This window comes from Sminthopsis crassicaudata, chromosome 3 (assembly GCF_048593235.1).
Source record: "Sminthopsis crassicaudata isolate SCR6 chromosome 3, ASM4859323v1, whole genome shotgun sequence".
In the NCBI taxonomy this organism is placed as follows: domain Eukaryota; kingdom Metazoa; phylum Chordata; class Mammalia; order Dasyuromorphia; family Dasyuridae; genus Sminthopsis; species Sminthopsis crassicaudata.
In genome coordinates, this window is record NC_133619.1 from 565621026 (window position 1) to 565765204 (window position 144179).

At 35.3% G+C, this 144179-nt stretch overlaps 1 protein-coding gene and 1 pseudogene across 6 annotated transcripts; one reads left to right on the forward strand and one right to left on the reverse strand.

Moving 5' to 3' along the window:
- Nucleotides 1-36519: 36519 nt before the first annotated feature.
- Nucleotides 36520-37254, reverse strand: LOC141562413 (polyadenylate-binding protein 2 pseudogene; annotated as a pseudogene).
- CYSLTR2 (cysteinyl leukotriene receptor 2) lies at nucleotides 37051-88165 on the forward strand. Of its 6 annotated transcripts, XM_074304743.1 has the most exons (8): nucleotides 37051-37165; nucleotides 38398-38747; nucleotides 38859-39000; nucleotides 55307-55454; nucleotides 68448-68600; nucleotides 74450-74594; nucleotides 76627-76756; nucleotides 78664-88165. In XM_074304743.1, exons 7-8 carry the CDS (start codon nucleotides 76754-76756, stop codon nucleotides 79687-79689), a joined length of 1029 nt encoding a protein of 342 aa, XP_074160844.1. In that variant the 5' UTR covers nucleotides 37051-37165; nucleotides 38398-38747; nucleotides 38859-39000; nucleotides 55307-55454; nucleotides 68448-68600; nucleotides 74450-74594; nucleotides 76627-76753; the 3' UTR covers nucleotides 79690-88165. The 6 variants fall into 6 exon arrangements, with proteins under 6 accessions (XP_074160844.1, XP_074160839.1, XP_074160841.1 ...); XM_074304738.1 differs by lacking the exon at nucleotides 76627-76756; XM_074304740.1 differs by lacking the exon at nucleotides 76627-76756 and having other exon boundaries at nucleotides 38887-39000.
- The last annotated feature ends 56014 nt before the right edge of the window (nucleotides 88166-144179 follow it).

Genomic DNA, 144179 nt, shown 5'->3' on the forward strand with positions numbered 1-144179 from the left:
CAAATATTACCTCACTTATATTTCCTGAGTATAATGATGACTGCTGCTAAATAAAGTCACAAAAATATTCCCATGCATTTCTGAATTCCTCAAATTCATAATTTCCTATTTTAATGTAATATTTTATTACATTTATGCACCACAATTTATTTACCTATTCCCCAATGGATGGGTATCTGCCTTCAGTTTTTTGATATTACAAAAAATGCTGCTGTAAATATTTTGCATTGCATGGAATCTTTTTGTCTTTGTCTTCCTTAGAGTCTATGTGTTCGAATGAAATCTCTGGGTCAAAGAATATGAACATTTTAATCGCTTTCTTAGCATAATTCTGGATTGGTTAAAAAAAAACACTTTGAAAAGAAACTAACTCCTAAAACACAAATGTGTATCATTTTTTACTAACCCTTTCCTGTTTCCTTAGCAACTTATTCTAACCCTAATCTTTTCCAGTACCTCAAATATAATGCTAATCTTAACATCCTTCTCTGTTTTAATTTGGTGGCAAGACCTCCCAGCAACTTTGTTTACCACTTGTTGGCTTCCCAGATTTTAAATTGCTTTTCTCTATTGAGAGCCCAATTGACTGTTTCCAAGTTAATTGAAGGGACATTAGTTTGTCTTTCTAGTACTCCAGTTAAGCTAAAAAGCTCTGTTTTCCCTTTGGATCTTGGCTCTAAGAACTCTTCTTTATTTCTTTTTCTTCATAAGAAAAGCAGTCTATCGCTGTCTGCCTGGGAACTTGAAACTCTGCTGCCCCTGTGAGACTAGCTGGGAACCTTATGTATCACACCCCAGTAAGCCTAACCCTCCCACCAGCACCACCACTACCATTACCACCTCTCACTTTGAGAAAACATAACTTAAATTAGTTCTCTTTTTTTCTTTTCCCAAAATTTATACAAATGGTCAATAGTGAAGAATCAGCTTTAAGAATTCCCAATTTTTTCCAGATCACTGGGACTGACATCTTGAGACTTGCCTTTGCCCTACCCTAGATGATGCTACTGGGTTCCGGGCAACTTGAAAAGAAAAAGGATATTTTGTCCTCCATCCAAATCAACTGAACTACTTTATTTAGGAAATTATTATATAGTATTTATAGTCAGTTAACAAGAACACAAGTGACTAACTAGAATATGATTAGAATTTGAAATATAAAATGTTAAAGTTAGAAAGTCATTCTATATCTGAGTGGTTGTAAGCAGACCAAGCTCTTCTAGAGAACAAAAGCCTGGTACAATGAAAGAACTTTGCCTCTGGGGTCCCTGGCTCTTCACCTTACTACCTTTGCAGGGCTAAGAAAGGGATGGAGAAAATATTCATACTGCAAACTAAATTTGAATGTGTTGTGAGCATAGAAGGTTTGACTAGATGGCTTCTGAGATTGCTTTCAGCTCTAGATGAAAAAAAAAAATAACATTAGAGTGAAGATCAAAGCAAAGAAACTTCATCTATTATATCTCTTGGCAAAGTGTATAGAGACCTTAGCTTGAAATCAGTAAAACTCACCTTCTTGAATTCAAAACTGTCCTCAGATACTTAGTAATGGTGTGATCCTGGGCAAGTCATTTAATCCCTATTTGCCTCAGTTTCCTCATCTGTAAAATGAGCTGGAAAAGGAAATGGCGAACTACTCTATTAACTCTGCCAAAAAAAACCCAAATGGGATCATAAAGAATTGGACACAACTGAAATGACTGAACAACAATTATTTTTCATAGAACACTGGAGTAGGAAAGAACTGGAAAGATCCTATTCCTCTGATAACAGGATTTAGAGGTTATCCAAGTTAAGCTCTTTTTCATTTAAGAGATGAGGAAGTTGGTGATTAAGTGGTTTGTTCAGGATAACACAGGTAATAGGGGAAAATTTGAATCCAGGTCCTTTGACTCCAAATTTTTCCCTCTTTCCACTTTACTTCTCTGCATCAGTGTCCTCCTCATTTTAGAATTGGAGAAACTTAGTCTGAGAGAAACAAGTCCATTGTAGAGCTTTAAATAGCTGCTTGCTTGATGCTCCCAGATTTAGAGAAAGAAGGTAAATCAGTCTGTGTCCCTGCATGCCTTTCTCTTAGCATTTACCATCCTTTCAAGGGTGATAGTAAGAGGAAGGTTCCCTCAGAGCCTCAAACAAAAGGAAATTTGGTGTATTATGTGGTTTTGGTATTTAGAAGGGGGCATGAATGGTAGGATATAGTATTAAGGAGGTCATGAAGTTCAAAATAACAATAGTGAATTACCACCTCAGGGCAACCAGAGAAGAAAATAAGACTGAAGGTATTTTATTTCTCAATTACATGCCTATTCTAATTGCTTCCAATTTTTCTTCTCTTGTTGCTATAGTTAGCATTTCTAATACAATATTAAAAATAGTGTTGATAATGGGCATCCTTGTTTCAAGCCTAATCTTATTGGGAAGACATTTAGTTTATTCCTATCACAGATAATGCTTTCTGCTGGTTTTAGATAAATACTACTTACCAGTTTAAAGGAAGTTCTATTTATTCCTATACTTTTTAGTGTTTTTAATAGGAATGAGTGCTATATTTTGTCAAAAGAAAATTTTTCTGCATTTATTAAGATAATCATAGGATTTAAAAAAAATTTTTTAAATTTTTATTTTATTTTATAATTATAACATTTTTTTGACAGTACATATGCCTGGGTAATTTTTTACAACATTATCCCTTGCACTTACTTCTATTCAGATTTTTTCCCTTCCTCCCCCAACCCCCTCCCCCAGATGGCAGGCAGTCTTATATATGTTAAATATATTACAGTATATTCTAGATACAATATATGTGTGTAGAACCGAATTTTTTGTTGCACAGGAAGAATTGGATTCAGAAGGTAAAAATAACAGTTTACATTCATTTCCCAGTGTTCCTTTTCTGGATGTAGCTGGTTCTGTCCATCATTAATCAATTGGAATTGGATTAGCTCTTCTCTATGTTGAAGAAATCCACTTCCATCAGCATACATCCTCGTACAGTATCATTGTTGAAGTGTATAATGATCTTCTGGTTCTGCTCGTTTCACTCAGCATCCGTTGATGTAAGTCTCTCCAAGGCTCTCTGTATTTCTCCTGTTGGTCATTTCTTATAGAACAATAACATTCCATAACATTCATATACCATAGTTTACCCAACCATTCTCCAATTGATGGACATCCATTCATCTTCCAGCTTCTAGCCACTATGAAAAGGGCTGCCACAAACATTTTGGCACATACAGGTCCCTTTCCCTTCTTTAGTAGTTCCTTGGGGTATAAGCCCAGTAGTAGTATGGATGGGTCAAAGGGTATGCACATTTTGATAACTTTTTGGGCATAATTCCAGATTGCTCTCCAGAATGGTTGGATTTTTTCACAACTCCACCAACAATGCATCAGTGTCCCAGTTTTCCCACAGCCCCTCCAACATTCATCATTATTTGTTCCTGTCATCTTAGCCAATCTGACAGGTGTGTAATGATACCTCAGAGTTGTCTTAATTTGCATTTTTCTGATCAATAGTGATTTGGAACACTCTTTCATATGAGTGGAAATAGTTTTAATTTCATCATCTGAAAATTGTCTGTTCATATCCTTTGACCATTTATCAATTGGAGAATGGCTTGATTTCTTATAAATTAAAGTCAATTCTCTGAATATTTTGGAGATGAGGCCTTTATCAGAACCTTTAACTGTAAAATTTTTTTCCCAATTTGTTACTTCCCTTCTAATCTTGTTTGCATTAGTTTTGTTTGTGCAGAAACTTTTTAATTTGGTGTAATCAAAATGTTCTATTTTGTGATCAATAATGGTCTCTAGTTCTCCCTTGGACACAAACTCCTTCCTCCTCCACAAGTCTGAGAGGTAAACCATCCCATGTTCCTCCAATTTATTTATGATTTTGTTCTTTATGCCTAAATCTTGGACCCATTTTGATCTAATCTTAGTATGTGGTGTTAAATGTGGGTCTATGCCTAGTTTCTGCCATACTAATTTCCAGTTTTCCCAGCAGTTTTTGTCAAATAATGAATTCTTATCCCAAAATTTGGGATCTTTGGGTTTGTCAAAGATTAGATTGCTATTTTTATTCACTATCTTGCCCTGTGAACCTAACCTATGCCACTGATCAACTAGTCTATTTCTTAGCCAATACCAAATGGTTTTGGTGACTGTTGCTTTATAATATAGCTTTAAATCAGGTACACTTAGACCACCTTCCTCTGACTTTTTTTTCATTAGTTCCCTTGCAATTCTCGACCTTTTATTCTTCCATATGAATTTTGTTGTTATTTTTTCTAGGTCATTAAAATAGTTTCTTGGGAGTCTGATTGGTATAGCACTAAATAAATAGATTAGTTTAGGGAGTATTGTCATCTTTATTATATTCGCTCGGCCTATCCAAGAACACTGAATGCCTTTCCAATTATTTAAATCTGACTTTATTTTTGTGGCAAGTGTTTTGTAATTTTGCTCATATAATTCCTGACTCTCCTTTGGTAGATATATTCCCAAATATTTTATACTATCGACTGTTATTTTGAATGGAATTTCTCTTTGTATCTCTTGCTGTTGGATTGTGTTCCTAATGTATAAAAATGCTGAGGATTTATGTGGATTTATTTTGTATCCTGTGACTTTGCTAAAATTCTGAATTATTTCTAATAGCTTTTTAGCAGAGTCTTTGGGGTTCTCTAAGTATACCATCATGTCATCTGCGAAAAGTGACAATTAGATTTCTTCATTTCCTACTCTAATTCCTTGAATCTCTTTCTCGGCTCTTATTGCCAAAGCTAGAGTTTCTAGTACTATATTGAATAGTAATGGTGATAGTGGGCAACCTTGTTTCACTCCTGATCTTACAGGGAAAGGTTCTAGTTTATCACCATTACATATGATGTTTACTGAAGGTTTTAAATATATGCTCCTTATTATTTTAAGGAATAGTCCATTTATTCCTATACTCTCAAGCGTTTTTAGTAGGAATGGATGTTGGATTTTATCAAATGCCTTTTCTGCATCTATTGAGATGATCATATGGTTTTTATTAATTTGATTATTAATATGGTCAATTATACTAATAGTTTTCCTAATATTAAACCAGCCCTGCATTCCTGGTATAAATCCCACTTGGTCATAGTGTATTATCCTGGGGATGATTTTCTGAAGTCTATTTGCTAATATCTTATTTAAGATTTTAGCATCAATATTCATTAAGGAAATTGGTCTATAGTTTTCTTTCTCAGTTTTCGATCTACCTGGTTTAGGTATCAGTACCATGTCTGTGTCATAGAAGGAATTTGGTAGGACTCCTTCAATCCCTATTTTTTCAAATAGTTTACATAGCATTGGAGTTAGTTGTTCTTTAAATGTTTGGTAGAATTCACCTGTAAATCCATCTGGTCCTGGGGACTTTTTCTTAGGAAGTTGGTTAATAGCTTGGTCTATTTCTTTTTCTGAGATGGGACTATTTAGACTACTTACTTCTTCCTCTGTTAATCTGGGCAAGCTATATTTGTGAAGGTATTCTTCCATTTCATTTAAGTTATCGAATTTATCGGCATAAAGTTGAGCAAAGTAGCTCCTAAGTATTGTTCTAATTTCCTCTTCATTAGTGGTGAGTTCACCCTTTTCATTTTCAAGACTATCAATTTGCTTTTTCTCTTTCCTTTTTTTAATCAGGTTTACTAAGGGTTTGTCTATTTTGTTGGTTTTTTCATAAAACCAACTCTTAGTTTTATTAATTAATTCAATAGTTTTTTTACTTTCAATTTTATTAATCTCACCTTTTATTTTTTGTATTTCAAGTTTTGTGTTTGTCTGGGGGTTTTTAATTTGTTCCTTTTCTAGCAATTTTAGTTGTAAGCCCAATTCGTTGGCCCTCTCTTTCTCTATTTTATGCAAGTAGGCCTGTAGAGATATAAAACTTCCCCTTATTACTGCTTTGGCTGTATCCCACACATTTTGGTATGATGTCTCATTATTGTCATTTTCTTGGGTGAAGTTATTAATTATGTCTATGATTTGCTGTTTTACCCAATCGTTCTTTAGTATAAGATTATTTAGTTTCCAATTATTTTTTGGTCTATTTTCCCCTGGCTTTTTATTAAATGTTATTTTGATTGCATTATGGTCTGAAAAGGATGCATTTACTATTTCTGCCTTACTGCATTTGATTTTGAGGTTTTTATGCCCTAGTATATGATCAATTTTTGTATAGGTTCCATGAACTGCTGAGAAGAAAGTATATTCCTTTCTGTCTCCATTTAGCTTTCGCCAAAGATTTATCATATCAAACTTTTCTAGTATTCTATTTACCTCTTTGACTTCTTTCTTATTTATTTTGTGGTTTGATTTATCTAATTCTGAGAGTGCAAGGTTGAGATCTCCCTCTATTATAGTTTTGCTATCTATTTCCTCTTGCAGCTCTCTTAATTTCTCTTTTAAGAATTTAGATGCTGCACCACTTGGTGCATATATGTTTAATATTGATACTGCTTCATTATTGATGCTGCCCTTTAGCAGGATATAATGCCCTTCCTTATCTCTTTTAATTAGATCAATTTTTGTTTTTGCTTGATCTGAGATGAGGATGGCTACTCCTGCTTTTTTGGTTTTGCCTGAAGCATAATAGATTCTGCTCCACCCTTTTACTTTTAGTTTGAATGTCTCATCCTGTTTCAGGTGTGTTTCCTGTAAACAACATATAGTAGGATTCTGACTTTTAATCCAGTCTGCTAACTGCTTCCTCTTTATGAGGCAGTTTGCCCCATTCACATTTATGGTTAGAAGGACTAATTCTATATTGCTTGCCATCCTATTAACCCCTGCTTATGCTTTTCCCCTTTCCTTCCCTTTTACCCTCCTATCGAGTATTAAACTGGTGAACACCACTTGCTTTTCACAGCCCTCCCTTTTTAGGATCCCTCCCCCACCTTAAAGATCCTCCCTTTATTTTACCCCTTTTCCTCGAAATTACTGTATTCCCTTCCCCTTAGCTTACTCCTTCCCTTTCACTTTTCAATGATGTGGAAGAAGTTTCACCATAAATCGAATATGTCTATTGATACACGCTATGTTCATCTCCCTCCTTTCTTTCTCTCAGATATAATAGGTTACCTTTGCCTCTTCATGAGATGTAGTACCACCACTTTACACTTTTTTATGATATAATCTCCTTTCCACCTCTAGTTTCTAAGACAAATTGTACATATGTTCTTTACATATTTTTTTGACAGAAGTATAGTTCTCAAGATTTCTTTTTACCTTTTTAGAAATCTCTTGAGTTCTGTATTTGAAGATCAAACCTTTTATGTAGGTCTGGTTTTTTCATCAAAAATAGATGGAATTCATTTATTTCGTTAAATGTCCATCTTCTTCCCTGGAAAACGATGCTCATTCTTGCTGGGTAAGTTATTTTTGGCTGCATACCAAGTTCCTTAGCCTTTCGGAATATCATGTTCCAGGCCCTGCGTTCTTTTAATGTGGATGCTGCTAGATCCTGGGTTATCCTTATTGTGGATCCTCCATATCTGAATTGCTTTTTTCTAGCAGCTTCCAATATCTTTTCCTTTGTCTGATGGTTCTTGAACTTGGCCACTATATTTCTTGGCGTTTTGATTTTAGGGTCCCTTTCAGTAGGTGATCGATGAATTTTTTCAATGTCCATTTTACCCTCTGTTTCCAGAATGTCTGGGCAGTTCTCTTTGATAATTTCCTTGAAAATGGTGTCCAAGCTCTTTTTTTCCTCCCATTTTTCAGGGAGTCCGATTATTCTCAAATTGTCTCTCCTGGATCTGTTTTCCAGGTCTGTTGTCTTTCTGGTAAGGTACTTGACATTCTTTTCAATTGTTTCATTTCTCTGGTTTTGCTTGACTTCCTCTTGGTTTCTCCTTGAGTCATTCATTTCTATTTGTTCCAGTCTAATTTTCAATGATGTATTTTCTTCACTCACTTTTTTTATATCTCTTTGTAATTGTCCAATTGAGTTTTTATCTTCTATGGAATTTTTTTCCATTTTATCCATTTTATTTTTTAGAGAGCTGATTTCTTTTTCCAGCTCACTAATCCTGTTTTCCTTGGAGTTGTTTACCTTTTCCACCTCACTAATCCTGTTTTCCTTGGAGTTGTTTACCTTTTCCAGCTCACTAATCTTGTTTCTCAATGATTTGATTTCTTTATCCACTCTGTCTTTGAATGCATGGGATGACTTCTCCAGGCTCTCTTGCCAAGCTTCCCTTTCCTTTTCCCATTTCTCTTCCAGCTCTCTTGTGAGAGCCTTTTTGATTTCCTCTATGAGGTTCTTTTGTATTGAGGAGCAGCTTATATCCCTCCCAGGGGATACATCGGGGGACAGTCTGTTCCTAGTCTCCTCAGCATTCGAAGTCTGCTCCCTCTCCACACAGAAGCTGTCAATGGTTAGAGCCCTTTTGAATTTTTTGTTCATTTTGTCAGAGCAGGAATCAAAGAAAACAAACTGACAAGAGAAACAATTGGTCTGTTTTTGGGGGGATGGGGCTGGATGGTATTAATGGGCTTCCTCTACAGACTGGGGGTAGGGCAGCAGAGAGCCACTAACAGAACAGCAATGACTGTACTGAGTCTGCGCTCTGAGGCTCCGAGAAAGCACCGAGTCAGTCCAGGTGGGGGTTGGGGGTGGCCGGGCTCTGAGAGATGCTGGCTTTCTGGGGTTTTAATCTTCACCTGCGGTGTTTACACCCTCTCTGCTGCTCCTGGCTTGCTGCCAAGACGGAGCATCCACACTAGTGCAAAAGCCCTTTCACAGAAACGGCAGAGATCACACCCCTCCCCCTCCGGTCTGAGCTGCCTGTCTTGCTCTGGCTGCCTGCCCTCAGTCTGTGCCCAGTCTGATTGACCCTCCCCCGAGCAAACACAGACCTTTTCCAGCGACTTTCAAGGATGTCTTCTCTTGGTGATTATTTGTGGATTTCTTTCTGGGTCAAGCATTAAGTCAGAGGCTTGTCATGAAGTAAGTTCTGAGAGAAAACGAGGAGCTCAAGCAGCTGTCTGCCTCCATGCCGCCATCTTGGCCGGAAGTCCCCGGATTTTAAAAATTGATATGGTCAATTAGGTTGACAGTTTTTCTAATATTGAACTAGCCCTGCATATCTGGTATAAATCTCACCTAGTCATAATATATGATTTTTTTGTGTTATATTGATGTAATCTCCTTGCTAGTGTTTTATTTAAAATTTTTCTATCAATATTCATTAAGGAAATTGGTGGATAGTTATCTTTCTTTGTTTTTCCCAGTTTAGGTATCAGCACCATATTAGTGTTGTAAGGAATTTTATAGGACACCTTCTTTAGCTATTTTCTCCAATAATTTATATAGTATTAGAATGAATTATACTTTAAATGTTGGTGGAATTCACTTGTAAATCCATTTGACCCTGGAGATATTTTCTTAGGGACCCTATTAGTAGTTCCATTTCTTCATTTCTTTTTCTAAGATAGAGCTATTTGTGAATTCTATGGAACAGAAAAGGAGTGAACAGCTTTCAGAGATTTGGGGCATAGCACTGCATTTGCTCATCTGGATCAGAACACTAACAAACATCAAGACTCATTTAAAGAAAATGATGGGAAAATTCAGAAACTGCTAAATGAAAAATGAGAACTCTATAAGGTGTACTATCAGGATAATTCATCCATCTCTAAAATGGCAGCATTTAATTCCATAAAAAATAAAGTACAATTGAAACTTAGAGAGATGTAGGATTTTTGGCTCAGTAAGAAAGCAGATGAAATTCACACCATTCACCATCAGTAACAGCTTTAATGCTGTGAATAAGTTCACTTATCTTGGCAATATACTCCCCAGGGATGTCCACATTGATAATGAGATTGATACACATATTGCCAGAGCTAGCTTAATATTTGGGAAATTCTGATGGAGAAGAGGGGTATTAGACTGACTACAAACTGAAGGACTATAGAGCCATGGTGCTGACCTTATTGTTGTATACCTCTGATATCTGGACAGGATACCAGTGGCCTACCAGGAAACTGAATCGCTCTCATTTGAATTATCTTAGGAAGATTCTGAAGATGACTTGGCAAGATAAGATACCAGAAACTGAGGTCCTTTCTCAAACTAAATTGGCAAACATTCCAACTCTACTGTATAGAACACAACTTCATTGGGCTGGCAGCATTGTACAAATGCCAAATGGATGCTTGCCAAAAAGATTATTTTATGGAGAATTCACACAGAGCAAGTGCTCACAAGGTGACCAGAAAAAGCAATATGAGGATACCTTTAAGATTTCTTTTAGCTTTGGAATTAATTGCATCACATGGGATGGCCCCATGTATGGCTGTCCTCATCAGAGAAGATGCTGTGCTCTAGGAGCAAAGCAGAATTGAATTAACTCAGAAGAAATATGATATACACAAAGTTAGAGAATCCACCCCAAATGTTCATGGGCACTATTTGTGTCCACTCTGTGGCAGAGCAATCTGAGCTAGTGTTGGTCTGATTAGTCACAGTTAGAATCACTGAAACTTGACTCTAACATAATGATGTCATTTTGGTCCTTTTTGAGAACAAAGGACAAAAATCAACTAATGTGGGCAATTTATATTTTTGTAAACATTCATTTCATATAACTTGCTAGATTTGTTGGTATAGAATTGGGTAAAATAGATTCTAATAATTACTCTCATTTTTTACAATGGTAACTTGGTTTTCTTTTCTTTTCTTTTCTTTTTTTTTTTTTTTTTTTTTTAGCCAAATTAACCACTGGTTTATCTGTTTTTTGTCTTTTTCATAGAACCATTTCATAGTTTTATTTAATGTTCAATGATTCAGTTAGTTCTTACTTTCAATTTTATTAATCTCTCCTTTGATTTTCAGGATTTTCAATTTGGTTTTAATTGGAAATTTTTAAAAAATTAATTCTTTTTTAAAAATTATATGCCCAGTACATTGATTTGCTTTTTTCTATCTTATTGATTTAAGTATTTAGAGATATACATTTTCTCCGAAGTATCATTTTGGTTTCATCCTATAAACTTTGTTATGTTGTCTCATTGTTATTCTCTTTAATGAAATTATTATTTCTATAATTCAGGAATTTTTTTTGCCTCATTTTTTTGGCAAGGCAGTTGGGATTAAGTGACTTGCTCAGGGTCACACACCTAGGAAGTGCTAAATATCTGAGGCTGTATTTGAATTCTGGACCTCCTGATTCTAGGACCAATGCTCTATCTACTTTGCCATCTAGCTGCCCCTACTCTTGCTTTCGGATTCATTTCCAGTAAACTTTTAATTTATGCTTCCACAGCCCTTTATTGAATATAATTTTTATTGCATTATGGTCTGAAAAGGAGGCATTTAGTTTTTTTTTTCTTCATTTGATTGTGAGACTGTTATACCTTAATAGTTAATTTTTGTAAAGCTGAGAAAAAAAGTGTGTCCTTTTCCATTCCCTTTCAGTTTTCTCCAATTCTATCATACCTAACTTATCTTGTAGAGGGCTGGAATTCTGGAGAAGTATACTTGAAACAAGGTGTTAACTCAGTAGAATTGATGAGATGATTGTTCTCTATTTCACATATATACTCACTATGCTATAATGATATAATTGTACTAAGGCACATAAGGGCTGAGAAGGACTGGGAGGGGAACATTCCATTTTTGACCATCTTTCTGATGGCTCTCTTGCCTTCTGCACTCCACCACTAAGATCAAGACTGGGCCAGAATAAAGACTCTAATCTCTGTTTCTGCCTATTTTCATGGTGTCTATCCTGCTGAGACCAAGACCCATGTGAAGGACCTCCAGAAAGCTAGCCTGGACATTATATTATCTAAAATTCTATTCATCTCTTTAATTTCTGTCTTGCTTATTTTATGACTGTTTTTATCTAGTTCTGAGAAGGGAAAATCGAGGTCCCTAACTAGTATAGTTTTATTGTCTATTTGCTCCTGTAATTCATTGAACTTTTCCTTTAAAAATGTGGGTATTATGCCATTTGGCTATACATGTTTATTATTAATAATACTAATCTATGTATCTAGTATTAATAATATTAATACTATTAGTATTAGTATAGTATTAATATAATTAGTATTAAGAATACTAATTATACTAATAATTTTCTATGGTACCTTTTATCAAAATGTAGTTTCCCTGGTTATCTTCTTTTGATTAGGTCTGTTTTTGCTTTTGCTTTATTCAAAATCATGATTTCTATTCCTGCTTTTAAAAAATCTTATCTGAAGCATAATAGGTTCTTCTCCATATCCTTATTTTAACTCTGTGTGTCTCTCCATTTAAAGTGTTTTTTTGTAAACAACAAATTGTTGGATTTTGGTTTTTAATCCATTCTATCTGTGATTTAATTCCATTCACATTCATAGTTATGATTACTGTTTTTCTTTTCATCCTATTTTTCTTGTTTATCCTTCTCTTCCTTTCCTTTTACTTTGTTTCTCCTCAAAAATCTCTTTTGCTTCTAACAACTGCCTCTCTTAATCTACTTTCCTGCCTATCAGCCTCCTCTTATCTTTTTCTTCTTCTATTTTGTTGTAGGATAGGATAGATTTCTATACCAAACTGAGTGTGTATGTTATTCCCTTTGTGAGTCAATTCCAAGGAAAGTACTTTCAACTATAGCCTACCATCTCTACCATCTGCCCCTCTCCTGTAAAACCTCTTTGGGTGGTCACTAGGTAACACCGTGGATAGAGTGCTGCTCCTGCAGTCAGGAGGACTTGAGTTCAAATTTGAACTCATACACTTGATACTAATTGTTTGACTTCAGGCAAAATCACTTAACTTCAACTGCATTGCAAAAAAGCTCTTTCTTTCTTGCCTCTTTTTTGTGAGATAAAATTTCCCATTCCAATTTTCTTTTCTTCTTTTTTTTCCAGTGCATTCTTCTTTCTTACCCATTAATTTTATTAAAATAAAAAACCAAAACACCCCATCATAGTTAACTTACATTCATGCCTTCTATCTATATATTCTCTTTTCAATTACCCTAAAAATGATAAAATTCTTATGGATTAGAAGTATAATCTCACATAGGAATATAAACAATGTAACATTACTGAATTCTTTATAATTTCTCTTTCATGTTTAACTTTCTATACTTTTCTTGAGTCTTGTATTTGAAAGTCAAATGTTCTATTCAGCTCTTTTCATCAGAAATGTTTGAAAGTTTTCTATTTCATTAAATATCTTTTTTTTTTCCACTGAAGGATTATAATCAGTTTTGCTAAGTAGGTTATTCTTGATTATAATCCTTGCTTCTTTGCCTTCCAAAATATTTTATTACAAGCCCTTTGAATCTTTATAGTGGAAGCTGTTAAGTTTTGTGTGATCCTAGCTATAGTTCCACAATATTTGAATTGTTTCTTTCTGCCTGCTTGCAATATTTTCTCCTTGACTTGGAAGCTCTGGAGTTTGACTATAATATTCCAGTAAGTTTTAGTTTTAATATCTCTCTCTTTCAAGAAGTGATTAGAGGGTTCTTTCAATTTCTATTTTATCCTGTGGTTCTATAATATCAGAGAAATTTTTCTTGATAATTTTTAAAAATATGATTTCTAGGCCATTTTTTAGTATAGTTTTCAGGAAGTTTAATTCTGAAATTATCTCCACTCAATCTCTCTTCCAGGCCAGATATTTCACATTTTCTTCTATTTTTTTCATTTTTTTGATTTTGTTTTATTGTTTCTTTGATTCACATAAAGTCATTAGATTTCATATCCTCAGCTCTATTTCTTTCTTTAAAAATTATTTTCTTCAGTGAATTTTTGTGCCTCTTTTTTTCATTTGGCCAGTTTTGTTTTTTAGAACTCACTAATGGAAAAAGAGGGTCAATAGACTGGTATGGTAGAGAAATGTTCAAGATGAGAAGGCTTCAGGAATTAAATGGAACTCCAGGCCAGAAGGCAGTTGAGTGATAGTGGCAATGTCCCAAAATTCAGAAGCACAATAAGGAAGGGAATAAGCTGGTTATGGCCCTTGTCATAACTCCAGTCTGTGTAAATCTAAATCTGCAGAGCCTTCAGTGATACTGTGCTCTATGAGACATGTTTATACTCTTGGTGACTCTATGGCTGAAACTCTAGGTCAAAAGGGTATTACCTTTAGGATTTAGGTTTCCCCCCTTATTTCAAATGGTTCTTGAGTTAGAACAAGGCTTATAAAACTTTTTCTGCTTATGACTCCTTTTTACCCAAGAGATTTTTTGGTGACCCCAGGTACATAGGTATATAAAATAAGTGTACAAATCAAACATTTATTGATAATGCATCAGAATTAATGACCTCCACATTCAGTTACAGGATTGCATAAGGTACCACAAACCACAGTCTAAGAAGCTGAGAATTAGAGTACAGAGAGCTTTCTTTATTTAAAATGTGTGATTCAAAGTCATGTTCCCGTTCAGACAATTTTTTCATGACTGGCAGGCAGTGTCTTTTGCTTACAGTCCCTTTAGGTAAGTGTCTGTCATCAGACTCTCCCTGCTCATTAGGGAATTCAGCCAACTTAGCTATGGGCACTAAGTAGTTGCAGTGTTTTTACAAGCCCCCTACCGGTCTCTAAGGGGGATGAATCAGCTTCCTGTAGACCTGCAACTTTGTGTGTTCCCTGGATATCAATATTTTTCAGCAAAATTCTTTCACTTTACCGAAGGACTTGGCAGTGAACTCAGGCATCATGCCATCTTTTGTTTCTCTAATTGAACTTCAGAGCTGAAGTTGTAGCTAGGTTGTAAGCTTCTTTCTCAGCTGAGAAATAAGCTGGTTGTGAGTGTCTGTGTTCTTTTTATTGTCAGAGACTGAAGGACATCAATAGATAGAAGTAACTAAAGGATCAAATGTAAAATATAAAACAAAAATATAAAATCCTCAATCCTTGACAACATGATCCCTGCTTATCTTTTCATACTCTCTTTGTTTTTCTCACATGAGACTCTTTATTTCCACACTGGGCATCTTTACTGGCTGCATCTCATGCCTGGAAGTCTTTTCCTCTTCATTTCTATTTCTTGGCTTCTCTGACTTCCTTCAAGTTCCAACTAGAATCATTCCTTCTACAAGAAGCCTTTACCATTTCCCCTTTAATACTAGTGCCCTCATGTACTTATGTATCTCCAACTGATCTTGTACATAGTTGTTTTCATGTTTTTTTTTTTTTTTTCATTAGACTGTGAGCTCCTTGAGAGTAGGGATTACTTTTTGCCTTTCTTTTTATCCTTAGCACTAAGAATAGTGTCTGACATATAATAGACACTTAATAAACACTAATTGACTGGCTGACGCAAAGATCAGAAGATTGTGTTGTGGTATGATTCCTAATGGAACTATATACATGCATTAGGAAAGCCATATGCTGACCCCACAGTGATTTTTGCTCTGGTCTAAATTTCCCTAAAATATTCAGTAGTATTTAGTTAAAATGTTTGGGCTTTGGGTTCCCTTACAGGTGGTAAGTTGTAGCTTTAGATTTCTTGATACTAGACAAAGCTAGCATCTCTTTGAGTAGTTTGCTTTCTAACAATAATTGATAGATTTATATAGAGGGTAGTTAGGTGACACATTTAGGAAGACCTGAGTTCAAGAAGCTATTTCCCCTTTAATACTAGTGCCTTTGTATTGTGTATCTTGTGTATCTCCAATTGTACTTGTACATAGTTATTTTCATGCCTTTCACTTAGCAGCTATGTGATCCTTGGAGAATCACTTGACCTTCTTTACTTCAGTTTTCTCATCTGTAAGATTAGTTGAAGAAGAAAATGGCAAACCACTCCAATATCTTTGTCAAGAAAATTCAAATGGGGCTGTGAAAAGTAAGATACAACTGAAACAATTGAACAACAATAAATTTATATAGTGCTTTAGGGTTTTAAAAGAGCTTTACAAATATTATGTCATCTATCATAAAACAATTATTAGACCTATTTTATTAAACCTATTTTATAGATGAGTAAGCTGAGTCAGAAAGGTTAAGTAATTTCTCAGGGCCACATAACTCATGTCTGAGGTAGGATTTGAACTTGTCTTGCAAAAACCAAGTCCAACATGTCTTTTATAGTGGGTAGCACAATGGTCACTTATCCTTTACTGTCCAGTTCAGCAATATAGTTGACATTCTTGATTTCTGAGATCACGTCTATCTTTTCCAGGTATGTGGTGGTCTTCTCCAGCTGTAGTCAAGTCAATATATATGAGAAACTTTCCCTCCTTTTACATTTATTCATTGATAGCACATGAGCTGGAAATTCTACCTGACCTCTCTCTTTTTCACTTTTTCAGTTTTTTATACAATAATTACAATGACTACTTGAATGCTCAAACATTAGTCTGATGTTCCCTCTATTAAATATAATTGTAGCCTCCACCAAATTAAAATCACTGATACACTTTTTGGCTCTATGACTACATCTGCTTCCCTCCTGCCTTCAAGGATTGTTACACACCTTCCTTGCAGTGCTAGCATATGGGGGTTTCTGTGAGAACTATTTGTTTCAAGGGTGTGATACAATTGGTTTATTTTCCCTATCCAACAATACTAGGACTTAATTGGGATACCATAGTGACCAGCACAATTCTTTGAATTAGAAGGAATTTTCCTCATGATAAAGACGATCAAGATTATTAGGTTTCAGATACTAGCATTGATAGTATTTATCTACAGAGAGCAAAACAAATCTGGAAAGTTTTTGTATAACTTGGCTCTTGAGGTCTTCCAGTTAATTCACTGAAATAAAACTATTTCCTGAACTTTATGGTTTACCGAAATCATTTGCCTACGAAATGACTAAAAAGTACTCATTAGCTATTAAGCACAAGATAAATTTTTTATAATTGTTTTCTTGAGCTATTACCTTATATCCATTTTTTGTTTGTTAAGCTTAAGAAGCAATTGCTGAGTCCATCTTCAGAGCTGTTAAGATAGAAGGAAGAAATATGCTCAACATCTTCTGCAAAGAGTGCTGCTAAATTGATACTGGTATTGCAAGATTGAAGGGTACAAAATAAATTAAAAAAAAGTTTTTAGGGGCAGCTAGGTGTTGTATTGGATAAAACAGTATTCTTGGAGATAGAAGGACCTGAGTTCAAATGAGGACTCAGACACTAGCTGTATGACCCTGGACAAATCCCTTTATTCTGATTGCCTTCCAAAAAAGCTTTGTAAGAGCTAAATACTTTCCTTTAATAGTCCAAGAAGGGGAAAGATAATTTTTTTTTAAAAACTAGTACTGTCATCTCAAAAGCATATATTATTTGGTATGTATGCTTCTCATAGTAAAAATTTATTAAGCCCTCACAGAGGCAAAGAATTTAGTTATATAAACATGGGAAAATCATTCAGCTTCTTTGATCATCAATTTTCTACATTTCTACATTTGAGCCAGGTTGGATAGTAAATCCTCTTCTCTTACCAATACAAACAAGAACATTGCTAAAGTGCCTCTGCAAAGCCTAAAGTGATATGTAAATAGTTGTGATTATGGCTATTGTTATGATTATTGTTATTACCATGCTGTGCGTATGGTGAATGCACTATCAGTATTTATTAATGAGAATTACATAGTAATAATGCCTTATATGTGTACCTTTTCTATACAGCACAAATTGTCTTGACCCCTAAAATGTGAAATCAATACCTTTATGTTTTTGGAGAAAGAAGCCCCATAATCAATTACATCTTTCCTCCTAAGCTTCCTTCCAGGGAAGTGATCAAATTAGGAAATTGTGAGCCCTAGGGCTACTATCCCATGGGACTACAGTTTTTTGGTTTCCTAATTTCTGTTCAAATGACCCAGAAATACCACTACTTATTCTTATGCCCAAATAGGCCAAAAAAAGAGAAGTAACCATATATACAAAAAAATTATAGCTGTTCTTGTCAGAGTAGCAAAGAATTAGAAACAAGGCATAACTGCTTCTTACCAATTACACTGCTTTTGAAATTCATCATTCTCCCTTCATACCCTGCTTACTGAATACCATCTTTACCTGCATTCTCCCTGTCTCCTTTATAATTTTCTTTTGTGTGCTGTCTTTCTCCATTCATTTATAAGTTTCTTTATGGCAGGAACAGTATTTGTATATCAATTGCTTAGCACAGTGCTTCATTTTCCTTAATAAATATTTATTAAGAATTGGAAAGAGGAAGTGACTATATACTTTGGGGAATGGGTGACTGAATTATGATATATGAATGTGATGGAATACTATTGTGATGTATGAAATGATGAAGGGGATGGTTTCAGGGAAACTTGAAAACTGTTTTTAGGTCAGTTATTTTTGCTATGCAATATCTCACATTTTCTTCTATTTTTTCCCTTCAGTCTTTTGACCTTAAGATTTCTTGATGTTTCATGAAGATATTAGCTTCTATTTCATTAATTCTAACATCTCAGAAAGCTATTTTCTTAGATAAGGCTTTTTTAATTTTAAAAAAGTGAAATATCATCACTTGTAAGTGAATAAACACATAACTGGTTTGGAGAAAAATATCCATCAGAGCAGCAATAACTAACTTAAGGAAATAAGGTAGTTCAAGTAATATAAACACAGAAACAAAGTACAAAGTCTAAATTCAAAAGATGTGATTCATCTGTTCATCACTGGGATTCATAAGTACTGATTCCCTCAACTTTTAGATTTTGTCTCCTCAAATATTCTTAGATATCTTTGTCTCCCTCCTTTGTCTTCATTATTCCTTTTTTTGCATTAAACTCATCTATTTGTAAGAAATGAAATAACTAATGAAATAAAATGTAAAGCTCTTCACAAAGTGCAACATAAATGCTACCTATATGAAGTGAGTATCAAGATGTTAAGCCTTGATATATTAACAAGATGAGAAATCCTCCCTATTAAATCCATCAAGCATAGGCTTTAGACTACATGTGAACAAGTACTTAATCTACTGGAGGGACATTGCTCTGGAAATGTTTGGCTTGGCTGAGAAAACTTGGTTACACCTTCTGCATAGTCTCTAGGTCATTTGGACCTGAGAATTCACACGTTTGGCAGGGAAAGGGAAGAGAACATTCCAGATAAAGGCCCTGAGAAGGAACTGATTGAGCTAGGAATGAAGTTGTATAGAACAGGAAGGGGAAAAGAGAGAAGGGGACGAGGACATAATTAAGAAGATCAGAGTCTCAGTTTTGGTCTTTTCTTCCTTTTCCCTTGGCTGTAAGAGTTTCATGAACTTTGAAGGGACCAGAGGATTTTGATTTTTTTTCTTGGTATCCTAGCAACATCTCTAGAACAGCTAGTGGAAATGTTTGCTTTGGGTAGCCAGGGACAGACTAGACAAAGTGAACAAAGCAGATTCAATGTTTTACAAAAAGCTAAGTCATCCTTAAGGGTAACATCCTGAGGACTCCAGAAAGGATTTCTAGGAGCTGTATGTTACCCCTTGGCCAAATATGCTCTCCAAACTTGAGCTCACCTTTCCCTGGACTCTATGTATTGTGGGTGAATAACCTTTTTGGGAGAATATCAACTCTGCTACTGTAGTAAATATTTCTCTCTAAAAACTAAATCTGGCTGAATACTTGATATCAACTGAAAAACATAATGGGAATCACACCAGTGCGGACTTGTGAGTTACAGAAATAGAAATCTGCTGCAACTTTCCCTGCCACAAGGATCCAAACTTTCAGACTTATCTTCCTTTTTCAGAAGTATCTTCCTTATTTATGTGACTATTTTGCTCAAAATCCTGCAATGATTTGTAGAATAAAGTTTGAACTCCTGCATAGGGTGACTACAGAATAGTTTCTCTTTCCAGCCTTTTCTTATTCTACTTTCCTAAATGTTCTAGCTAAATCTAACTCTTTATGCCTCATTTTCCTGCCTTTATCGCTATGCTCCTCATTGTTAGGTTACCACAAAGCTGCAGATATGGAAGAATCATTCCATGAATGGAAGTTGGAGCAAATTCAGCTGATATGCAGATAAATAGTACTAGACTGAATATATTACAACATATGCAAGGCAAATGAACTATTTTTTTAGAATTAATACATATTTATGGACAGCAGCTGCTCCAGACTTCTTATTTCTTCAAGCCTCCCCATCACCCCTTTCACCTCCCTCTCAGAAGAGGAAATAGAAACCAATCACAGAGAGCTCCTTCTTTCATACTCTAGATCTTAAAATTCCTTTTCATCCTTTCCCCCAATATCTCTTTTATTTCTGTCTCTGATAAAGAGCCCATCTTTTCACCAAAGTCAAACCATCTACTTATATTCTTGATAACATTACCTCACATCTTCTCTGGCCAGATGTCCTCTGCAATCTTCCTCTTTGTAATTCTTAATTTTCCCCTTTCTCCTAGCTCCTTCTCTGCTGTCTTCAAACATGACCAGGTCTCCAATAGCCTCCAAAAGACACAACATATTTGAAAGATTATCCTCTGTGACCTAGTGAATTAATAACAGAAATATAGCATCAGTTCAATACTAGCTTATAGCTAGAAATTATTTAATATTTTACAATTCGCAAAGCATTTTAAATATATTCTCTCATTTGAGAGATAGTACTATTATTAACACTATTTTATAGAGAAAAAGAGGATGACTAAGAACAAGATTAAGTGACTTGCTCAGGGTCATACAGCTAGTAAATGTGAGGCAGAATTTGAACTCATGTCTTCTTGATTCCAAACTCCACCATCTGTCCTCCACACCATTTCTTCAAGTCATAAATATCACACATTAATAGCATGTTGCCCTTTTCCCAGGGATATTGTTCTGAAGACTTGATGGAATAGAAATGATAGTAGAGAGTTATTGTTCACAGTTCCTTATTTTTGAAGATTTTGGCCTTGAAAAAACTTATAGACCTAAAAATCCATGTGGCTTAAATTGAGAGAAGCCATGAAGAGAGAGAGAAAAGAGATAGAAAGTTGGAAGGGCATTGATCCTTCCTATATGCTTCTCTTACTGAGATGATAAGAGACTGAAGGATTGTGTGGACTGCCTCTGTGACAGGGAACAGAAAAAGCAAATAAAGATGGTAGGGAATGTGCACAGGGAAGGCAGAGAGTTGATTGGATGAGCCATTGAGGACAAACAGGTGTAGAGAGCTGACCTGCTGTAGAAAAGCTATCGCAGCTGGTGAGAAGACCAGAACCCAGGTCCCACCATGGTCTTCTGCCTACCATTTGGAATGCTTTCTGGATGATCTCCAGTTCCACTTTACCCACTGTTAGTATCACTTGGTGAGAGAAAAGATGGGGAGTTTGGGGAGTGGGGTGGGTAGAAAAGAGATTCAAACTCCTGGTTATATGTAGCCTTTGCCTCCTCCACAAAATAAGTTTTTTCTTTAAATTCTGTGTGTGTGTGTGTGTGTGTGTGTGTGTGTGTGTGTGTGTGTGTGTGTGTGTGTTTATGTCCCTTGAAGTTGCTATTATTTTTGAGGATTTAAAAATTATTTTTAACTTATGGAAAAGCATTTCCATAACAGTACAATAAAACAGATGATTGTACATGAAACTGCAAATCTGCTCTGCACAACTTGCTATTCCTTTCAAATACAAAAGATTTTCACATAATTTTCTTTTTTTTCCCCTTCCCTTCCTTTCCACTTCCACCCCCATCCTGCCTACAGATGGATACTATTAAACACAATAGGTATATATAGATGTAAAATTTTTCTACACATTCTTTTATATAGCAATTTCAGCTCAAAATTAAATACAAACAGTTTGCAATTGAAAGAGGGAATTCCAAACCAAAGTGGAGAGATCAGCTCAGGCTGATGGGGCATGGACAAAGGAAGGAGCAAATTAGAGAAAAAATTTCTTTATTATTAGTAATACCCTTTGAGCTAAACTTTGAAATTTAATAAGAAAAAGAGCCAGTTGTAGAAAGAAGTGTAAATTTGTTGCCTTTGTTTAGAGTAAATATTCTTATAGTATCCAGCCTATATCCTAGCTATTGCTTAAAACAGTAGAAACCACAATTATATCAATAAGTGCAAAAAATGCTTGACAAAATAAGTACTTCTTTTAAAAACACAAAAAATCTTAGAAATAAATGGACTTTTCTTTAATATGGCAAATAGTGTCTATCTAAAACCAAAAGACAGCACTTCTTTAATGGAGAAAACTTTTTAATAAGATTGAGATAATAGATAGCATTTCAAGAACTCTATCAAATAATAGTGAAGATAAAAAAATATGTATTCATTTTGTGCTGACCTTTCTGAGGACTATTTTGCTAATTTTCTTTTTTCTTCATGCATTTCACTATTAATTTATCTGCTTGAAAGCTAGGCTTATATCTAGGTTTTTCCTTCTTGTCTTTTGGTTGTTTTGTTCTATTTCTCATAATTTGCTTCAAATTTCCCTCCCCTTATTTTCTGTCCCCTCCTTAGATTATCATGTGCATAGTTTCCCTTGCACAGAAACCCAAATTTGGATAGCGTCAATATTCTCAAATTGGTGGGATAGGGGATGTAATTAAGCTTTAACCAGGGTAACCTGGTTAAAGTGGTTTTAGCTAAGTACTCTCTCTAGAAGTTCATTTCACTCTAGTCCACTCTGTATTGCCAGCTCTTTCCCCCACTGCTATAAATTTGGCCTCAGACATTTCCTAGCCCTGTGACGCTGGCCAAGTCACTTAACCTTGTTTGCTCAGTTTCTTCATCTGCAAATGGAAATAACAAAACATGTAACCCAGTGCCTGGTACATAGTAAGCAATTAATAAATGCTGGTTTTCCTCTATCTTTCCTTTCTCTACAATTGTACCCACTTTCCATTCAGGATCTTGTCTTCTACTAGCATGTCTTCTACTTGTTATGAGATTGGAGGTTCAGACTGAGCCACTATCATGAATGGGACAGAATAGAGACCACCACAGATAGAATTTGAAATACAGATCTTTTCAGGTTTATCTGAGGGTAGTTGGCATGAGTGGGAGTTTTCAGTAGTTCCAACATTGCCTGATATTTCATAAAAAAAAAATTTAACATGAATAAATACTTCCATTTTTTTTGCTGTAATTTTACTTACTAGAGATTTGGTCCAATTTTTGTTATTTTGAAGTTGTAGGATGGCATTTATTTTGAAAATACCTACGCCACCATCTTGTTTAGTTGCCTGAGATTTTCCCACAGTGAATAGAATGGTACAGTTGGGGTCAGGAAGACCTGAATTCAAATCCTACCTCAGACATGTACTAGCTGTGTGATTCTGAGGAAGTTATCTCATATCTCTTTACCTCACTTTCGTTATCTGTAAAATAGGGATAGCCTACTTCCCAGAGTTGTAGTAAGGTTCAGATGAGATGATTGTGCTCAGCACATAACCTGGCACAAAATAAGTATGATACAATATTAGCTGCTAATATTCCTCTTTCATTTAGAAACTTTGATTCATTTGTAGCTGAGGCTATTTCTAAAGAGAAGTAGATTTTAGCTGGCAGGTGGTCCAATATATATATTAAATATGTTAAATACTTGTTAAATCCAATATATGTATACATATTTATATAGTTATCTTGCTGCACAAGAAAAATCAGATAAAGAAGAAAAAAAAAAGAAAAACTGAGAAAGAAAAACAAAATATAAGCAAATAACAACAGAGAGAGTGAGAATGCTATGCTGTGGTCCACACTCTGTTTATACAGTTCTCTCTCTAGGTGTAGATGGCTCTCTACATCACTGTATAAATGGAACTGGTTTGAATCATCTCATTGTTGAAGAGAGCCACGTCCATCAGAATTGATTGTTGTATAGTCTTGTTGTTGCCATGTATAATAATATCCTGGTTATACTCATTTCACTTAGCTTCAGTTCATGTAGGTCTCTCTAGGCCTTCCTGAAATCATCCTGGTGGTCATTTCTTACAGAACAATGATATTCCATAGCGTTCATATACCCTAATTTATTCAGCTGTTCTCCAATTGATGGGCATCCACTCAGTTTCCAGTTTCTTGCCAATACAAAAAGGGCTACCACAAACATTTTTGCATATACATGTCCCTTTAAGATCTCTTTGGGATATAGGCCCAGAAGAAATACTGCTGGATCAATTGGGCTGTATGCACAGTTTGATAACTTTTTTTAAAATTATAACTTTTTATTTACAAGATATATGCATGGGTAATTTTTCATCATTGACAATTGCAACACCTTTTGTTCCAACTTTTCTCCTCTTTCCCTCCACCCCTTCCCCCTGATGGCAGGTTGACCAATACATATTAAATATGTTAAAGTATAAGTTAAATACAATATATGTATACTTGTCCATATAGTTATTTTACTGTACAAAAAGAATTGGACTTTGAAATAGTGTTCAATTAGTCTGTGAAGGAAATCAGAAATGCAGGAAGACAAAAATAGAGGGATTGGGAATTATATGTAGTGGTTCATAGTCATCTCCCAGAGTTCTTTCACTGGGTGTAGCTGGTTCAGTTCATTACTGCTCTATTGGAACTGATTTGGTTCATCTCATTGTTGAAGATGGCTACCTCCATCAGAATTGATTATCATATAGTATTGTTGTTGAAGTATATAATGATCTCCTGGTCCTGCTCATTTCACTCAGCATCAGTTCATGTAAGTCTCTCCAGGCCTTTCTGAGATCATCCTGCTGGTCATTTCTTACAGAACAATAATATTCCATAATATGCATATACCACAATTTATTCAGTCATTCTCTAATTGATGGGCACCCACTTAGTTTCCAGTTTCTGGCCACTACAAAGAGCGCTGCCACAAACATTCTTGCATATACATATCCCTTTCCCTTCTTTAAAATCTATTTGGAATATAAGCCCAGTAGTAACACTGCTGGATCAAAGGGTATGCGCAGCTTGATAACTTTTTGAGCATAGTTACAAATCATTCTCCAGAATGGCTGGATGTATTCACAATTCCACCAGCAATGCATCAATGTCCCAGTTTTCCCACATCCCCTCCAACATTCATCATTATTTTTTCCTGTTATCTTAGCCAATCTGACAGGTGTGTAGTGATATCTCAGAGTTGTCTTAATTTGCATTTCTCTGATCAATAGTGATTTGGAACACTCTTTCATATGAGTGGAAACAGTTTTAATTTCATCATCTGAAAATTGTCTGTTCATATCCTTTGATCATTTAAGTTTGATAACTTTTTGTGCATAGTTCCAAATTGCTCTCCAGAATGGTTGGATCCGTTCACAGTTCCACCAACAATGTATCAGTATCCCAGTTTTCCCACATCCCCTCAACATTTGTCTTTATTGTTTCCTGTCATCTTATCCAATCTGACAGGTGTGTAGTGGTATCTCAGAGTTGTCTTACTTTGAATTTTTCTGATCAGTAGTGATTTGGAGCACCTTTTCATGTGGCTACAAATAGTTATAATTTCTTCATCTGGAAATTGTTCATATTCTTTGACTATTTATCAATTGGAGAATGGTTTGAATCATTATAAATTTGAGTCAATTCTCCATATATTTTAGAAATGAGGCCTTTATCAGGACCTGTGGATATAAAGATGTTTTCCCAATTTATTGCTTCCTTTCTAATCTTGTCTGTATTAGTTTTGTTTGTACAAAAACTTTTAAACTTAATATAATCAAAATTATCTATTTTATGACCAATAATGATCTCTAATTCTCTTTGGTCACAAATTCCTCCCTCCTCCGCAGATCTGAGAGGTAAATTATCCTATGTTCTTCTAATTTGTTTATAATATCATTTTTTATGTCTAGATCATGAACCATTTTGACCTTATCTTGGTATATGGTGTTAGGTGTGGGTATAGCCTACTTTATACCATACTGGTTTCCAGTTTTCCCAGAAGTTTTTGTCAAATAGTGAATTTTTATCCCGAAAAATGGGGTCTTTGGGTTTGTCAAATACTAGATTGTTATAGTCATTGACTATTTTGTTCTGTGAACTTTCATCTGCTTTTCTCGTCATTAATTCCTTTGAAATTCTTAACCTTTTGTTCTTCCAGAAGAATTTTGTTATTTTTTCTAGGTCAGTAAAATGATTTTTTGGGAGTTTGATTGGTGTAGCACTAAATAAATAGATTAGTTTAGATATCTTTATTATATTTGCTTGACTTATCCAAGAGCACTTGATACTTTTTCAATTGTTTAGAACTGACTTTATTTGTGTGGAAAGTGTTTTGTAGTTTTGCTCACATAGTTCCTTGACAGATAGATTCCCAAAATTTTATACTATAGGCAGTTATTTTAAATGGAATTTCTCTTTGTATCTCTTGCTGTTGGATTTTGTTAGTGATGTATAAGAATGCTGATGATTTATGTGGATTTATTTTGTATCCTAACAATTTGCTAAAGTTGTGGATTACTTCTAATAGTTTTTTAGTTGATTCTCTAGGGTTCTCTAAGTATATCATCATATCATCTGCAAAAAGTGATAATTTGGTTTCCTTATTACCTACTCTAATTCCTTTCATCTCTTTTTCTTCTCATTGCTGAAGCTAGCATTTCTAATAAAATATCGAATAGTAACAGTGATAGTGGGCAACCTTGTTTCACCCCTGATCTTATAGGGAATGGTTCCAGTTTATCCCCATTACATATGATGCTTGATGATGGCTTTACATAGATGCTACTGACTTTTTAAGAAAAATTTATTACTATACTCTCTAGTGTTTTTAATAGGAATAGATGTTGGATTTTATCAGATTTTATCAAATGCCTTTTTTGCATCTGCATCTATTGAGATAATCATATGATTGCTGTTAATTTGGTTATTGATATAGTCAATTAAACCAATAGTTTTTCTAATATTGAACCAGCCCTGCATTCCTGTGGTGTATTATCCTGGGGATGATTTTCTGTAATCTCTTTGCTAATATTTTACTTAAGATTTTTGCATCAATATTCATTAGGGAGATAGGTCTACAAGTTTTTTTCCTATGTTTTTGTCCTACCTGGTTTAGGTATCAGTACCATGTCTGTGTCATAAAAGGAATTTGGTGGAGTCCTTCATTCCCTATTTGAGATTATCTACTTCTTGGGGATTTGAATGTATGTTTGCAGATTCCCTCCCCACCCTTTCTCTAGCCTAAATTTTAGTCTTTCTGGAGAAAGATCAGGTTCATTGTATTTTATTTCTATAGCATAAATGAAGCGAATTAACTGTTAATCCAAGTAGAATCATCAGCTTTATCATCCTGACAGAGTACAGGAGAAAAGGGAATGAAAGCAACAGCTGTTATGACTAAACTAGTAGAAGTGACTCTCAAAGAAGGCACCTTTGATGCCCAGGTCAGATTCTCAATATTCATTGAATGAATGAAATATTTAATATAATAGAATTTAGAGAATTTTCATTTTATTGGCTGTAGAAACATGGACACAGATACATAAACACAAGGTATGGACTGAATATTTTAAGGGAAGCAGGGGAACACTATCATTTAAGAAGATTCATAAAAGTCTCCTTGTAGAAGGTATGCAATAGTGATTAATTGGACCCCTATTTTATTGGACTACTATTTTATTCCAATTGGTATTAATCAATTTGATATGAATCCATAGAGGTGGTAACTTTAAATCTTTATAGTGGGTATCAGATCTGTGAATGGTAGATTGTGAATTCACTTGCTTAATCATAGCTAACTAGAGGATCTTCATCTTTAATTTCTGCCTTATTATGACTGAACCCATCAAAGTATCTGTGATTCAATTACATGGAAAGCCTCCCAGGTATTTTTGTTGTGCATGTCCCTCATTATCCCTCTACTGTCCAACATGGGGAGATAACCATGAGCACTTGATCAGTGAGTAACCCCAGTTGCTGGCCTGTGGCTCATTGTGAAGGATTATAAAGGGTTTGGAATACAAGACAAAGAAGTTTGTATTTAATCCTAAAGACTATAGAGAGCTATTGAAGTTTCTTGAGCAAGGGAATGACATCATCAGCCCTGTGCTTTTAGAATATCAATTTAGCAGCTGTGTGGAGAATGGATTGGAGGAGAGATAGGATACAAAGACTAGTTGGGAGGATATCATAACAGTCCTGAGTTTCGTATTGCTATCTGACACATAAAATTCTAACCTTGTCTAAATTCTTAGACTTTTAGTGAGAATTTTGCTGTGGAATATAAAGCTATTGCCCTATCAGTGTTGTATGGATCTGTTGCTATCAGTTCTGTTTCCTGGCACTCCTTCTTTAAAGCTAAGTTGTTTGGCTTGCATTGACTTCCTACTTAAATTTTACTTCCAACTTAGTGGTAGGTAAATGTATAAAAATCACACCACAATTTGCCTAGTGGATTTAAAAAGCACTTTACAATATACAAAACAGTGCCCACATGACCAACATGAATGAATTATGACCTGACACTTTTATTGGAATAGCATCCATTAAGTAGCAGTCTAGCCTTCTGTGCAACTCTAATGGAGACATATCTACTTAATAAAAGAACTACTCTATTTAAAAGGAGAGAATAAGAAAAATTCAAAATCAAAATAAAGCCAGGTAAAAGGGAAAACATCAATAGCAATTTTCTTAAAGATTTTTGATCCGTATGTGACAGTTGCTCATTTTTAAATAATTTTCCTATTCTTTTGGTTTATCATATTTCCTTTTATATTTTCTCCTATTTCAAATTTCGTTATTTCTATAGAAGGGACCAGCAGCCTGTCAGTCATTCTATTTTATAAACATGAAGTCATCTTTGACTCTTCCCTTTTTCTTAGCTCCCATAGCCAATTATTTCATCAATTTCTCACTGCCCAACAGTTCTCATATTCATCCCCTTCTTTCCACTCCTGCCACCCTTGCCATGCCCTTATTACCTTTTATTTGAATGATTGCAACAGCCTCCCAATTATCTTCATGCTTCCCTTTCCTTTATAATCTATACCCTCCAGACAAGTGACAAAATAATCTTTATAAGCCAAATTTTCTCTGTGTCAGGCTCAAAAACATAAGGGGGTCCCTGCCTTCCTCTAGAAAAAAAAAACTATAAATTCCCCAATCCTCTACTATCTCTTTCTAGAGTATCCTTCCATGCTGTCCAGTATTTTCCTTTATACAAATTATGTTCAGTTTATCAAGAAACATTTATTAAGCATGTACCCTGTTCCATTTATTGTTTTAGACATTGAAGACACAAAGATAGTTCCAGATCTCAAAGAGGTTATGTTCTCTTGGTGGAAAGAGCATGTACATAGGTAGAAAAATTTTAAAATAGACGACATACTCTTTAGGGAGGCAGTAGGTAAGGCTAAGAGAGCAGTCAAACTAAGTCTACTGGCTTACCTAACATTTCTAGACTCTGGATTCAGTCCAGATTTCACCTCAGAAGAAAGTCTTTTCCCCTCAGAGCTAGTGTTACCTCTGAGATTTTCTTCCTTTAACACTGTATATATCTTGTATGTACATTGTTATTTTAATATGAGCTCCTTGGGGTCAGGCACAGTGCTTTTGCCTTTCTTGGTAACCTTAGCATTTAGCATAGTGCCTGGCATGAAGCAAGAGCTTAATAAATGCTTGTTGACTGACTAAATTTGGAAGGACTGGAGCTCTAACCTTAACTTGTCTTCAGAAGCAAGATTTTCTTAGTAGAGATTATGTCATGAATGTGAGAAAGACGGTGGCCAGATTTAGCCTTAATTCTAATGCCTTGAGAGGCATTAAAAAAATTAAGCTTTCTCTCTCAGATGGAAGCTTAGTTTTTTATAGAGTTCCCTGAACATATAGGGATCTTCCCACAGGTGTTAAGGACCTTGGGTTGACTGGAAGTCATCCCTTTACCTTTCTTACCAATTTCTTACCAAACTGATTTGCCTTAACTGCAGTATTCTGGAAGTCAGCCCCTCACTTTCTACTGAAAAATAAACTTTCTTGGGTGAAAAATGTCTATAATTTCCTTAGCATTTAAAACCATCTAAGAAGGGTCTGAACATTTTTGGGGTATCCTATAGGTAGACCAAAATTTTCATGGGGATCCCTGAATCATTAGTAATCCCTTTTTGAGGTCTAGGCAAATCTCCTCTAGTTCCCTGAAATTTCAAAGGGCACTTGAAATTTCCTCCACTGGAAGTCTCCCACTCCAAGGTCATTCCACTGGAATTCCAAACTCAACCAATCAGTAGTCGGTAACCAAGTACATTCAATAGACAATTGAGTCACCACACTTGAATACTAACAAAACAGCTTTATATTCGTTCTTAGGGAAGGTAAAAATTGTACCACAGAAAATGAAGTCAGGAAGAGGCAACCAGATTAGACTAAGTGTGTGTGTGTGTGTGTGTGTGTGTGTGTGTGTGTGTGTGTGTATGTGTGTAAGAGATCCATGCTAGGAAGTGACAAAATTGTGAGGGTACTGAAGAATTGGTACTCAAAGTACCTGCAGGAGAGGGAAATACTTAACTCTAATCTTATTAATTAATCTTATTAATACTAGAAAAAAGTGAACCAATCTAAAAGCTACCAACCTATACACTGACTTTCCTATTCATCGAAGGTGTAGGTATCACAAACCAAACCAATGTTTATTAAACACTTACTTTGTGCAATGTCCTAGACACAAATCAAGGATGTCTTTGATGAGGGTTTTTAACAGGGAACAAGCAGGCTTTTGCAATATTCAATGGATCTCATAGTTGCCATTTGCAATAGATTGATGATACAAGGTTCTTAAGTACTTTTAATTTGATTTTGAAAAAAACATTTGATTCAGTTGAATAGAATGCTGCCTTAAAGGCTCTCTTCAATAATTATATCCTATTTATACATTAAAATCATTTAGGATTCCTTGAAAAATAGAATGACAAAAATTAACCTGCTCTGACCCATTGATCATCATACACTAGTCAAAAAAACAAAGATTTATTTTCTTCATTATGATAGAGAAGTTGATGGGAATACAAAGGTAAAAATGAAATAATCTCTAACTTCAAAGAACTTCAAGTTCTATGAGGGGAATACAACTTGTGGACAGAAGATAATTTGAAGAGTGAAAGATTTCCTATAAAAAAGTGGTATCAGAATTGAATGCTTAGCATAGTGTCTTAGCACAGTGCTAGGACTATAGTAGATATTTATCCAATGTTTATTAATGGATCAATTTGATAGGTGAGAGCAAAGGATTCTAAGATGCAGAGGTGAGGAGCATCTGGGTTCTAGGCATGGAATATACAACTTGTGTAAAGGTAGAAAACAGAAGGTGAAATTCAGGGAACCACCAATAGTTTCACCCTGTAAAAGAATAGGTGGTCGTTCATGTTTCATTCTCTCTATTTTACGAACTTGAGCCTAGAGAAATAAAATGGCTTGCTAAAATTATCTGATACTAGATTGTCATTAGTGGAGCACTGGGACACCCAACTAGACCTCTGACTTCCAGTTCAGAATCTCAATTACCCACAAAATAAGCATTAAACCTAAGGCTGGCTGCAGTATTGAACTTTCCTTGCTTCATTTATTTTGGTATTGATATTAGTTAAATTACTTAGATTTGAGAAAGATGAAAATCAATAGAATTAACTTATAAAATTAAATTCCCTGTATGCTGCTTTCCCTAAAAATAAGGATTTTAATATCACAAAATATATTTGCTAAGGCGATCCAAATTAATGGATCAAACTGAACATTGTTTGAATATAAGAAAGTGCCTCCTTCATCCATGAATGTTAGAATATGTTGGTAAATCTACCCCTAAAAAATCCATTCCACAAGCTTCAACTGAATTTGATGTCTCTACTTAACCATTTTTATAGATTAAGGAACTGGGTTATGAATGTTATAAAACTTTTCTTAGTTCATGGCCTTCAAGTATGTAAAGGGTTAGGAACCAAAGGATGGTAAACAGCCATTTTCCATCTACTACAACCGCAGTCAGGAAACCCAGGCTGATGTCCCACCTCTGCCACTAACTGGGCATGTAGCTCTGTGTTGGGTTTCCTATGTATAAAATAAGAGACTTGTATCAAATAATTTCTAAAATCCTTCCTAGCTCTAATGATCCATGAACATAATAGGCCCTCATCTGCCATAATCAAATCAAGCAAACATTTATTAAAACACTTGGTATGTTCAAGGTTCTCTACAAAGACAAATCAAAATTGATTGGAGGATTTAGCAAAGTACTTCTCCACATCATTTAAAGAGAGTTCTGGTCCAATCATCTCTTTCAATTTCTCTTATAATATAGAATTCCTGTCCTGAAGGGGGTTACTTCTAATTGTGTGTATGTGAGGGAGGACTGGTTTTTTTTCTTACTTTCTACCCTCCATTGAAATTTACTTAGAAGTGATTAGTCCTAACTGAGAGAAAGTGGGAAGGGGCAGTATAGATCATTTCTCTTCTTAGGTAAAAAACCAAACTAAAATAAATCAGTAACTTTACCTTTTAAACTTCCATAAACACTTCTTAAATTTTACATTATATGCATATTTTTCTACAATATTATCAAAGTGAACTTAAAAAAAACACTGAATTTCTAGCTCTTCATCTCATTAATCTGGATGACTGAAGGATAGTGGTATCTTTGATAGAAGAGAGATGAGTGTGGGGAAGAAGACAACTACTCATCTTACATAAATCACCATATCCCACACACCCACAAGGTGGGGAAATGGAATGGGGGAACGATGTTGGGAGGAGGAGGATTTTCTCAGTGGCACTTAAACAGCTGCTGTCATATGGAGCAGTAAGGTTATAATTGTCCTAAGAGACTATCAGTAGTCTCAGAATGGGGAGATGGGAAGCTTTCATTGTGGGGGGAAAAGGCAGTGGAAGTTTAGAAGGTTAAGGAAAGGTGAGGTTGTATTGAAGACATAGTCCTGTGTCTTCCCACCTTCTGATTGTTACCATAATGCTTACAGTTATGCTCCGGTGTTTACTCTGGAAATCATTGTATCAGAGTGGAATTTGTAATGAGAGAAACTCCATTTGACTCCTCATACCTTGGAGCCAAGTCATGTTAACTTTGCAGGTCAGTCTCCTTGACAAGATCCCAAATGGTGAGCAGAGAGACACTGAAGAATTTATAAAATTATTCCTAGGGGCAGGCAGGAAAAAGGCTCTGATAACTGAGATCAGTTTAGTTCTGTAGTTCCACCCTGTGGAGGAAATCCAGTTAGAAATCCATGTTATATCAAGACCCCAAAGGCTAAATTTTCCTTTTAAAATAACTTTTGGTCCATGGCTTTGATATTGCCTTCCTTTGGGTCAGTCTGCCTAGGAAACAGGTACTCTGCCTTGTGATGTCTTTTCCCATACCCCTCTCCCATGGCATGTGGTATTTCTTCTGACCCCATTATACTTCTGATCCTATTTCTCCTCACGCTAACTAACTCTTTTAGGGGACTAAGTCCCTTTCAGGATTTAGCCTGTCAGCTAAATGTTGCCTCAACCTCAAGGAATGCTCCCTTTCTGCTGGATAATTGTGAGTTCCACTGAGAAACTTGTCTTTCATAAGACCCCAATATTTAGTGCCTGTCATCATCCGGATCTCTACATCAGCACATCATACTCATATAGAAAGTAAGAGGTTCCTTTTAGTTCTAAATATTACCTCTTCATTAGGAAACTCAGCAGTGATTACATCAATTCATGAGCATTTTAAGATGGACAAATGGCATGAGAGACGTCATTTATTTAAGGTTTAAGCAAATAGACAAACAGATGGATAGATGAATAGATAGATAGATAGACAGAGATAGATAGATAAAGCATTTATTAAGTGTTTACAATGTGTCCAGCACTGTGCTAAGTATTGAAAATGCAAATACAAATACAAAAAAAAGATAGTTCACACTCTCAAGTAACTTACATTCTAATTCTAATGGAGGGTTGGGGAGACAATATAAAAGTGAGCTGGAAAGTGTTGAGGAGGGATAAGGTATATGATTGGCAACAGGGGTAAAAAAATATATGAAGAGCAGAGTAGAGCCAATTATGTTAGCTAATGTTAATTATCTTTTCCCATGTATAATATTGGAGGTTACAACTCATTCCTCTCCAGGATTCTCTGATACTTATTTCCCCCTGAAGCAATTGGGTTAAGTGACTTACTCAGGATCACACAGCTAGGGAGTGTTAACTCCAGTCTTTCTGACTTCAAGGCTGGTGCTCTATCCACTGTGCTACCTAGCTGTCCCTGGTTCTCTGGTTCTTTTAAGGGAGTTGGGGGTATCTGGGCCAGAAAAGACTATGGCTCCATTGAAAGTGTGTATGTAGGGATCTGATGCTCTCCTGTTCCAATTAGCCATCAACAATCAGCTTTGCTTTCACAAGAAAATATTTATTCAAAGGTATAATCACAAATATGTAAAATAATCCCCCCCAACATGTAGGAGGCATAATATTTCCTCCCTCCTTTCCTTCCCTTCCCCCAAGTCACTTCAATTTTTATGAAAGGGAGGAGGATTAGGCTCATAGTTAAGCTCATTCCCTAGAGAGCCCAATTCAGTTTTGATCCCCAACTACTCCTTTGGTCCCAGGTACTTTGGTTTCTCTAGGTTTCTTTGCTGAGTTGATTAGTTGAAATCTCCCACCTTGAATCCCAATTCAAAAGTCACCATGGCCCAAACCCTGGATACTGAGATGGAAATATGAAGCAGAACACAGATCTTAGGATCATTTTTCTGAGTCTTGGGGGGAGGGAGGGCGAAGACATAGGGGAAAGGTATCTTCCATATATTATGATGTTGATACTGTTAATGAATTGTAATATTTACCTCTAGAAGCAGAAGGAAAGAACTTGAAGGGAAATGTATAATGCAAAATGAATGACCATCTTAGTTTCATTAGTTTTAAAAACACCACCTGTCTCAGTTACACAGTCAATCAAAAGAGGTTGGTCCCACCCATGTGAGAAGGGGAAAAGAGTACTTCACTTTAACAGATATGGGAATGCTCAGGTAAGCTCCTTTAGGGGTCTCCATGTTGGGTGAATTGGTCATGTTCCAAAGATCCCATTACATTTGTGCAAGTATTTTATCTTCTTAATGCAATCTCTTTAAGAGCTGATTTTCTCTTATACTATTATCACTGGAAGGATTGGTGCAAGGAGTCTTTGTAAATTTGATTCAATCTAGTCTGAGCTCCAGAGACCAGGTCTATGAGGTAAGAAATCTGTATTCACCCTAGGTTTTTGATCATGAGATGGACCCTCATCACTTCAGAGTAGGTCTTTGTGTTAAAGAATTACATCATAGTAATTTCCTAATATGTCCCTTGTGAAATCTGGGCTAGCTCCTCTGAAGGGCTCAGAATCAGTCGTAGTTAGGATAAGCAAAAGTCTTTGCCCCACGTTGTGGGTGCCAAAATGTCCTTGTCGTCTCTCAGTTGTAATCCTTCTCTGGGAGGAGGTTTCTTTTCTGTATAATCTTTTCCTCTGTGAGCAGGTTTCTTGGGAGGCTTCTGGAGCCTTCCCCTCCAAAAGTGTGGGATTGCTGGACTTGTGAATCCATAGGAAGTCTTCTCTTTGACTCAATCCAGACTGTTCTCCAGAATCAATGTTGCCTCTTTTTATCCTCCCAGATAATGAGCTTGTGGGTATTCCAAAGGTGTCAACTCCTTTAAAGGTGTCAACTCCTTTCAGAAGACTAAATGTGTAAACTCCTTTTGAAGGTGTGAACTCTGAGCTAGAGAATTGTTTAGACAACCTGAGTTAGCACCTTGTAATGCTAACATCTCCCCCTTACTTTTGATTTAGAACATGGGGTGGTCATGTCCTTGAAACATAAATCCATCAATATGGGAGGTACTACACATAATAACATAAATTACATAAACACATAGTAACATAACACATGCTAGAAGTAATGTAACAAATAACATGATCAAATAATCATAAGTTGAGAATTTATACATGTCTATAAGTCCATTATCTATTAGTTCATGTGCCAGAAATCCAATAATTCCCGCAAGTTTTAAAGTCCTACAATAGTCTCATTTTGTATTAGGGAATCTTTAACAGTCTTCTCAGCCATGCTCTTTCAGTGTCATGTTTCTTAGATCTTCTCCTTTGTTTTGAGGTTTTTCTCTTTTTCTGTCTCTTCTCCAGGTGCTTGTTGCCATCCATCTGTTTCCTTCTCTGTCTATAAAAATACAAGCAAACCCTCTCTCCCAGGCAGTTAACCTATCTAATTTCCTTCTATTTACCACTTTCTAAATCTCTTCTCATCATCTGGCAATTATTACATTGGAGCTGTTTGCACTGGACACTGCCCTGTTGGTTTAAAAGACCTGTATTCTCCCCAAGTGTAATCCCTTTCTTTTATGTGATTGCTTTTTGGCTGATAGATCCGATCACATCAGAGTCCTGACCTTCTAAAGGTTCCTTGGGTGTAACCTCAGCTGCCATTATGCCCCACCTATCTTTTGATTGAGTTCTTGGAGTTTCTTCTTTCCTTTTTTTTCCTCTCTCCTCCTAATACACACTTTTGGTATTTTTTTTGTGTGTGTTTTTTTGTATTTTGTATTTTTTTTTTTGTATTCTTTTTGTATTTTTTTGTATTTTTTTTGAATTTTTTTATATTTTGTATTTTGTATTTTTAAATTTTTTTTTTTTTTTTTTTTTTTTAGTAAGGGGGAATACCATGACGTCACTCTAGCCCGGCCCCTATAGACTGGGCCCAGAGGTCTGCTGTTGAAGCCATTATAGAATCGAGAGTGTAAACTACTGTAGTTAGTAGCCCCGGCACGATATCGAGCACATGGAAAACCCTGATTTGTGGTGCTGATCCTGGGCCGATTGGTCCATTTTGGTATCACTTTGATCTGTCTTCCTCTGAAAAGAGACTCATCCAAGGCCAGCGATGTCCTCATGGAATCTTTATCTGAAAATTCTATGTATGCAAACCCCTTAGGATAGCCACTGAATTTGTCACAAAGGATGGTAACTCGAATAACTGAACCACGACCATGGAAGTGTGCCTCCAGCTCTTCTGCTGTTGCACCATAGTCCACTTGCCCACATAGATGGATTGAGCATCAGTGTCCATCTTTCTATTCAGTGGACATGATCACTGGGCCAGCATTGCCTGGGGGGAGGCTCATGTGCATCTGTTTCACCACCTCATTCTGAAGCTCCTTCAATTTCTCAGTCTCTTCTTCCATCTCCCTTACTCGGGCTTTGATAGCCTCCAGCTCCAGGTCCTTAAGAGTGCCGTCCCCTGGGTCACCCTTGACCAGGCTGGCTCTTCCTCCTCCTGACTGCCAGGGGCTCCTGAGCTGGGTGAGGCTGGGGGGGGCATGGTGCTGGGGCAGCTTCTCCTTGGGCTTGGGTTCTGGCTTGGGCTCTAGCAGCAATTTCTCTGGCCTCATGTTGGGCCCCAAAATGTGAAGTCTGAGCTAGCTCCCTGAAGGGTTCAGAATCAGCCAGTCAGGATAAGCAAAAGTCCTTGCCCCTCATTAGTTTTAGTTCCAGTACCAGTAATCCCCAAAATGCAGCCAGGAATTAAAGTCCTTTACTGTCTCTTTCCTTGGTTCCTCAGTGAACTCTTGTCAGAATGTTTCCAGCCAGCTTCAGTCTATACCTCCCTCTGAATTCAAAGCCTCCAGCCAGCACAAAGGTAGAAGTGGGAAGGAAATCTTGACTATCCAGACTCTCTTCTTCCAGACTGATTTCTTCCAGACTTAATGTTGCCTCTTTTTATCCTCCCAGATAATGAGCTTGTGGGTATTCCAAAGGTGTCAACTCCTTTAAAGGTGTCAACTCCTTTCAGAAGACTAAATGTGTAAACTCCTTTTGAAGGTGTGAACTAAAGGTGTGAACTCTGAGCTAGAGAATTGCTTAGACAACCTGAGTTAGCAGCTTGTAATCCTAACACTCCTCCTCCCCTTTGAACTCTCTCTTGAAACAAAGATAACCAATTAAGAAAAAACAACCAATGCAGTGGCCAATTTAGTACCCTCAGTGCTAAACTGCATGCCCAGTCTTTCATGTCTCTACTGAGAGAAGGTCAGTATATTTATTTCATCATCTAGTCTCTGGTATCAAGACTGGTGATTTTAATTTACCTAAATTCAGTTGCCTTTTAGTGTTGCTGAAAAATCTTTTCTTCACTCATCCTCGTTAGGATTTACTTTTTTTATATATACTTAGCAGTGTCTGTTGTTTCCTTCAGAATTCAAGAACATCAATCAGGAATTTGGAAGAACAGGCACTGGTGACTTTGAAATTTAATTCATTGGATCAAGTGTTGGCTGTAGTGCCCCCTGAGTGAGGAGGGCTCTGCCCTAGAGGCAGAAAAAGATCTTATGGATTCTGCCATTTGGTCCCTATAACTTCAGGAAGATATTTTAAAATCTATTCTTGTATAGTATCTTGTCTCCCAGCATTTATGTTTTTGAGGTGTGGCAAGGAGAGAGGACTCACAGTGACAGAAACCTTTGGGGAAAGTTCAAAGCTACTCAAACCTCTGTTGGAACTCATTGAGTCTCTTTGGTGATTTCTTTCTCAACCAGAAAAATAGCAGCCATACTGTCTGCCTGCAGTCTTGTTCATTTTTACCTCTTCCCCTGAGTTCCCAGTAGGGAAGTCCTGACTTTGAAAAAAAGGACAAAGACTGCACTGGAGGACTAAAAGCATTCTCAAATCCATAATGGTATGTTTAAAAACCAGGATGTTCCACTGTCCATTAAGAGGCTCCTCCTTGCTTATGATTGGTTGACACCATGGATTAAACATGAATAGTTTGTGGGCTTTTTTTCACTTCTGTTTTTTATGGACAAGCTGCAAGACATGAAGAGTAAGCAGATAAAAATACAGAGGAGACTGACAAGGAAGTCACTTGGAGAAAGAAAGTCATGAGTAGGTAAAAAAAAAAAATCCGTTTTGGTCATTGCCTTGCTAGCTATTTCAATTCTAAAATCCTTTATATTTTTAAGCTTTTTTTTAATACAGTTCTTTTATTTTCACATCACAGTAATTTCTTGATATGTTCCCCCTCTGAGCTCTCTTTTGCAACAAAGACAACCAGTTAAGAAGAAACAATCAACGAAGTGGCTAATTTAGTGCCCTCAGTACTTCACTGCATGCCCAGTTCTTCATGTCTCTACTGAGACAGGGTAAGTATATTTCATCATCTGGTCTCTGGTATCAAGACTGATGATTTTAGTTTATCTAAATTCATCTGCCTTTTTGTGTTGTTGAAAATCCTTTCTTCACTCATCCTTATTAGGATTTACATATATATATATATATATATGTGTGTGTGTGTGTGTGTGTGTGTGTGTGTGTGTGTGTGTATGTGTGTGTGTGTATTTAGACAACACAGTCTATTCTTTTCCTTCAGAATTTAATTTAAGAATTGATTTAATCAATCATTCAGAAATTTGGAAGAATAAGCACTGGTGACTGGTGACTTTGAAATTTAATTTATTGGATCAAAAGATCATAGATTTAGAGCTGGAAGGGACCTCAAGGTCATCTATTTCAATCTCCTCATTTTGCACATGAAGAAATTGAGGCTCAGAGAAATTAAGTAATTGTCCAAAGTCACACAACTAATAAGTAGCAGAGCTTGGATTTCAGTCCAGTCCTCCAGAGAAACATTTTTCTCACTGTTCTATGCCATCAGTGGGATTGTCAAAGCAAAGGCAGAGAAGGGGAAAAAAAGGAAGAATAACTTTCTTTTCCTTTGCTCTTCACTCATTTTCTCCTTCAATATGGAGGTAAATGTTTGCGGGCTGCTGGTCACATATATGTGATTTGAAGCAAATGTTCAAAATGGGACTTTGATAAAGGGAGTCCCCCAAGTTCATAGGATTTGGCACTGGAAAGGATCTTAGAAAATACATAGTTCAGTCCTCATCCTTTATAGAGGAAGCAACTGAGGTTTTGAAAATTTAAGTATTTTGTTTAAGTTATAAAGGCAACCTTGGCAGACTCAGAATTTGAATTCAAGTCTTCAGACTTTAGATCTTAGTGTTCTTGACACTGCGCTCTGAACTTCCAACACAAAGAAGGGGTATCTGGAGTTGGAGAGTTTTCAGATAGTTTCAGATTGGAGTCTACCTGAAAACAATTTATTAATAACTTAAATGAAAGATTTCTATTTCTTTTTTGAAATTAGAAAGGTTCTATCTTCAGAATGGTTTGAATGATGATATGAGTAAACAACATATTTTTAAATATTCACTGAAAAAAGGAATGTCAGCAGTCTCACCCACAGTGAAGCTCTAGTCTCACTCATACATGAAAAGTAGACCTCACTATGGCATACCAAACAAACAGTCATCGGCCTCCTCTGGAAGTCTTTCAATGACAAAGAGATAGATAAGATATCCTGTTCCCCAATTAGATTACTCTCATTGCAAAACTGGCTATGTGCCAGTCACTGTATGAGGTAATGGGGATATAGAATAAAAGTTGTAAGAACACTAATTCATGTTCTTACATTATTTGGGGGGTAAATTTTTAGATCTGTTTTTATTATATACATGTATATATATGTGTGTATATATAGTTTTCAACATTCACTTCTATAGGATTTTTATTTCCATTTTTTCTCCTTCCCTTTCACTTTTTGCCAAGATGGCAAATGATCTGATATAGGTTATATATGTACAATCGTATTTACTGTATTTCCAATTTAATCATGTTGTAAAAGAAGAATCAGAACAAAAGGGAAAAACCATGAGAAAGGAAAAACAAACAAAAAAAATGAAAATAGTATGTTTCAATTTACATTCAGACTCCATAGTTCTTTTTCTGGATGTGGATAGTATTTTCTAGTCGTTTGAATTTGTCTTGGATCATAATATTGCTTAGAAGTAGTAAATCTGTCCAAGTTGATCATTTGCTGTTACTATGTACAATAGTCTCTTGATTCTGCTCACTTCACTTTGCATCAGTTTATGTAAGACTTTCCAGGTTTTTCTGAAATTTGCCTGCTCATAATTTCTTATAGAACAATAAGATTCCATCACATTCACATACCACAATTTTTCAACGACCCCCAAAGTGATGCTGCTCTTATATTCCATTGGAAGACAAAATAGTAAAAGGGAGATGAAATGGAGAAGATCCCTTGCATGGGGAAGCCTGATAGCCAAATCTAGAGTGAAACTTGTCTGGCCCATAGGCCCTTCTGCAAAATGGAGGGAAAGAAAGGCCAAAGGGTTGAAGCAGCTGGAGTATAGTGGCAAATCTGGAGAAAGTCCTAATTGTTAAGCAGTTCTTCCTAACATCTAGCCTAAGTCTACCTCTTTCCTACTTCCACCCATTGCTCCTAGTTCTGCCTTCTGTGGGCAAATACAACTTTAATACACCTTTCACATGACAGCCCTTCAAACAACTATTATCTTTCCTTTACGTTTTCTTCTCCAGGTTAAATGTTCTCAGTTCCTGGCAGCTAATTCAATAAATCCAATAAACATTTATTAAATCCCTCTTATATGCCAAACACTGTGCTAAATGCTGAGGATACAATTAATAAAAAGAAAGCAGTCCCTACTCTCAAAGAGCTTATAATTTAAAAGACATATGATACAGGCTTATTGCTTTTCACTATTCTGGCTGCTCAACTCTGGACACTCTTCAGTTTATCAGTATCCCTCCTGAACGGTGATATCCAGAACTGAATATAATTTTCAGATTTGGTCTTTGAAGGGAGCCTGATTTCTCTCCATGAAATCCAGAAATGTAATTGCTTTTATATCTACCACATTCATTTATTCATTTAACATTTAACATATTTCATTTAACATTTCCTCCATGCAATTTATTCTATGACAAGATGAGAGAATTACTGAAAATAAAAATAAAGACCCTGTCCCTGTTCTCAAAGCTCTTCCACCCTAGCAATGCCAAGTAAAGACCATATAATAAAAATACAAATGAGAAAACTTAAGTGCATAATTAATTGAAGGTGATATGAAATCAGATGCAAGAGAAAACATTTGCAGCTAGAGGAATCAGGGAATGCTAGTTGGGGAAGGATAGCAATAGACAAAGAGGCAGGAGGATTCCAGAAATATGAAGAAGATGAGCAAGGACAGCAGGCAGGAAATTGTGGGATATATTTAGGGAACAATGAGTAATCAGAGTTTGGTGAAGTAGAGAGTCCATGAGGGGAAGTGCTTGGAAGTATAACTGGACAAAGTAAGCTGGAGCCAGATGAAGAAAGCCACAAGTGCTGGGTTAAGGCCTTTGACTGTTCTCTAATAATAGGAAGCCATTACAATAGGATTCTCAGTTGTATCTCAAACTTGACTTTTGTAGAGAAGCTATTTCTTTTTTCTACTTTTTTCTGCAACTCGTGTATGTGTGCTATTTTTGCTGACTTTTTGAATTTAGTTGTTGGGGAAGGTCTAATCAGAATTGGGTCCAGGAGCAGGCAAGGTAGGTTCAGATACAACTCATGGAGGAATAATGAAGTAAATGCAACAAGAGGCATTTTAAAATGTATTTTTTAATCTTAAAAAAAAACCCATTTTAATGCCAGAAAATTATTTGAGATCACCAGAGGATGAAGAGAGGATGTTGACACTTGTCATTCAGATGTTGTTGATTTATCTAAGAGTTGCCCAAAAGTGTGTGCCCATAACCTCCTTTCCACCCATGTCCTCTCAATGATGGAAATGCCCACAAGGCAGGGGAATAAAGATATACTCTATTGGTCTGTATATAGACTACTTGCTCTTCATACTCCACTTCTAAATCTGGCTTTTACCAATCTTTTGGGAAATGGAATGAAATAGCATTTATTGTTTACTATGCCAAATAGTTATTTTGGGATAAAAACAAAAACAAAAACAAAAACAAAACAAAAAACAAACCCAAATCATTATTTTCAAAAGGTCCTCATTCTAGTTGGTGAGGGTCAGGACGGGGAAGGAAAGCATATATACAAGAGTTCAGCTATAGGACTTGAGGCATCATCTTGTCCATTTCCTTTATTTTACAGAGAAACCGAGGACCAGAGAGATTGAGTGACTTGTAGAAGTCCACATAGCAAGTTAGTGGAAGAGTAAAAAAAGTAGAACCTAGTGTCCTGCCTCCCACTACAGTGTATTTTTTTTCACAAGAGCAAATTAAAAGATAGTAAAAATAAACAAAAGAATCGCATCCTTTATGTAACTATAATACCTGCTACTGGTGTGGCTGAGGCTATGGCAGATTTTCTGAATTCAGGAGTTTTGAACTGAAATAAGATGATAAAATACAATGGATGTCTATACTAAAGTTGGCACTAATCTGATGAGCCCCTGGGCTTCTGGGACTGTCTAAGGCTGTCTAAGGAGAGACAAAGACTGGAAACAAAGAAAGTTTAAAAAGTAGAGGGGGGGGGAGGTACCCAACTCAGGAGCATAGTGGAGAAGTCAGAGAAGAAAAAAAAAGAAAAGAAAACTGATATCATTGACTAAAATTTTCCAAAACTCTGAGAAGATCTATTTTTAAAAATAGGGCACTTTTAATCAAGAAAAAATTTGTCCGGAGATCTTCTATTTCCACTTTATTTAAAGAACATTTTACTTTTTTTAGTGCAAAATGGAAGTACTGTCCACTTTCTTAGGATTTGGACTTACACTTTTTTTTTTCTGCTTCAGTAAATACCTCCTTCCCAAAAAGATATGACAGGGTTTCACTGTACAGAAGTATGATAGGCTCTTAATAAAATATTCATATTGAACTTGAAAAATCCCTTAAGAACTTTTTAAAAGTACTACTTATAACAGGATACAATGCATGTTGTCAATTTACTATCTTATGACCACAAATTTAGAGTGGAAGGGATCTTAGAGATGCAACCATCGAATATTACAAATGAGGAAACTGAGAAGTTAAGTGATTTTTTTCAAGGTCACATGGATAATGTCAGAGGCAACATTTGTAACTGTCATATACTCAGAAAGTAAGAAAACTTTTCACTACATCTCAGAAGTATAAGGAAGGAGGATTCCTCATCCCTCACTTCAATTGATATAGTCACACTTGATGAGGCTTTTATGTATAAACAAGATGTGTTTAAGATGTCTCTGACTAATCCTATTATTAGGTGTAAATACCTCTCAAACTGAGTCAAGCAGGGAACAATTTTATTGACTGAAAAAATAAATTAACCATGCTTCTGGGGGAGATAAACAACTAAGCCCCAAGGAGCTTGGGACAGTCACACTTTGGAGCCAGAGACAGACGACCTCTATTCCTGTACTAAAGACACAGGGAGGAAGCAGATAATTTTATCTTCCTCCTCCTTTTTTATACCTAACATGGAACTTTGAAGGAGAGCTATTGAACCAGTAGGAGATATTACATCTATTGGAGAAGAGAGAGATACACTACATTTAGAGATACTGAGAGACAGTCATTAGAAAGAAGCAGATTCAAGGAATGGGACTTTTGGCAGTCATGAATAAGTAAAATGTTTATAGATAAACATTTATGACACAACAGAGATGTTTCACTAACCAGATAAGACTAAGGATTCTACAAAGAAAGAGCCTGTTTTGATTTGTCTTTGCCATACATGTTTCCTTAAGATCATTTAAATAAGGTCACTCAAAATATGTTGGGACAGAGAACAAGAATCTAGTTCCTACAAAACCTTTGTCACCCACTTCTCTGACTCTTTCTTGAATGCTTTTTTCTTCCCTAAAAGCCTTTGCTTTTTAGATCTAATAGGGACAATTTTCTTAACTTGCACTATTTTCCCCTTCTCATAGATATTTTTCTCCCTTCATGCTCCTCTCCCACATTTTCATTTCCATTGTAATTTAATTTTGTTTCCATTCTCATCACCTCAATGGTACGCATTTTTGAGAGTGTGTCCCAGGTTCATAGGAGGAATGTTTTATTACTATAGTTATAATTCCATTTTAATAAGTACTTTGTTAAGAGCTAATTGTATCTACTGGCAGTTGCTAATTAGAAGCACACAGATGGGGACTTGTGAGGAGGAATAATCACACTCAGAGTTCCATAGAGTCTGATGTGTCAGCTACTCTCTGGGACTCTTTCCACAAGTACACTGAGGGACTAACCCAGAGAGGATCTTACAGTAGCACAAAACTGGACCTCAGAGCTCATCTTTTCCAATTCCTAGTCACTCCTGAGGAATACGAAGATGCACATCACCTAGGGAAGACTTTGATGGAGTCACCATCTTGGTGGGGGATGTTGTTGAGTGATGGGGTGGGCAAATGGTGAGTAGACATAATTACCTTGGTCAGGGCAAAATGGTGATGGCAAATTGTGTTAACTTTTTTTTTTAAATTTTTGACCTCAGAGCTCTTCAAATGTGTGTTCCCCTTAAACACATGCATCCTAAGTGATACCTTATGCCCTGTACTTTTCCTATAACACATGATTTCTGCCGGTCAAAGCTCAACTGATCTCTGTCTCTTCAGAAGCTTTCACTTGGATTTTCTAACTTATAAATGAGTCTATGCTGAAGTATCAGTGTTAACAAACTAATGAGTTTCTCTTCTAGATAACATATTTGCATCTTAATAAGTGAGTACACTAATTATTGCCTTTCCAAAGGATTCTCTAATGATGGGAATTTCAGAGATGGAGGCAGTCTGGGGAAGGATGGAATGGGCAGGCATATTTGTGGGTGTATTGCAGGCAGCTGGAGATGCTATGAGAGCTAATTATTAAATTTTCAGTGTGAGCTTCATTTATTGTTCTGTTGATTGTCTAGACTTATGAAATTGATGGGGAAAGTATTAGTAATGTAGATTAAACTTAAAAGTGTGTAATGATAGGGTTTTTTTTTTTTTGTTTTTGTTTTTTTTAGCTCATGGTTAAATACTTTCCAGCATACTCCTAGATACATTGTGTATTTTTTTAGTAAGTTGGCTTTTTGGTGGCCCTAAAATCGTAACCTATGCGGCCAGATCTGACCCTTATATAATCTTGAAAGAGTAGGACCAGTGGGGTGATAAACGACATGGCAGTCCTTGGGAGTCATCAGCTATTCAGCCTCTATCATGTGGCCATCCCTGGTCTAGTAACTAGAACAGTGAATTGGATGGATAGAGATAAGAGAATGTCTATGGAACCTTAAATTAGTCATTGTCAATGTTAGATTGATTTCTTTAACTAATATAATGAAGTAAACTAAGATATGTAAATGTCATTCAGTAGTTTTTTAATTGTATCCAACTGTGAGTCTACTTAGCATTTTCTTGGCTAAGATACTGGAATGATGTGTCCTTCCCTTTTCTGGCCCATTTTATAGATGAGGAAACGGAGGCAAACAGGGTTAAGTGATTTCTCAGGGTTACATAGCTAAGAAATGTCTGAGGTTAGATTTGTATTTAGGATGATGAATCTTAACTCCAGGCTCAGCACTCTATCCACCTAGCTGCCAAGACATGCAAATACATTGTAAATATTTCTCTTCTAACAGAGAGATAGGGAACTATGGGTGTAGAATGTTGTAAACACTCAGAGAGTCTATGTTTATAGTTTTTGCTTAACTTTTCATTTGTTAGATTAGAAGATTCCAAAGGGGAGAAAACAGAGTGCATCTCAAGAAATTACTGAAATGTGAAAAATAAAAAGAATTAATATGTTTCTTTAAAATGGATATAAGTAGTCCAGATATATATATATATATATATATATATTATATATATATGTATATATATGGAACACCATAAGCAAAGATACACAGACATAAAGGAGGTGTATGGATAGGTGGGTAGGGTGTATGAGGAATGGAGAAGAGTACAGCTTGGCCATAGTATGGGGTGTGAGATAAAGCAGAAAAGGCAATGTTAGCAGGGTACCTGTGCCAGGGTAAAGGAAGCTGCATGCCAGAAATCACTTTAAGGGTGTTTCCTCATACATTCCAAGAAAAAAAGGATTCTAGCAGGGTCCAGATTATGTGTAAGCCAGAATAAGATTGTAAGATTCACACTAGTAAGAATATTTAAAGTTTGCAAAGCATTTATATATGTTCTCATTTTAATATCACAACAACCCTGTAAGTTTGATTCTATTAACATTCCCATTTTACAGATGAGTAAACAGCTTGAAAGAGTTTGACTTGCCCAGGGCCATACAGCTAGTAAGTGTCTGAAGCTGGATTTGAACTCAGATATACTCAGCTGTTAGTCTGGTGCTCTATGTACTCTTTGTAAAAGGGAGAGAATGACCAGATACGGCAGCTTAGTAGCAGTTCCTCCATGATGGGTGGTTTGATGCTCCCTCCCACTTCCCTCTAGGTTATTTTTGTATGTCCCTGGCTGCTGGCCTTCGGGGAAAGCCAGTCAGGAGTTTGTGTGGCTTATCTGTGTCCTGTCATGTGTCTGGGTGTGGGTCCATGGTTGGATCCTCAATTGCTCGATGGCCAGGACAGGGAATCCAGGACTGGAATGACAAGGATAAGCAGATGAGAGCAGGATAGCTGACTTGCTAAAACTGAACTAGAGACCTTGTCACTTGGAGAGAACAGGGGGAGGGGGCAAATAGGGTAACAAATTGTTGAGAGCATCATTGTTTGTCCTTCATTCTTGAATGACATCAAATGACATCAAAAAGGTGATGTTTTGACCTGCAAGTGAATTGAATCTAAGTGATGGAGGACTATGTAAAGTCACTTTACTATGTACAGTTATTTTATCCTTTGGAGCCATCTGGGTCCAGTGGACAGATATACATCAGGATGTCTGGCTCTGGAGGCAGTAGGGAGACCTTGCCCTTTTAAACTAAGGTCTTTTAATAAGTCTCAGGCAACTGAGGCAACATCCAAACACTGATTAAAATATATGTCAAAAATATAGGCAAAAAAAATCCAAACCAGTCAGCAGGCATTAAGGAAGCAATGAATAGTTTTGCAAAGAATTAAGGAAAGGGTTGACAGTGAGGAAGTGAAGGCATTGAGTATAGATAACTCCTTAAAAAATCATCTTTGACCACCTGTCATGTGGAAAAGGGATTAGACTTGTTAGAAGTAAGGAAAACCTTTTTAACAATTAGAGCTGTCCTTCAGGTCTCAAGCAGAGGCTGAATGACCCCTTGTTCTGCATGATGTAGAGAGGGGATTCTTGGCCAATTTACAAGTTAGACAAGATGACAGCTGAACTGCCTTTCCTGCTTTGAGGTTCTGTGAATAGATATCCTCATATAGCCTTCCCTTGGGGCTATGGGGAAGGAGCTGATGTTTACTAGCAAGCAGGAAGAGTAGACTGAAGAGCTGAACAAGTAGGAAGAAGGGAATCATTATAGATTTAGAGCTGGGAAGAATCTTGAAGGTCTTTAAAGCAATTAAGTGGTACTGTAGATATAGTGTTGGGTCTGGAATCAGGAAAATATGAGTGGAAATCTGACCTCAGATATTTACTAGCTAGCTAGCTAAGCAAGTTACTCAACTTCCATCTGACTCAGTTTCCTCAACTACAAAATAGGAATAATAAAAACATCTAATTTTCAGAATTATTGTGAGGCTTAAATGACTCCTGTCAGATGGCAGCACTTTTTGGTTTCAGGCCTCCTAATAAGCACCCTTAAAAATTGTGGACCCCCAAAGAACTTTTGTTTATTGTGAATTATATCTACTGATATTTATAATATTTGAAATTTAAAATAAGATTATACAATACCTATGAATTTACTTAAAATAATAATAGTAAACCATTACATATAGTATAAATAACACTTCTAATGAAAAATAATTATTTTCCAAAACAAAAAAAGAATAATAGAATTATTTTGCATATCTTTGCAAATCTTTTTAATGTCTGGTTTAATAGAAATCAACTGGATTCTCCTTCTTGCTTTTGCATTCAATCTATTGCTATATGTTGTTTTAGTTGAAGTATGTTAAGAAAATTTGGACTCATACAGATATGCTTGGAAAGGGGAGAATTATTTTAATAGACAAATAATATCTTAGCTTTATTATAAAAATTGTTTTGATCCAGGAAAGGCTCTTGGGGACTCCTAGGGGACCACACTTTGAGAAACACTGGTCCAGATTTTTTTTTTTGCTCAGGGTTTCTCTTCCTGCTTGGGAGTCAAGCAAGTTTAATTCCTCCCAACTCTCTAGAAAGAAAGGCTACTTTCATCTTTTACAGACAAGAGCTAGGCTTCATTCTAGAGAATGATTTGTACGTTGATGTTTCTAATGCCCACCCCTCCACACAGTTCACAAACCTATAGTACCTTCATACCTATACTTTGGCCTCTCTGAAAATAAAAAGCATATATATCCATACTCCTAAAATAATATAGGAAGGGATGTTTTTAAAAGACTCCAATACCAAGAGCAATATATCACAAAATACATTTGTAATTGCACTGGCACACTTTGTACTAGAAGTGTGTTCTAATTGCAAAGTAGAAAATAGAATAAAGTGAAGTAGTTGATTTTTCAGCAAAGAAGACAAGAAAGATAAATATTGTTAATATCTGTAAAATATCTGTGTTGAAAGAATGCAGTCTTTGGGAAATTAAAAAACTTTCCAAATTACCTGTGTCAACTTCTCATAAGAATGCTCCCATTGATACCATGTTATTTGGGAACTTTCTCTGTTTTGTGCATATCAGATGTCATCGTGATGGGTCATACATCAATCATTATGCTCTATGTAATTATCAAAGTTCCTTCTTCAAAAGAATAAACAAAAATTATAGTGTGTAAACAAAAAAGCAATTTAGCCTAGGAGATTGAGCAGTTCAATCAATGATTACTACCCCTCCATTTTTTCTAACAAATTCTATTCTTGATCATTAAACAAGAAAAGAAACTAGTCAGTATGAGATCACCATACATAAGTGTTCTTTAGAGAAAAACAAAGTCCAGCTACACATTTCTCTTTCCCTAGAGTTCTTTTAAATTCCCATAGGAATAAGGGATTATGGAGTGGGTGGAGAACCTTCAAAAATCTCAGAGTAATTTTTGGGAAAAATTGTCTCATATAGTTTCTTACAGCAGAGAAATAGCAGAGAACTATTAGATTATGAACTCTTTGAGGACAGGAACTGTCTTTTGCCTTTCTTTATATGCTCAGCTCTTAATATAAGACCTGACAAATGTTGTTGTTGTTATATTATTTTTAGTCGGACACAGCTCTTCCTGACTCTATTTGTCAGGGGTTTTCTTGGCAGAGTGGTTTGTCACATTCTTCTCCAGGCTATTTTACAGATGAGGAACTGAGGCAAAAAAAAAAAAAAAAAAAAAAAAAAAAGGTTTTAAGTGTTCTGCCCAGGGTAGCACAGCTTGCATTTGAACTCAGGAGGATGAGTTTTCTTGATTTCAAGCTCAGTGCTCTATCCCCTGTGTCATCTCACTGCCCTTCTCCCCCAAACTTGTAGGTGCTTAATGAATGTTAATTAATTGATTGACTATGAAGTGTCAAAATGTCCTAGTTAATCAGGGTGGGTTCACTGCTTATATATATCCACCAAACTAAATACTAAAAAAAATAGGTCTGAGGTAGGAAGAAGAATAGCAAGAGACACCCAGACATTCAAAAAGAGAAAAAATCTAGGAAAGGTGCCAACAACAAAACAGATGATCTCAATATCTAATCATAAATGCACAAGATTTTAACTACATTTAATGTCATAAATATCATGAACACTTAGATGATACTCAAGACTAGGAAAAAAATAAGGATCTCAATGCTTACACCTTTTCCAAAAGGAACAAGATAAGTTTTTTTAAAAGATAGGGATATAAGTAACATGTTGCTTAGGAATATATTTTCTTTTTTATTAAAGCTTTTTATTTACAAAAATATGCATGAGTAATTTTTCAACATTGACCCTTGCAAAATCTTGAGTTCTAGTTTTTCTTCTCCTTCCCCCACCCCCTCCCCTAGATTGAAGGTAATCCAATATATGTTAAATATGTTAAAATATGTTAAATCTAATATATGTTTACATAATTTACAATTATCTTGCTGCACAAGAAAAATCAGATCAAGAAGGGAAAAAGAAACTGAGAAAGAAAACAAAATGAAAGCAAACAACAACAGAAAGAGTGAAAATGCTATGTTGTGGTCCACATTCAATTCCCACACTCCTTTCTCTGGGTGTAGATGGCTCTCTTTATCACAAGATTACTACTATACTATACTACTACCTTCTAAGTTGTCTTTTGCCAAGAGCAGAACAGCTAATAATTTCTTGGTCTGGTTTAATTTCATCCTGCAAAAGAAGGAAGGATTTTATTTTGGATCTGATTCTTACAAGCAAGAAGGAACTAGTTGCTAGAGTGGAAAGGCTGGATCTCTTTGGAAGAAGTGACAATTCCATTCTAGAATTTATGTCTGTGAAAAGAACACAAGAGGAAAGCTAGACACGATGTGAGATTGAAGGAAACAGATTTTAAAGAAAAAAATCCCATTGAATAAATTTCTACAGAATGAGTCAACCTAGAAGGAATGGGAAGCTCTGGAGACTGACAATTTGCATAACACAAGATGAAAGAATACTGAGGGAAAATGATGCTTTATGGCTTCAAATCATGGAATGACAGTCCCCAAGAGCTAAAGCTGAAGGTCATCCCTTGGTCAGTGGAGAGGTACAGAGTATTACTACTGCTGAGGGTACCACCATCCTCCTGGTCACCTAGGCTTGCAATCTTGTGTTATCCTAAACTCTCCCTCACTCTCTCATTTTCATCTCTGCCATATTCAATCAGTTGTTAAGTCCAATAATAACATCTTTCTGTAATATGCCTTCTGTTATCCTCTGACCATGACAGTAGTCTGGTGTAGACGCTCACCACCTGAACTCTGATAATAACCAGCTCAGGGGTCTACCTGCCTCAAGTCTCTCCCCTCTTCAGCTCATGCTCCATTTATCTTCCAAAGCCATTTTCCTAAAGCACAAATCTGACCATGTCACTCTACTATTCAATAAAATCCACTGGTTTCCTGTTAGCTCAAAGAATAATTAAGTCCCTGGATTGACTTTTGAAGCTTTTTAGAATCTGGTCCCAACCTATCTTTCCAATGTAAAATTTCACTCCTCTTAACATATTCTGTAATCTGTCAGCATTAGCTCACTTAGTATTCTTTGAATATAATATCCCTCCCAACTCGGTATCTTTGCAGTTTTCTCTGCCTCCCCCCATTTGTTTCCTGGTTTCTCTCAAGTCTCAATTTAAATCTTGCCTTGTGCAGGAAGCCTTTCCTGGTCTCTTCCTTACTTCCTACCTTGGCTCTCCCTTTGAAATTACTTTTGATATACTCTGTATATATTTTTACATATGTGATTGTTTTGATTTTACTTATTATTTTGCACATTAGAATAATAGGGCAGGGGCTATTTTCACCCTTCTTTGTATCCCTTGTTCTTAGCACAATGCCTGGCACACAGTAAATGCTTAATAAATGCTTGGAGGCTGACCACTGTTTTTTAAAATAGATTTTAAAATGTATTCTCATTTTGTTCCTAAAATATAGGCTCACAGTATTACTCTAAGGACTAGGGGGAAGGACTATGATACAGATATGAGTAAAGAGCTCATGGAAAAATGAATTATGATTAATCTAGACAATAAGAAGACTAAAGGGAATGCTTGCAGATTGACTCATTTGACCCTAGTTATCAAAGCTTTTACACTGCAGATACTTGGAGGCACAATTCTGCATATTTGTTTTATTCATGATTTGTATTGTTCTGGGATACCAAAGCAATTCTAAAGATAATAAATTAACAAAAGTTTTGAATCTTATCTCCAAACACCCACTATTCCATTTTTTCAAGCACTTAATTCTATAGGTAGAAAGTGTCACAAAACAGGAATTAAACCCAGAACTCATAACTTCAATTCAGTGCCCTTTCTATTATACTGAACTACTTCTCAGTATTTATGTTGTTTGGCAGCATTGGTACAGGTATATCAAGATGACACAGTGGATAGTGTACTGGGCTTGCCTGGAGTTATGAAAAAATGAATTCAAATCCAGCCGCAGACACTTAAGCGAGTTTACTCTCTGTCATTTACTTTCTGTCTACCTCAATTTCTTTTAATATGGATAAAATGGAGTTAATAATAGCACCTTCCCCCCAAGCTTCTTGTGAATATCAAATGAGATAATATCTGCAAAGTGCTTAGCACAGTGCCTGGAACTTAGCAGATACTGAATAAATGCTTGTTTCTCTTCCTTTCTTCCATTTAATAGCAATACCAAATTTTTAAAGGAACATTAAAAAAGTTTCCACAATTGCAGTTTTCATAAAAGAATAGTTTGCCATTGGGTAGGTAGTGCATTAAGAGTTTTGTGCTTTTAAATAACCTAAATTATACTTCTGGTGCATTGTTAATTAGACAAATAACCCATTTAACCAGAAACCAGCCAACTAACAAGCAACTGTTTAAATATGTAAAATACAGCCCTGATTTGGATCATCTCAGAGTTTAAAGCAGAGCTGGCAAATTGTAGGCACTTAAAAAGTGCTTGATTGTCTGATTAGAGTAGTCCCTTGATTCTATTTTGAAAGAAAAGAAGAATTTCAACAACTATAGATGAGAAGTTTTCTTCAGACATGGGAGGAATCTGCATAAAAGTAGTAGAAGACAGAGACAGATCAGAGTAGATAGTCTTTTTTTTCCATTCTAGAACATATAGTTTGTAAAGAAAAGAAATATGGAATTAGACTGAAAAATATAAGTTGTAGCGAGATTGTGGAAGATTTCAAATAACACACAAAGAAGTTTGAAGTTTTTCCCATAACTATTGAGGAGCTAAGAAAAATGACGTGATCAGACTACATGTCAGGAAAATGACTTTGTTTTGTTTTGTTTTGTTTCCAATAGTGTTTCCCCCCAATTACATGTAAAGATAGTTTTCAACATTGATTATGAAATTTTTAATTCTAAATTTTTTCTCCCTTCCTCTCCTCTTTCCTCCTCAGAACAATAAGCAATCTGATGTGAGTTATAAATGTGTAATTATATTAGATATATTTTCACATTAGTTATGTTGTGAAAAAAGATTCAGAATAAAAGGAAACAATCACCCACAAAAAAATGAAAATAGTATGCTTCAATCTGTGTTCAGACTCCATAAATTTTTCTCCGGATGTGGATAAATTTTCCATCATGAATCTTTTGGAAGTGACTTCATTGTATTGCTGAAAAGAGCTGTCTATCATAGTTGATCATCTACTGCTGTTACTGTGTATAGTGTTCAAATTTTCTCACTTCACTCAGAATCAGTCATACAAGTCTTTGCAGGTTTTTCTGAAATGATCCTGCTTTTCATTTTTTTTCTAGCACAACAGTATTCTATTAGATCCACATATCACAGCTTACTCAACTACTCCCCAAGTGATGACATTCCTTCAATTTCCATTTCTTTACCACTATAAAAAGAGCTGCTATAAATATATTTGTATATGTAGGTCTTTTCCTCTTTTTTATTTTCTCTTTGGGATATAGACCAAGTAGTGGTATTGCTGGATCAAAAAGTATGTACAATTTGGTTGCTCTTTGGCCATAGTTCCAAATTGCTCTCCAGAATTGTTGGATCAATTCACAATTTCACCAATAATACATTAGTGTCCCAGTTTTCCCACATCTTCTCCAACATTTATCGTAGAAAATGATTTTAGAAGTGGTATGAGACATAGATTGAAAAGTAGAGAACTGTCAGTCCAAATTAGAGGAAATAAGAGTATGAAGTAGGATGGTGACAAAAGAAATATAAAGAAGAATGTAAAGGAGAAAGCTATTTCAGAATTAGAATGAACTGCATTTGGCAGTTGATTGTTTTTGCAGAGTGAAGCAGTTGGAAAGAGTCAAAAATGATGCCCAGACTTTGATTCTGGGAGATTGGGAAGAAGTTGTTTTCAAGAACTGAAATGGGAAAGCTGGAAGAAGGAATATGTTTTGGGGGTTGAGAGTCCATTTTGTACAAGTGGAACATAAGGTGACTACAATCAGGACATCCAGATAGGTAGCTAGAAAGGTAGGCTTAAGAGTTCAGGAGATTAATTGAGGCTAGAAATAAAAGATTTGATTGTCATCTACATAAAGACAGCACTTGAAGGTATGGGAGTAGATTGAATTGATAAGAGAATTTTTTTTAAAAAGTCAATAATGGTGTTTAGGAAGGTGATCCAATTTTTAGGGGTTGAAAGGAAGGAGAGAAATCAGAGTACAAGATCAAAAAGAAATAGAAAGGATAGAAGAGAGTCAGGATAGAGTAGGAGCATGGAAACCAGTTAGTCATCCTCCCCCAGAAACTTTAAAATATCCAAGTCTAATGAGGGTGGTTTAAGCAGTTAGGTCTAAGTAGAAATGAGAGTGAGATAGGAAAAAGAAGAACACTTTGCAAAACTTAGAATATCATGTTGTTGTCATGAAGTCATGTCTGACCCTTTGTGACCCTATTTGGGGTTTTCTTGGCAAATATCCTGTAATGATTTGCTATTTTCTTCTCTTTTTTTTTTTTTCCACAGATGAGTAAACTGAAGCAAAATGAATTAGGTGACTTGACCAGGATCATACAGTAAGTGTCTGAGGCTGTATTTGAACTCAAGTCCTTCTGACTCCAGGCTCTCCACTTCATCCACTGCACCACCTAGTTGCTTCAAAGCACTATGGAAGGTCAGTACTCATATTATTGTTGAATTCATAGGAGGAGATAAAATCTAAGAAGAGGCTCAGAGAAAAATGAGTAGTGGACTAAAGAATGAGTTGGGGGTAATATCCTAAGTTAGTGGGCAAACGAAGATAAGAAGCTAATGAAAAAGAAAGAGAGAATGATCAGAGGTAAAAGGAGAGTACAAAGTAATAGAAGCCAAAAATCTGAGGAGAAAGTTTCCAGGAGAGATGAAGAAAAATTTTAAATCCAAGAGATAAAAATAATAGAATGAGAACTGAAAAGTTAACCAGTTTTAATGTTTATTATCTTCTATTATCTTCCTTATTGTCTAGCTCTAACTCTAGTTCTATCTATTCATTTATTCTTCCTCTATTCATAGTTGTAAAAGTATTTTCTTCCTTATTCTTCTAACTTGTTTATGATAGGACCTTTAATATCTAATTCTACTTCATGTATCCATTTGCACCTTGTTAACAGTGTATTGTATGAAGTGTCGGTTCAAACCTAATAACTACTTTCCAGTTTCCCCAGTTTTTGTCAGTGTATCTTTCATCAAATAAATGGCATCTTTGAACCTAGCTTACTAAATTCATTTACTTCTGTATATTGTGCAATTATGTTCCACTGTTCTAACTTTCTAATTTTTAGTCAGTATCAATTAATTTTTGTAATTAATATTTTGCAGCATAGTTTGAGATCTGATTCTTTTCTATTTTTTTTTCAATATTCCCATTGAGAATTTCCACTCTCAGTTCCTGTAAACTAATTTTATGGTTATTGTTTTTATTATCATTATAGCTTTTAATTTTTATTTATTTTAATATTTTTGTAGCTTTACTGAAATAGCATTGAATAAGTAAATTATATTGTATAGTATTGTTATTTTTGTTATATTGGCACAGAAAATTATCAGTAATTAATATTTACCCACGTATTTAATTCTTTATTTTGGGAAAATGGTTTTTGCAGTTATATTCATATAGTCCCTGTATATAGCTTGATAGATAGAATCATAAATTTTTACATATTCTGTAATTATTTTTCCTTCTATCTCTTCCTGTTAGCTTTTGTTGGTAATATATGGGAAGGCTGTTGATTGCTTTGGGTTTGTTTTATATCCTACTATTTTGCTGAAGTTAGTGATTATTTTAATTAATTTTTAGTTGACTTGCTAGCAATGTTTATATAGACCATCTTGTCACTTGAAAAATACAATGATTTTGTTTCTTCTTTGCTGTTGTTTATTGCTTCAATTACTTTTTCTTTTCTTATTGTTATTGCTGGCATTCCTAGCATCATGCCAAAAAACAATGGTGATAATGGATATCCTATTTTACCCCTGATCTTAAAAGAAAGGCTTTTACTTTGTCTTCATTACACAGAATGCTGACTCTTGATTCTAGATATATCCTATTTAATATATTAAGGAAAAATTCATTTATTTCTATACTTTTAAAAAACATTAATGAGTTTTGTATCTTGTCAAAAGCTTATTTTTACATTTGTTATTAATGTGATGTATTATATTTATAGTTTCCTCAATTCTTTTATATTTGTATCATTTCATTATATATCTTAAATATTTGATTATTATTACAGGGACTTGCTATAAAGATTTTTTCTTTAATTAATTGGTTCTTATCTGATTCTGTCTGCGTTTATTTTTTTTGTACAAAAACTTTTCAATTTTATACCATTGAAATAATTTTTTCTGTTATTAACATTTCCATTCCATATTTTAGTCAAAATTCTCTGCCTAGCCATAGATAAACAATTTTTTCTTTTCTTCTTTTCTTTAAATGCTATGAATTTTTATATTTGGGTTATGAATTTAGAATTTATTGTGATCTATATCACAAGATGTTAGACTAAACTAGTTTCTTTTAGATTGCTTTTCAATTATCCCAGCAGTTTTTGAGAAAGTCATTATAATAATTGATATCATTGATCTTTTCAATCACTATGCAACTATATTTGACTTATTTACCTAATCTATTCCATTAATCAATTTTTCTATTTTTAACCAGTATGAATTAGATATGGTGATTTGTGCTTTATATTTTGAAATCTTATAATGCCAAATAATCTTCATTACCAATTTTTTCATGATTTCTCTTGAAATTATTGACCTTTTATTCCTTTAGATGAATTTTGTTACAATTTTGCCTCATTATACAAAGCAACTCTTTGATAATTTAATTTCCAAGCAGGGAATCTATAAATTAATTAATGTATATTGCCAGGTATTAAAGTTGGTAATTAAAGTTAATTTTTAAATGTTTAATAAAATTCTTTCATAAATCTTTCTAGTTTTTGTGGTATTTTTTCTTTGGGAATTCATTTGTGTGTTATACAACCTATTTTTCTAAGATTGGGCTACTTAAAACCTCTATTTTTGTTATGATAATCTGGGTATTTTGTATTTTATAAATACTTATGATTTCATTTGTTCTCATTTTTTTTTGATGGCATTGGTCAAAAATAGTTTCTAAGAATCTTCTTTTCATTTGCTAAGAATGTTTTCTACTTTTTGATGTTGGCAATTTGTTTTTTCTCTAGTAGATAAGCTAATCATTTGTTTTATTTTTTTAACTACGTAATAGCTATATGTTTTACATTCTGTTTATCACTTCTTTGTTTTTAGAATTTTAATTTTTGTTTTGGTTAAGTTTAATTGATGGTACTTTTAATTTTTTTTTTTAAGTTTTGTATCCAATATACTGATCAATTCTTCCTCTTTTGTTAAAAAAAGTGTTTGGAGATATAAATTTTCCTCAAACGCAGGAGTTTTTAAACTTTTTGTGTGTCATGGATCCCTTCAACAATCTAGTAAAAGCTATGAACTTTTCAGATGTCAGTCAGTCGACTCCCATTTGTTAAAGCCTACTAATGGGCACTGTGATAAGTACTGAGCCTTCTTTATCTTCATTAATGATTAAAGAAATTGCTAAGTAAAAATAAAGATTTGCATTTTCCCCCTCCATCTAAGTTCACAAACACTTTGAACTTATGAACCCAATTTAAGAACTCCTGCCTTAAGGACTATTTTGGCTAAATCCCTAAAGTTTTGCTATGCTATCTTATTGTTAACATGTTCAGATGAAATTATCTATTGTTTTTATGTTTTTTGATATGCCAATTCTTTAGGAATAAATTATTTACTCTATACTTAAGTTTAAATGCTTCACTGATAATAACTCACATTACATTGGTTAGTAAAAGGTGTGTTTATTATTTCTGTTTTTTTTTTAATTTATTGGTAAAATTTCTTTGTATTGGCACAGGACAATTATTTTTTCCTGAGGCAATTGGGGTAGTGACTTGCCAGGATCACACAGCTAAGAAGTGTTAAGTGTATAATTGAATTTGAACTCAGAGGTCCTCCAGACTCCAGGGCTGGTGCTCTACCCACTGTGCCATCCAGCTATTTCACAAAGACATTTAAAAAAACATGCTTCATAGTTGAGAAATATAAATGCTTCTTTCTATTTTCATTTAGTAATTGCCAGATACCTATTATGACAAAGTGACTTTCTTTCACCACATCTGATAATATTACTTTTCTACTCAAATGTGTATAGTTTCCCATTTCCTCTAAAATAAAACATAAATTCATCTGCTTTGCTTTTAAAGCTCTTGACAACATTATCCCAAATCCTTTTTTCCAGTTTCACTGGACAACGCCCATCCCTTCATTCTGCAAAGCAGAAAAATTATTCTTTTTGTTCCTGTTATTGAGATAATTCTCCATCTACCATCTATCATGCTTTTTTAAAAATTAGTCATCTCCCATTTTGGAATGCACTTTCTCCTCACCTTCATTTCAGGATGCCAATATTTCTTCAGGATACAAACTAAACACTAACTTCTATATAAAACTTTTCTTGATTCCTCCATCTGATGATCTCATTCCTACATTATCTTGTATTTAGCCACTTTATATTTATTCTTTTTTTAAACTGTATATACTAATGAATGTATTTGTTATCTCTCTTGTTAGGATATAAGCTCCTTTAGAATATTGATTATTTCATTATACATATATTTGTGTTCTTAATGCCTAGACGTGTACTTGTTAACATAGTCATCACTTAATAAATATTTGCTGATTAAGTGGACATTGAGATCCTGCAAGTATTACAATTTTGTGGGCTATTTCTCTCTACAATTTGATCAGCTAGAATTTAGGTGCTACACCATTCAGTAATAACATTAAATTATTTCTATAAATATAATGTAATATCATTTCTTGTTTCTTTTAGTCATATCTATTGGTTAACTTTGTCAGAGATCATGATTAATACACCTGCTTTTAAAAATTCACTTGAAGAATAATAAATTATACTCTAGGTCTTCACTATTAACTCTGTATGACTATCTTTCTAGGTGTTTCTTATAAACAACATATTATTAGAGTCTACTTTATATTCCATTTCCAGCATTTCTCCATTATAGAAGTGATTTCATCCCAATTACATTTACTATCATTTTATTTTTCATTTTGTATTTCTCTTTATTGTAACCTATTATATGTTGTCTCCCTTTTCTACCACTCTATCTTAACAAAGAAGAAAAGCAAGAAGAAAACCTGATCAATATTAGCAAGCTCTAAATGAAGTATTTAGTTCCTATTCCTCCGCCCACCCTTTCTTCACCATGACATATATCTTATACTTTATTTCTCCTTTTTTTAAATCCTCCCCTTATGGTCAGTCACCTAAAATAGAAACTTATTTTGCTTATGACTTTTACCTTCCTGACTCTGTTTTCCCTTTCTTATAGCTTCCTCTCTCCTTCCTTTTTCCCTGCCTATTTTCCTATTGAATTTAATATATTTCTGTCACCAAAGCATGTATGTGAATGTGTGATGAACCTTCCTTAATTACAGTAATAATAATTATGATAATAATAGCTAGCATTTATATATGACTTTAAGTGTTTGCAAAACACTTCACATATATTAACTTGGTTAAACTTTTATCTGATGTCAAAATAAGGGAGGCCATGAGATGCTTATAGTGTTTTTTTCCCTTGACTTGGAAGTGCTAGATTTTTATTATGATATACCTGGATATTTTCCACTTGGGTTTTCCTTCTTTGATTGTTATTGGTAGATTGTTTCTATTTTAACTTTCTTCTTTGATTCTAATAGATATAAGCAGTTTTTCTTTTATGATTTCTTGAACTATGGTATCCAGGTGTATTTTTTTTTTGGTCATGGTTTTTGGTTAATTTTAAAATTATATTTCTTTAATCTGTTTTCCAGACCAATTAAGAAATAACCACCTAACATTTTCCTCTCATTAATATTTCTCCCTTTTAACTTAGTTATTTCTCATCATCTCATGAGACATTCAGTTCTCATTCTCATTGTTCTATTCTGGTTTTCATGGAGTCCACTATATGTAGGGTTTTTGATCATTTATACAATACTATTAATTGACCTTTAATTTTTTTTCTAAATTCTCATTTCATTTTTGTTTGTTTTGGTTTTTGGTATCTAATTTCATTTTTACCTCTTCCTTCATATTTATTTTTCCCTCTGATAGTTCTTATAGACAGCCAGACTTTTTCTTAGAGTATAGTTTAATTGAGATTTTGTCTTAGGATTTTCTTACCCTATAATATTTCTTCATTGGATTTACTGTTATCTTTTGTTTACTCATATTTTTCAGCTTTAGATTTTGAATTGAGATTTTGTGTTTGAAACACATCTCTTTGGCACTCTTTAATGAAATGGGTAGACTGTTTGGCTTTAAGAAGTCAGCAGATGGGCCTTGTCTTTTCATTCAATGACCTATAATATCCCGTTCTATCCCTTCTTCTTATCTTGGCAGGCCAAAACTATAACCTGGCTTCAGGTACTCACTTATTGAAGCTGATACTGGCTTTTGATTTAGACAGTGGTTGCCTTCAGGTCCATTTATAGGAATTCCAGCTGGTTTTCCTCCCATCTCCAACTTTGCCAGTTTCTGATAACTAGAGTTTCTATTGATTTCCCTGGCTTGATCTTCTGATTTTTTTCCTCCTCTCTTTTGATCTGAGCTATCATTAGCTTTCCTGGTTGGACCTCTTTACCAGCTTCCATCTTTTGTGTAGTTTTTGATAGGAAGGAGAAACATATTTCTGCTTTTCTGCTTTTTTGGTTATTGGTCTACCTAAGACTCTTTTTAGTTATCTGTTAGGGTTTCAGTGGGAAATTGATCTTTCATTTGCCCTCTTTATTGAAAGTTTTGGAGTTCTAGTTTTTAATCTTTGTCTCCCTTTCCCCCCTCTCTAATCTCAGTCTTTTTTTCTGAATTATTTGCTACAACTACAAGTCACCTCTTTATTCACCAACTATAGGATAGTAAAGTTTATGTTTTACTTGCTTATCTAGGAGAAGGTCATATAGAATGGAATTTAAATTCTCATTATAACAAAGAATATTGAGCACTTTCTCCCTTGTATCTCTGAAACTCAATAGGTCTAGCATTATTTACTCTTTATAATCTATGTTGATCACTTTCTGCTTTTCATGCTATGGCATATTTTTAAACAGTTTTTGATTCATGCAAGGCTAAGTGTTATAGAGGAAGTAGTCAATCTAAGATGCAGACTAAGATTATAATTTCTGTCTGTAAATATCTTATAGCCCATGTGGGGAGATAAGACATAAATACATAGGTTGATCATAAAACTTAGATCTTAAAATGACCTTGGAGATAATATAGTTCAGCCCCTTCACAGATGAAATATTAATAAAAATACAAAAAAGGAGATAGCCCTCAGTGATAGTATCCTTGATGAACTAAAAATATAAGCAATGGAAGAACTCATTATAAGTTAGAATGGAATAAAATTTTAATGGAGAAAGGGAAACCTGAATTGAGTAGAGTAGACTTTGTACAAGCAGGGTGAAAGTAGAATGATTCCAAGATAGGGGAATGAGTTTAGTAAAGACATGACAGTGAGAAAGTATATAATTTTTTCAGGTTATTAAGAGTAGGACAGTTTTATGGAATAAAATATAATATTTTTATTTTATTTATTTGGTTGAATTTATATGACCATTTCACAAGTCCACAACAATGCATTAGTGTCCTGGTTTTCCCACATTTAAGGGAATATGTTTTGATGGTAAGTCATTGAATTAATTATTATACATGATGAATTTGAAATGGCATCAGGAATATTGAAAATCAATGTTTAGCAAGTAGTTGGAGATGTAGACTAAGCTTGGAAAAAATTCAAGATCAAAAAGATAGATTTGGGAGTCATTTGCATGGAAGTCATGACTGAAATTGGGTAAGTAGATGTGACTTAGTTTCTTATATATTTGAGAAAAGAGGCCTTCATCAAAGAAATTTCCTCTCCCACTTTTTTCTTTTTCTTTTACTTCTGGCTACATTAGCTTTATTTGTGCAAAAACTAATTTCACATAATCAAAATTATGTATTTTCCTTTCCATGATCTTATATCTTTTTTGAATATCAAGTCTTTCCTTATCTATAGATTTTACAAATATGTTTTTCAATGCTCCCCTAATTTACTTATGATGACACCTTTTATTTCTAACTCATTTTTCTGTTTTGACCTTACCTTGATATATAGGGTGAGATGTTAGTTTATGCCTAATTTCTGCTAAATTGCTTTTTAGTTTTCTGAGCAATTTTTGTTAAATATTGATTTCTGACCCCAAAAATTTATTCAACACTAAATTACTGTGTTAACTATTAACTGTGCATCTAATCTATTCTATTGACCTACCACTTTATTTCTTAGTCACTACCAGATTGTTTTCATGGTTGTTGCTTTGTAATATAGTTTAAAATCTGTAACTATTGGCTGCCTTCCTTCACATTTTTGTCATTGATTTCCTTGATATTCTTGACCTTTTGTTCTTCCAGATTAATTTTGTTATTTTTTCCTAACTCTATAAAATAATTCTTTGATAGTTTGGTATGGTAATCAATAAGTAAATTAATTTAGGTGGAATTGTCATTTTTATTATTTTGACTTGACCTATCCATAAGTAATATAATTTTATAATTATTTAAATCTATCTTTATTTGAATGAAAAATGTTTATAATTGTGTTCACATAATCCCTAAGTTTTTCTTGACAGATAGATTCCCAGGTGTTATGTATAGTCTGCAATTATTTTGAATGAAATTTCTCTTTCAATCTTTTGCTGCTAGGTTTTGGCTTGCAGTTTGATTTGGGTTTTAGTAATATACAAATGATTTATTTAGATTAATTTTATATTGAACAAGTTGCTTTTATTAATGGTTTCAACTACTTTTTTAGCTTATTTCCTTCATCATATCATCTGCAAAGAGTGATAGTTTTATTTCCTCATTGCCTATTTTTATTCTTTCATTTTCTTTTGTTTATTTTATTGCTCTAGTTAGCATTTCTAGTGTAATGCTGAATAACTGATAATAATGGACATTCTTGATCCTATATCTATCTCTATTATAGGTAATGGCTAGTTAACTATCATTTTAAGCAAGGCTCCATTGATTGCTATGCTTTCCAGTATTTTTTAATAGGAAAAAGACATTGCATTTCGTCAGAATCTTTTTTTTTTTTTGCATCTATTAATATAATTGTTTGATTTTTGTTGTTTTGTTGTTGATATAGTCAGTCATGCTGGTAGTTTTCCTAGTATTGAACCAATCCTGCACTCCTGGTATAAATTATACCTGATCATGGCATATGATCTTTTTGATATACTGCTATAATCTTCTTTGTTGTATTTTATTTAAAATTTTTGCATTTTTGCAACAATATTCATTAAGGAAATTAGTCTATAGTTTTCTTTCTCAGTTTCTATTCTCCCTGGTTTGGGTATCAAGACCATATTTGTGTCATAAAAGTTATTTGATAGAACTCCTTTTTTTCTTCAAATAATTTATATAATATTGGGAATATTGTTCCTTATATATTTGGTAAAATTCAGTTGTAAAGCCAACTGGTCCTGAAGACTTATTCTTAGAAAGTTTCTTGTTGATAGATTCAATTTCTTTTTCTAAGACAGATTTATTTAATATTCTGTTCCCTCTTCTGTTAGTTTGAGCAGTTTATATTTTTATAAATAGTCATCCATTTCACACAAATTGTCAGTTTTGCTTGCATATAATTTGGTAATATAAACCCTAATACTTGTTTTCATTTCATCTTCATTGGTGGTATATTCAACTTTTTTCATTTTTCATACTAGTAGTTTGATTTTCTTTTTTTTTAAATCAAATTAACTAATGGTCTATTTCATTGTTTTTTAAAAATAAGATTAGTTACTGTTTATTACTTCAATGGTTTTCTTACTTTCAATTTTATTAATATCTTGATTTTTCAGGATTTCCATTTTGGTGTTTAATTGGATATTTTGACTTTTTTCTTTTTGAATTTTTTTAGTTGCATGCCCAATTCATAAATCTGCTCTTTTTCTCTTTTACTGGTGTATACTTTTAGATATATTTGATGTCTCATATTATTTCTATAATTTGACTTTTGACCCACTAACTTTTAGGACTTAATTATTTAGTTTCCAATTAATTTTAATATATTTTCATAACTCTTTATTAAATGTAATTTTCATTTTATTATTGGTTGAAGAGAAGGCATTTAATATTTCTGCTTTACTGTTTTTGGTAGTGAGATTTTTATGCCCTAAAATATGGTCAATTTTACTGAAGGTACAATTTACAGTTGAGAAAAAGATATATCCAGAGTTCTGTCATATCTAACTTTCTAAGGTTCTATTCCATCTCTTCGAGTTCTTTTTAATTTATTTTATGATTATATTTATTTAGCTTTGAGAGGGGGAAGTTGAGGTTCCCACTAGTATAATTTTCATGTTTGTTTCCTCTTGTAATTCACTTAACTTTTAAGAATTGGAATGCTATGCCATTTGGTGTACATAGATTTAGTATTGATATTATTCCATCATCTAGGATTTCTTATAGCAAGATGTAATTTCCCTGATTACCTCTTTAAATTAGGTCTATTTTTGCTTTTGCTTTATCTATAATCATGATTGCCATGCTTGGCTTTTTTATGTCAGCTGAAGCTAAATAGATTCTGCCCCAAACCTTTGTTTTAATTCTGAGTGTGTCTCTATTTCAAGTGTGTTTCTTGAAAACAACATATTGTTGAATTTTAAATTCCAACACATTCTGATATCAACTCACCAATAAAATGGAAATGGGTATATATATATATGGGTATATATATATATATATATATATATATATATATATATATATATATATATATATATACCCATATATATATATGTGTGTGTGTGTGTGTGTGTGTGTGTGTGTGTGTGTGTGTGTGTGTGTGTGTGTATTACATTATTGATCTAATTTAGACATGACTGAGTTTTAGGCATTATTTGCTTTCTCCTTCCCATTTTTCCTTTCAGTATATAAACTATTTCTTATATGCCTCTTTCAAAATTTCATCTTCTTGTTCTTGTTCTTATTCTCCCTTCCCCCTTCTCCTAGAGCTTCCCTCTTTCTCACTAATCTGTTTTTTAAACATCATCTCACCTAATTGACTAACTCCCACATTCTAAAAATGGCAAAGTTCTTAGAAATTACAGAGAAAGATAAACTGTTTAACCTTATTGATTCCCTGATGCTTCCTTTTTTATAGTTACCTTTTTATGCTTCTCTTGAGTATTGAATTTGAAATTCAGATTTTCTATTTGCCTCTGGTATTTCCATCAGAAATGTTTGAAAGTCCTTCATTTCTTTAAATATATATTTTTTTCCTTTGAAGGATTTTACTTAGTTTTTCTGGATAGTATATTCTTAGTTGCTAGCCTAGTTCTTTCCTATTCTGTTCCCTTATATTTTATATTTTAGCCCCTTCATTCCTTTAATGTTATAGCTGCTAAATTTTGTGTATACTGACTATGACTCCACACTATTTGAATGATTTCTTTCTGGATGATTGAAAGATTTTCTTTTTGACCCAGGATCTTTAGAATTTGACTGCAATATTCTTGGGAGTTTTCTCTTAGGGATAGTGATTGATAGTTTCTTTTAAATTATATTTTATCCCCTGATTCAACAATATTAGGGCAGTTTTCCTGGATAATTTCTTGATATATAATGTCTAGCACTTTTGATTTTGTTTTATTTTTCTTAATGTCTCTTAGAGTCATTAATTTTCATTGTCCAATTCTAATATTCAAGGAATTATTTTCTTCAAAAACCTTTTGCATCTCTTTTTTATATTTGGCCAAATTCTCTTTTTAAAAAGGTGTTATTTTTCAGTACTTTTTATGTATCTCTTTTGCTTGTTTGCCATTTTATAATTTTATTCCTCTGCTTACATTTTTAACCTACTTTCCCTTCTACTGCTCTTAAGTGAGTTTGAAAATAATTTTTTTTAGCTCTTCCAGGAATTCTTGTTCAGTTTGTGTCCAATTCACAACTTATTTGTTTGTTTTTTCCTTTGAGATTTTATTTATAGCTGTTTTGAGTTAATTGTCTTCTTTTGAGTTTGTGTCTTGATTTTCCCAGTCACCTCAAATAGCTTTTTGTAGCCAGGTTCTTTTGACATTTAAATTTTTCACAATTGACTCAAACTAAGCTTTCAAGTCTTACCATATATTACTATATATCATTCTTTTTTCATATCTGCATTCCAGTCAAACTGGCCTTTTTGCAGTTCTTCACCTCCTATCTCTGTGCCTTTATATTAGTAGTCTCCTTTCTTGGAATGTTCTCCCTCTTTATATTGTTTCCTTTGAAGGGAAACTCAAACACTACATAATAATGCTTTTACTACTACAGTTGCTACTTTTGTTGCTGCTACTCTTCCTATTACTACAGCTACAGCTGCAGCAGCAGCTGCTGCTGCTGCTGCTACTACTACTACTACTACTACTACTACTACTACTACTACTACTACTACTACTACTACTCTATAAGTTTGCATGTACATTGGGCTTTAAAATTTGTAAAGTAATTTACACAAATTATCTCATTTATTTCATCTCCATGAAGCATTTTTTTTTATTCTATCCACACTCATACATCTCTCTCCTGCAAAACTACATTTATTTTTATAATAGGATGGAGAGAAATTGGTTAATAGATAGATAGATGGACAGATAAATAGTTTCTCCCAGTAGGATATCAACTTTTTTAAGAGCAGAAATTGTTCGACTTTTATCTTTGCATCTCTAACACTTAGCAGGATACCAGAACTAAAGTCAGCAATTAATAAATGCTTATTGGTTGATTGAAAACTGTCGATTCCCTTTCTATTTTGGACATCAAAAACTTTTATTGGTGATATTTTATAACTGGTTTTTAAAATGTATTTATTTAAAACTTAAAATGAAAAAACAAACTAGAAAAAGAAAACAAAAACCAAAATAAAAAACGATTGTCATATGTCCAGCAGAACATTAGGGAGGATTCAAAATATATGATGATAAGTTTCCATTTCAAGAAAACCTATGTAATAATGGAAGAAATTGTATTCAAACCTGTGCATCTTTTCTTTAATTCCTTGTTATATACTTTTTACTTGGGGAACTGGAAGAATGGTGGTACCTTAGATAGAAATAAGACAGTTAGGAAGAGGGATAGGCTTGAGGAGAGGAGAAAGGAAATTAGTTCTCAATTGGATATTTTATTGGGATAATTTACTCATAGTCCTTACATTTCTTTTTAAAATATTTTTTATTAATTTTATAATTATAATTTTTGACAGTATTTATGCATGGATAATTTTTTACAACATTATCCCTTGCACTCCCTTCTGTTCTGAATTTCCCCCTCCTTCCCTCCACCCCCTCCCCTAGATGACAGGTAGTCCCATACATATTAAACGTATTATAGTATATCCTAGATACAATATATATGTGCAGAACTGAATTTCTTGTTGCACAGGAAGAGTTGGATTCAGAAGGTAAAAATAATCTGGGAAGAAAGACAAAAATGCAAACAGTTTACACTCATTTCCCAGTGTTCCTTCTCTGGTTGTAGCTTATTCTGTCAATCATTGATCAATTGGAATTGGATTAACTCTTCTCCATGTTGAAGATATCTACTTCCAGCAGAATACATCCTCATACTGTATCGTTGTTGAAGTGTATAATGATCTCCTGGTTCTTCTCATTTCACTCAGCATCAGTTCATGTAAGTCTCTCCAAGCCTCTCTGTATTCATCCTGCTGGTCATTTCTTACAGAACAATAATATTCCATAACATTCATATACCATAATTTATCCAACCATTCTCCAATTGATGGACATCCATTCATTTTCCAGTTTCTAGACACTACAAAAAGGGCTGCCACAAACATTTTGGCACAGACAGGTCCCTTTCCCTTCTTTAGTATTTCCTTGGGATATAAGCCCAGTAGTAGCACTGCTGGATCAAAGGGTATACACAGTTTGATAACTTTTTGGGCATAGTTCCAAATTGCTCTCCAGAATGGTTGGATTCTTTCACAACTCCACCAACAATGCATCAGTGTCCCAGTTTTCCCACATCCCCTCCAACATTCATCATTATTTGTTCCTGTCATCTTAGCCAATCTGACAGGTGTGTAGTGGTATCTCAGAGTTGTCTTAATTTGCATTTCTCTGATCAATAGTGATTTGGAACACTCATATGAATGGAAATAGTTTCAATTTCATCATCTGAAAATTGTCTGTTCATATCCTTTGACCATTTTTCAATTGGAGAATGGCTTGATTTCTTATAAATTAAAGTCAATTCTCTGTATATTTTGGAAATGAGGCCTTTATCAGAACCTTTAACTGTAAAAATATTTTCCCAATTCATAGTCCTTACATTTCTATTGACTTAAGTAGAGAACAATCAGCTCTAAACTTGCTCAAGTTACCTGCTTGTTCTGTGAGGAACTTAAGTCACATATAAAACAGGTACAGGCAATTCTAATAGCAGCAAGCAAAGACTGAGCAGCCGAGGCTGTGCATTCAGAAATGGGAATCAAGAACTGTACTTTGAACCAGGAAATATTTACATTATCTAACTTGTTTTTAATACTGTTGTACTCTGAACAGGCTAGTTCAACTCTAGAAAGAATTGTTGTGTAGCATGGGAGATAGTAAGCAAAACCAAAGGGAAGGCTGGGGCTTAATTGGGATGATCTGGAATATATACCTTTTTTTATCTTTTAGGAATCAGGTGTCATGTATGACCCTGGCTGTTGTTTCTCCATGGAGACAGAATGCCAGGATTTTATGTGGCATTTGTATGTGTTATGTATTATGTGTGTGGGGTGTGGGGGGGCAGAGTGACACAATCCATCTCTGAGTATTGTAACAATCAGAGCATAAGATATATGTATTTATGTGCAAGCAGCAGAAATAAGATTTTTAACCCAGGTCTTCGGAGTTGAGATTCAGTTCTCTTTAGGCTGTGCTATGATGCTTGTCAGATCTGGCTAGTAAAGACACCCACATTCTCATAAAGTCTTATTAAAGAGCCCAAATCCATTTTCCCAGGAGATGTCCCAATGGGGAGCCATTTTTATGGCAAAGGCTGATAAATTCTTTGTTGATTAATAAATGCTATATTGTTTTCTTTTTAAAACTATATCAGTTACAATTCAGAAAGGGAGAATATGTCACTCTTCAAAGAACTTAATTTTTTTTCAAATCTGGTTGTTGAAAATGTTCCTAATATATAATCACTTCACTTTTTTGTTTTAGTAGGAACACTTTAGGGAACACATTTAGTAGGAACACGTTAGGGAATTTTACTTGGATGATTCTGGGTCATCTTTGTTTGTGTTTTATCTCTAGGCCCTCCACCATAGGACCCAGTCACAAAATAGTTGCTGTAAAAAATGCTTTTTCCCCTTTCTCTCCCCTTTACAGTTGCTTTTACTTCCTTAACACCCACTTATTGTCAGCTTAAAATCTGGCATCCATCCCTCCTTCCACCTATTCCAGCTCAACAATATCTTTGAAACCTTCTCTATCCACCCTACTAACATCCTCATTTTGGTATTTGTGATCTCTCACCTGGACTATATTAATAGACTCTTAATGGTCATTCCTGCTACCAATATCCCTAATCTCTACTCTATCCTTCCTATAACTGGCAGAATAATTCTCCTAAAGAAAATGACTGATCATCTAAATCCCATGTTTTAAAAAACAAACAAAATCAACTTTCTATGATTACTCATTGTATAGGAGAAAAAGCAAATTAATTTGTCTGGCATTCAATGGCTCCAACCCATTTTTCAGACTTGTTTCATTCAACTTGCTCTCCTTTTGACTTTGTAATATTTCACAGATTTGTCCTGTTTTCTTCTTTTCTCATAAAGTCTTCCTACTAAAACAAACAAGAGTTGTGGTGAAGAAACCTCATCCCAAGAATGCACTCCTACTTTTCCACCTATTGATTATCCTTCAACCCCTATTTTCTCCATGAAGCTGCCATGATTATGCTTCCCACTCCCACTTGTCCAATCTTCTACACTTTATTTCCCTCCATGCGTTCTACAATCCAGTTGTCCCAGCCCACTTTGTTCTTCCTCATATCATATATTCCATCTGTCAATCCTGTGCATTTGTACTAGCTGGTCCCATGCTTGGAATGCTCTCTCTTCTCAATTATTACTGCTAGCTTTCTTGATTTCCCATAAGACTCAATTCTCCCTCCTTCTGCAGATCTTTACTTATTATCTAGACTAGATAGTAGTTGGGACCACAAATCTGGTCTATCAGTAGACACATCTTTAAACAAATATTATCAATGGAGATCTGACTTGGACTAAAGAATGAATAGAAGCGGGGGTTGGATTGTCTTTGGAAAGTAGTTTTTTATTTTTAAAGTTTATTAGTTTTCAACATTTACTTTTATAATATTTTGATTTTGATTTTTTTTCTTTGTATCTCTCTCAGCACCTCACTCCCTGAAATGGAAATTAATCTGATAAAAGTTACACAAGTAAAAGTATATTTAACAGGGCAGCTAGGTGGTGTAGAGGATAGAGCATCAGTCCTGAAGTCAGGAGGACATGAGTTCAAATCTAGTCTCAGACAAATACTTCCTATCAAGTCGCTTAATCCCAATTGCCTCAGTAATAAATATATATATATATATATATATATATATATATATATATATGTATTGTGTTTTCTAAAACATTTAAACATTAGTTATGCTGTGGAAAAAGAAGCAGAACAAAATAGAAAAGCCAGAAGAAAGAAAAAAAATAGCAAAAAAGGAAAACTAGTATGCTTTGGTCTGCACTCAGATCCCATAGTTCTTTCTCTGAATGTAGATAGAATTTTCCATCATGAGTCTTTTGGAATTATCTTATAAGAGCAAAGTCTATCAATTACAATAATATACCACAATTTTTTCAACCATTCCATAATTGATGGATATTCCCTCAATTTTCAGTTCTTTGCTATCACAAAGAGTGCTGCTACAAAGATTTTCATACATGTGAATTTTTCATTTTTTTATGATCTCCTTGGAATAGAGATCTAGCAGTGGTATAGCTGAGTCAAAGGGCATGAACAATTTCATAGTCCTTTGGGCATAGTTCCAAATTATTGTTCAGAATGGTTGGAGCATTACAACTATACCTACAGTGCATTAATGTTCCAATTTACCCACATCCTCTCCAATTGTCTGTTCATGTCCTTTTAACCATTTGTCAATTGGGGAATGATTTGTATAGTTCTCTATATATTTTAGAAATGAGGCCTTTATCGGAAACACTCGCTATAAAAATTGTTTCCCAGCTTTCTACTTCCCTTCTAATCTTGTTTTCATTAGCTTTATTTGTGTAAAACCTTTTTAATTTAACATAATCAAAATTCTCCGGCTTATATTTCAAAATATTCTCTATCTCTGGTTATCAGTTCTTCCCATTTTCATAGATCTGATAGGTAAAACTATTCCTTTCTCTCCTAATTTGTTTATGGCATTACCCTTTATTTCTAATTCATGTCCTCATTTTGGTATATGCTATGAGATATTGTTATATGGTGTGAGATATTGGTCAATGCTTAGTTTCTGCTATATTATTTTCCAGCAGTTTTTGTTAGTGAGTTCTTATCCCAGAAGTCGGTTTAATCAAATACTAGATGACTATAATCATTGACTATTATGTCTTGGTATCTAATCTATTCCACTGATCTACCACTTCTTAGCCAGTGTCAATTAGTTCTAATGATTGATGTTTTATAATATAGTTTTAGATCTGCTATATTAGGCTTCCTTTCTTTGCATTTTTTTTACTTCCTTTGATATTCTTGACTCTTTGTTCTTCCAGATGAATTTTGTTATTATTTTTTCTAGATCTATAAAATAATTTTTGGCAGTTTGATTGGTATGGCACTAATAAGTAAATCAATAGAAATGTTGATGACTTAAGTGGATTTTTTAATATCCTGCAACTTTGATAAATTTGGTAATTATTTCAAGTAGGTTTTTAGTTGATTTTCTAGGATATTCTAAGATACTTAAATTTGTAGAGTTTTCAGAATCCCAAGCCATCTTCTTTTTTAACCAATATTCTTCCAATGATGCTCTAAGAGTGTGAATCATAGAACACTATACATATCCAAGGAACTAAATCTATAGGTCACTCAAAGAGCAATGGAGAAGAAATTCATAGGAAGCATGAGTAATCAGCAAAGCATTGTAAGTAGAGAACTATGCAAGAATGACTCAGTGGATGTCAGCAGGACTGTATAATCTAAAATAAAGATAGATATAATGTGAGTAAAAAGTATAACAACATCTAGAAAAAGGTACATGGAACATTGGGTCAAACCTCTCTATCCAACCTCTCTCCACCTGCTAGAGGCTTATATGAGATTATGGAGAAGATTCTCATAGGAAGTTAAGTCATGGATGGATTGTAATCTGTATCTCTGAAGGAAGTATTTACAGATTCACATACTCTTGGAAGTATAAAAATATCAAATTAGTTTCATGCTATTTTTTCTTTTTCCTTGCCTAGTTTTACCAAAATTTAAGTGAGCATATATTTTTGCACATAATGACATATGCATACTTTTCCTAAAGCCAAATATTATTATACACATACTTCAGCAACACCAGAGGCAAAGGAAAATCTCAAAAGCTTTTCCAGTCTTATTAACTAATTAGAAGGCAGAGAGATGGTTGAAAAGGAAAAATTGTTGCAAAGCATTTGTTCTTTCTCTTTGAACTCAATTAATTGATGGAGAAATTTTTACTTAATTTTGGAGCCAAATTACTTTATATAATATTACTAAAGATTCAGTTGAAAAATGTTTTTCCTTTTCCTTAGCATGAGGTCATTCTGATGTATTTTTAAAAAGCCAGTCATCATCTAAAAGATAGCAGGTACTTAGGCTGGGGTGCATTTGAAATGACCACTAAAAGCAGAGGTGCTTTTAAAAAGCATGTTATGGGTTTGAGTTTCATCTTCTCACTTTGGGAATCTATGGAATTTGCAGCATTATAGGAGTTTTGAATTATCCTTTTTTTCAGGGCCCTTGTTACTTCCTCCTCTATGCAGTATTCTTTGACTGTCACCACCAGCCAACAATGCACTCTCTCTCTCTCTCTCTCTCTCTCTCTCTCTCTCTCTCTCTCTCTCTCTCTCTTCTCCCCCCCTTCTTATTTCCTTCCTTCCTTTCTTCTTTCCTTTCCTCCCTCCTTCTCTTTTCTCTCTTCCCTCCTTTCCTTCCTCTCTCCATTTTTCCTTTCCTCCTACTCCCTTTCCCTCTTTGTACCACCACACCTGAGAAATAGTGGTCTTGAGCTATTTTGTTTGTATGTCTTTTTTTGCACATTCATAATCAATTTTAGATTTAATTTTATACAAGTTTTATACTTTCTATCAGACCAAAAGGTTCTTGAGGACAAGTCCCAGACTTTTTAAAACAGATTTCTTGCTTAGCATATTGATTGGTACTCCTGTAGAATGAAGCCTTTTACAAAAAATTTGTTGAATGGAATTGAACTGAGACCACAAAACTTGTTTTTGTCTCTCACAGGCACCTCACACATTCTGATGAGCTTTTCTCAGCAACAGAAGTTATAGACATTCACTTGGAAAATTGGACAATAATCAGAGGATTAATTTTGCCTTATGCTCTTGTTATGACTTCTCATGAAAATTTCCAGACAAGATCCAGGATGGTGAGTGTATTTTTAGAAACTGGGGTGTTTCTATCTAGTTTCACTTGAAAAACCATATGGTGTTAGAAGCACAAGGTGAGAGCCAGCTCAGATGTCCAGCCAAAGAGAAGAGAGAGTATCTATATGATTACCATAATGGTACTAAGGATGTTTGGGTTAGGGATTAAAAGTATGATTTTATTGATAGAAAGAAAGGACTTCCTGGTCAGGAAAATCTCTTTTCCAATGCAGGTTGGCACCTTCTCTGTAATTTATCATCTTAAGAGTATTGCTTACAGCCCTGAGTGAATAAATAAATTTGAGATCACCCAGCCAGTATATGTCAGAGACTGGTATTGAACCGAAAGCTTCCTGGATCTGGGGCCAGCTTCTATTCTTTTGCCATGGTGCTTCTTAATAATGACAACAGCAGTAACAGTTTTAATGTAGCTCTTTAAGTTTTCTAAACAATATTTGATCCTCACAGCTACCTATGAGATAGATGCAATTTTTATCCTCATTTTACAGATGATGAAACTGAGGCTGAAAGAGATGAAAGATTTGCTCAGCATCATACATCTAATAGGTGTCTAAGGCAGGAGCAGAAGCCATTTCTTCTCTAGTTCAAGTCCATTACCCTATTCTTGGCCTCTATTATTGGCCTCCTACCTGTCTCATGGTTCATATTTACAGAAGTTTAAAGGTTTAGCAAAAGTTCTTTTCCTTACAATAAACCTGGGACAGCAAGATGGTGCAATGGATAAGTACCACTCTTGGAATCAGGAGTTCAAATTAAGCCTCAAACACTTGATACTTACCAGTTATGTGATGATGAAGAAGTCACTTAACCTGGATTGCCCCACACAAACAAACAACTAACATAAAATACACTCTAACAGTGGGCAATCATGGTTTACTTTCAGTGGGCCAGTGGATAGAATTCTGGGCTTGGAATCTTGAAGATCTGAGTTCAAGTCCTATCTCAGTCACATGCTTGGCTGTGTGATCCTGGGCAAATTGCCTAATCTCTACCTCAATTTCCTCACCTAAAAAATGGGGATAATAATAACATCAACTTCCTTGGGTTGCTGTTAGGATCAAATGAGATAATAGGCAATAAAGTTCATTGCAAACCTTACAGCTATATGAATGCTAGTTATAAATATAATAATTATCATCATTATTAATATGTATTGGTTGGCCAGAGGTGATCAGTCAGATGTAAGACAGCAATTACCAACAATGTACTTTTTGTGGGCTCCATCTGGCCAAGGTGACAGAAGTAGTAGGAGTCTGAGGTTATCCTAAGTCCAGCACTATCCACAATGCCATGCTGCTTTTTGTGCTTCTGTGAGAGATACCCTTCATTTTACAGAATAATTATGTACACAGTAGGTTTACACTTTATTTCTATAATTACTAAGTGGAGTAGCAGATAGAGCACTGGGCCTGGAGTTAGGAAGGTCTGAATTTAAATCTGCCCAAGTTGTGTCAGCAAGTCACTTAATCTTTGCTTACCTCATCTGTAAAGTGAGGATGATAATAATTAGAACCTTCCTCCTGGGATTGTGAGGATCAAATTGTAAAGCATTTAGCAAAGTGCCTGGCACACAGTAAATGCTGTTTAAATTCTTAGCTCTTGTTATTATTATTATTACCTTCCATTATTAAATTACAAACAGATTCACAGAGAGGAAAAAAAATCTCTCCTTCAAAATAAATTGAAAACTTTTGCCAACTATGCATTTTAAGATAGTGGCCAATTCCTTGGTATGTTGGAATTATAGTTCTGGAAAATTTTTTGTGTTTTTGGTTTTCCTACTTCAGCTTGAATCCCCTCTTCCTTACAGAGTGAAAGGTCAGAGTCATTATTATTTTTTCAGTATTCTATCTTCCTTTCAAAAAGCTCAAAGCTTTATTTTGAGAACTTTCAACTTTTAACACAAGCTTTAAATTTATAAGGAGAAAAGATGAAATGGTTAGAATTAGAAAAGAAGTAGAAGAAAGAATATGGAATAGATCATGATTAATTCATGTTCCTGTCAAATTGCAGATAATCTGGATTTCTGGGCCTACCTGCTTATTGTTAGAGATGGCTTCTTGAATTCTCATGTACCTACTGTGATCTGATCATCTTGAAAGTATTTCATTCAGTGGGAACTTTTTTTTTAACCATTGTAATGGTCAGAATTAATATTACTCAAACTACTTAAAAATTTTGCATTCTTGTTACTATTACAAGTTACTGAGTTTAGAGTTAGAAAGATCTAAATTCACATCTGGCCTCTTACCAGCTTTGTAATTCTGTATAAGTCATTTAACCTGATTTGGTTTCCTCAACTATAAAATGGAGATCACAATAGCACCTACCTCATAGGGTTTCTTTGGGGATAATATTTATAATTTGTTTAGTGTCTGGCACATAGTAGGCACTAAATAAATGCTAACTATTAGTATTAATATTGTAAATATCATTATTATAATCAAATGAGGGAATATTTTTAAAGTGCTTAACAATGCCTAGCGTGAAATAGGTGCTATATAAATTCCAGCTATTATTATTATTAGAATCAAATAAGAGAATGTTTGCAAAGTGCTTAGAATAGTGCCTGATATATAGGTACTATATAAATGCTAAATATCAGCCATATCAAACAAGAGAATATTTATAAAGTACTTTGTACAGTTCCTGATATATAACAGATGATATATAAATGCTAGCTATTATGATTATTATTATCACTAAGAGCAAATGAAAGAATATTGGTAAATTGCTTGGCACAGTTCCTGACAATTAGTAGGTGCCATATGAAGGCTAGGTTTCATCATTATTATTAATATTAAACCCAAATGAAAGACTATTTGTAAAGTGCTTAGCACAATTCCTGACATAATAGTTACTAGATGAATGCTAGCTATTTTCAATGACATGAGGCAGCAGTGTAGCACAGTGGGTAGAGCATGGGCCATAAAGACTCCTTTTCCTGAGTTCAAATCTAGTCTCAGATACTTACTAGCTGTGCAATCTTGGGTAAGTTACTCAACACTGCTTGTCTCAGTTTCCTTATATGTAAAATGGAGAAGGAAATGGGAGAGGACTCTAGTATCTTTAACAAGAAAACTCCAAATGGAGTCAGAGTCAGATACATCTGAACAACAATAATTAATATTATTATTATTATTATTGTTTTTAGGATCAAAAGACAGAATATTTGTGAAGTGCTTAGAATAGGGCCTAGCACATAGTAGGTGCTATATAAATACTAGTTACTATTATTATAATTTCCTTTTTGGTTTAAGTTTTATGAAGTGCTTAGAAAAGTGCCTAACACATAATAAGAACTATGTAAACTCTACTTATTATTATTAGGATCAAATAACAGAATATTTATAAAATGCCTCACACATAGTAGGTGCTTAATAAATGTTTGTTCCATTCCCACCTCTCTTCCTTTTTGGTTTAGGCTTTGAGAAATGCTTAGAAAAGTACCTAACATATAATAAGAACTACGTAAACTCTACTTATTATTATTAGGATCAAATAACAGAATATTTATAAAATGCCTCACACATAGTAGGTGCTTAATAAATGCTTGTTCCATTCCCACCTCTCTTCCTTTTTGGTTTAGGCTTTGAGAAGTGCTTAGAAAAGTACCTAACATATAATAAGAACTACGTAAACTCTACTTATTATTATTAGGATCAAATAACAGAATATTTATAAAATGCCTCACACATAGTAGGTGCTTAATAAATGCTTGTTCCATTCCCCTCCTCTCCTCCCTTTTGATTTAAGTATGGGTTAACAGCGTTGGGCAAAGTGCCTAGCGTTCAGTTTAGATTCAAAAAATACTTATTGACTTGACCTACCCTCCTGTCCAAAGTACCAAAATAATTTCTAAAGGGAAATGATTTGGGGGACTTCTGTAGTAGGATTACAGACGCTTGCCAACCCAACGATTGAGAGTCAGCAGTTCCCAATGGCCGCTGTGGTTTTTGCTTATCTACTTGAGTCTTGGGAAGATGATTGGGGTTATCTCCAGAGTAGATAATCTATAGAGACAAGTTGACCTCCATTTCTGTTTTTCAGCCCGGCAAACATCTCCTCTCCATACTGCCGGTCGCCACAGCAGAGATGGAACCAAATGGCAGCTTCAGGGGCGCCCGGGAGAACTGCACGGTGGATGACTTCAAGAGGAACTTTTATCCGGGAGTCTACTTGGTCATATTTGTCTTGGGGGCCTTGGGAAACGGCTTTTCCATATTCATTTTCCTGCAACCTTGTAAGAAGCCCAAGTCGGTGAACGTGTTCATGCTGAACCTGGCGGTTTCGGACTTGCTCTTCGTGTGCACGCTGCCCTTCAGGGCGGACTATTACCTGCGAGGCTCTCACTGGGTGTTTGGGGAAACAGCATGCAAGATCATGTCCTATTCCTTCTATGCCAACATGTACGTCAGCGTTTACTTCCTGACCGTCCTGAGCGTGGTCCGGTTCCTGGTTACCGTGTGTCCCTTCAGGCTCCTGCATGTGACCAGCCTCAGGACGGCCTGGGGCCTGTGTGCGGCCATCTGGGTCCTGGTCCTGGCCCCCTCCGCCCTGCTGCTGAGCAGCGGAGCCTCCAAGAGTGGAAAGCGGGACGTGTGCCTGGAGATGAACCCTGGCAAGATCACCAAGCTGCGGATCCTGAACCACGTGGTGATGGTGGTGGGCTTCGCCCTGCCCTTCTGCACTCTGACCATCTGCTACCTGCTGATGATCAACACCTTGCTCAAGCTCAAAGTTCCCAAGTCTAATGCCCGCATCTGTCACAAGAAGGCGCTGACCACGGTCACCATCGCCCTGATTCTCTTTATGCTGTGTTTCCTGCCCTATCACATCCTCAGGACTCTCTACCTAATACAGTGGAGGGAGGGCAGGTGCAACGAACAGCTGCACAAGGCTGTCATCATCACCATGGCCATGGCCGCCGCTAATAGTTGCCTTAACCCTCTGCTCTACTATTTTGCCGGAGAGAATTTTAAACAGAGGCTAAGAGCAGTATTCAAAAAGGGATGTATGCAGAAAAAAATGCACCAGTCCTGTTTGTACATGGCTAAACAAACGATGCATGAGTAAGAGATGTTTTTAGAGAGCATTTTCCCTATCTTTATCATTCTGTACACATTTCCCGTACTACCTTGCATTTATGCCATTACAATGACAACAAAAAAACATGCCTGTTAACTGTGATTTGTTTTTCATAGCATTTCAAAACATTTCCTACAGACACGCTTGAAGTGGTCAAGTCTGAAAGAGTAAATTGGCAGAAATAGTTCAGGGGAAAGATATGCTTACTTGAGGTAAAAATAGTCGGTGAAAGGTAATTTTTTTTTCTTTCCCCTTTGGTAAAAAGGAAACCTCACTGGAGAGGGAATAAGGAATAGTATACCTACAAATGACTCTGACATCAAAAAAATTGTTCTTAAAAAAATAGGGGACAGCTAGGTGGCGCAGTGGATAGAGCACCAGCCTTGAATTCAGGAGGATCTGAGTTCAAATCCAATCTCAGACACTTAACACTTCCTAGCTGTGTGACCCTAGGCAAGTCACTTAACTCCAGCCTCAGGGGGGAAAAAATAGTCGTAGGAGGAATGGGATACAATATTGATGTGGATACACTCTTGCTAGTAGAAATGGTTCAGTTCTCTTGAATGTAAGTCTTGGGAGAATGGCACCACAATAATGGAACTCTGAAGACCATGGCCACAGGATGACCTGCAGAGGATAGTTAGGTGAAATATTGGGAAAAAAGTGGATCTACCTCCTAAAAAATGGGGAAGATGATTGCTAACTTTTAGATGTAGTGCTCTGGGACTGTCTTATAGAAAGCTGTAGTTGAAATCAGGAAGAATTGAAATCTAATCTTGTTTCAGATCCTCAGTAGCTCTGTGACCCTGGACAAGAATCTCAACCCCTGTCAGTCTGAATTTCTCCATCTGTAAAATAGGGGATTAATAATAGCACTTACCTCATGGTCTATTTTAAGGATCAAACTAAGAAGTAATGAGTTCTGAGGACAGCTAGGTGACACAGTAGGTAGGGCTCTGGGCTTGCAGTCAGGAAAGCCTGAATTTAAATCCAGCCTCAAATTCTAGCTGTGTGATCTTGGGCAAGCCATTTAATCCTGTTTGCCTCAGTTTCTTCCTAACTGGTACTTGGTGACTTGATAGCTTCAGTGCTTGCAGGGAAGCTAAGGTCCCTTTTTTTTAGGGGGGGGGGAGAGAAAACCAAACCAGATACTGACATTCCTTGCTTTCCCAATGGGAGAAGCACAAGACAGAAAGATGTGAGAAGGGTTTGAAAAATGTGCCATGGTTTGGATTAAATTTGAGACTTCTCCAGCATCCTTGGTGAGATGATCTGGAGATGGAAATGGCAAACCATTCTATTACCTTTCCCAAGAAAACTCCAACTAGGCTCATCAAGAGTCAAACATGACTTAACAAATGCTTACTATGTTCCAAGTACTGGGCTAAAATCAGGATCAAATGAGATAATATATGTGAAATGTTTTGTAAAACTTAAAGTGCTATATGAATGGCAATTATTATTAATGATTATTTTTAATAATTGGTTATAGCGCTATTATATTTATCACACAGACACACACATAGTGTAAGACTATTTGTATTCCATATTTGGCTACCGTGACAGATAGATCAATCACATTTCAAAGTGACTCTTAAAGCCAATTCAAATCAACAGGATTATTGATTATAATTTATGGTGTCATGGAAAGAACACTAGACTTAGAATAGAAAGACTCAGATGTAGATTTTAACTCTGACCCTTGATTAGTGATGGAATGGACTTTAAATTGAATTCAGATTTTATCTCTAGTACTTGCTAGTGGTGTGACCTTGGATAAGTGACTTGACCCTTCTGAATTTTAAATTCTTCATCTATGAGATGGAAATACCCAAGCCTCTCCTAGCCACCTCACAGGGTTTTTGTGAGTTTCAAATAAGGGTTGTATATAAAAAGCTTTGTAGACCTTAAAATGCCATTTAATATCAGCTATTGTTCTTCTTGAGCTGTCAGTTAACCCCTTTAAACCTCACTTTCTTGAGCTGTTAGAAAAGAGGAATACTTTGGTGCTTTCCAGCTCAGAAATTCTTCACATTTCAATCCCATTTTTTACAGTGGGCCATATAAAAAGGTTTTCAGATAAATGGAGTAAACAAATCCTGCACAGGAAGAAATGAACTTAGGCTGTCTTTTTCTGCCTTCCTAATGATACAAAGCCAAGTTCTTACATTTCAGAAGACCTCTTTCAAAAGTGGCATTTCAATTGGTTTTGAGTGTCCCTTAATAGTTTGTACTTTGAGGAAGGACTAGTTTGTCTGTTAATAGATAAGAGTTCCTATCAAAGGGGATTTCTCATGTGAGTTATGGCAGATACAAATATCATTTTCAGAAAAATGTCCATGTGCAAATGGACAGAAGACAGATTAATGTGAATGGTTACTTGTATTAAAATCACAATTTTAATTTTATTTAAACTGTATTAGGAAAGGGAACTAGAGAGAGGACTTTTAAGCCCCAGCATTATGCTTAACTAGGTTACTTAACCTCTCTCTAGGCCTTAATTTTCTCATGTGTAAAAATAAGAGAGTGGGACTAGATGATCTCTAAGGTCCTTTCTAGCTCTAAAGTTTTATACTCAGATTATGATATTCAATAAAAATTTTCTCAATTAAATTTAACAGTAACAGCTATACAGAGCTTTGGGCCAGAAGATATTCCTGATCTCAATTCAAATCTAGACTTAGGTACTTACTAGCTGTGTGACTCTAGGTAGGTAACAACTACTTTCCACCTCAGTTTCCTTTTCTGTAAAATAAGAATAATCATGTCATTTAACTCTTATAGATGAGGATAAAATGAGGTCATGTTTGGTAAGAGTTTATGAATTATAAAATGTTAATAATTATTATGCTAATTATATAATTTCTGGTTATTATTAAGGAGTATTGGATTTGGAGCCAAAGAACTAGATTAAAATCCTGATCACTGCCTAAGGGACCCTCACAACTCATTCTGTCTTTTTGGGCTGTACTTTCCTCAGGCTACTTTCCTGTGAGGCAATATAGTCCAATGGAAAGTGTGCTAGTTTGGAACTAGAGGGTATTGATTCAAATCCAGATTTTGGATCACTGTCTTACTATCAGTGTTATCTTGGACCAGTAACTTATTTTCTCCAGACCTTAGTTTCCTCATTGGTAAAGTAAAGAGATTGGACTCAATGCCTGAGGGTCCTTTCCCTCTCTTCATTATATTTAATATCCTATGTCCAAAAATACTATAATCATAAATACATTTTCCTAATGTTTTCTCTTTTCTTTTTACTTTATCTTATCATTTTTGGCACTTAAAATCAACTTTGCCTCTTTGAACCAAAAAGAGAGAGAACACAAGGTTTTGCAAAAGTGAATGTTGAAAACTATCTTTACATATAGAAAATACAATACTATTTAAATTTTTTTAAAAAAGGAAAAAAAAAGCAGCTGTCAAAGTTTTCTTTCTCGCAACTTCCAATAAGCAAATTGACAAAAATACCCAATATCCACATGCTGAATTTTAGTTTCAAGTTTGAAAATCTTTGGAAGGGTTTCCAAAATTAGACATACAATTGAAACTTTAACACCACCAAGGACAAAATTGAACACTAGTTATGCTAAGTTCTGCAAGTTCTTTGGCACTATCTTGCTAAGTCCTAGAACAACCAATGGTTTATTTCTATTGCAGTCATCACTTGTTAAAGAGACATCTTTAGGTTTGGTGATGTTGATGATGAAAAAAAGAGCAAAAAAGAGCAGCACTTGGACATCCCATACTCAGAACCTAGTCACTATGGTTCAATAAACCACTGGGTGTTTCCATTGGGTATTGAAGGAAGGACTGAACTAATGATAAGGTGCTGCTATTATCTCAACTGGCTAGTGAACTTTCATGTGACTGTAAAAAGAATAAGCTCAGTCAGCCAGTTATAGCAGAGTCATAGAGCTGGGGCCCCTTTCCCTTTAAGACACTTTTCTGAGCCTAACTCTAACATTTCTAAGCTAGAGTAGATATTTTCATAATATATTTAGACTTTTATCCAAGGGGTTGTGTCTGTGTTTTCATGCATGTGAGTCAGTTGGTCAGTCAACATTTATTGAATGCTTTATATCAGGCTGGGCACTGTACTAAGAGCTGGGATGGAAAAAGAGGTAAAAGACACCCTGTCCTAAAGGAGTTAACAATTTAATGATGCATGTGAAAAAATCCTCTCACCTAGAGCTTCTGAATACTGCAGGAAATTTTTGATTTCCCTACACAGAATACAATATACACACTATATTTATTTTGAATAAATAGATTAAAGAAAGAGACTTTTAATTTAAGTCCTTGTTATCTTTATTATTGAATTTTGTTTTAATGTTCCCATCAGAAGCTATTGTGAAGGCTACAGAACTGACTTAAAACCTGCATTGTCTCTTTTAACTCTGAGTCTCTCTTGGTATTCACTCCTGCCTCTCCTTTCTCAGCTTCAGTAGTTAGCTTATTCCTCTAGTTAGCCCATGCTAACCTCAACGCAATAGCCTCCCACGCAAAGGAGAGATAGTCCTTCCCTTTGCATCATGGCATTAGATCTGGACGTTCCATCAAGACCCAGCAGAGAGACAAGGAAGAGTTCTCAGTGGCTCTGGGCTGACTTTAAACAGACTCAATCAGGAGCCATAGTTTCAAGTCCTGGGAGGCAGACTGAGTAAAAAAATTCAGCTCTTCTAAAACCAGTCTCAATCCCAACCTAGGCTCATTATCAAAAATGTGAAAAACAATTGTTGCTCCAAGGCAAAGGTTGATTATTGTGACCTGTCTGTACTTAAAATTAAAATTCCTGAATATTACCATCCATCAGAATCTTTAAACCTTGTGGGACTTGATTCATCACAAAGTGAAAAAGTCTGTGTCAAGGAAAAAATTGAAAAGAATCTCAGGTTTGAATACAGTAGTTACATGTTACCTTTAATCTTGGGCTAATTAGCTAATCTCTCTGGAATCAGTCTTTTTATCTGTTTAGATGAGTGAGTTAAAGTAGCTGAACTCTGAAGTTTCTTATAGCTCTAAATTCTGATTCTGATTTTTATTGCACTAAAATATGTACATTTATTTTTAAATAGCCTTAATTGTATAAAAAGCCTTAAAATATGTCCAGTGTTGGATGCAATGTTCATTTTATATCCCATGTGACTATCTACTTTGCCTATCCTTAGTTTCAATTCTATTCTGAGACAAGTTAGCCAGAAGATTGAAGGAATCTCTGGATTTCTTCAAATAGATCTGGATATTTATTAACCTAAAAACAGGGTTTCTTAACCTGGCATCTATGAACTTGTGTGTGTGTGAGTTTTAAATTTTGATTACTACATCAATATAATTGGTTTTCTTTGTAATCCTTTGAATTTATTTTATGTATTTAATAACATTATTCTAAGATGGTGTCCATAGCCTTCACTAGATGGTCAGAGGGATGGGAGGCACACGGAAAATTTCAAAATCTCTGCCCTTGAAATTCAAATATGACTGGGAGAAGTTGGATAATCTCCAGAAAAGCCACTTTGGATTTCAGGGAAGACCCGCTCCTGCTAGATCAACATAAAATATTTCTAGAGGGCTTCAATAACATGCTTCTCAAGGAAGCTGCCAACTGGTAAGTTGTGTAGCTAAGACAGGGAAGGCAATGGGGAATCTATCTTAATCTTAAGCAGAACCTGGCTTGAAATAAAGTGGTATTGTCCAATTCCAGAAGAGGCTGGTTAAGTCAGTTCAGGTCAATTGGGTCTAACGGGATGTTAGTAATCTCATGTGAACTGATCCAACACTCTAGTGGGTCTGTGTTCATGTTCACTTACAGGGATGGTTCAGTCTTTTTCCTCCATTTTTGCCCTGTTGTGTCTACCAGCACCATTCCTCTCACCTGGTGGGATGTGTACAAAAGGGGGCCTAATTCCAGCTCACACAGAATTAACACATTGATAGGGAAGCAGAAGTGGTACAACAGGAAGAGCACTGGGTCTTCTGTGTCCCCCAGATTCAGAGAACCAGATTCAAATCTTGTAACTGCTCCTAATTACTGAGCAAGTCACAACCACCTCAGGCTTCAGTTTCTTCATCTATAAAATGAGGAAATTGGACTAGATGGTTTCTGAGATCTCTTCCATTTCTAGAGTTATGATTTTGTACTGTGAACTAGTGATAAAGGTAGAAATTTTCTTTTTTTTAGCCTGGAAAAATAACAATTAATTAGAGAATGAGGAGAAAGGGATCAGGACATGCTGGGCTCAAAGTTGGCCCGATTGTAGATGTTCTCAACCTGATAGTCTAGGAGATGCACTCAGGACAGAGGTGTCATGGTGATGGGATCCTCTACTAGAATCTTCCTTCTCCGCTCAATGATTTCAGGGGTAAGGGTCAGACTGCTCCCTTCCTTAGACTGGAGGAGTGAGGGGAAGAAGTTGGTTTCTGACCATGTAGACTATCTATGATTCAACACTGAAGAGTACTCTAATTCAGAAGTGTTAAATGTCACCCACAGGCCACATGTGACCTACAGGGGTCCTCAGTGGAGCTCAAACCAGATTAAAATGTAATTATTGAAAGATTTAACTAAATAAATATGACACAATAAGACATAGATAATATTACATTTTAAAACTAAGCCAATACAGGGCAAGCAAGTATCCTTACGCTTAGATTAGTAGCTCCTGTTTCTACTGCTTTTAATTATTTGCAGATGGTAGAACTGGTGACTCAGTTAACATACCTGTTATATGTAAAAAGCCCTTATTAGCTGGCAGCCTGTTTGGCTGAAGTTTTCTGACAAATGAATATCCAAAGATGGAAACATCGAGGTGGTAGATTTGTGCTCTGTAGCTATGGCTACACTGACATGACAGAAGCTGACAGCAGAAGCATCATCATTAATGGATATAGAAAGACAAGTTACCCAAAGGACTGTGGTAGCCTTAAGAAGCCTGATCTCTTGTGATGGAGAAAAGTGCTAGTCACAGATTCAAAAAAGGCATGGATCCTGGAAGCCTGGCTGAGCAACCACATAAGAGAAATATACCTAAAGAGAACTTTATGAGAAGTAAACGAAAGGGAAAAAAGTCTTCCACAGTCAGGAGTTAAGAGATATCCCTTTGTCATATATATCCTCTGCATATAAATTTCATTATCATTTTATTCTAAATTGGTGCCCACTCACCTTCTCACATTATTTATGCATATTTGGAGGAAAACCTTGCTATAGCATTTGAGTAAATGTCTTTTCTAAGATCTATTTAAATCTGCTACCTGCTTTTTAAAGAGGAACATAGCAGTGGGGACTCAGGAGTTTCAGTGTTGAGAGTTTTTACACCTTGAGGGTTTCCCTTAGAATTCTGAGAGAGTAAGTAGTCAGTCACACTCTGGGGACTCCAAAATTCTAGTGAGAGATTGAGTTGGGGAGGTGGTCTCAGAGGGAATGCTATATGTGTAAAACTGACACTATAACAACACTTAGGAGCACTGACATATCATAATAATCTGCTCCAACCCCAGTGTTTACTGCCACCGCACCAACTGCCACACACTTAATAAAAAATTAGTCTAGGAAGCCCATGACCAAGGATTGCTGCTGCTCAACCCCAGTCTCTCCTTTGCATCCCTGAATTCGCTAGATGCTTTTCCTCAAAAGCACATTTTTTCATACCCAGCTAGAGGACGGTCTCCACATATCAGGTACAGCAGCCCCACTGCTATTTTGAAGTACCCTTTAAATATCTCAGCAGAAATGTCAGTCTAATCAAATGTTCCCTGAATCAGTTTTCTGACTATAGCCTAAGAAATCCCTCTTCTGCACTGCACAAGGCTAATTGAGTATTCTCTGATATTTTCTAGAATATCCCTACCTCCTTTAAGGTCTGAACTTTCTCTCCTTTTTCTAGAAAAGGGGGCAACCTTGCTTCTCCACTTATTTTGGGATGGGGAGAAAAATGAACTTACTGACACTCGCAAAAACTCCTCATTCTGTGCTTTAAGGAGTTAGAAAAGTCCATGGTTTTCTATTGAGCTCAAAAGTCCGAGTGAAAAAAGCCCATTAGGGCCTATCTTAGAGAGTCTCAGTCCAGCATTATTTGAATCTTCTTCTGAATTGTCCTCTTCTCACTCCAACTCTCACCCCCCTGCCTGCTCAGCTTCTTACTTTCCTCAAAGACCTCAGTATTCCCGAAAGCCACTCAGATTATTCCCTCTATTCTCCCTTCTTTCCTCCACCTGAAATGGCCTTATGCAACTCCCTCCCCAGGGAAGGATAAATATTGGTCAAATCTTTTCTGTACAGAAGGGTCTTCATCTTAGTAAGGAGCAACACCTTCCCCCAGTGCATTTGGAATCAGGCTGCTTCTATTCTAGACTTACAGGAAGGCATCTGAGACCTGTTTTTTTTTTGCCAATTTGAGGTAGATAAAAGAAAAATCAATATGGTATTGGTTGATCTCTAGTCATGTAACAATTCTCCCCTTCTCCATGACTTTCTAGTGGTTCAATCATCATACTTGCCAGTATTCTGGAATGTAGAGCCTTGGTGATTAGAACTCATTTAGGATAGATACATGTTTTGTTGACATCTCTTCATTTTGTGGGGGATTCCATTCACTTATTAACCATCTATTTCTCCTTGGAAAAGAATTCAGAAACAAGATAAGAGTTTAGTAGGTCTATCTCCCTTCCATCATCAGTTATCATTATCCCTTCCTCTTGTCCAAGCCTAGCTTAAAAAAAAAACACCAAAAAACCCCTCCTTCTTTGTTATTCTTGACATCACTATTATTTTTTAAAAATTTATTTATTGTTATTTTTTTTGCTGAGGAAAATGGAGTTAAATGACTTGCCCAGGGTCACACAGCTAGGAAGTATTAAGTGTGACATCTCTATTCTTAACTTCTTTTCAATTTTGGTGATCCTAACACTAATCTTAGAGGAATGTGTCAATCCTGTGCATGCATCTTCTGTTACAGGTCTTTGCTTCTATATCCAGTATTTACCTTTTAAAAATGGAACTTGATTGATGAATTTCCCATGTAACTATCACCTCAGTCTCTGTATGTCACTTCCCCTTTTCTTATTCATCAGAATTCTTGGATTTATGCCAGCAATTTATTTTTGTGAATGTACCATGACTGTGGATTGCCCTTCCCTCACAGTAATTTGATCAGTCAAGGTATCTTGCCTATGGACTGGGCAAACATTTGACTCATCCATCCCTGCCAGCTATTATCCTACATCTCTCTTCCCTCTTATGGCTGAACTCATTAAAAAGGCTATCTATAACCAATGGCTCCACTTCCTTTCTTTTCCCTTTCTCTCCCTTAACTTTCTCCAGTCTGGCTTTTGACTTCATTATTCAATGGAAACTGTTCACTTAACAGTGATCTCTTAATGGCCACATCTAATGACTTCTCAATCCTCATCCTTCTTGTCATCTCTACAGCCTTTGACATTATCAGTCTTCTTGATACTCTCTAAGTTTTTGCAACACCACTTTCTCTTGGTTCGCCTTCTACCTATCTGACTATTTCTTCTTTGTCTTCTTTGCTAGATCTTCATTACATTAATTCTCAATAACTATGGATATTCTCCAAAGCTCTGCTACAGACTACCTTATTTTCTCTCTTTATGCTGTTGCACTTGAAGGTCTTGACAATTCCCATGAATTTAATTATCAACTCAATGCAAATGATTCTGCCAGAAGCTTTCCTCAGTCCTTTGAATTCTAATGTCATCTCCCTGTTGATTATTTTCAATTAACTTTGTATATATTGTGTTTGTCCATAGCTGTTTGAGTCTTGATTTCCCCACTGGACTGTCAACTCCTTGAGAAAAGGAAATGTTTTGTTTTAGTCTTTTTTTCATATTTCTTAGTATGGTGGTAAGCATATAGTAGGTGCTCAATGAACATTTGTTGACTTGACAGGAGAGGGAGTGCCCTCTGGAGACCTTCTGGAGCAAGTGGCTGACAAACTAGGCATAAGGAGCCAAAGTGGAGAAGCAGAGCTTATAGATTACTGAGCAGATCAATATTAGGGAAGGAAGGGGGCAGCTAGGTGGTGCAGTGGATAGAGCCCTGACCTGGAATCAGGAGGACCTGAATTCAAATTGACACTTATTATTAGCTATATGATCCTGGGCAAGTCACTTATCTCTGATTGCCTCACAACAACAACAACAAAAAAAAAAGATTAGGGAAGGAAAGCAAGGAGCAAGAACCAACCGTGTTATGAGTTTTCCCTTTCCATTCCCATGTTCCAAGTGGGACAAACTATGTGATAGAATTTTACAATGCTCTTTCTCTAAACTCCTGAAAATCTGTACTCTCCAAATTTACCAAATCCTTTCTTCATCCATAACAAATTCTAAAATGGAGTGATTGCTTTCTCCCAAGATACTGATTATTTCTATTTTAGCAACCATTGTCCCCTTATTGATCAGAATCATGTTCAGACTAGCATTTCCCTTGCTCTTAGAAAAATAAAATTATTATTAATACAAATCAAGAATTTATTGCTGCTCTGCTTTTAATAAAGAGTTGTTACCCTACCTGCTCTACCTCCTTGCTGCTTGGAAAATCAGGCACTTATACCTCACCCCATAGTTAGGGTTCTCTAATACTCTATATTATATACCTATATATACAGGATCAGGTATACAAGCCAAACATTCACTAATAACAAAACCATACTTTCATGACCCCCACATTCAGTTATGAGACCCTATATGGGGTTGTGACTCACAGTTTAAGAAACTGGGCTATAGTACAGTTCCAGTTCTAAGTCCCAAATCCACCTGGAGTTTGAAGCCTGGATATCCTGGTTTCTCAGGGCTTCCATATGGTTGTGCCATCCAGCCTACAATCCTGGCTCCCAAGTTACCATGGCTGGAAGGATTCATAGAGATTTCTGCTTGAACTTGAAACAGAGAAAGATAAAATAAACAGAACAGAAACATACACCCCCAGGCGAAGAGGAGCCTTGGAATCCCTGGTAAGAAGTGGTGGGAAGGAAGTTTTTTCCTCTCTCAGTTCAACATCTAAGCTGTAGCTGAACTGTGATCTTCACCTTCTGGATGTAACAGGAAAGGAGAAAAGACAGTGACAGACCTGGTCTGGCCAAGCCAGTTTTAAAGATGAAACCTGATTCAGCAATACATCCAATCAAAGGACAGGGGAGCCTCAAAGTTAGGTCATCTGAGCATGACTAGGCAAGCTCCATTACACATTTTCCCTTGTCTAAAATTTGCCATCTCCAGCAAATAGACAAGGATGATTTTTTTTTAGGATAATCATTTCGAATTCAGTTCCTTATCCCATTACAAATTCTCCACATATCTGTCTAGCTTAGCCTTCTAGGGCTTTTCTCAAACCCTCAAGAAAAAGAAAGACCAACAACCTAACAAAGAAAAATTTTTCTAAGCTGAGCTTTCCAAACTACTGGAGCTCTCCCCTGAGTCATTTGGAACCTGGGATCAATTGATTGTCTCCCCCCTCCATTCTTACATGAGAAAAATGTGCCAAGTGGAAACTCTTCCAATGATTCTTTTAGTACATAAGGCCATCCAAATGAGATCTAAAAAGAAAAATTGTCTCCTTTTACTAACAAGGAATAGAAAAATTCTCTAAGGATTCCAGGCAATTTCTACTTGGTTCCATATCCCAAAGGGTACCCAGAATTATCTCATTACTACTGCTGATAAGCCAATTCGCAGCTTCTTAAACTATGATTTGTAACCCCATTTCGGGTTTTATAACCGAATGTGGAAGTCATGAAATTATAATTTATCAGCAAATGTTTGATTTGTATACTTATTTGAATACCTATATACCTTGGGTCACAAAAATTTCTTAGCTAAAAATGGGTCCCAAGTGTATAAAAATTAAGGAGCCCTGAGCTAATTTATCAGGATTGTAAGACAAATAAACTAAGCTAGGAAATATCAAAGAATAGCAACTCCTTGTGAAATTTAGGTATAGTCAGCTCACCCTATAGAAGCAGGGCATTTTGCTTTCATACAAGGCAACCAGCTTGGTCTGTTTAATACAAAAGAACAATATGAGCATTCTACCCAAACAGTAGCAATCTTGTTGTAACACAGGAACTTTTACAAAGAACGTTTGCTTCCAAAGGTATGAACAAATATACAAACTAACTCTCCCCAACATGTGGGCGGCAAAATAATCCCCCTCCCTCCACCTCTGTCTCTAGGGAGGGGAAATAGATTAGATTTCTAATTCAGCACAGCTTCTATAGAGCACAGTCCCAGTTTCAAACCCAAATCTTGCCTCTGGCTCAAGCCCCAGGTACTCTGGCTTTTCAGGACTTCCTTGCCAGGTCACCATGACTCCAACTTCAGGTCCATGAAGATCCCCTCTTGTACTTGAAACCCAGGAGGACAAACAAAGCAGGAACCAACACCCCCAGGCCCATTTCTTCAAGCTTAGGTAAAAGCCAGGTAAGCAAAGGACAAGAAGTTCTTTTTAGCTCATCAGTTCAGTTTATGGCATCTGTGCTGGGTCAAGGAAAGATGGCGGAAAAGAGCAAATAGCCCAGTCTCACCATTTTTAAAGACCCACCCATGTGGTAGGGGACATATCTAATCTTCATTTTAGACTAAACTGGGCTTGTCCAAAGGCTGCTCTATATTTAAACTGGACGTGATCACAGAAGTCTGGGCTACATAGCAATTCCAGATTTCTCACATTAAACTTAATATCAGTACTTATACAGAACTCAGTAATGCAGAACAGTATCAGTATATCAATATTTATACAGAATTCAATAATGCAAACATTTTTAACAAGCAATCAACAAATGAAAAGTTTATAAAATTATAACATTAAAATAGATTTGTGAGGGAACATTCACCAGAAGGAAAAAAAAAAATCCTGTATATTTATAGTCTAAAAACAATTTGTCACATTTCTCTGAATTCTTAATCTAGGATATCAAAAATGAAAAAAAAAATCTTAGGGATCCATACAAATGAGAAGAACTCAATTTTTATCTTACATATGGTCCCACATGTAACAGTGACTATCCTGATCTTCACTGCCTAACAGCCAGATAAATTATCTTTTACCATCAGCCCTACCCCCAGAATTATCTGGTTCCTTTTTGGAGACTGAAGTGTTAGGATCTCTGCAGAAAGCAGAGAACTTGGGTTTGGATGACTGAAGTAATTTCATAACATGTTAAATTTATAACTTGGTGCCAATTTTGTGATGTTTCCCAAATTTATTCTTTTTCTCTTTATGGCCTATATTGGAGCTGCTATAAACCCCTATTCTATATATCCTATTGCTGTTCCTGCTACCCACCCAATCTCTCTGAGGCATAATCCAGTTCCTCCGCCTGCCTCCACATCTTATTGCTGCTCACAAACCCTATCTTATTTCATACTTTGGGGTAGCTCTTTTCACCAATTATATTATGAGTCAATGTTCATAACTCCCCTGCTTATCACCCCCAATGTTATGGACAAATTGAAGCAGCTACCACAATTTGAGTAATACTTCTGTAGTTACTTTTTATTGTAACAAATGAGTCATTTTGTTCTTTGTAAAATTTTGTTGTATTAATGCAATCTATACCTTCACTTAGAGTGTCACCTTTCACACAAATTTTGGTTTTTTATCCCCCAGTTATATTCCTTCAAGAAGAGCTCCTACTTTGAACTATCCTGGAGGGGTAGTCAGTTTTTTAAGGTTATATATGTGAAAGAAAAATCAGAACAAAAGGGAAAAATATAAGAAAGGGAAAAAAGGTGAAAATATTATGGCTCGTTCCACATTCAGTCTCCCTAGTTCTTTCTCTGAATGTGAATGGCATTTTCCATCCTATGTCTATTGGAATTGTCTTGGAAGCACTGTATTGCTGGGAAGAGCTAAGTCTATTAAAGCTGGTCATTGCACTATGTTTCTCTTACTGTGTGCAGTGTTCTCCTGGTTCTGCTCACTTCACTCAACATTAATTCATGTAAGTCTTTCCAGGCTTTTCAGAAATCAACCTGCTCATCATTTCTTATAGAACAATAGAATGGAAGCCTCTCATACATCTCCAAGCCATACTACAAATTAGCAGATGACCAGCATCAAACCTTTGGCAAATTCCTATAGGAAGGTGCTCAGGTTTTGGGAAATTGCCCAGAAGCTGACCTGGGAACCTTCAGGGAGTTTTCAATTCCTTTATTGGTGAGAGTCTTCCATTGCCAGTATTCCACCAAATCAAAATTTCAGACCCCAATGTGTGTCCAGAATTATGGTGATAATCTCAATAGATTTCCTTTGAAATACAATACATAACAGTTCCTAGAATACGTTTACATATATTGGATTTAACATATATTTTAATATGTGTAACAAAAATTGGATTACCTGACATCTAGGGGAGGAGATGGGGGGGGGAGGCTATGCAAGGATCAATCTTGAAAAATTATCCATGCATATGTTTTGAAAATAAAAAGCCTTAATTTTAAAAAAGGAAGCTGTAGAAAAGTCCACATTGTCACCTAGCTACCTGTTTTCTTCCTCATGACCACATGAACTTTGTGTGCTACTGAATGACTCCTAGTTTCCTGAGTAATCACTTGTATCCATGACCCTTTCATTATTGCTATGGCTACTCTCTGGTTACCATACTGATTTGATTTCAGCCCAGTTTATGGTTTGGCATCCATTCCTTTTCTTCTTATAACATGGCTTTCTCCTTAATTATTGGAACCCATAGATCTTGGTGCTATTCATTCTTTGGCTGTCAACCTTCAGCCTTTTCTCTTCTTCTCCACAGCTGCTCAACAGCACTGTGGCCCCACAATGGACTACGGTTTTTCTAAATTGATTAGTATAAAATTTAAGTGCAGCTTGACATCACAAACTCAGCAAGAGAATGAGAACAAATTGTTCTGTTGCTCTTTAGTCATGTCTGACTCTTATAATTCTATTTGGAGTTTTCTTGGCAAAGATACTGGAATGGTTTGTCATTTCCTTCTCCAGCTCATTTTACAGGTAAGGAATTGAGTGGCTTACTCAGGATTACATAGCTAGTAAGTCTGGAGCCAGATTCCTGAATTCAAGCCCAACCCTCTCTTCATTGTGGCACCTAGATAGATAGATAGATAAATTAGGACAGAAGTGATATGCAAAGAGCAATGAGGATAAAAAGGAAGAAAATTCTTTATTTGAATTCTTTAAAAGATTTTTTATGTTTGCTATAAAGATTTTATATGATGATTTTGAAAAATTATTTTCAGTGTCTTCCTATATAATATTTTTCCCTTTCAAATATATATCATACCCTCATAAATTTAGAGCTTGAAGGCTGTCTTCAACTCCTTGATTTAGAATGGGGAATCTGAAGCCCCAGGGAGGTTGAGGATCCTGTCTAAAATTGTACAGGTACTTAATGTCAGAAGTGATTTTTGAATCTAGTCTCTTTACTGCACAGGCAGTAGGGGAACACTGTGCTGCCTCTGAGCAATCTATTATACTAATAACAATTAATAGCCTATTACTACTAGCTGGATCCCATTCTTGAGTCCTTATTCTCTCTTATTTCTCCTATCCAGTTTGATGCCAGGTCCTGTTGATTTTACCTTTGTAAAATCCTTTGTATGCACCCACCACTCCTCTGACACTGACAATACTCTGATCCAAACCCATGTTGCTATTAATTGGATGAGTTGGCTGCTGAGGTCCCTTCTTACTCTTGAATTCTGTTATTATGAGAATCAGATTTTGAATCATCTAGGGGACATCACTATTTAAATGAATCTTTCAATTAATACTTTAAAAATGTATCTCTCTCAAATATCCTTATAAGCCAAGATATTTCACTTTGTTTTTGCTTCTCCAATCCCTATCACAGTGCCTGGTAGATGGTAGTCAATTAATAAAGACTTGTTGATTGATTGATTAAAATATATAATTCCTTTGTCGTATAAAGGGTCACTTCTTTCAGTATATATTTTTTAATAAATCAAGATGGTCACACAAGGGGTTTTTGAAAGATTGAACATGTCTCTGTTCCTATTTAAAAGATGAAAATTTAAAAATCATTTAAATATGCATACTGTGAATAATGAAGTGCTGTGCATGGAGGGAATCCAAAAGACTCTATTAGTACTGGTAATAAAAAGGAGATATGCACAGCTCCAAGTAGACCAGACAAAACCCTTGAGGTTTCAAGGATGAATAATTGTATTACATCAAACGTAAGTGACGTCACGAAAGCTGACCTCATTATGACTCAACACAACCTTGGCTCTCCCTTATTTCCCCTCAAACACCAAATGCTGCTAGCATCTTCTCACCCAAACACATCTGCTAGTTTCTGAAAAGAGAGCCAAGAAGACACATCTGACAAAATATCACACTGGAGATGTGTGACCCCAGAACTGTGGATGTGTCATTTATGATTAGATAAATCTGTCAACTTGAATAAACAATAAAAAAAGTTTATTGGGTTTCTCTAAGTGTTGGGAAAATGGAATAGCAGGAAGGGGGAGAGCTGGCCTGGGTTTCAGTGGGAGAATCAGGCAAGTTTCAAGGGGCACTAGGTTAATTGGAAAGTAGGTTATTCACAGAAACCGGTGTCTTGCAGGAAAGGTAAAGAATTAAGGAGTAAAATGTTTCAGGAAAGGCAGAGGGCTAAGGAGAGTATAGTTTCTGTGGAACATAGGAATAGGTTTGCCTATTTTCAGGAACTGTATGAGAGAAAAGTGGGAGTGAGGTAGGGAAACCAGTTATATTTGAGGAGCATAAAGCACCCTGGCAGGTTGTATAGAGTATAACTATGGCTTTAGAAAGATTTGAGTTCCAGTGTGGCTTCAGACACTTACTAACTATGTGGTATTAGTCAAGTCATTTAACCTCCATTTATTTTAGTTTTTCATCTGTAAAGTGGGACTAATAATAGGACCTACTTTGCAGAGTTGTTATAAAGAGGAAATGAGATAATCTAAGTAAAAGAGAGTGCAAAATTTAAACCAATATAAAAGTATTAGTTATGTGAGAAACAAATAGTGTTCTTCCTCCAAGAAGATAACCAAGAGCTCATTATATTAAAGAAATGGAAATGGTTATTTCCTAGATATTTTAAGTTAATCTCAAAATCATTCTCTTCACCACTGCATAGGTATCCACCTTATTATCATAATATTTAAAGTTTTCCTACTATAGCTTCTCTGGTCACAAATCTAGACCTCAACAACACTTCCCCCCCACACCAACCTTAGTAAATAACCTTTATGGAGGACTATGCCCCAAACCTTCTCATTTCCTTGGTGGCCAACCCTTGAAATCGGCTCTAGATAAGCAGACACAGAACCCAGGCTGAAAGCTTTTTCAGATCAAAAAAACTTTTCTAGGTTTGTGCTCTGCTAGTATAACATTCACAATCCTAGGGTCACCTCCCCAGCACAATGAAACACTGGAGTAGAATTCAGTGGAATTATCATATATGTAACATCAGAATTGATACTGAACCCAAGAGAGGTGGTGATAGATAGCTGCTCCCACTGCAGGGGCCACACTGAATGGGTTCAGTCTTGGGGGGAACTGTCATTTAAAGATAGCAATGCAGGCCTTTTATATCCAGAGTCCTGAGGCTCAGGTATAGCTTAAAGGTAAATATAATTTTAGGTACCCTTTAAATTTTAGGAATTGCTCATGTCAGGGTTCTTCTTAAAAGGACACAGAGATATATTTAATGTACAAAATAGATCAGATATTTATTTCCTCTATTCCAAAAGAAATGTCTAAAAACAAGAATGATTTATAAACATCAAGTTGATAAAGATTTAAAACATAAAGCAGTAATTTATGACTACTCTAATACTCTCATAGGAGTTTGATACTCAAAACTTTAACATATGGAACAACCATTTCATTTATAATTTGACCATTTATACTACTTATTATAGTTATATTGTTATAGTTATTATATTTACTATGCTAATTTATATTACTGAAGCCATTACCTCAAGGTCGTGACAAACCATATCCGGGGTGCCAACCTCATCCTCATTCAGTCTCCTTTTCTCCCAGAAGATTATGTTTGTAGAAATCCTTCTTATTGACAAGTCAACTCCAAGTGGGAAACCCACTAGCTTGCCATTTTCCAAACTCCCTAAATTGCCTCTAAAACTAGAAATAACTATTTCATGATTACTGTTTTATCACGCATGTTCAGGGAAAGTCCTATAAAGAAAAGGAAGTAGTCAGAGACCTACAATTTAAGCAGCTACCTTAACTGAAGGTGGAGAAAGGATAACCTTTCCTTCCATCTCAAAGGACATCCCATAGGGAGATTTCAGCCCTACACTTAGAAGAAAAGGTGAAGAGAGAATGAGAGCAGAAATTATTTCGCTCTTTCAAGACCACTGCAATAAGAGGCTCTTCCTGGCTCAATGGTCAGCCAACCTGTTTTCATCCAATGGAACTGGCCAATGGAATAATGCCCCACTGCACACTGGTGATTCTTTCAACACTGAACAAGAACACAATTGGCTGGCTGGAAGTGACCTTAGGGAGACCAGCTGATCCATGTATATTCCACTGGGGTATTTATAACCAGCACAGATGGGATCTGGGGGATGGACTGATTACTCTTATTACATGTAATATTTCACATTTATCTACTTCATTTAGTAGAATGTAAACCTCTTGAGGGCAGTGACTGTTTAATTTTTATTTGGTATCCTAAGTGTTTAGCATAGTGCAAGACACACACTTAATAAATGTTTATTTATTGCTGATTTGGTGATTAACTAATCATCTAGCACAATGTCTTGCATGGTAGAGAGTCACTTATTAAATGTTTAACTAAATTACTCCTCAAATGTTTTCTAAGTTGTTTTATGCTCACTAATTAGTATCAGAAAAAATTCCATAGGCTATAGATATATTCATTTTATTATTTTTAAACTTTATATCACTTTTATTGTGAACAGAGGTCATTAATATGTTACATAAAAATGTAATTTAGCAATATGGGATTTTATTTTCTATAACAGGATTGGAAAACATCAACATCTTTGAATCCTCTTACTAATTCTAAGTATTTCAAAGTACAGTAGTCTCTTCAGTGTCTTGTTTATCACCACTGAACTCTCATCTCCTAAAAATAAACTTAACTACCAATAGGCAATGATAATTAATACAATTAATTACTATTCAAATTGTAATGAAATAATACAAATATGTTTTTAATGTGTAGACCAGTAAATTATATATAGAAAACTCATGATTTTAATAGAGATACATTATTTTTAGATTTATAAATTTTCTGTGATGTAGAGAGGGACTGGTGTTTGGTAGTATTATTGCTTTTCATTGATGGGGAAATTGAGGCTTAGAAAAGTTCAGTCATCCACTTTAATAAGGGGAACCAAGGCTCACCTCTGGGCTTCCTCATTTGTAATTCTATACTCTTGCATCATATTGTTCCACAAAGCTCACACGACAAAGTTATTTGAAGTTCATGAACTTATGTCAAAACTGGCAATGTTATATGGTAGAACATTAGTTGAAGTCAAAAGATCTGAGTTCATATCCTGAGGGCTTTGATAATTCTGACTATGGACAAGGAATAGGAATTTCACTTTCCTTCTTGGTAAAATGCAAATACTATATGATCTACCTCTTACACATGTTTTGATTAATAATTAATAAAGCACTTCAGAGATGTGACCTATTATTTTTACCCACACCAGGGCATTTGGAAGCATTGTTCCAAATCAGACCATATTCTTAGAATATAGTCACAAAAGGTGACAAAAGCCTTTAAGCAGAAGGCATGGACATCATACGAAATGGTTCAATAAAATGGAGATCTCAGTCATGGAACAAAGGAATGAAGGGTCCCAAAGATAGTGGGACTCCAAATGAAGGATCTTTAAGTTAGGAAACACTCAAGAGGGAACAGTATCTTGTGAGGATAAATTCTCAGAAAAAAAAGTAGGAATCTTTCCAACTGCCCTTAGCAGTGACCTGGGAGCACAGATTGACTAGTGATCATGATGGAAAGAAAACTCTGTTGGTTAGTTACAATGCCTTGTTAGAGAAACATGCCCTAAGTAAGCATTTCTGTTCGCCTGGGAATCGACCATTTTCCAAGCTGTATGCAGAAAAACCAAGCAGCTTCACGGCTTTGTCGGTGAATGACATTAGGTCCCAGTGGGAAGCAACAGTTTGCTAATATGGTACTCATCAGGCTGGGATGCCTGCTGGGGAATAGATTGAAATGCATTAAATGCAGCTCATCATTGAAATCAGGCAGGAAATTAAAAAATTTTGAAGTCATTGAAAGGTGAATTTTATGTTAATTTAAAAGAAAATGTTTGGTTAAACCAACTGCTCTCCAAGTGACTTCTTGATTTGTATGTTTGCTAGACATCACCTTGGAATAAATTAAAACTCAGGGATTTCATACTTGTTCCAACAAAGAAAGCTATTTAACTCATTCTTATCAATCATAATATTTATTTTCATTTGCTCTAAATGCTAGATTTTCCCCCCATGCCATCTTTGTCCCAAAGAAGAATATGGCAAGAAGAGCCTTTTTAACTATTAAGGGATGTTAAACTGGAATGACTGGAGTTAAGAACTCTCCTACAGAAATCTAAGAAAATCTCTCTACTGAATAGCCCAGTAGACTGACATCAGATCCCCCATGCATAAAATATAATAAAAAAGATATAATGCAAGATTAGAGAGTACCTCAACTCATATATGGACAGCCCTCATCCTAATAAATTACCCCAGAGTTAAAGGAATCTGAATCCATGAAAAAAAGTATCACTTGTGAACACCCTCAGATGTATTTATTTTCATTAGTCAACCACAAGACATAGTTCAAAATGATATTAAATGAAATAATATAATTTTAAAATAGCAATAAAATTTTTACCCCATAAATCTGGTGTGTATTTTTTTTACAAATACAAAAGGAAAACCCTCGATTGCTTCTGTTTCTGTGAATGAAGAGTAGAGCAAAAAACTACTCCTAAATGCTCACTTTATGGGGGCTCAACATGTCAGCCATTTTTTCAGTTGCCACCAGATGCTCTGCTTAGTTTTGCCTCTAACATCATGACAGTCCCTCCATCTTTTCAGCTTCTTTTTGTGTATTGTCTTCTTCTCATTAGACTGTAAATTCCTTGAAGACAGGAATTTATTTGTATCTCTGGTACTAAGTGCAGTGCCTGGAACATACTAGATATTTAGTAAATGTGTATTATATCATTTTATACCCAGTGAAGGAGCTTCCTGGAGAGGCAATATCTGGGAAAACACCCGAAGTGGAGAGGAGGATGAGATGCTGGTGATTTTATCAGACTGCTCCTGCTGGATTTTGTGTCAGATGTATGGTTCTTGTCAGATGTTCTCCACAGTAGCTGGTCCCATGACTGCAGGCTTCTCTCTGCTATTCTTCAGGACTTCAGCTCTTCAGAGTGTCTACTGGCCACCTTAATAATAATTAGCACTTACATGGCACTTAAGATTTGTAAAGCATTTTATAAATAGGATCTCATTTTATCCTTACAACAACCCTAGGAGGGAAGTGCTATTTTCAGCCCCATTTTACAGATGAGGAAATTGAGGCAGATGCATTGTTATACACCCATAGTCCTACAGCTAGTAATTTATTTGAGGCAAGATTTGAACTGAAGCCTTCCTGACTACAGGTCTAGTACTCTATTTTCCTCTGTCTCCTAGCTTGCCTCTCATCTGCTAGAGTACAATAACTATTTATTTTTAGAAAGCCTATTCTTTTTTTAAATAATAATTGCTTTTTATTTTCAAAATATATGTAAAGATAGTTTTCAATATTTACCCCTGTAAAACGTTGTGCTCCAAATTTTTCCTGTTTTCTGTTTCCCTTCTAATCTTGTCTTCATTGGTTTTGTTTATACAAAAGCTTTTTAAATTACTACAATCAAAATTATCCATTTTGCATTTCATTCCAGTTCTTCTTTGGCCACAAATTCCTTCCTTCTCTGCAGATTTAGAGGTAGACACTTTTGTTCCTCTAACTTGCTGATAGTATCACTCTTTATGTCTCAGAGTTTCATAGTAAATAATAGTGGGGTAGAATTAGCTTGGAACAACTCAGGAGAGACAATTATTAAATTTTCATTGTAAGCATTTATATGTTGGAAATTGGTGAATGCTAAAATCAGGGCTTGATTTACTGTTTTGTTGATTGTCTAGACTTAATCTGAAGAAAATGATGGTAATGCAGATTAATTTAATACCATGTATATTTCTCCTAGTGAGGCAGTTGTTAAACACTTCCCAGCATACCCCTTGGTAGTAGAAGCCTTGGCGATAATGTAATCTACCCTATTCCTGAACAAGAACTTTGTTCACAACATCACCCATAAAAGATTGAGGATCTCCAAAGAATGAAAAACTACTGCCTCTTGCATCAGTCTACTCCCAGTGTGGTCAGTATTAATAGGAAGTTTTTCCTTAAACTAAACCAAAATCTACCTCTCTTTAACTTCTACGCTTGGTCTGAATTCTGTTCCCTAAAGCCAAACAGAACATGTATATTTTTTCTTCAGATAGTCAAAGACAGCTATGAAATTTATGCTTTGGGCAATAGACCCAGGGAGTTAACTTCAGAAGGTCAGTGTAAATTGTGGGAAATGATAACATAGAAATTTTATGATAACATAAAATATGATAACATAAAAGTTTTGTTTTTCAAATCTGCATAACATAAAACATAAAACAAAATAATTAAAACAGAAAGAAGAGGGAGAAAATATAACTACAAAACCAAGAGATAAATACTAAACATTGAAAATATTGACATAAAAAACTGATAACTATTCAAGGAAAATAGTTCCCATTAGATGAAGTCATAAAAGATTATAAAAGAGAACATGCAAATGACAAATTCTTTGATATTTTGAGGGCTCCATGATCTCATTAACATGAGTGCTCATTCCATTAAGTTAGATTTCAATCTAGAACTTCTCACTTGATATGATTCTTCATGCCATAATGGATAGAATTTGAAGTTTAGAGTCAGGGAGACTGACTTCAAAGCACACCTGTGACCCTTACTTTTCTAATATTTAATCTCTCTTTTAGAGGCTGTTTCCTTATTTATAAAATGTGGATAATAATATCATTAGTGCCTTTCACCCAGCTTTGTGAAACTCAAATGAGATAATGTTGGAAGACTGTGGAGAGCATATCTCCACACAGTTAAAGTGCTGGGCTTGGAGTCAGGAAGACCAAAGTTCAAGTGCAGCCTCAGACACTAGGCTACTAGTTGACCCTAGACAAATCACTTAATTTCTGCCTCTATTTTCTCAACTGTAGAATGGGGATAATAAAACACTCCCTTATAGTGTGGTTGTGAGGATCAGATGAAATAATTATTGTAGAGTGTTTACCGAGTTCCTGGCACATAGTAAATACTATATAAAAGTTATTATCATTATTATTATTATTATTATTATAGGGTAGACTTTCTTTTTCATAATCTAATGGTTTATTTTGACTTATAGTTTGACATTTTATTGAATGATAGATTTTTACCTATAGAAGTAAGGCTAAATGATGGATCACACCTCTATTATTACTCTTGTTATTGTTAATTACTATTATTATGATTATCTTTTATCAGCTATGACTATAAATGCATGTGCTATTTCAAAAGATTTCTTTCTCATGTTTAAGAAGGAATTTTTATATTAATACATCTAATTAACATTTTTAAGGCAGCTTAGGGGCATAGTGGAAAAACTGCTGTAACCTAAAATCAAGAAGACCTAAATTCAAATCCTGATGTGTGTGAATCCTGAACTTGAACTCTGTCTGCCTCAATTTCCTTGTCTATAAAATGGGAATAATAATAGCACCAGCTTCCCAGGGATGTCATGAGCACCAATGGAATCATATTGGTAAAGCACTTTGCAAACCTCCAAGTACTATATAAATACTAGCTATTGTTATTTTTTGTTGAATCCATGTTAAGATTTGTTTTCTTGAAAGCATAATTGTTTGTAACCTCATGAATGTGCTGGTCAAAAATACAACATTATTTTCATCTTTTTTTCTAACTCCTACTGTACTCAGATAATTCTAGTTTCTGTCAAGGTCATTCTCAGGCTGTTCATATTCAAGCTGAATAGGATCCTGAGATAACTACCACCTTCCAATGAGATTTTTCACAAGGTTGCTTGGGGGAACCTATTCATCATAGGTTTCCCTTACTCCTTCAAATAACAGGTATCTATAGGGTCAAAACCCAATAATGAGTGCAATGAAAGCTCTGGACAGTCAGCACTCACAATCCTGATGAACACTTGAAGAGAGAGGAGACCATACCGATAAAGATTGATGTCAAAAGCAGAGCCTTTTCATTGTACGAACAGGTATAATAAACCAGATCCATATCACATTATTGCCAAAGACATCCTATTACCTTCACATGGTTATGGGCACTCTTACCAGGATGGAGAAGGCTGATGCTGGACTAGAAGAACTCGTACTTTACCAGTCTGGAAGAATGGTCTCTTTTTCTCAAAGAAATGATATTGCCAAGGAGTCAATATCCATCTAAGATCAGCTGGCTGCAATTCAGTCGCTGAAATAACTCATATCTTTCACAATCTTATTGGAAATGAACTTTGGGTTTTGGTTTCACCTTTTAGTGGCACAAGGATAATGGTTACTACAGAACTTTTAACTTAAAGAGAATTGACTGATAAATGTTGGACAATGAATAGTAGACAATTATCTTTATGCCATTTTTCTTCAGAGAGACTGAACTAGAAAATACTATTTTCTTGTGAATGAATGAATAAATAATAACAATATATCACTTTAAGGTATGCAAAAAATTTACAAATATTTTATTTTTATCCTTACAACATTCCTTTATGGTAGGTACTATTATTTTCATTTTACATGTAGGGAAACTGAGGAAAGCAGCAGTTAAGTGACTTTCCAAAGTTAGACAACAAGTAAGTGTGAGAAGTAAGAGCATCTAGGTGAACAGAACATTGACTGAGTTTGGATTCAGAAAGACTCCTCTTCTTGAGTCCAAATACAGTCTTAAATAGTTATAGCTGTGTGATCCTGGGCAAATCACTTAGCCCTGTTTATCTCAGTTCCTCATCTGTAAAATGAACTGGACAAGGAAATGTCAAACCATTCCAAATATTTGCCAAGAAAACCCCAAATGGGTTCATAAAGAGTTGGACACAATAAAAGTTACTGAACAGCAGAAGTAGCAAGTATAAGAAACCCAACGGGTTTTGCATAAGTATTAAAGGGAAAGAAGAAGTGGTTGATTGATGCTCACCCCTAATTGCTGGAAAAAGCAAATGTACATGTGGATTTGGAAGGGAAAGTGAGATTGCCAATAGATCCTGAAAAAGAACTCATCTTCATTTAGACATTTCTTTTTGCACATCAACATATGTAATATTCAGGAGAGAAAGATTGGGCATTTTATTGTTTTTGCCTTAATTGGAATGGTGGCCGAGATTGCTCAATTAACTTGTAAAAAAACCCAAAAAACTTTGTATTCAACTCATAAGTAGAGTCAGAGCCAAGAATTAAACTTCTGAACTTTTCTCTTCTCTGCTGCATGAGAAGACTAGAGCTAATGGAAATAGAAAATGGAAGTTGCTATGTGAGCTGTGCATGGTGGACTATGATCTGTTAATAAGATACTGATGGAGAGTGAGCATCAGAGGGCTCCTCTCAGGTTATCCATTGAAGGACAGGGCCCAGTGCTGCCATCTCATCATTTCCCACACAAATGCACTCCTGGACCTCATCATGCCCTGTGGTACCAACCCTCTTCTCCTTTCCATTTCATCTTTATTTGTGAGTGGTCTTTTCCCATTAGATGGTGAGCTTCTTGAGGGAATGGACTGTGCCTTTCTTTGCATTCCAAGTGCTTAACACAATACCTAGCACATAGAAGAAGTTTACTAAATATTTACTGATTTTGATGAGATGCTTTTGTAAATAATATTGTTGGTAGAGTTGACTAAATGAAGTATTTGGAAGCAATTGAAGGACAATGAAGAAAAAGAATGACTAGGAGGTGGTAGATATAGACACAGACACAAACAAAAATCCAGATTGCCAACTTTTCAGGGGAAGAGTTGAGTTATAAGTTACCCTGAGTCCTATGTAAGAAAAACAAAGTAGTTGTCTTATGTCCAGTATACTTTCTAGCATTGGCGTGATGCATGATTCAGAATTATCTAGCATTACTGGAAGATTATTGTTATAGAAAACATTGAGACAGAGGCACACACACAGAAAGACAGACAGAGAAAGAGACAGAGAGAGACAGAAACAGAGAGACAGAGACATAGAAAAAGAGGCAGAAAAACAGAGAGTCAGAGAGAAACAGAGATAGACAGAGACAAGAGATACAGTAAGATAAAAACAGAGATAGAGACGACAAAGACAGAGATATAGAGACCGATACACAGAAACAGAGTAAGAGAGAGACAGAGTCAGACCTGAAGACGGAGACAGAAAGACAGTCACAGAGAGAGACAAACAGAGAGAGAAATTTACCTACTGAAAAGGACCCTAAAATCAAAATGCCAAGAAATATACTGGCCAAGTTCAAGAACCATCAGATGAAGGAAAAAATACTGGAAGCTGCTAGAAAAAGCAATTCAGATATGGAGGAGCCACAATAAGGATAACCCAGGATCTAGCAGCATCCACATTAAAAGAACGAAGGGCCTGGAATACGATATTCCAAAAGGCTAAAGAACTTGGTATGCAGCCAAGAATAACTTACCCAGCAAAAATGAGCATCGTTTTCCAGGGAAGACGAAATTTAATGAAATAAATGAATTCCATCTATTCTTGATGAAAAAACCAGGTCTACACAAAATGTTTGATCTTCAAATACAGAACTCAAGAGATTTCTAAAAAGGTAAAAAGAAATCTTGAGAACTATATTTCTGCCATAAAGATATGTAAAGAACATATGTATAATTTGTTCTAGAAACTAGAGGTGGAAAGGAAATTATATCATAAAAAAGGGTGAAGTGATGGTATTACATCTCATGAAGAGGCAAAGGTAACCTATTATATCTGAGAGAAAGAAAGGAGGGGGATGAACATAGTGTGAATCAATAGACATATTCGATTTATAGTGAAACTTCTTCCACTTCATTGAAAAATGAGAAGGAAGGAGTAAGCTAAGGGGAAGGGAATACAGAAATTGTGAGAAAAAGGGGTAAAATAGGAAGAGGAACTTTAAGGTTGGGGGAGGGATACTAAAAAGGGAGTGTTGTGAAAAGCAAGTGGTGTTCACAAGTTTAATACTGGGTAGGGGGGTAAGAGGGAAGGGAAGGAGAAAAGCATAAGCAAAGGTTAACAGGATGGCAAGCAATATAGAATTAGTCATTCTAACCATAAATGTGAATGGGGTAAACTCCCTCATAAAGAGGAAGCAGTTAGCAGACTGGATTAAAAGCCAGAATCCTGCTATATGTTGTTTACAGGAAACACACCTGAAACAGGGTGATATATTCAAAATAAAAGTAAAAGGGTGGAGCAGAATCTACTATGCTTCAGGTGAAGCCAAAAAAGCAGGGATAGCCATCCTCATATCAGATCAAGCAAAAACAAAAATTGATCTAATTAAAAGAGATAATGAAGGGCATTGTATCCTGCTAAAGGGTAGCATAAATAATGAAGCAGTATCAATATTAAACATATACGCACCAAGTGGTACAGCATCTAAATTTTTTTTGATAAATAAAAGGTGTATTGTAGAAATTTGTAAGTAAAGTTCAGTTAGAAAGATGCCAGGGCCGAAGGTGGCTGCTAGGTGGGCAGGAATCCTTACATGGCTGGAAGGATACCATGTGTTGGCAGGAGGGCTCCTGCCAGCATCTAAATTCTTAAAAGAGAAATTAAGAGAGCTGCAAAAAGAAATAGACAGCAAAACTATAATAGTGGGAGATCTCAACCTTGCACTCTCAGAATTAGATAAATCAAACCACAAAATAAATAAGAAAGAAGTCAAAGAGGTAAATAGAATACTAGAAAAGTTTGATATGATAGATCTTTGGTGAAAGCTAAATGGAGATAGAAAGGAGTACACTTTCTTCTCAGCAGTTCATGGAACCTATACAAAAATTGATCATATACTAGGGCATAAAAACTTCAAAATCAAATGCAGTAGGCAGAAATAGTAAATGCATCCTTTTCAGACCATAATGCAATTAAAATTACATTTAATAAAAAGCCAGGGGAAAATAGACCAAAAAATAATTGGAAACTAAATAATCTTATACTAAAGAATGATTGGGTAAAACAGCAAATCATAGACATCATTAATAACTTCACCCAAGAAAATGACAATAATGAGACATCATACCAAAATGTGTGGGATACAGCCAAAGCAGTAATAAGGGGAAGTTTTATATCTCTAGAGGCCTACTTGCATAAAATAGAGAAAGAGAGGGTCAATGAATTGGGTTTACAACTAAAATTGCTAGAAAAGGAACAAATTATTTTATTTTATTTTTTATTAATTTTATAATTATAACTTTTTTGACAGTATATATGCATAGGTAATTTTTTTTTTTACATTATCCCTTGTACTCCTGTTCCAAGTTTTCCTCCTCCTTCCCTCCATCCCCTCCCCTAGATGGCAGGCATTCCCATACATATTAAATATCTTATAGTATATCCTAGGTACAATATATATGTGCAGAACCGAATTTTGTTGTTGTTGTTGTTGCAAAGGAAGAATTGTATTTGGAAGGTAAAAATAATCTGGGAAGAAAAAAAATGCTCACAGTTTACACTCATTTCCCAGTGTTCCTTTTCTGGGTATAGCTGATTCTATCCATTATTGATCAATTGAAATTGGATTAGCTCTTCTCTATGTTGAAGATATCCACTTCCATCAGAATACATCCTCATACAATATCATTGTTGAAGTGTATAATGATCTCCTCGTTTCACTCAGCATCAGTTGATATAAGCCTCTCCAAGCCTCTCTGTATTCCTCTTGTTGGTCATTTCTTACAGAACAATAATATTCCATAACATTTATATACCATAATTTACCCAACCATTCTCCAATTGATGGACATCCATTCATTTTCCAGTTTCTAGCCACTATGAAAAGGGCTGCCACAAACATTTTGGCACAGACAGGTCCCTTTCCCTTCTTTAGTATTTCCTTGGGATATAAGCCCAGTAGTAGCACTGCTGGGTCAAAGGGTATACACATTTTGATAACTTTTTGGGCATAATTCCAGATTGCTCTCCAGAATGGTTGGATTCTTTCACAACTCCACCAACAATGCATCAGTGTCCCAGTTTTCCCACAGCCCCTCCAACATTCATCGTTATTAGTTCCTGTCATCTTAGCCAATCTGACAGGTATGTAGTGGTATCTCAGAGTTGTCTTAATTTATACTTCTCTGATCAATAGTGATTTGGAACACTCTTTCATATGAGTGGAAATGGTTTTAATTTCATTATCTGAAAATTGTCTGTTCATATCCTTTGACCATTTATCAATTGGAGAATGGCTTGATTTCTTATAAATTAAAGTCAATTCTCTGAATATTTTGGAGACGAGGCTTTTATCAGAACTTTTAACTGTAAAAATGTTTTTCCAATTTGTTATTTCCCTTCTAATCTTGTTTGCATTAGTTTTGTTTGTGCAAAAGCTTTTTAATTTGATGTAATCAAAATTTTCTATTTTGTGATCAATAATGATCTCTAGATCTCCTTTGGACACAAACAAGTCCGAGAGGTAAACTATACTATGTTCCTCTAATTTATTTATGATCTTGTTCTTTATGCCCAAATCTTGGACCCGAAAAGGAACAAATTTAAAACCCCCAGACAAACACAAAACTTGAAATTCTAAAAATAAAAGGTGAGTCATATATTGTATATAGCTTATACTGTAACACATGTAAAATGTATGGGATTGCCTGTCATCAAGGGGAGGAAGTAGAGGGAGGGAGGGGATAATTTGGAAAAATGAATACAAGGGATAATGCTATAAAAAATTACTCATGCATATATACTGTCAAAAAATTATAAATAAAATTTAAAAAATTAAATTAAATTAAATTTTAAAAAAATAAAATAAAAGGTGAGTTTAATAAAATTGAAAGTAAAAATAAACTATTGAATTAATTAATAAAACTAAGAGTTGGTTCTATGAAAAAACAAACAAAATAGACAAACCCTTAATAAATCTAATTTAAAAAAAGAAAGAGGAAAAGCAAATTATTAATCTTAAAAATGAAAAGGGAGAACTCACCACTAATGAAGAGGAAATTAGAACAATAGTTAGGAGCTACTTTGCTCAACTTTATGCCAATAAATTCGATAACTTAAATGAAATGGAAGAATACCTTCAAAAATATAGCTTGCCCAGATTAACAGAGGAAGAAGTAAATAGTCTAAATAGTCCCATTTCAGAAAAAAGAAATAGAACAAGCTACTAACCAACTTCCTAAGAAAAAATCCCCAGGACCAGATGGATTTACATGTGGATTCTACCAAACATTCAAAGAACAACTAACTCCAATGCTATATAAACTATTTGAAAAAATAGGGATTGAAGGAGTCCTACCAAATTCCTTTTATGACACAGACATGGTACTGATACCTAAACCGAGTAGGCTGAATACTGAGAAAGAAAATCTCCCTAATGAATATTGATGTTAAAATCTTAAGTAAAATATTAGCAAAAAGACTACAGAAAATCATCCCCAGGATAATACACTATGACCAAGTGGGATTTATACCAGTAATGCAGGGCTGGTTCAATATTAGGAAAATTATTAGCATAATCGACTATATCAATGACCAAATTAACAAAAACCATATGATCATCTCAATAGATGCAGAAAAAGCATTTGATAAAATCCAATATCCATTCCTACTAAAAACACTTGAGAGTATAGGAATAAATGGACTATTCCTTAAAATAATAAGGAGCATATATTTAAAACCATTAGTAAACATCATATGTAATGGCGATAAACTGGAACCTTTCCCAGTAAGATCAGGAGTGAAACAAGGTTGCCCACTATCACCATTACTATTCAACATTGTACTAGAAACGCTAGCTTCGGCAATAAGAGCAGAAAGAGATTCAAGGAATTAGAGTAGGTAATGAGGAAATCAAACTATCACTCTTTGCAGATGACATGATGGTATACTTAGAGAACCCCAAAGACTCTGCTAAAAAGCTATTAGAAATAATTCAGAACTTTAGCAAAGTTGCAGGATACTAAATAAATCCACATAAATCCTCAGCATTTTTATACATTACCAACACAATCCAACAGCAAGAGATACAAAGAGAAATTGCATTCAAAATAACGGTCGATAGTATAAAATATTTGGGAATATATCTACCAAAGGAAAGTCAGGAATTATATGAGCAAAACAATGAAACACTTGCCACACAAATAAAGTCAGATTTAAATAATTGGAAAGACATTGAGTGCTCTTGGATAGGCCGAGCAAATATAATTAAGATGACAATACTCCCTAAACTAATCTATTTATTTAGTGCTATACCAATCACACTCCCAAGAAACTATTTTAATGACTTAGAAAAAATAACAACAAAAATCATATGGAAGAACAAAAGGTCGAGAATTTCAAGAAAAAAAAATCAAATGAAAGTGGTCTAGCTATACCTGATCTAGAACTATATTATAAAGCAGCAGTCACCAAAACCATCTGGTATTGGCTAAGAAATAGACTAGTTGATCAGTGGAATAGGTTAGGTTCACAGGGCAAGATAGTGAATAAAAATAGCAATCTAGTGTTTGACAAACCCAAAGATCCCAAATCTTGGGATAAGAATTCATTATTTGACAAAAACTGCTGGGAAAACTGGAAATTAGTATGGCAGAAACTAGGCATGGACCCACATATAACACCACATACTAAGATAAGATCAAAATGGGTCCAAGATTTAGGCATAAAGAACGAAATCATAAATAAATTGGAGGAACATGGGATGGTTTACCTCTCGGACTTGTGGAAGAGGAAGGAGTTTGTGTCCAAGGGAGAACTAGAGACCATTACTGATCACAAAATAGAAAATTTTGATTACACCAAATTAAAAAGTTTCTGCACAAACAAAACTAATGCAAACAAGATTAGAAGAGAAGTAACAAATTGGGAAAACATTTTTACAGGTGAAGGTTCTGATAAAGGCCTCATCTCCAAAATATTCAGAGAATTGACTTTAATTTATAAGAAATCAAGCCATTCTCCAATTGATAAATGGTCAAAGGATATGAATAGACAATTTTCAGATGATGAAATTAAAACTATTTCCACTCATATGAAAGAGTGTTCCAAATCACTATTGATCAGAGAAATGCAAATTAAGACAATTCTGAGATATCATTACACACCTGTCAGATTGGCTAAGATGACAGGAACTAATAACGATGAATGTTGGAAGGGCTGTGGGAAAACTGGGACACTGATGCATTGTTGGTGGAGTTGTGAAAGAATCCAACCATTCTGGAGAGCAATCTGGAATTATGCCCAAAAAGTTATCAAAATGTGCATACCCTTTGACCCAGCAGTGCTACTACTGGGCTTATATCCCAAGGAAATACTAAAGAAGGGAAAGGGACCTGTCTGTGCCAAAATGTTTGTGGCAGCCCTTTTCATAGTGACTAGAAACTGGAAAATGAATGGATGTCCATCAATTGGAGAATGGTTGGATAAATTATGGTATATAAATGTTATGGAATATTATTGTTCTGTAAGAAATGACCAACAAGAGGAATACAGAGAGGCTTGGAGAGACTTACATCAACTGATGCTGAGTGAAATGAGCAGAACTAGGAGATTATTATATACTTCAACAATAATACTGTATGAGGATGTATTCTGATGGAAGTGGATATCTTCAACATAGAGAAGAGCTAATCCTATTCCAATTGATCAATGATGGACAGAATCAGCTACATCCAGAAAAGGAACACTGGGAAATGAGTGTAAACTGTGAGCATTTTTTTTCTTTTTCTCCCCAGGTTATTTTTACCTTCCAAATCCAATTCTTCCTTTGCTACAACAACAACAAAATTCGGTTCTGCACATATATATTGTACCTAGGATATACTATAAGATATTTAATATGTATGGGAATGCCTGCCATCTAGGGGAGGGGGTAGAGGGAAGTAGGGGAAAATTCGGAACAGAAGGGAGTACAAGGGATAATATTGTAAAAAATGTTATAATTATAAAATTAATAAAAAAGAAATATATTTAACATTATTGCATATGTATAACCCATATCAGATTGTGTTTGGGGAAGGATAATAGGAAAGAGGGAGAAAATTTGGAACTCAAAATATTATAAAAATGAGTGTTGAAAATATCTTTTCATGTAATTGGAAAAAACAAAATAATATTTAAAAAGAATAAAAAGAAGATAATTGGTTAAAAAAAAATCATGTGAAACTTAGGCAACTCATTTAACTTCTGTAAGTTTCAGTTTCCTATCTGTAAAAGGAAATGGTTTTTCCTATCTCACAGGATTGCAAACCTTAAAGTATTTTTTCATTGTTTCATTATTATTATTACTTTTATAATAGTGTAATTTCTCAAATGACATTCAGCCAACACTTTTTTCTCTATTGTTTTTGGCCAGTTGTTTCCATATGCAGTTCTGTCCAAGATATATGTACTGGTTAGCTCAAAGGATCGTCCAGCTGACTGACTGCATGTCATAATCTAAACAATATGCATTCTTCATCCATTTGGCTTTTTCTGTGTAGATTGCTAGGTTGATCTCTTTTGGGTGACTGGATGTTGCAGAAGACAGCCTATAATATCTGTGATTCCATGTAATGAGCACAGTGCCCCACAATGGAACATCTGAAGAGCCTTGCCTACTGAGAATTCTTCCCCACTTGTATTTTGGATAAAACATTGTCCACAATGCTGGTAGATGCCTTTGGTTAGCCTATGTCTTTATATTGTAATTCACTTGATCTTGATAATTGAAAAATTATCTGTGGTTATATTTGTTATAAGGTTTTTCTGATCTTAATGGATGTATCTTGTTGAAGGGGGAAGAACTTTAAGGCTGAATTTTGTTCATATTGTTTAATCAAAGTAAGTACAAACATCTCTTGAAAAAAATCTTTTAAAATATGGATTAAAATAATTTTATGTTACCACCAAATTGGCAAAAGGAAACAAACAAGACAAAATCCAGTGGTGGTAGAATAAAAGAGAAAAGTTTACCCTTATCTGTTTTATATGGAATTGCAGATTAATGGGATGATTATGCATTATTTAACATTAATGTAAGGGTTGGCAGTACCAAATTCCATTTTGAGGAGTTTTATATATATTAAGAAGTCACTGAAACTTCTTGAATTAGGAAGTGGTTAGGCCAAATATGTGCATTTGATGGCTGGAGGACAGATTGGAGAAGGTGGACCCATATAAGGACCTTAGAATACCTGTGATAAGAGTATGGAAGTTAATGGAAGACACCTCAAGGAATCCTCCTTTTGAAAGGTTCACTTCAGGTCCTCCAAGATGTCTTTCCTGATCATACTTTTTTCAGGCCCTCTCTTCCTCCTAAAATTATCTTATATTTACTCATCTTTGTAAAATGTAGTTCTAGTAAAATAAAACTCCTTAAATGCATGGACCTTTTTTTTGGGGGGGGGGGACAGTTATTTTTACATTCACATCACCTGGCCCAGTGTCTCCTATATTGTAGGCACACTTGATAAATGCTTGTTGAATTAGATTGAGTGTCTCCTCTTGTCATAGAAAGGAACGTAGAAGGGAAATAATTTACTCTGAGATTTTTTCCTTGTCAGGGGAGCTTTGAGACATCATTAAAATAAATAGTGCAAGAGGTCCTTTTCTAGAATATGGAAATAAGGAAGTGCCAGGAGGAGAAAAGGAAACAGAGCAAGGTCCCAAGGTCACAGTCATTAGAGGAGAAAACCCTAATCCCCTGAGTGGTAATGTTAAAAATATAATATTAGTGTACCACAAGGAACTTTCACTGCAGAGGTTCCCCAATCTGTCTCATCACAGTCACCTACATTTCTGTGCCCCCTATTCAAAGGGATAATGAGATACCAACTCCCAGATCTCAGATTGAAGGCTGTCTGAGAGGAGCCTTTGAGTGTCATCATTATCCAGTAAAGAAGATCCATCCATAAGATTTTTTAAAGACCTTTTCCTTTTGTTGTGATTCAGTCATCCAATCATGTCCAATTCTTTATGACCCCATCCTCCACGATCTCTCAAAGCCTACCCAAGTTCATGTTTGTTATTTCCATGATACTTTCTATCCATCTCATTCTTTGATGTCCCCTTTCCTTTTGCCCTCAATCTTTCCCAACATCAGGATCTTTTCCAATGAGTTCTTTCTTCTTATTATGTAGCCAAAGTATATAAGCTTCAGCTTCATTATTTGCTTTAAGAGTTATTCATGTCTTGACTCTGGTACTGTCCTTCATGTCTGGAATGGTGTTTGAAATATCTTGTCTCTACTCCACCCCATTTTAGATTCTCATCACATTTCATTTGGATGTCTTTGATTAACTTTTAACTGATTTCCCCAAGTTCAGAGTCAGCCTTCTCCAATCTGTTGTCCACCCAGCTACCAAATGCACAAATTTGACCTAGCCAATCCCCAATTCAAGAAGTTTCAGTGGTTTCTTAATCCCTTTAGTATTAAAAAAAAAATTACTATCTTGACAATTAAAGCCCTAGTTCCAGGGTATTTTTATAAACATTTCATAGTATTCCCCTCAATCCTATATATTTCAGTCATACTGACTTACTTCCATCTTCTACTTCTGGAGCTTCCCAAAAGCCCTTACCTGAAATACACTCCCAATGCACCAAAGGGCTACTTCCTCTAGGAAGCCTTTCCTCCTCACATCTCTTCTTAGATATTTTCTTCCTCTTGAAATCATATTCACTTATCTATATCAATCCTGTATTTTTAATAAAATATCAACTCCTTAAAGGCAGGATTTTTTTTTGTTTTATCTTTGTATTTCCATCACCTGGCATAATACCTTTTATATAGTAGGAGCTTGAGAAATGTTTGCTGAATTGAATTAAATTGAGTATCTCCTCCTGCTGCAAAGGGGAACAAATCTTTTCTATAATTCACAACCAGATTCTCTCCTTGTCAGGAAAACTTTGAGGCTTCACTAAAATAAGTAGTGCAATAACCCCCTTTGCAACAATTAAGGAATTATGAAAATTCCAGAAAAGCATCCCTAACAAACTGTAGTCCCAAAGGGACTTGTGATGAGTCATTTGTTACTGGGATTGATTGTGAGGCTTCTTTCCAATATGAACAACACTACCCTCATTCCCCAAATATTCTGCTCTTTCTCACTCCATCTCTTACCTTTGTTATGTAAGAGCTCCTGACCTCCCCATTCTAAACTATGGTCGGTCCTCACATATTCCAACACCCATAGGCCCAATTGCCCAAAAGGTCAATAGGAAAATATTACCCCTATCCCTAATCCCCAGGTCACCTTGTGGTTATGGCAAGTATCCTTCCAAGGGACAGTTATTAGTGAATAAGAGTCCTACCTCCCCCTTTCTCATTTTGAGTGAGAAAGAATAAATACATAAGATGAGAAAGCCTATATAGAATATGGTTTATATCTACATTGTCTTTGCCTCCTCCCCCCAAAAAACCTTTCTTATTACTGTCTAGGGACCATCATTCTTCCACCCAGTCACTAAAGCTCGTAATCCTGCTGTCATCTAACTCTTCACTTGCCCACTCCCACATATCTAATCAATCACTTATCAAATCTTGTCCATCTTCCTCCATGGTTCTTATATCCAACCCCTTCTCTCTACACATGCAGCCACCACCCAAGTGCAGCTCTAGATTGGACTACCATAATAGCCTTTTGGTTGGTTTTCCTATAACAAGTCTTTCCCCTCTCCAACCCAAAATGATTTTCCTAAAATATAGATCTGACTGCATTACTCCCCTACTTAATAAACTTCAGTAGCTCTCTATTGACTTTAGGATTAAATATTATTCCAACTTTATCCTTTAATTTTTTTTTATTTTTTGAAGGTTTTTCAAAGCTTGCAATTAATACAAGTGTTTATGTATGTAACTTATAAATAAGTAAAAATACACATCAAACTCAAAATTTTATCAATGATAAACGCATGATCAAAGTGCATGAGCAGAAAAGCTTGGAGATCACTACCCTAAAGTTTCACTCTGATTCTCCCATAAACAAGTCAACAAACAGTTATTAAGTACCTACTATGTGTCAGCCATTATGATGAACAAGTAGCTTTGAGGCTATCATCTGGAGCTGATAGTTTGGAAGCTACCCAGAATCCAAGAAAAGGTCAAAGAGTGGAGAAATCTGAGGAATTCAGAGGAGAAAGAAGCCTTAACCTTTTTTCAATTCTCACCTATAGTATGTACAGGTGTAAATTTACATGCATTTACATAAATAAATGCATGCTGATCTGGGTCTCCTTCTGCTGAGATATACAAAGTACAGCTTGAGAGTTGTGGGTATCTTTAGAAAGCTTTATTTGCTGAAAATGGAGATGAAACTGTCTCTTTTTTTCCAATTGCATCATTGACAGGCACTGTGTCTCTTGGTAACACCTGGAAGCAAACTGAGTGAAGAGCTATTCTATTCATTGTACAGAATGTTTTGCAATACCCGAGAAGGGTCTTGTTTCCAGAGGCAAACACAATTAGACCTATTCTCAAGTCATTTTTCACGCTCCACAGAACTCACCATTGGGTGGCAACCAAGCCAGTTCAGAGGGGCAGTTGTGTGCTTGACAAGTGACCTTTAACATTTCTGGACAAATATTGCTCTTCCTGAGGCAATTCAACTGTGGAAGCAAACATCTGACTCATCCATAGAAACGGAGGCGGAGTAAATGGCAAGGCTGATCTCAGCACCATCCAAAAAACATAAGTCCTTACCCCAGAATAATCCAATTGACATAAATAGGACTTTCATCAATCTTCCTAACAATAGAAATCTTAAAGTAGCTGACAAGTGGGGATCTTACAAATTACAAATGACTACATACATTTACAATAAAGTTGGTCTCAACTTTAAGTAAATGTGTTTATCAAGGGAGTTGTCCCCATTTCACTTGATAGGCTATAAATTTTGTTTGTTTACACACATGGACCATATCTTCTTCTGAAAAGTACCTTGGTACTTCCTGGAGGATGGTTCACTGATACTAACTAACTCACTAGACTGGTACGGGAGGATGGGCTTTGTGAGAAATCATCCTGTAACTAATCTGTATGAGCTTTCTCTCATGAATCCTTCTCTTTCCATCTTTCTTCCAGAGATACCCTGAAAGTGAAATAGAGCCAAGAGATGAACTGGTTATAGGAGATATTGACGGCTGCCATAGGATGGGGGTAGAGGAAGCATTTATTAAGTGCCTAATATATGCCAAGAATTATGCTAAGCATTTTACAAATATTATCTCATTTATAAAGGGATGTGGAAGAATTCATGTACCCAAAGTGGGGAGTTGCTAACCACAGCTTTAGTGATGTGACCTCTCAACCATATGGCAGCTAAGAAGAGACAGATGATTTGAGTAATAGGAGTCCTTGAACCCTAAACTTACACCTAAAGAAAGGGGGGTTCTTTGCATAACATATCTGGAAACATAGGCTTTAAGCAAAAGAAGGGAGATTTCCCAAGCAGCACTAACTTTAAGGATTACCTGGTGGGCAACCTCAAGTTGAAAGGTCACATCTAGTTTTTTATGGAGATAAGGGGATGTCCAGTGAAGAATGCCTTTTGCATAGGACCCTTTCCTCTAGAGAATCAGAAATGGAATAAAACTCCAGCACTGGGATGTTGCCATCACTATTACTGTGAATTATTTGGATAGTGGATCTGAGAGGAAAGGGGCAGCTTGTCCAGCAAACTAGAGAATGCTTATCTTCTGAGGGGAGTCCAAGTGTTCAGAGGGGTAGCAAAAGATTGGGTCTCTATGGGGTAAAAGTGAGACTCACCAGACTGTTTAGGTGTTACTTGTAATAGAAGCAATATTCCTAAGAGCAGCTAGGAAAAGCAGTGGAACCTGAGTTAAAATACAGCCTCAGTCACTTGACACTTACTAATTGTGTAATGCTGGGCAAATAATTTAATTCTGATTGCCTTACCACACTCACACACTTCCTGTCCCCCTCCACCCCCCCAAAAAAGCAATATTCCTGAAACATGGATTACGGTCACTATATCCACCTTCCTTCCAGGATGAGATTAGCCTCTCTCAATGGATATAAAGTGGCCCCAGGACTTGATCGGCCCATTTCTCTGAGGCTTTCTGGTCACCTAAAGGCATAAAAAAGGCAAGAAAAAAAAAGCCATTCACAAGAACCTTCCAACTGAAAACCACTCAAATCACCGTGTCCTTCATTCTATCCTGTCTAGAAGACCACATTCATTTCCCTGTGGAGATGAAGATGGCCACATACAAAGAAGCTAGCACTGTATTCTTGTTGCATATCCTCCCTGTGTGAGAACAAAGAAAACTACCTTTTGTTAATTGACTTACAAGTCCCTCATTTTGTCTGAACGTCAAAGCTGAACTAAGAGAATCCTGGCATCAGGGCTACCACCAGCACCCATCTAGCAATCCTGAGTACATTTCTGCCTTTTAAAAAATATATTTTTTATCTTATTAAACTTTTAACATTAAAACTTAAAAAAAAATTCATCCTTTAAGTTTGAGTTCCAGATTCTCTTCCTCCCTCCTACCCTTGAGAAGGCAAGCAATATATCAATTATACACGTGAAGTTTGCACTTCCCTTTTGAAAAGGAGTCCAGACCATAGAGTGACTCTATAGATCCGAAGGACTGGATGTTTTTCTATAGTAAGCGGTATTTGTCAGAACATCCCTTATTCTGCACAGCTTTGTTTTATTAAGGTGACCTAAGATCCTATTAGCTTTTTAACAGCCATGATGTCCTGTTGACTCACATCAAGTTTGTGGGGTGTACTGAAATCCCTGAGTCTTTCCCATACAAATTACTGCTTAGCTATCCCTCATGGTCCCAAGACTGAAATTATTAGGTTGATTTTTTTTTTTTTTTTTTTTGCGCCCAAGTGTACTGTTTCGTACTTAATCTTGATTAAGTGATATCCTATAAGATTCAGCCCCTTGTTTTTGCCTGTCAGTATCATGTTGGACTCTGCCTCTCACACACAAATTGTTAGTGACTCTAATAGCTGTACATTTGAGAAGTATGTCACCTATACAAGTTATTTATTTTTAAAAATATTAAACAATACAGTTCCATTGACAAATCCTTGAGGACTCCTCCAGGTGAACATTATTCTGGGGGAGGAAATGGTTACATGATACAATAAGCATTGAATTTGGAATCATAGGATTTGGATTAAAATCCCAGTTCAGCTATATATTGAACTGTGAATTCTTGGGCAAACCTGTCCAGCCTCAGTTTCCTCAATTGTAAAAAGAGGCATTTGGATTAAATACCCTCTGTGGTTTCTTCTGATTGCATTAATCACTGTTCTTTGGCAGATTTATTTTCTTCTAAAATAAGATTAGTATGCAGATGGGAGAGATAGGACTTATCCAAGATAATGGCAATGCTAGGATTTGAAACCCAGTGCTCTGATTCCAAATTCAGTGATCTTTCTACCATAATATATTAGCTTTTTCTTTCTTTTTTCTTTTTCTTTTTTTTTTTTTTTAAATAAGAAACAAACTGGGGCTCAAGGAATTGCCAAAGATCACAGAGCAAGCATATGGCACAGCCAGGACAATAACAATGAGAGGTGGGGTTTCATGGTCAAAAGAATGCTGGACCTGGAATCAAGAAGACTTGAGTTTTAATGCCATTTTTAACATTTGCTAATTATGTGGCCAAAGACAAATTGCATTACTGCTCTGAGCCTCTTTTGTGAGTTTCTGCTTTTTAAAAAATAATTTCACTCAATTATTTTAATCAAATCTCCTTTGTGTAAATATGCATCCTACAAAAAGCTTCCTTTACTTCTTTTTTTTTTAATGCATAAGTTTATTTTTTGTTGGTTTTTTAGTAAGCTTTTTATTGAAGTTTTTTATTTTCAAAACATATACAAGGATTATTTTTCAACATTGACTTTTGAAAAACCTTGTGTTCCAATTTCCCTTTCTTACTCTTCTCCTTCCTTCCCCTAGATAGCATATAATCCAATATATGTTAAATATGGTAAAAATATTATGTTGAATCCAATACAGGCATATGTATTGATACAACTATCTTGCTGAACAAGAAAAATCAGATTAAACAATTTAAAAAATGAAAAAGAAAATAAAATTTAAGCAAGCCATAATAAAAAGAGAGTGAAAATGATATGTTGTGATCCATACTCAGGTCCCACATTCCTTTCTCTGGGTATAGATGACTCTCTTCATCACAAGATCATTGGAACTCGCATCAATCATCTCATTATTGAAAAGAGCCACATTCATCAGAATTGATCATTGTATAGTCTTGTTATTGCCATGTACAACGATCTCCTGGTTCTTCTCATTTCACTTGGCATCAGTTCATGTAGGTCTCTCCAGTCTTCTCTAAAATCATCCTGTTGGTCGTTTCTTACAGAACAATAGTATTCCATAGCATTCATATACCATAATTTATTCAGCCATTCTCCAACCATTCAGTTTCCAGCTACTACAAAAAGGGCTGCCACAAACATTTTTGTACATGTGGGTCCCTTTCCCTCCTTTAAGATTTCTTTGGATTATAAACCCAGTAGTAGCACTGCTGGATTAAAGGGTATGCACAGTTTGATAACTTTTTGGGCATAGTTCCAAATTGCTTTCCAGAATGGCTGGATCACTTCACAACTCCACCAGCAATGTATTAGTGTCCCAGTTTTCCCAAATCCCTTCCAACATTCATCATTATCTTTTTTTGTCATCTTAACTAATCTAACAGGTATGTAGTGGTACCTCAGAATTGTCTTAATTTTCATTTCTCTGATCAATAGTGATTTAGAGTAGCTTTTCATATGACTAGAAGTGGTTTCAATTTCTTTATCTGAAAATTGTCTATTCATACCCTTTGACCACTTATCAATTGGAGAACGGCTTGAATTCTTAAAAATTAGAGTCAATTCTCTATATATTTTAGAAATGAGGCCTTTATCAGAACCTGTAAAAGGCTAGAATTGAACAAATGCACTTGGATAATGGAGCACTTGCCAATTGGACAATTCTCTATTGCCACATGTTTGAAGGACGACCCTCCCCAACTATTCTGCGCTAACTCGATTGGTGGGACAAAGAAGGGGAAGGGACTTGTGTGGGTGGAGTAGGAGGAGGAAATTGAAGCGTTCTCCTGGCGGTGGAGAGAGAGGAAAGTGGTGTGGAGATTGCTAGGGTTAATCCCCAGACGTCAACCCCAAAAGACCAAGAATAAAGATTTTTGGTGATCCTGACTCCGGCCTATTTTTGGGAAGACAGAGTTCCAGCAAGAACCCTTGAATGTAAAACTGTTTTGCCAGTTTATTGCTTCCCTTCTAATCTTGTCTGCATTAGTTTTGTTTGTAAAAAACCTTTTTAACTTAATATAATCAAAGTGATCTATTTTTTGCTCAATAATGCTCTCCATTTCTTCTTTGGTACCAAATCCCTTCCTTCTCCACCGATCCAAAGGGTAAACTATCCTGTGTTCTTCTAATTTGCTTATAATATGACTCTTTATGTCTAAATCATGAACCCATTTCGACCTTATTCTGGTATACGGTGTCAGGTGTGAGTCATTGCCTAGTTTCTGGCATACTAGTTTCCAATTTTCCCAGCAGTTTTTGTCAAATAGTGAGTTCCTATCCCAAAGCTTGGGTCTTTAGGTTTGTCAAACACTAGATTGCTATAATCATTGAATATTTTGTCCCGTGAATCTATCCTATTCCACTGATTGAGTAAGCATTTCTCTACTTCTTGTTCCCATCTTCTTTTATTCCTTTTAAATTAATTTTTAAATTCTGAATTTAACAACCACCAAATAAAATGAATAATTCCATAAACATAGTATATGTAACATAAAAGAGATTTGCACATACAATTGCAGATTTTTATTATATTCAGTTTGTTTTTCTTTTTAAATAAATAAATCAATTTATATAAAATTCACAAATATATGTATATATATATATATATTCATATAATCCACATACATATTTCCCCAAAGCTTTTTCAACATGTCATTTGCTTTTTTGTCACATTATAATGAATGTGAAGTAGAATTCAGAATTGCTTTAATTTGCATTTCTCTAATTATTAGCAACTAGAAAGATTTCTTCAAATAATTTTGATAAGTTAGATCTCTTCCTCTGAAAATTGCCTGTTCATCTTTTGACCTATAGACAGATGGCACTTATTCTTATAAATTTGCAACATTTATTTATATTTTTGGAAACAAGAACTTTAACAAAAAAAAGTTGCTAGAAACATTTTCCTTGTATATATAATAGATCTATAAATATAAAAACTTTAAAAGCTGTCCTATGTTTTTTGTAAATTTTTCTGGTTTAATTCTGTTCTATTCAATGCATTTAAAAGTGTGACAATCCTCTTTTCTTTTTTGTCCTTCCCTCTTTTTCATAAAAACACTTTTTTACTAATTTTTTCTCCATTCCAAATTTTCCCAAATTGGAGAAAGAAAAAAAAAAGAGAGAGAAACAAAGTCCTTATAAGAAATATGTTTGGTCAAATAAAACAAATCCTCGTAGTCATATTAAAAAATATATGTATTCTTCATCTTGGTCTTCTGGTCCTCTGGAATCCTAGATGGTTATTTCATTGATCAAAATTCTTAAGCCTTTCAAAGTTGCTTTTCTTTATTGTATTGGTACACACAGCATTCTCTGATTTTTAATTATTTTATATCAGTTCATAAAAGATTCAGGTTTCTCTAAAACTATCCCTTTCATCATTTTTTATAATACAAGATTCTTTATATTTACATACCATAATTTCCCCAGGCATTTCTCATTTGATGAATACCCTTTTAGATCAATCAAATTGTTTGCTATGGCAAAAAAAAAAAATGTTTCCAAAAATAACTTTGAATACATCTGTCCTTTTCCTTTTCCTTTGATCTCCTTGAGGTATAGGTTTTGTATTGGTATTACTGGGTCAAAGGATAGGAACAGTTTAGTGACGGTAGTTCCAAAATGCTTTTCAAAATGGCTGAACTGATTCACAGCCCCACCAGCAGGACATTAATTTTCCTCTTTCTCCAAAGCCCCTCTAAATAAGTGTCATTTTCCTTTTTGTTATCTTTGTCAACCTGATGTGTGTGAAGTAGAACCTCAGAATTGATTTAATTTGTATTTCTCTAATTATTAGCAAGTGAAAGGATTTCTTCTTTAGTAGTTTTGAGAAATTAATAAGAAATTGAGAAATTTCTTCCTTTGAAAACTTTCTTTTCATATTCTTTGAGGTACCTCTTATTCTTATAAGTTTGAAACATTTGTTTACCCATTCTGGAAATGACAACTTTATCAAAAAGTTGCTAGAAATATTTCTGCCAGTTATTTGTTAATTTAACTGGATAAGATTTATTTGTGTGAATTTTTAAAAAATTTTCTGTCACTAAAACTGTCCTTTTTAATCTTTTGAGGTTCTCTCTATTCTTCATTTGACACGGAGATCTTCTATTCATATATGTGAAAAATAATTTTTTTCTTTGTTCCTCGACTTTATTTATTATTTATATGTCATAAATAAAGTAACTGGCTTATCAAATAATATACTTCTATGCCCATTTGCTTCTCTTTGTTGTGTGTCTAATCTATTTCCACTGATCAACTTCTCATTATTTTTTTAGTTGATAATTTTTATTACATTGTCATGTGCCCAGTAGAATATTAGGCAGGATTCAAAATATTTAACAATAAATTTCCATTTCAAGAAATAAATAATAAAAGTAATTATATTCATGAATATCCTGTCTTTCCTTTGCTTCCTTGTAAGTTACTCTTTTTTCTGCTATGGACTTTTAACATTTTTTCTGTTTTTCCCTTTTCATCTTCCTACTTCCCCCAAGTAGGCTGCAGTTAAGTATGCATATATACACATATATGCATAATATCCACCTATACATATACATATATCTACATACATATACACATACATACATAAGCTATATACATATTTACATATACTCAAGACACATATTTATATATACATATGGATTTGCATCTGAAACAATATTAATATAGCTGACAATGTAGATTCTCTCTGATTCAATCGTTTGACTTTGTCTAAAATCAATGATGACTAGCCTTAATTTTTTTTTCTAATACATTCTTCTCCTAATCCTTGTTGGGTTATGTCTATATATCTCTTATTTTACCCATCCCTGCTAACTCTTCTACTTTAATTCTACTCCTAAATTGCATTGCTATTATTTAACTACCTACCACCCATGGGTCCCTCCTTTATTTTTTCTAACTTCTCATTTAAACCAGTAACAAATCATTTTGATGATTACTATATCATGGTATAATTTGAGATCTGCTACGCCTAGGCCCTATTCCATCTCTCTCTCTCTCTCTCTCTCTCTCTCTCTCTCTCTCTCTCTCTCTCTCTCTCTCTCTCTCTCTCTCTCTCTCTCTCTCTCTCTTTTTTTTTCCCTTGAGATTCTTGAGTTTTTCTTCCTTCAGATCTATTAGCAGTTTGACTATTACAGCACTGAATAAGTAAATTAACAATATAACATTAAATAATCTGATTTCTAATCGAAGGAAATATTAGGGACTTTCCAAGTTGAAAAGGGCAGAATGAAGAGGTATAATTTCTTGAATTCAAAAAAAGAGATGTTCCACTTCCCCTAAGTATATGTAAACAATTAAAGGAACATGAAAATAATAAGTGATTGATCAGAATGGAACCAATTTTCAGATAAGACAAAAGAATTGCTTGAGATGTACAATTCTGAGAAAAATCCATGCTTCAATCTTTGGATCTGATTGAATTTCTGGTCAGTATAAGTTATGTGCTTAGTTAAGGGTTCCTAAACATCAGGTAATAGTGGCCCAGCTTCCCAGACATGCAGGTTCCGGTTCAAAAATGCAGTAAAATTTTCTTCCACTCCCCTCAACTGAATAAAGCTTTCTTACCAGACAGAAGCTGAATTACAATCAATCATAACTGAATAGAAGGGGAACACAATTAGCTCCAAAATTGAATCACAAGATGGAATCTATGTGGTTCACTCAGTCCCCACAATTAACCACTTGTGGTTCATTACATATAGTTCACTAAATCCTCTCAACTCCCTTACCTTCTGCTGATTATCTCCAGTGTATCCGGCATATATCTCATTTTACATGGTTGATTGCATGTTGTCCCCTGCAGTAGACTGTGTGCTCCTTAAGAGATCCTTGAGAGACTGTCTTTTACCTTTCTTTGTCTCTCCAGTGCTTAGCCCAGTGCCTGGCACATAGTATTTGCTTAATAGATGCTTATTGATTTTCTGACACTACTATTTGATATTTGATACGATTTGATAATTAATTAGAATTAATGATAGAATTGGTAGATTAATAGAATTAGGAGAATTGTAGCAATAAGGCATGAAAGAAGAAATTGAAGTAATAAATATAAACAAAGGATCAATAAGCAATGTTTGAGCAACTAATATATAAAGGATCAGTCAATAAGCAATTATTGAACACCTACTATATGCAAGCCATTATGAACAAAAAGAAAGCCCCTGCTTTCAAAGAACTTTAATGGGAAGACAATATGCAAACAATTATGTATAAATAATATACAGAATAATTGTACATAATCAACAGAGAGAAGGCACTAACGTTATGAGGAATCATGAAAAGTTTCCTGTGTATACTTTGAGCTGGGACTCAAAGGAAGCCAGGGAAGCCAAGAAACCCAAATGAGGAGGGAAAGCATTCCATTGGGTCATAGCCAGAGGAAATGCCTGGAGTCCAGAGAGAAAATATTTTGGCTGAGGACCAGCAAGGAAGTCAGTATCACCCAATTAAAGAGTATATGAGAATCTGTAAAGTGTAAGAAGGCTAGAAAGGTAGGAGGTGGCTAGGTTATAAAGGCCTTTGAATGCCAAAGAGAGCAATTTGTGCTTGATACTGGAGGTGATATGGAACCCCTTGAGAGTATTAAATCTGGAAATGACACAGTAGCACCAGATTTATTCTTGATCATATTAGAAAGATTTCTAGTTTATCCCCATGATACATAAAACTGGGTCTTGATTTTAGGTGAATAATACTTATATTAAGGAAAAGTCAATTTATTCATTTATTTTCTAGTGCTTTTTACAGAAATAGGTATTGTATTTGGTCAGAAATTCCCAGGGGGAGGATTCTGGAAGGATGGCAGAGGAGGATGGTAAATTTCAAGTTCTCCCAATTTCCCTCAAAAATAGAACAAATTTGTGCCTCAGGGCCAACATAGACTGGTGAAAACCACAAAGGGGCAGAAGAGAGGTCCTCCTGATACAATCCAAGAAGACCTGAAGAAAGATCCCAGGTGGGGGATTAACCTGTTTAAGTGCAGATACTTCCAGATAAGTTCCTCAGAAATACCAAGCGGGACCCCTCAGGCTAGCTGGGTATGGCTGGAGCCTCAGCAGGAACCACAGAGACTTTCACCTCCAGATAGTTTGTCTAGTTGGGATTTGAATTCATGAAGACTGAGGGAACTTTGGCTGATTGGAAACAGGAGACCCAGCACCTAGTGAGTACAGAGGCAGTGGGGCAAGGGCACTGCTAGCTGTGGGCACTTAGTATGGGGTTCCTGGTCAGAGGGGAGAGCTAAAGGGAAGCTTAAGGCACCATCCCCCATCCCAGGATTAGAGATTCTTACACTGATACCTCTTATTTTAAAAAAAATGAACCCCACCATTGAAAAATATGATGAGATTGCAGAAGACAGGTTCATCTTTAGAGGAAGACACTTTAGTAAAAAATAAATAAATAAATAAATGAAAATAAAAAAAAACTTCTACCCCAAAGAATAATGTGAAATAACTCCTTGACCAGAGAGAATTTATAGAAAAACTCTAAAAAGAATTCAAAAATCAAATGAGAAACACTGAGGAAAAACTAAAGAAAAAAATAAAATTATCAAGAAAAACAAAAAGATTATGGAAAAATGTTAATAAACTAGAAAAGAAGGTAGAGTCTAAAAGATGAAAATAAAACTTTGAAAATTAGAATTGGGCAAAAGGAAGCCAGTGAAGCTAAAATAGACCACTAAATAACAAGACAGAAATATAAAGAATGAGAAAATAGAACTGAATGCAAAACATCTCATAAGAAAAACAATAGATCTAGAGAATAGATCAAGAAAAGAAAATATAAGATTAATTGGACTATCAGAAAGTTGTGACCAAAAAAGAGAACCTTGACACAAAATGCAGGAAATAATCCTAGAAACTTGTCCTGGAGTGATGAAACATGAGAAGAAAGTAGAAATAGAGAAAAATCCACCTATCACCACCTCAAAGAGATCCTTTGTGGAAAACACATAGGAATATTATTGTCAAATTTCAAAATCCTCTGATCAGAGAGAAAATTTTGCAAGAAACAAACAAAAAAAAAACAATTTAAATATGCTGGAGCTACATTAAGAATTGTACAAGACATCAGCAGCTAAAAAAAAAAAAAAAAAAAAAAGATCATAGGCCTTGGAATCATATCTACAGAAAGCAAAAGAATCATGCCTGTGGCCAAAAATATCATATCCAGAAAAATTATCCTTAATTTTGAATGAGAAAAAAAATGTATATTTAATGAACTTGAAGATTTTCAGGATTTTCTATCAACCAAACCCAAACTTACCAGAAAATCTAAATAATAAGAGCCAGTATCAAAGAGCAATTCAACATGGATAAACTGTTTAAACATAGACAAATTGTTTATGATTTTTTACATGGGAAAATATATACTTTATGTTTAAGATTTACATCAACAATAGGGTAAGCACAAAAGAAAGATTGGCAGAGTCAAGGTAAAAATAATAATCAATGTTATACAAATGAGGTACAGAGGAAGAATAGACACAGAGGCAGTAGAGAGGGGAAGAGGTTACATAATTTTGGAAACCTCACATTGGGAATGAGTTTAATAGGCAACAATACATATATGCTATAAAGGGTATGTTATTCTCTAAAATCTATTAAAAAATAAGGGGGAAGGGATGGGTGTATGGGGAAGCAAATGGTGAGGGAAGAAGACAAGGGAGGGATCCTTGAGTGGGATGAGGTTAAATAATAGCAAGGCAAGTTAAAAAGCAGAATTTAATGAAAGAGTCAGCAGGGATAGAAAAGGTGTGTGTGTGTGTGTGTGTGTGTGTGTGACTGTGTGTATATATATATATATATATATATATATATATATATATATATATATATATATATATATATATATATATATATATATATCTGTATAAGCACACATAAATATAGCTTGTCTTAACTGTAGATTGCTTGCTTTCTTAACTATAGTCTAATTGGGGATGGGGAGATGAAAGGGGGAAAAAGAATAAAGTAAATAAGGTGTGCAGCAGAAAACAAAAGAACAATTTACAAGGAAGTACAGAAAAGATAGCCATTCATGAATATAATTTCTTCTGCTAATACACACACACACACATATACATTCTTAAATTGGTATTTTTTGTTATGTATTTTAAATCCTCCTGATGTTCTTCTGGACACATGATAATGTTCTCTTTCTTTTTGTTTCATTTTGTTTTTTGTATTGTTTTTCTGTTTTTCTTTAATATTCTCTTTCCTCAAATAAAATAAATTTTTTAAAAAAGGAAAAAAAAAAGTTTTCCTTATCCCATTTAATGATATAATAGGTTTTTATACTTTTCTTATGGTTTATTTATTTAAAGTTTTCCTACAACTGAACCGATCTTATATTCATAATATAAATCCAACTTGGTCATATTATATAATCTTTTTTATATGATGATATAGCTTCTTTGCTAATATTTTATTTAAAACTTTTATGTCAGTGTTCATTAGAGATATAGGTCTATAGTTTTCTTTTTCTGTTTAGATTTTTTGTTACGTATATCAAGACCATAGTTTGATCATAGAAAGAATTTGGGAGGATTCCTTTTCTTATTTTTTTGCAAATAATTTGCATAATATCAAGGTCAATTGTTCTTTGAATGTTTGAGAGAATTATCTTGAAAATCCACCTAATCCATGTGGGGAATGGGGAGGATGGCACTTTTTTTTAGAAGTTCAGTTATGGTTTGTTCAATTTCTTTTTCTTAGATTGAATTATTTTTATTCTCCATTTCTTGTTCTATTTATCTAGGAATTTTCAATTTTGTAAATATTTGTCTATTTCACTTAAGTTGTCAGTTTTATTTGGCATATAATTGGGCAACTCACAAAGAGAATTTAGAGAAAAAAAGAGAGGAGAGGAGAGATCAAAGTGTAGGAGGGAAATAACTACTTCCACTTTAATAATAAATCCCATCTTACTAAGCCATCTCCATGATGCAGAACCCTATAAAATCTAGTTTTATATGGATTAAGTCCAAGCTCTGGACCTCCCCAAAAGTTCATATTCTCTTTTGATAATTATATTCCCACCAACATTTTGCTCTGGGGAATCCTGCCTAGTTTTCCACAAATGTAGATTTCCCCAGCTCTCATACAAACACTCAAGGCAATAAATACATATTATTCTACAACAATGGCCTTTATTTCACCCACACGAAAATATGGAAAGCACAAAGCCTTCAAAAGTCCTTCATAGATAGAGAAAACATACAGAGCATCTACAGTAGCCCCAAAGCCAACAATGTCTTAGAGATAAATTTGTCCCCCTTGGCATTTTTTGAGTTAACCGACTAGCCCATACTTTGGCTGTTGATATGTTATAGTTCTTTGAGGTTGTTAATATTGTTTCTGGCCCTCTTCCATATTACTTTCACTTGGGAATTCTTGGCTACCACTTTCACTATATGGTTCCTTTCTGTGTTATATGTTCTGCCCTCTACGTTATTGAATTCTGTATTTTTATTTAGTCTTCCCCCCTTCACCTTTAAGTTTCAAATCAACTTAATTAGATTAGTAATCACCTTACTGAACCCATTCTTCCAGGACTTTGAGACAAAGTACTCTGTCCTTTGCCAGGACTTCATTGCTCCAATATCATAGGCCAAAGTCTACAACAGTCTTTTAATTTATCAATGATTGTAAAGCCTTAGACAAGAAAAAAACGTTTCATATACTTTGTCTGAAATTATATAGAGAACAGTGAGACAATTAAACTGTTGACTAATCTCATGAGCTATTTTAATAGTCCTTTGCATAGAAATGAAAATTATATAAAACAGAGCCTTGATTCTGGTCCCTCCTGCCTCATTCCTGCTTAGAGCTTTGATGCCAGGATGAGTCATAATTCTGCTCCAAGTAACTGGACTGAAGTTTTCTTTTAAAACTACGTACCAAAAGATAATTGTGTATATTTTTTTCTTCTCTTTTTTTTCATCAGCTTTAGCCTGCTTACTCCTATGATATTTTGGTCTTTTTGCCAGGATAAAAACCTTCCTGTTTCATAGCCAGCAGCTGCCGGATGCACATAGATTTAGAAATGAGCAATGAAGGAATAGGAAAAAGCTTGTTTCTGACCATTTTTTAAAAATAGCAAACTGATTTCTGACCTAGAACTGGGATAGTATGATCAGCTAAAAGCAAAATGTCCAGGGAAGAATAGAGATGCTGAAACATCTCTTACTGAACTGGCTTATTCTTATTTGTTGAAGTCATGGGGCTACTCACAGTAGTCGTGGTACCACTATATCATGGATTATCCTTAGGAAATAGCTGATTTAAGTGGGGGGGGGAGGGAAATGTTTACTCACTCTTATAGGTAAAGGGTTGAACAAGATTTGCACATAAAAGCATTCTCCTTGAAGTACTTTAGTTTGTTTTTCTAGCAGAGAATAGAGAGGAGTATAAACCAAGAGCTTTCAGCAAGACTAGTAAAGTCTGTTTTCTTTTGTGGCCTTCCAATGCCAGTCATCAACAAACCTCTGCTCCTCTAGCCAGTAGACTGACTCCTCCAAAAACATGGAATTATCTATTGGCCAGAGTACTAAGAACTGTGTCATAGCTCCTGAACATAGAAATGGAACAACCATCAGTTTTGACAGTAACCTTCATATTCAGACTAGAGCAGTGACACCAGAAAAGCAAGTTAGTTTTTTAAAAGTTCTTAAAGTGAACTGTCTAATTTACTTTAAAAGGAAGTATGCCAAGAATTATGCAATCACTGGTTTTGTAGTTAAAAGAGGCCTTAGATAGGGTTCTTAACTTCTTTGTATCAAGGATTCCCTTTAGGAGTCTTGTCAAGTGTATAGATTCCTTAGAATAATGCTTTTAGATGAATGAAATAAAAGACATAGGATTTCAAACAAAACTAGTTGTATTTAAATGTAATTATTAAGAAATTAAAAAGGAAAAACAAGTTCTTGAGCCCCAGGTTAAGAACCTCTCTGACATAGAAAAAGGCATGAGAATAAGTTCACTTCAGTTCATTTGTATATTTTCATAATCTTGGAATAAGTTTAAGAGAAGTTAAGTGGTTTGTCCTGGGTCTCACAGCTAGTGTCTGAAAAAGGAATCAAACTCAGATTTTTTTTGACTCCAAATGTAGCCCCATATCCAATCCTCCCTAGTTGCCTCAAACTACAGTAGCCCCAGAACACATTCATAGGTTTCTTTTGTTTTCCCATGCCCTCTCAGTAACTACCTTTGCTAAAAGCTATTCATGCATCCTGGCCAGTTGTTACTGGAAAGCACACTTATGGGGGCTCATTACTAATAACATTAGAAGAATGGTCTTAGGGATGAGAGCAGTTTTAAAGTATTAAAGTTAGGAAAAGAGAATGTGTAGATGGGTGTGTGTGGAAGAAGGGATGGTTGACATTTTGGGGGAACTAGTGGGTAAAGGAAAAATGGTTTGGAAGATTTGGATTAGATTAGATTGCTAGAAGAAGCTACTATCTACTGCCACATGCTTCTCAGAGCGTGTTTCCTAAGCAATTCTTATAAGTTTCTTCCAACCAAAGCATCCTGCCCAAGCTTATGAGAGCAGGAAGCAAGACGAGACCATGGAGAGTTTCAATTGATCTCCCTCATCCCCCTCACCATTCCAATATAAAAAAACTAAATCTGTTTTATCCTCAAGTCCAGCCTTAACTATAGAGCAAATGCAGGCTCTCAGCCAAAGAGTATCTCCTTATCATCCATTCCACAGAGGAAACACTCTTTCATTTCACAATCAGAAATAAAAGACTTAAAATATGTGGTTGAGGTAGCATCTGGACTAGAAACATGGAACACTCAAGGCTAATCATTCAATTACTCAGTAAGACTAAGTAATTGGCTGGAATAAGAGCCTCTCATGTTTTGATGGGGGATTAAAATGCTTAAAAGAGATTGGACAGCTGGACACTAGTGGGGTTGAAAAGGTTAGAGGTCATCATTGTTTTGAACTGGGGGAAGGACTTAGGAATATAGGACTTAGAAGGGGCATCAAGCAAAGCAATAGTAATATTCACATAACACTTTAAGGTTTACAAAACACTTTACAAATAATATCTCACGCAATGTTCTCTCAATAATCTTGTTATCATCATCATTCAGAAAAGGGAACTGAGGCAGGAATGAGATGACTTACTTGTGGTCACATACCTAATAAATAAATAATAAATATCTGAGGATGGATTTGAACTCAGATCCATTTGCCTATATATCCAGCCCTCTATTTGATGCAACTCTACCCTTTCCATTGCTCTTTCCACAATACCACATTGCTCAAAACTATCTTCACTGACTTCACAATTTTGCTTCCAGTTCACTCAATTTATTGTCATCTGTGCTTGAATGAGCAGAAACTCTGAAAAAGAGCCACTTTTCCTAAATGGCCATGAATATAATGGCTCAGTGAGGTAACAAACCCAATTCTCATTCTTTGCATGATTTGCATGAATTTTTTTTAAACAGCTGACTATGGCAGAAGGTTGCTTCTTCCCAGAGGGTTTATTAGTTAGGGTATTGATATAAACAGGGGTACACTAGTAAATGTTTAATAACTGGCACTCTGGAAGAAAAATGAACATATGACAGACTTTAAAACTTAATCTGCAATATTAACATTGTCTCCATTACTTTCTTAAATCCAGACCATCAATAAAACAATAAATCAAGCTCTGATTTGTAGCCAACCGAAGTATAAATACTCATGCTGAAAATAGTCACTCCTTCTGACACAATTCAAGAAGGCTCCAGTATGCCCCCCTACCCGAATATGATTATAATTAATTATATCACTGGCCTCTTAGCAATGGAGTGACTAGAACTCAGATGTTTAGATAGAGAAAGGATCTAGTTATGGAAAACATTAATTAGACTTGGAGTTAGAAAACGTGAGTGTGAATCCCAATTCTGACATTAATAGCTGTATGACCTTAGAAATCTCTTAATTTCTCTGCATCTGTTTCCTCATCTCCAATGTGAAGATGAGACTTATACTCTCTATTTCATAGGATTGTTGAAAATAATAATAATAAGCATTAGCATTAATATGATGGTATATAAAGATTTATTATATGTTGTTTCATTTGATCCTCATAATAATAATCCTCCTGGGAGGAAATCATCCCCATTTTTGCAGATGAGGAAACTGAAGCAGATGGAGTTGAAGTGTATTTCCAGGGTCAAGAAGCTAATTAACTGAGGCAGCATTTGAATTCAAATCTTCCTAACATCTAGTGCTCTGTTCTCAGCACCATCAATACCAAATGAGATGGTGTATGGGAAAGCACTTTGAAAAACACCATAAACACACGAGTCATCTCCTAAGGATAAAGAATCTGAATGGGGGCCCATAATTGGGGTTTTGGTGTTGTGACATCTTCAGTAGCTTAATACAATAGAATCATACCAGGAGCTCCCATACCAAAGGATTCTTATCACTATGTATAAACAGGGAAAGTTCTGAAGCATAATGATACACAAAAAATAAAATATTTAATTTACTCCACTGAATGCACATACCTTTGTTATTTTTTTAGGGCATGTCTATTTTTTATAGCCTCAAACACCTAAATGTTAAATGGAGTTTTCCATTTTATTCAGGAAATTTAGCAACACAGTAATCCAATAGAGTTTTGATTGCTACACAAAGGGCTTTGCGTGATGGAGTATGCTATTTAAACCTAGCTACTTTTGTCATAAATTTGATGTTTCTGGCTGTGTTCTATATGAAACAGAATTTCAATTCACCCCCACACCCCTCACATACATCCAAGGCATGGACCAGTCGGCTGCATCCATCAAGTTCAATTTCTGGACCAGTTTCATCAACAGCAATTCCGTGCTATAATTAACATTATCGTCATTACAGTGATAACAGCAAGCATTTGTAATTAATTTCTTATGTGAACCTTCCATCCCCATGAGCAACAACTCATTATCCCTATTTTAAAAAATATTCTCTATGCTTTCATTTTATATTTAACTTAATAAGAAACAGGATTAATTTATTCAGCACCTTATGGGAGTAGAATAACAGAGAAAGACAGGATTAGAATTCAACTGTTAAGCCTCAGGCTTCCATGTTTTCTCTGAGGCTCAGTGATTGTTCTCAAAAGACAACCATCTTGCCCCAGAATCAGATTGGTGCAATATGTTTATCTGAAAACAGCTAATTTCCTAGTTATCAATGGAGTGAAGAAATGACTTACCACTCTTTCATTTCAACATAATACAATTTTATTAAATGACTACTAAATGCCAGACACTAGGGTTACAAAAACAAAAAAGAAATTGTCCCTAACCTCAAGGGACTTATTTCGTTCATAAAGGCTGGCTTGAGAATGGGAGAAGATAGAACACATTCACACACAAATAATTCTTGGTCAGAGTATATAGGGAACACTTTGTATGGTAACTCAGTAACTTATAGTCTGAGTGTTACCTAGGGTGCTGAGAGGTTGTTACTTTTGTAGCATTCCATAGCCAGGATAAATCAGCAGGGCTTGAAGCTAATTCTGCTTCTTCATTCACTTTCTCACATTGCTTTTTATGTATATATGTACGCAGTATATATACATATAATAAACATACATATTTATGTAAACATTCATACACACATATACATATATAATATATATACATTATTTGGTATTTAATTTGTACATATACATATATAAAGACTTTATTTAATATTTACTTATGTGTATATATATATATATATATGTATATATATATATACACACACACATATGTATACACACACATATAAATAAATACCAAATATAGTCATAGCAATTTCAGTCAAGGGGTAAGGGAAGAATGCTAACAATTAGGAAGATTAGGAAAGGCCTCTTATAGGAAGTAGCATATGAACTAAACCTTGAGGGAAGCTAAATTAAGTATTGTTATGTATGAATAACAGTCCAATTTATGTCATCTATGAAATTATGTTAGCATCAATCCCCAGAAGAAACTTAATTTGACCTATAAAACTCTGGCTTCAGGCAATAAAACCGCCTATAAATGCATGACTATATTATAGGAAAGCTTCTGCATGTTTGGCAACTTCTCAGTGGCATCCTTTACTGAGCTCTCCTCTGTACAATGTTGCTAGGGGACACTATACAATATTTTCTTCAGCTTCACAAAGATCCTATTTTTTAGGATCTACAGTGGGCAGATATAGTTAAGAAGAGATTAAAATAAAGAGTGCTGAATATCACCATCCACATTTTACATTGGGGAAATTGAAGTGCAGGCATTAAGTGACTTGCCAAGAATTCTATAGCTAGCAAATTTGAACCCAAATTTCATGGTTCTAGGGGGTGGCTAGCTGGTACAGTGGACAGAGTGCTGAACTTAATGTCAGGAAGACTTTTGTGTTCAAACCTGCTCTCAAACATTAGCTCTGCAAACCCAATCACATCTTTTAATCCTGTAATCATCTATAAAATGAGCTAGGAAAGGACATAGCAAACCACTCCAGTACCTTTGCCAAGAACACCCCACATGGGATCACAAAAAGCTGGACCCAACTGAAAAATGATTGAACTGATTCATGATTTCAATCTCCTGTCCATCCCATTAGAATATAATGTCTCTTAGCTTCAGAGACTTACTAGCTATGTGGCCCTGGGCAACATCAATACACTTCTGTCTGCCTCAGTTTCCTCATCGGTGATATAGGGATAATAATAGCACCTGCCTCCCAGGATTGTTGTAAAGATCCAGTTAGATAATATTTGTAAAGCTCTTAGCACAGTGGAGCAGTCGCCTCTTGCTACTGGCCTTGACTTCAATAACATAAGAACCTTCCATCTCACCTGTGTCTTGGACCCTGACTAGAGATGATCCCTGATTACTCACCCATGCTCCTGTGAAAGATTAGATCTGCAAGGCCATTTTGTTTGTTTATTTCCAGATATGTGATGCCTTTTTATTTCCTCTACCACAGAAAGTGGAGAAGATGGAAAAGACACAGGAACCCATGAATACAATGGGCTAAATAACCCATTACACTCATTATACTCTCTACTACCCTCTCCATCCCACCTTTATCCCCACATCACCAAGGCGCATCCCCTTTGTGAGACTACTGAACACATATTTCCCATTCACTTTAGATATTCATTATCCAAGCAATTCACAGACATTATCATGGAGGGCTCAAACCCTCCATTTTGTTTGTGCATTTACATATTTATTTCTTTTATCAATGAAAACTATTTATTGAAATAAATAGCAAAACAGAAATCAGAGAAAGTCTACATAGGAGAATAAACACCAGACAACACAGAGTGAGGGAGCTTTGCCATTGGGAGGAAGGTTACTACTCAACCACAGAAAAATCTCTAATTTAAATAGAAGTTTTCTTCTGGGGGAACATGCAAATCTTGCAGGCATCTCATATCATTTTTCTGAAATATGTAGAAAATGAGTTTCCCTGTTTATTTGTTATTCCAAGAACCAGAATTGAAACATTAAACTTTTTGTGGTGATTGAATTATAAGGGGCTATAAGAGTGAAAATATAGTGTGGGTAGAACATGAGTGCTATAATCTGGTCATTCCTTGCTATACTATTGGCTCTATTCTACTCCCTAACTATAATTTGCTAATAGAGCATAATGTTAACATTTCCAGTGATAAAGAAATTGTGTCTTACAGTCTCAACATAAGTTAATATAGGGTCTGGAAGGAGAGTCCTTGTTTTTAAATTTTCTAATCCTTTCTTCTAATCAATGGACACATAAAATGGGGTTTATTCCATTGGGCTGAATGGGTCCTACTGACCCCAGTGGAAAGTGATCAAAATTAGCATTTGTACTGAGAATTCTTTGAGTGATCAACCTTAGACATATACTAATAAAATTAAAATCAAGCTACTAGGTGGTATAGTGGATGGAGTGCTGACCCTGAAGTCAAGAAGACTCATCTTCCTGAATTCAAAACTTACCTCACAAACTTACTAGCTGTGTGACCATGGGCAAATCATTTATTCCTGCTTGCCTCCGTTTCTTCATCTGTAAAATGAACTCAAGAAGGAAATGGCAAACCATTCCAGCAATGTTGTCATAACATAACAGGGTCATGAAAAGTCATCAGATATGAAAAAAATTGAATTACAATAACAAATTAATCTCAAAGGTAGAACCATAAATCATATCAACAAACATTTATTCAGAACTTATTTGCCAGGCATTGTACTAATCACTGGGAATAAAATAGAAGCAGAAAGAAAGATGGGTCTTGCCCTCAAGGAGCCTACATTCTAACAGGAGAAGAAAATACATAAAAAAGAAGCTAAAAAGGGGAAAGGAAATGAGGGAGAAAGATGAAGCTATTTATTGTGAATTCATGGTAGAAAAACTCCAGAGAGTCAGGAGTACAGCCATGGCTAGCCTGGAGATTCCAGGAGAAACCAGTGAATCAGAGGGAGAGATCATGGAGGCAGAGAATATTTCCACTATGGGAAGTCCTGGGGTGGAGTGACAACCAAAACTAGGAAGATATGACCGAAGTTCTGCTAGTCCTTCCTGTATAGCATATCAAAATCACCTGAACCTGGTTAGCATGACTTAGTAATTATATTAATTAGATGCTCGGATTCTCCCAAACTGAGTTTTAACCTACCTTTTTCTTTCTTGCCCCTCCAAACATCCTGGGTAATGGCCTAGTTATTCTAGGTTTCCTATCACCACCATTACTAGCATCACTTTTGAATTGCCTTTTGAATTCTTGCCACTTGTTCCTGACATGAAAATGTTACAAATCTTATAGAATAATACCATTATCTAGAGGTATGTACTCTGCCAGTCAAGGTGATCGCAGGTGACTGTCACCAGCAATCGACAATGCTTGTCATTATTTCCCAGGTCTGTTCAACTTGAAGCAGAATTCAATTCCAACAACCCTTTAATAATTAAAACAATGCAGTAGCTCACCTACTAAAGAACAACACATCTGCTATGATCAGAGTGAGCAGAAACAGAGCTATTTTTACCCTTTGCTTTCTTTCCGCCTTCAACTATACATCATATCAGAAATGCATCTCGATGACAGCCCCTAAGCTGTGTACTCTATGTCTTGTCAACCTTCTGCAAAAGCCAGAGAAACCCAATCACTCTCATTACTATTGGTTCCATCTGGCCTGTCTTCAAAAAGGTTAAACCTTTATGGAGGCTTAATGAGCCATGTCCTTGCCTGAGAAATGCTGATTTGCCTTTGCTTTGCAAGAAAATGAGGCAGAGGGACTAAAAATAGAAATAAGATGAAGCTTATGAGTGAGGGGTGTATTGATAAATATAACAGTATGGGGAAAATGCATGTATGATGTACTTCTAAGTAAAATCTCCATTTTTAACATTTCCTCCATCATTTTCTTAAGTCTGGAAATCAAGGAAACAATAAATCTAGCCCTGATTTGTAGTGGATGCCAATTTCTAAGTTATAAATGCTCACACTGAAAATTTATCAATTGGCTGTTTAGAGAGCTGGCTTGAGCTGGCTCCAGCACACTCCTGCTAACTCACCAGGAAAGTAGGGATAATGCAAAAGTGAAATACAAGGAACTCTCAATTATCCATGCTATCTGCATAGAAAAGGGCTCAGACAGGGTGGTAATTACTTCTCTAAGGCTCATTAGAAAATGAATTTTATTTCAGTTGTGGGACTGCACTTTTGGATACCCTTTTTAAATTGTCCTATTGGATTCTCACACAAATCCTGAAAAGTAGGGAGTATATTACTATATCCAATTTACTTATGAGGAAACCAAGCATCAGATAGCCCAAGACATCTGATCCCAAACATTACAACCATCATTCTCAAAACAAGGAACTAGCAGAACCAAGACGTAAGATCTTTGACTTCAAGACCGCATCTTATGGCTCTGTCATTCCCCTAAACTGTTGTGGTTTCATGAATACTTTCTGAATAAAATTCTGAGTGAATGCCTTCAAGCAGATCAACTCCAAATTTTGACTTATGAGCTTTTCTTCTTCTTGTACTTAGCATAAATGAATGAATGAATAACCATTTATTAAGTGCAAAGCATGGCATTGACAAATACAAATAGAAAAACAGGACAATCTCTACTCTCATAGAACAGATTTCAATTATAAGTCAGAAAAGCCCAGTTGTCCTTAGGGTACACCAACAAAGCAGATGGCAATGTATCTTCTTCAGTGTTAATTCCATTTAAAAAAATAACATGCTCCTGGGTTGCCAACTATTACCACCCAGATGGTAGGAGTGCAGGGAATGCAAGCTAATTTTGATTGTAACCTTGGCAAAATATGACTGTTGATACTATTGAAAATGGATCTTTGGTGTTAAAAGACTTGGTTTTAGGCTGAATTCTATCAATACCTAGTGTCGTGACCTTGAGAAAAACATTGCCCTCAAGGAAAGGGATAGACTACAGTTTTTATGGATCAAATTCCCCAGCCCCCAACCCCACTTATAATGCAATTGCCTTACAGTGACTTCAGAATCTGAAGGCCAAAAGAGTACCACTGTCTTTTTTTTTAATAGCTTTTTATTGACAAAACACATGCATGAGTAATTTTTCAATATTGATCCTTGCAAAAACTTCTGTTCCAGCTTTTCCCTCCTTCCCTGATCCCCCTCCCCTAGATGTCAAGTAATCCCATACATGTTAAATATGTTAAAGTATATGTTAAATACAATATATGTATACATATTTATATAGTTGTCTTGCTACACAAGAAAAATCGGATTTAGAAAGAAGGTAAAAATAACCTGAGTCCCACTGTCTTAAAAATAAATTTTTATGTAGCTGTGGTGCTGGAAGGGAATCTAGGAGTCAGTGAGGGAAAGTGAGAGACATTTCCAATACGGAGCCAAACATTGAAATGCCTCCCTCCACTTAGGTTATTCAGAAGGGTGATTGATGATGCACACATGATATTCTCAGACTTCTCTAATAAAATACCTCTGAATCATAGAGAGAGTTACGTGGGTGGGATATTGTAACCTTCCTTTCCTTTGGCAGATTCCACTCATAGGTGGGTGGAGGACAAGCCATCTCCCCTTCAACTGGGAGAGATGCTATATTACGGAATTAAGTGCTGAAAAATGTGTCTCTGCCTGTTTTCTAGGTCCTCTCCTCTCCTCAAACTTTTCCATTTAATTTAGAGAGAAAAGTTAGGAAGGCATAGGAGGTCTGTGAGACTACAAGCAAGATTATATTGGGAGTGGGGTGAAAGAAACAGGACAATTGTGAGAATACCTATTCATGTGCACTATTGGTCCTAGTCATATAACCTCCATCAGACCTATAGAACTGAAGTTATTTTTAAAAAATCAAGCCAATATCAAACAACTTAAAACAAAAAAACCCATCATTTCATCTTCATACAGCAACACATACATGCACACATGCACATATATTTATAGATAAATATAGATATAGATGCCTTTTGCCTGTGGGAATAAGAACCCTTTATGATGGCTCCTAAATATATTCGTAATAAGGGCATCAAAAGTCAATGAATGCTTGCAGCTTTACTCTCAAGCCTTGAGATGCCTGATACCTGGATACAGGGATGCTCTCAGCTAAGAAGCATGGACTCTGATTGGATAGTGGGAGCATCAGTTGGAGGGAGAAGGGAATCGCAAAGAATATGTTAGCAGTACATGAACTCATGGGGTTTCAGTTATTTTTTTCAGTCAATTCTTCATGATTCCATTTGGAGTTTTCTTGGCAAATATACTAGAATGGTTTGCCACTTCCTTCTTAAATTTATTTTATAGATGAGGAAACTGAGGAAAACAGAGTTAAGTGACTTGCCCAGAGTCACTCAGTTAATAAGCATGTGAGGCCAGAGAGAGAACTCTTAAGAAACAGAGATGTAGGAATATTGGAGACAGAAGTGTTGGAACTAGTGAAACAGGTGGAGAAAATAGATTCAGAGCCAAGAGGCTTTCCTTTAATTGGGTCTAACTCCTGTTGGTACTAATGAGAGGCTTCCCCTTGCTCAAACAGGTGTTAGAAGGTTTCCCAACACCTCTAACTCTTGCTGGGATTAGCCATGATAGAGACTACAACAGTACCTGCATAGTAAAAATGAAATTAGATTTCTTCATCAGAAGCCATCACAAAAAAAGCCCCTACCACACAGCTTGCCTCCATGCCATTGAGCCCCGTAAAGACATTTTCTAATTGCAGCGCTAAGAATCCCACACACCCAATGGAAAGGGAAACATCACCTACTACACAAAACTTCCTAGTGAAGAAAGCATCTCTCTTCTTGTGATGAAGATCCTTGAAAAGTTGGGAAGAGTTAGAGCCCTGGAGACTTTGAAGATATGGAAAAAGTAAGTGCAAGCTTCTTAGTTGATTTAATACTCTGGTTTCACACTGCCATTAGTTTTAATTAAAGATCTTTTACCTTACCATGATGTCATGTGTTGTATTTGTTGTTGATCAGAGGGAGTGAGGATTTGAACAGATGATAGACTCAAATAGATTTTATTGTGGAACTTAACTACAGTAGTAGAGTGCTTTATTCTATGACAGACCTTCCATTAAAGTCTAGACCTTAGAAAATTTTTACTTAATTTTCATGGAAAAACAATAGATAGAGTTACTTAGCTGCCCATTAAATACCAAGCATTAGCCTAAATGCTGGGAATACAAAAAAGTTGCAGATCAAGAATTCCATCCAATTCACTGAAGAAGCTGAACCACAAAACGGATGCTATAATTCTCCTTCAACTCTCCCTGGCTCGGAAGTGCCATTTGTCACTTTCATGAGTATAACATTCACCAGCTTGACCTAAGAATGTTAAAATAAGAAACTAAGAGGTAAAGCCCCGTATAGTCATTGATTCTTTTTAGCTACAGCTCTGACCTGTGGCCTGAAAAAACGTTATTAAATTGTAGAACCATAAAATGGGAAATAGTCTGGAGAAATACCTTTCTTGTCTAGTCAGAGCTATATTGACATCATTTCAGAAGTAAGGGACTCCTGCTCATTGACATCAGCAGTGTCAAACTCAAATAGAAATGGATCCTTCTGTTTCATATTGACTTAGAAAACCATTAATTCATGTTATCTATATTGTATTATATTTTTCTTTATTTTGTTAAACATTTCCAAATTACATTTTAATCTGGCTCAGATGACCAGCATACCACAATTTTGATACCTCTGATCCGAAAAGACTCTACCACTGTCTATGGTCTTTCTCCGTTCCTCATTTCAGAATTGAGTAATTCTTGAAGTTGAAAACTGCCTCCTTGAAAAATCTTTGCATCAAATATCTTTAAATCTCTGATAATCAAAGTATGTAGGCAATTATCAGAAATACATATGACCAGAAGCATTTCCCAATAGTAGTCAAAGATAATGCACAAATAGTATTCAAAGTATTAACAACCACATGAAACAATGTTCCAATTCACTAATTATATTATATATATATAATATATATTTTTAAAACCCTGAGATAATATCTCACACCCAGAAAACTAGCTAAAATAACAAAAGAAATTATTAATTTTATTTTATTTATTTTTTAAATTAAGGTTTTTATTTTCAAAATATATACATGGATAATTTTCAGTATTCACCTTTACAAAACCTTACGTTCTAATTTCCCCCTCCCTTCCCTCCTTTCCCTCACGAAGTCAGCCTAGTAATCTAATATATGATAAACATTGCAATTCTTATACCTATATTCACAAATATCATGATGTACAAGAAAAATCAGATCCAAAAGGGAAAAAATGAGAAAAAAATGCAAGCAAACAACAACAAAAAGAGTGAAAATGCCATTTTGTGATCCAAATTTAATTTCCAGTTCTCTCTCTGGGTAGATGGCTCTCT

What these genes read in the sequence shown, in the direction of transcription:
- CYSLTR2 (XM_074304738.1), top strand. An exon ending in TCCAGACAAGATCCAGGATG is followed by an intron (nt 74,595 to 78,663) that starts GTGAGTGTATTT and finishes TCTGTTTTTCAG; the next exon opens with CCCGGCAAACATCTCCTCTC.